This window comes from Adiantum capillus-veneris, chromosome 30 (assembly GCF_014529385.1).
Source record: "Adiantum capillus-veneris isolate H3 chromosome 30, ASM1452938v2, whole genome shotgun sequence".
Classification (NCBI taxonomy): domain Eukaryota; kingdom Viridiplantae; phylum Streptophyta; class Polypodiopsida; order Polypodiales; family Pteridaceae; genus Adiantum; species Adiantum capillus-veneris.
This window is the reverse complement of record NC_140960.1, coordinates 31,224,106-31,368,284: the sequence shown is the minus strand read 5'-3', so window position 1 is coordinate 31,368,284 and position 144,179 is coordinate 31,224,106. Positions and strand designations below refer to the sequence as shown.

At 42.4% G+C, this 144,179-nt stretch overlaps 2 protein-coding genes and 2 pseudogenes across 4 annotated transcripts; 2 read left to right on the top strand and 2 right to left on the bottom strand.

Annotated features, from left to right (window-relative positions):
- Positions 1-13,373: 13,373 nt before the first annotated feature.
- On the top strand, positions 13,374-15,546 carry LOC147417749 (uncharacterized; annotated as a pseudogene).
- Positions 15,547-83,834: 68,288 nt separating this feature from the next.
- Positions 83,835-84,817, top strand: LOC147417748 (acylphosphatase family). Its single transcript, XM_086506796.1, has 2 exons — positions 83,835-84,042; positions 84,169-84,817. Exons 1-2 carry the CDS (start codon positions 83,872-83,874, stop codon positions 84,433-84,435), a joined length of 438 nt encoding a protein of 145 aa, XP_086362922.1. The 5' UTR covers positions 83,835-83,871; the 3' UTR covers positions 84,436-84,817.
- Positions 84,818-86,652: 1,835 nt separating this feature from the next.
- Positions 86,653-130,456, bottom strand: LOC147417746 (ARM repeat superfamily protein). Of its 3 annotated transcripts, none has more exons than XM_086507154.1 (8): positions 129,276-130,452; positions 89,894-89,978; positions 89,578-89,674; positions 89,406-89,469; positions 89,263-89,319; positions 89,120-89,157; positions 88,963-89,044; positions 86,653-87,286 (listed from the first exon to the last, which is right to left on the bottom strand). In XM_086507154.1, the coding sequence occupies exons 1-8, from the start codon at positions 130,449-130,451 to the stop codon at positions 87,197-87,199; spliced, it is 1,689 nt and encodes a 562-aa protein (XP_086363280.1). In that variant the 5' UTR covers position 130,452; the 3' UTR covers positions 86,653-87,196. The 3 variants fall into 3 exon arrangements, 2 of the variants coding, with proteins under 2 accessions (XP_086363280.1, XP_086363279.1); XM_086507153.1 differs by lacking the exon at positions 86,653-87,286 and adding an exon at positions 87,311-88,773 and having other exon boundaries at positions 129,276-130,455; XR_015187303.1 differs by lacking the exons at positions 86,653-87,286; positions 88,963-89,044 and having other exon boundaries at positions 89,130-89,157; positions 89,406-89,480; positions 129,276-130,456.
- Positions 92,025-105,976, bottom strand: LOC147417747 (uncharacterized; annotated as a pseudogene).
- Positions 130,457-144,179: the final 13,723 nt, after the last annotated feature.

The window sequence follows — 144,179 nt, the reverse complement described above, 5'->3', positions numbered from 1 at the left end:
CTTTGTCGAAGGCACGAGAGGCATTTGTTGGAATATGGAGATAAAAATCCCAAGGAGGAATGTCATCATGGGATTATATGCAATACTCATGTTCCTACTCTCTCATACATGCAGACCTTCGAAGAGGCGTTCATGTGACAGGCTTCTTCAAAGTGGACTCCTCCATATTCAATCCCATGACAAAAGATCTGCCAACACGTCACACTGCCTATCAAAGTACTCTCAGTAACAATCCTTTCAGAGAGCTGGCCACCAGAGTAGAGATTGAAGCAAGATCTCAGAAGTTCAGAAACCTCACTGCAACGCTTGAGAGAAGATAGTAGCCTACACTCAGAGATGGCTTGCACGAGGACATGCAATGAATAGGAAGGGGGGAATGTTTGGTGGATATAGGCGTATGCACATCAAACCCTATAAACACTCACTCAATTTCAAAGAAAGCCATGTAATGCAGCCTATGGTGATTTGTAATTGTAATGTAATTTGACATACCCTCTCAACCTCTCTGAGTCTACACCCTTGTAAGTGGCCGAATGGCCATGGGAAAGCTCCCTTAACTTTTAAGTCAAAACCCTTACTTTGGACTAAGGAGAGATCATTAGCTTGGAAGATTTGAAAACGTTCAATGTGAGAGCTTCTTGCTGCTACAAATTGTAATCTTCTTTTCTCTTGGACTGGTAATCAAAATTCATTTCCGAATAGCACATTGTGTTCCTTGTCTCTTGCTTTACAATCTACGTGTAATCATTTTCAATAATGCTGTGGTTCACGACGCTTTGCTTGTGAGCTAAATGCATTGATTTGGAGGTTAAAATGGTTTTTTTTAAATGTTTTGACCATAGATAAGTGTTTCTATGCTTAAGGGGGACCCTTTCGAGTAGTTCTGTTTCAAGCTTTTGCACATTTTTTGTGATGGATCGTGATTTATGTACCTTCCCATATGGCAAAAGAACTTAGTAGGATTGTGCCCTTAGGTGTTGTGATACCTCTCCTTAAGTTTCGTTGCATTCCAAATTTGTTTGGATGCCGAAAAGGCGTAATGACCTAGAGAGGTGAGATTGGACGCATAATGATTTTTTGACTAGGAAGTGGTTAATTTTCTTTTGTCATAGAATGAGTATCCCTCTGAGTTCACTGTGGTGAGATCGACACTCTCATTAAGTCTCCGTGCCCCATCCCGAGTCTCTTCCTTGCATATTGACATTCTGTTAGTACAAAAGAGCTATGCTGCAGACGTCCATCGTGGTGACCCGCTAGCAATGGCTTAGAATATGTGGCAAAAACAAACCCACCAAGTCTAGTAGTATTTAACCTTCAAATATGGATCGCGATCCATGTACCTTCTTCAAGCAAAATTTTGACAGATTTCAACAGTTTTCAATCAGTATTCCTATACAGGAGAAATACAGGGAAAATGATGTTAGCATAGTACATAAATGTTGATTCTAAAGTTCAAAGCAGATGTGTGGGAAACCAAAGTGCCAAAGAAAAACATTCAACGTTTCAAAGTTTCAAAGTTTGTGAACTCTAGCTAAAAATGCTTTCAAAGTCCTTGAATTTTCTCAGTTAGATCTCCAACCGCAAATGGAATCAGAGAATATTGAGAATTGATAGGCAATTGGGCAGCAAGGTGATCATCAAACACAAATCACCAGAAGTCAAGGAAACAACAGATGGTAACAAAGGGAATAAGGGGTCAAGAAAACAGGTATGGCCAAAGTAAAAAAAAATATGGCCATAAACCAAGAATTGGAGTAAAACTTGGAAAAGACATGCCCAAACTTGAAATTTTTCATGAGTGTGCTAGGATGGACTATAGGAACATGTGTGCCAAATGGCATTCCAAACCCTGTCAAACATGAATCACGATCCATGTTACCTTCTTCACCCAGCCAAGAATAAACATCACCATTTGGTCTTGGACACCCTACAAAGTCTAGCCTTGAGTTACCAGGTCATTTGGATCTCAAAACCACCAACCAAAGAGCCCAAATTCTCTAAGTTTGTCAAATTTTCCAAAAGTTGACCTAAAATCTTAACCAATGATCCAAACCCCAAATTTTTTGGATTAAAGCATCACCTTGATGTGCCCAACCAGGTGGTATGAACAAATCATCAAAATGTGTTCAAACATGGATCGCGATCCATGGACCTCAGAGCCAAATTCCATTTGTGATCTCTAGCCCTTGTGACTATAGTTATCCTAGATGCATTGGTGAAGTTTGGTCAAATTTGGAGTAGTTTTGATAGAGTTATGCTCATTTCTCATTTTATGGTCAAGTTTTCATTTTTTCCGTTTCCTAGCAACCTTTTGATCATCTCCTGACTATCTAAAATCACCTTGAAATTGGTCACAAGATTCCCCGCAGGAAAGTTGAGAAGGAGTGGGGGTGGCACCTTATGAGGCTACAGACATCTCATCAAATGAGAAATTTCACATCACTGATCAAGAGCCAAAAGCACTACCAATAAATATCTTCATTAGAAAGTTCCAAGCGACCAATGGAACAATCTCGAGACCACCATAATCCCCAAGGATTTATGGATGATACACCAAAAATTTGAAGTACTAGAAGGGGCCAAATGCTTATGTTTAGACAGCTTCTTCAGATTACCACCATGGGAAATAGATTTTTGAAGAGCCCATGAATAACAGACAAATATGGGGCTATAGTCAAAGTAAAGATCACCCTGGAGATCATCAATGAAGCTCTCCACTTGAAGCAAGTAACCCACAACCTATTGCGCAAAACCAAGGCAATAGATAATGAAAAAGCTTTCCTCAAGCACAGGGGCCACAAGAAGTTGACCTATTAAGATCTAATCTACTCTGAGATGGAGCTGCCTCTGCAGTTAATATCACAACACTTGAAAGTGCAAAAGCCACATCGATGCCCTGGGGGATTCACCATGGAAAACTTACCGCACCACGTAAGTGCAAGGGAGGGTTTTTTTTTTTACAAGTTACATAAGCATATAAGTTAGGGGCAAGCCCTCAATAATCTTGAAAATAAGGAAGGGGGTATCATATTTCGGGGGGGGGGGGGGGGGGGGGGGGGGGGGGGGAGTGAGAAAAGGGAAAAATAAGAGGATTTTTTTTTGTTTCAAAATCATGGCTTCCCAAAAGAGTCTGTCCTCGAACTTGTGAGTGATTAGCTACAAAGATATATGCAAGAACTAACACTGCTTTGATGGTACATCTAGTTATCAATAGAAGTGGTTCCTTAGTACGTTGCCAGTCACTATGTTACACACTCTTTGACTATTTTTACTCAATTAGATCATGTGACCTAAATTTTATATGTAAGATAGGGGTATGATAGTTTCTTCATTGATTGTCGTATAAGCGTAGAAAGGGGGTAATATTCCCTAATATGAGTCGTATATAGGGGTTTTATCAAAGTTATCCGCTCGCAGGTGGCATCTCATTTTGTATATAGAGTGAATCCCCCGGGCTCGATACACTAAACCGATGTTTCATATGGTAGTGGTCATGGCCATGGGGCTGGCAGAGAGAAGGGTGGTTAGCTGTGAATCTGGAACTTACATCCTTGAAAATGGAAATCATATCCATCGGTTTGGTCAAGGTCTCTTACTGAGATTTCATCCACTATGCGTCGGCACTCAGCAACCCCTTCCATGTCAGGGACTTCCCACTCTAACTTCGGATTTAGAATGACACCCAACATCTGGAATGGAATGATATCATATCCTTCCTCATCGTAGAATTTGGTGAGGGTCACCTCGTTTACACAAACATCAAGAGTGGCTAGTATCGATTGGCCGACTGCTTTTGATTGCCTCTCTCTCTCTCTCTCTCTCTCTCTCTCTCTCTCTCTCTCTCTCTCTCTCTCTCTCTCTCTCTCTCTCTCTCTCTCTCTCTCTCTCTCGAACGTTCAGTTCACTGTCTCATCGAAGGAACAAGACACACAAGTCGGATGAAGGAGCGCACACCATGTGGCGGGAGGGGGGAATCACTCCCCTTTTATAATACTAGTATGGCTGTCCGCCGAAGCTCTCTCCCCCTCTCTCCCTCTTTATCGCATGCAAAGGGGTTTGTTTTTGTTTTGGCCTTTAGCCTTAAGGTCGCAGATTGTGACACTTGTAAAGGGCTCCTTCTTTCGCCATATTATGTTAGTAGATAGTATAGATGAAACAATAAAACAATTTAATGAAATAGACTTGTATGAGGTGCTTAAAGTAAAGGGACTATTTGACAAATTGAAATATGAAGATCAATTTCAACGAGTCAATACTTCACATCATGAGATTAAATGTCCGATTAAATGCACTTTTCTCTAAGGTTCGAACATCTCTTCTGGAAAAGGCTCTGGTATATATGCCTTGTCTTGTGCAGTCCTATCAAGAATGAAATTTTCCCTTTTTAAACTTCCACCTTTGGAAGCTTCTCCTATCCACTGGTGAGCTTTGTTTTGTAGCCAAGCCAGTATTCCCCCCTCTTGGTCAGTTGTGGAGTTCAAGTCTTCTCCTGGGGTTTGCTCTACATCTCTATAGCTATGATCTACGACACTAATTTTTGTAGTGACATCCTTGTTCCTTAGATAGATATAGTCGTAACCCCAATCTTGCACCATTTTGAGCTGACGCATGAATGGTCTGCCCAGTATGATATCAAAATTGCTGCTCTGGTTGAAATTCATAATAGCAAACGTGTGTTCATATGCAATTCCGCAAGAGGTTACCACAATATGCTCCAAGATGTCAATGGGTCTTTCCAGATACCCATCTGTCAATTGAAGTTTCGTTGTAGTCTTGCGGAGAGCAGGTTTTTCCCATTTTTTCCACATTGCTTTGGTAGCTATGGCTATTCCAGCCCCACTATTCAATATTGCTATTGACTTAATCTATTTGTACTCCACCGGCAGGGTAGTATTTCCTTCTTCACCTTCACAATAATCCCCTACCTTGTTCATTGGTACTGGCTCATGTTTAGTTTGTTTTGAGGGTTGTGTCTTCAATGTGTTTGGAGAAGCATTGGGTGGCGGAATTATCAACCCTATTTTTTCCAAATTTCTCCCGACCTCCTCCCAAAGTTGCGGTCTAATTTGCAGTAACTCTGAAAGAGTTAGTGTACAACGGATAGGGGATGACATAGCTCGTGAAGAGTTTTAGTATCCATCATCTTAGGATTGGATTTCCATTGAGATGGTACTTTCTTCACCTCCGATCGAGTTTCGTGGTTACCAATAAATGAAGGTAAAGTCTTCAATGACTTTGGTTTATTGTCTTCCGATATCGATGTACCTGTATCACCATACAGTGATATGATGTCATTTGGGTAGAGCTCATGCTCCAAGTGGATCTCTGGGATGGGAGCTGACCAAAGTGTAGCACTTCCATCATTTCTATTTCTGATATGTTCCCATAGCTTCTGAGGCCATTGTTCTTCTACCTTGTCTACCAAGACAGATCCTCCCGATGGTATAACTGATGGCTTTTTTCTCTCGTTGTGTCCCTTAAGGTCTCTTTCTCTTTGCAATTGTTCCTTTGTTTTCAGTAATTTGGTTTCTAATGCCGTCTTTTCTTTTTCTCTTTTGGCTTTCATCTTGTCTCGTTTTGCTTTCCAAGATTTCCTAGGGGTTCGGACAGACAAATTTTCTATCTCTGTTTGACTGGCTGGGACGTTCCTTGCTCCCCCGTGTGCTTGAGCTCTAGTTACCGCATTTATCAGAATGTTTGGTTCTATTTCCGATCCACTTGAGCTTGGTACAATCCCCATCTTGTTCATGGTTGCTCTCCCTTTGTTGTCAGGGTTTTTTGGACAATGTGGAATGAGATGGTCAATGGCACATCCATCACAGAATCCAAAAAGTTTTACCTGTTCTTCTTGTTTGGACAAACTCTTGCCCAATTATCACCGCCACATTCATAGCATGGTCCTACAGCTGGTGGAGAAGATTGTGGAGCCCCCATCGATTGTCTTGCTCTAGGAGGATACCCCCTAGTTTTGTAGACCTGATGAACATAAGCATATTTTCATCGACCAAGTAATGGTTTTTGGTTGGTTGTGCTATGTATGAGGGCTCAAGCATCTCTTTAGGAATTATCCATGGATTGTGTCCCTCTAGAGCATAAGCATTCCCATCAAATCCCCTCTCGTAAGTATTGTCTGAATCTTCCCGATATGAGACTACTTGGACCATACTCTGATCAAAAGGTGGTTCTATGGGTTGAGAAATCCTTACCATAGCCCTATTTTCCTGGGGTAAGGGAGGTTGACGTCCCAACACAAGTTGCGGTTTTTCCTACCCTAGGATTGCGTTATGTGGTCCTACTTGGTACCTTGGAGGGGGTGGAAATCGTTGCCCTCCAGGTGGTCCGTATTGTCTCTCTCTAACATAGTTCTGATTATAGAAACATTCGTGAGTTTCATGGTTTGTCCATTTTTTTTCGGTAGCACACCACTTCAGTACTCACTATGCATTTACTCCTGGCCTTTGTTGAAGGTTGCACCACTCGGTTAGATGATTCCTCCACAAGTGTCACGTTTTTGGGTGGGCGGTTGTCGTGTGTTTGGGTTTGTCCTATTTCCTTGGTTTATCCTTTTGATCACTTCCTCGATCATTTGATCAACGTTCGGCACAGTTGGGTTTTGCCCTCCCAATTTTTTCGTGGACTCACTAGTGGTTAAAGAGGTGCTACTCGTTCCTTGATCTATGTCTTCAGCCACCTCCCCATATGCCTTGCAGTTATCTACTAGATACAACGCCTCTTTCATGACTTGCTCAAAAGTTACACATGCCTTCAAGTGCAAGTCCTTTTTGAGCGTGTCATTTCTCAATCCTTCTATGAAAATGAATGACAGTCTTTCATCCTGAGGTACTTCTTGAGCAGGGCAACTTTCTATGTACTGCTTGAAATGAAGCGATGCTTGCCTAAATGCAAATATCTGCGAGACAGTGTTATGCTTGATCCCCCTCTTTGAGAATTCCTCAGTGAATTCTCGGAGAAGTTGCTCAATACTTGGAAATTTCAAGTTGCTTAATGGTGGGAACCAAGTCAAAGCAGTCCCTTCTAATGTCAACCCAAAACCTTCATATTGAGTATGGAAATCAGTTACCTGTTTTGCTCTCAACACTTGTCTGAAGATCGAAATATGGGCATACAAATCTCTTGATCCATTATACTTTTTGGGCAAGAATTTTTCCACCTGAGATGGCCGCATACGTCTGGACTCTGTAACCATTCTAACAACACCTGGTCCTCCTAGTGTGGTTTCTCTCTCTAGGTTCATAATATCCTCTTGTTACTACCAGTGGTATGCTATCCGCTATACGCTCGTCAAGTCGATATCGTGTAATAGTTGGAGGGATTCGAGTGGTGTAAGTGACGTCAGGAACAATACTGCCCCTATGTGTGTTCATGGAAGCCCTAGACCCCGTTGGTCCTAAAGGCCCTGTGTTTGGGACTCGTTCATGTCTAAAAGACTCCTCCACCCTGGTTCTCACTGGGCTCACATGTACAGTCTTAGGTCTTGTGTGAGTAGTTGTGGTTTTTACCTCTTTTAGATTTACATAGTATTGGTGGAGTGGCCCCCCAAAATATGTATATCTCTCTAATTCCTTACGATCCATTGGAGAGTACTTTCAGCCATACTTGTCTATTATGACCACCTAAATACTTCTCCCCTCCCTGTACGTGTAAACATACAGGTTTTTTTGGTCAGTCAATTCCTTGATGTGGGGCTCGTCACATCTGTAATAGAGTGTTTGCTCTCCATTATTGAACTTATATAGCCCCACATACGTGTTGTCTGTATTAACGCGCTCTGTCTCATTGGCGCGTCTGAGTACCACGTTTTGTTTCTCCATTTTGGGTGGTTCATCGGTCAGCTCATTATCTACCTTGTCCTTGGTGCCAATCATTCCCCATTTATCCACAATAAAAGGGTTATGAACCACTAGGTACATTATTCCCTCTCGATCGAAATATCTATCCCCGTCATAATCAACATCTACAAGGTCTCTGAACTCGCTCGGCTTATTTTCCAACTTAACACAGTAGCAATACATTCCATCATTATAGATTTTGGCCTTAAGCACATTTTCAAATTGAAACTTCAAATACAAAAATATTACATCAGATGCAGGTTGAGAAGGACCTGCACCCATCGAAGCTATTCCCTTAGGGTTCAACTTGTTAGAATCTTCAATCATGAGGCTATATGATCTCTCTGACAAAGTGTCAGAGAAGCTCTCCTCTAAAATGGGTTCTAAAGGCGGAAACGGTCTCTGATTTATACTTTCTTCCATCGAGTGATTGCTCCCTTGGTCAAAGATGCTGGGATTCCTATTCTGGTACAATCTTCCTGATCACAAATTCATGAAGAATTAGTAATGCAAAATCCAAACCAAGTTACCTTATTAGATAGTGTGTATCCCCCGTTTGACCTTGCTTGCTGGGTAGTATCCTCTAGTACCTGCAACCTGTCAAAAATTTTCTTTATAGCTGTGAGCTTACAGCCGTTCTTGCTAGCTCTTGCTTTTAATCAACAAAATTTAGCTAGGGTTTTTTAGTAGCACACAATTTCTCACACAACCTCAACAATTTAGGTCCAATTTCAATTTTGAAAGAACCACCTGGATATACTGTGGACTAGCTCTTTGTGTGGTAAAATTTTGTTTCTGTTCTGACTCAAAGGTACATGGATCACGATCGTCAAATGGAGCCATGATGTGCAAGTTACGGTTCTTTGAAGCTAGCAGTGATTGTAGATCCGAGATGGATAGGCCAAATGATGCCAGGTGGCTTGAGCCAGTTTGGAGTTATGGGTGTGTAGTGCTTGATTTATGGAGCAGGTCGGTCTTTTTAGATCGGCAATTCGAGTCTTGGATGCCAAGATATGGACAATTGTAGTTTTGTCGGGGGCCAGATTTGTGTCAGGTTGGCGGCCTCAATAGATGTACCATCTGATGATTTTGGAGCTTCACCAAGGATTCTGTGCCTTCTATGTGGTGTATGGAGCAAAAAAAAAGTAACAACATCTCAAACAGAGTCCAGACCTAGAGGGGGCAGACTGGTGAAGTTGGTGACGATTGCAGGTGAGGTGAGGCCAGATGATGTTACCAGTTTGTGGTCGTATTGGTTGGCAAGCAGGACAAGGTCGAAAGGCAACAAGGGCTTGACAAGTTGAAGTAAAAAACGAGAGCTCTCACTAGCTTTTTTTGGCTTGGGCATCCAATCTAGGGGCATCAAATTGCGGGGAGAGAGGTTGCAGGGCAAAAAAGTGACTTCATAATGGATATGTCGAATGGGTGAGCTTGGGGAGGTTTGGAGGAGGGACCCCTGCAGCGCTGCCAGGTGGCCATGGGCAAACCCACATGCGGAAGGGTGCCCGGTGGAAGCAAGATATTTATACCACGAGCAGCATCCTTCACAAGAATCAAAGGGGTGAGGCGCTCCCTTGGAGCTCTGGCAATGGCGTTGTGCATAGGGTGCTCCGGTGGTGGCACTTTGGGTGTCCATCAACGGTGCCACCCTCACGTAGCAGGTGATGACATGGCAGGCCTGTTGAGGAATGGTCTCGCCCCCGTAGGGGCAAATATTTTTGAAAGAGGGATTGGGAGCACGGACGGCACCGTCGGTGCCCGCGTGGAGGGGAGGTTCACATAGGAAAAGTGGGGCTCAAGGCAAGGCCGCAACGGGGCGCATCACATGCAAAGGAAGAAGCTAAAAATAGATCGAGGAGCCAAAAATAGGAGGAAGAGAGCTCTCACACGCCCAATAAGGGGCCAACCTTATGCAAAATTGGCGGCCCGCTTTTGGAGAAAGAAGGCAAAGAAGAAGGAGAAGAGAAGCTCCACAAGACCTCGGAGGAGAGTGTTTTGGCGGTATATAGCTCAAGAATAAGCCTCCGACGGCAGAGCATCGAGGGTTTCAAAGCCTCTTCAATCCAACGTAGACCAGCAGGTTCTTTTGCTTGTGTTCTCAATAAGTAAGACGCTCCAAGGCGGCATCAGACATCGTCTACACTCCTCGTTGCTCGTCGTGTTGGAGATGACAACCGTGTGATAGCAGAGATTTCTTAGAGTTGTAATAGTTATTTTTTGTCAGTAGTTGAAGGGAACCATAACCGAGTTTGGTGTCAACTCCTTCTCATATTTCCCACTTCTCGTCTTTTCTCTGGGCCTTGCTATTTAGTGCCGGTTTGAGAAGTGCGTGACTCTCCGGAAGTGTGGTGCGAGTGAGAGAGAAAGAGAGTGGTTTGTGTTCCGTGGGAGCTGTCAACAGGCAAGGTTAGTGCAGGGGCTATGTGTGTATGGTCATGTGCATGATTGGTAGGCAAAATTGTGTGTACGATCGTGTGCATGATTGGTAGGCAAAATTGTTGAGTTTTGAAGGTTAACTCTAGTGGATCAGGGTGCAGTGGTTATCCTGGGCTATAGAGAGGCGTGCTATTTGTGTGTCAGTTGTGTTTCCCTTTCCTCCCATCCAACGTGAATGGTGAAGACACTACTACCCGCCATTTGAATGGAGGAGTCCTTGCACTAGTCTTGAACCTGCAGGTCCTCAATGTGTGCGAGTCCCATCGTCATCTTGCTTCAACCACTATTGGGCACCATCATTCAGGCCATGTTTTAGCCGGCCGACACCTACAAAATGTGCCCCTTTTCATTTTTGCTAAGCTTTGCTCCCAAATTTCCTGTTAAGGGGCTGCTTCCATAGCAAACAACAATCTCATAACCCCTTGCAAAGGGATTATTCCCACATGCAATTTGCACTATAATCTCTTTGAGAAGAGCTATTCTCATGTTATAGCCTCTGCCTTGGTCTTTAAGCCTATTGCAAGCCATAAGAAATCCCTACGTGGCATTGTAAACCACACTAGAATGTATGAGGTATATTTGTATGAAGACACAACATACATGATTGGCATCACCGTTGAATTATATTATGTATCTTTGAAGATAACTCCATGAGTATGCCAACCCATGTAAAAGGATTAGACACTGCCATGATGCACGGTAAGACCTTCCTAACAAGGCATCAAATTATGCATACGCGGACACTCTTTTACTCCATTTTCATGAAAATTGCATCTTTGTCAGAACAAACCACCAACATGAATAAAGAAGATCAACATCAACATAAAAATGATGAAGCAACCGTCACCAAACAACGAAGCTCACGACATCAAGGCAAAGGGATAGAAGTTGGCGGACATTCTCCAACACATTCAATATAATTTTAAAGTCCTTTTGCATACCATAAAATAATTTGAGGGCTTTTTCCCACGCGGTTTTTCCTCTATTGTACATATATGTGCATTTATCTTCCTTTGCATTTTCACATTTTGCATTGGATAAAAACATAAAAAACGATAGCGTTGGATCAAAACATCAACGACATCATAATGTGGTAAGAATACCGACAACAAGTACAACACCTTTTGTAGATTTTTGCAGGGGAGAAAATCCTCCAACAAACAACAACCAAAATGTGGTCCATGATTCTCTCTTGTGTACTTTACCCTCTATTTGTGCCAGGGCAGGCTTGTGTGTGCCTACACCCTAATGTTTTGTATGCCTACACCCTTTGTGTCTAGGGGAGGCAACTTTGTGTTCAAGGGGAGGCTTGTGAATTGCATGCCTCATCCTAGTGTGTTTTGAGGGAGGATTGTGTGAGTGATATGCAGCCAAAACCCACATAGGGAGGATTGTTGGGATGCGAGGTTTTTTTGCATCTCTTGTGTGAAGAACCCTTTCCACCTGATGTGTCAAGCCATGTGAAGAACCTCTTACAACCTTTGTGTAAAGAACAACCACTTGTATTTGTGCATAAACAACCACATCTTGCGCTCATGTGTCAAAAGGTTTTCTATTTGTATAAGCCTATATGGGTGAAAGCATGAAATGGTGGTCAATTTTAAGGGCTTTTCTAGGTGGTTTCTTAAGTAATTCTCAAGTTTTATTTTTTCCCTTCAAATAATTTATCGGGGACGTGGAAAATTGCAAGAAATGGAAAATGCCGCCACTTCAAGAATGCCATCATTTTTTGAACATTGTTTACGGGTAGAGGGTGACTGTGACTTCTCTTGCATGCCATTCTACACAACAGGAAGCTACCCACGAGCTACTCCATCTTCATGCACCCTGCGTGAACAGAGCGAGGAAGAACTGTGGATGCCTACCCTCTCTGTGCGACCTCAATCTTCACCGGGTACTGTAATCCCCCCCCCCATCCCCCTCTCTCTCTCTCTCTCTCTCTCTCTCTCTCTCTCTCTCTCTCTCTCTCTCCCTCTCTCTCTTTTGTTGTAGTTGAGCAATGTGTTTGTTTGAGGACATTGTGAATCATGGATTGTGTTTATTTGTTTGTACAGTGATATGAAGACTCCATCACGAAAGTGCACCATGGCAGCAGCTGATGGTGGTTCAGCTAGCATGCTTTCATCCAGTAGCAAGCCTAGGAGCTCCACAACATTGGGCATAAAGTCTAAAACTATCAGCGACAAAAGCATTTGTACATATCAATTCTATCTCTTCAATTGTAGAAATGTTCTTTTCAATGTTTGTTTATGTTTGTTTACTATGTCAAATATGGTTTGCAGCAAGATCTTCTTGGAGGATTCAATATCCCAAGCAAACTCGATTTTGCTACACACGAGAGGAGTTGCATGAGGAGTATGGCTTAGGCTTGGAGGGCAAGCTCTACTAGCACCTCGTTGAAGCTAATGTCACAGATCAGGATTGGTTGCCGGTCTTCATGAAGAAAAGGGAGAAGGGCTCTAAAATCTTTCTGCATATGATGCGACCTGAGTTTGAAGACGCATGCAGGTTACTGTTTCACGAAGTCTACCAAAGCATGCCAGCCAACAAAGAGATCACACATAAGTTTGCAACGTTGTTTGTGTACGAGCGATGCCCTGCTACTCTCGGCAAAATCCTGCAGGTTAAAAGGTTGCATGGGCTGCTTCTGGTGAATAGGTTTTGGACCATTGCAAGAAGCTTCCGGGTGGCATTGACAAGAAAGTAAAGATTTGGTTGGAGAATAATGAGGGGACATCACTTCAACCCCTTCATCTTGACAATGTCGGGGCAAGTCAAAAAAGTGGGCAAAATGCTCCCTTATCTTGCAGCACTTCCCTAGTTAGCACCTCCTTTATAAGCCAACAAGTAAAAGCACAGGTGGAGCAGATTCTGGATGCAAAAAGGGATGCATTAAAGGTTTTGAACACAACATTGGATAATGTGAGAGTAGAGCTACAAGATAGGAACCAAAATATGTGGAAGATACAAGGGACATATTCAGCTGCGGCAGTGCTTTTGGGGCAATTGCAAGAGCTCCAGATATTGCGGTCCAGCATGAAGGGAGTTTTCGATACTGACCCTGATTTTTTGGTGATTGAAGGCAAGATGGCTACTCTAACTAGTGCACTCATAGCTCTTGGGGCCGATGCAAGCAGCTCGAACATAAGAGATGAGGTGGATCGTCTCCAAGTATGTGTCGACCACGTCAAGGCAGGATTTTTGTTATGTGGTAATGCCCTAGGTACTTGACATGGTACTCTCTTCTACTTAGGTGGTTTTTTTTTGCCATGCCAGTTAGTTTTGTTTATGTGGTAATGCCCTAGGTACTTGACATGGTACTCTTTTCTATTTAGATGGTTGTTTTTGTCATGCCAATTATTTTTGTTATGGTGCTAAGTGCCCAACCTACCTGACATGGTAGTTTTTTCTATTGTGGGGTTCTATCATGGTAATAGTGCCCAAGGTACTTGGCAGGGTAGTTTCTTTTTACATGGCTTTCTTTTTTTTACGGTGACATTGACCAAGTACTTTTCCATGGTGGTTTTTTTTGCTATGAGTGTTTTTTTTCCATGGAATTTTGTCTATTATTGTGGTACTTGTCACGGTAGTTTTTCCTACCATGACAGGTGCAGGGGTCATGGCTATTTTTCTAGGTATCATGTAATGGCCAAAATGCCTGTCATGGTACTTCTTTTGATCATGGTGGTGTTTTTTTCATGGCAGTATTTCTGCTATGGTACTTTTCTTTTGCTATTGTTGTAGTGCTCAAAGTACTTTTCTACTATCCATGGTATATGTCATTACCTTAGAGGTTTTTTGGAAAGCCATCTTTGTTATGGTGGCAGTGTCCAAGGTACTTTTTCATGGTGTTTTCTGCTATTGTTGATTGTTTCTTTAAGGAAGTTTGTTTGCTATGGTGGTTGTGCCCAAAGTACTTGTAAAGGTAGTTTTTTCTATTAAGGTGGTTGTATGGTCATTGCTAATTAGTGTGTAGTGTCCAAGAAACCTGTCATTGTACTTTGTTTTTGGTCATGGTGGCTTTTTTATCATGACAATCTTTCCTATTATGGTAATAGCTTTTGCCTTGATGTTTTTAATGGAATGGCAGTTTTCTGTTATGGTGGTAGTGTCCAAGGTACTTTTCTACCTGCCATGGTATTTTTAATTGCCTTGGCGGTTTTTTGGAGTGTCCAAAGTACTTTTTTATGGTAGTTTTTTCTGTTAAAGGTACTTATCATGGTACTTTGGGCTATAATGGTGCTTCTCATATCTAATCCCTGTGGACCTTTTGTTCTTCATTTGTCATGCAGAAAGAAGTGACTGACTTGAAAACATCAGTGAGTATGTGTGTGCAATAGATGAACTTTTGTGAGAGCATGTTGGAGCAGGTGAAGGCTGGTGACACAATGTTACTGCTTCCGACAGCTAGCCAGCACTTGAGCCACTTGCAAGCTACATTCTTTGTTCCAAGACTATGTGTTGCATGTGGTCTTGCATTTATGGCTTCCCATGTGGTTTGTGTATACACGCTATTATGTGGTCATGCGTACCATGCTCTGTGTTTTGTTGTCTGGCTTGGATCAGATACGGTATGTGCGGACGCCTCTTGCAAGAGTAGTATTCGAGATTCACTTAAATCAATGCTCCTGCATATAGTTTGGTTTCCATTGCTTCCAATCTCATATAAATCCAAGAATAGTTAAGGTTGCCTTCAATTATCTGCTGACTGCACAAGCCTGAACTTCATTGATGTGCTTGCAGGTTCTTGCCATATTCCTTGTGTGGCACCGATACAGGATGACGTGCCAAAGGTTGTGCTACAAGCTACTCCTAAATCCCATAGTGTGTACTCCAGTGAGGGCACTCCAGCTGTGAAGGTAGACCCCCTTGCAAGCACAATAGAAGTTGAGCCACAACCAAGCGAAAGCAGTCCAAAGGAAGCTGCAGCGGTTGACGATGCGGAGGCAATAGCGCAAGAGGGAGTGGATGCAGTGCAGTGCATGATAGCTGGTGATGAGAATCCAAATTCTCCCATCTTTCTGAGTGACATGGTGAAGGTGTCAAAGAAGCGCAAGAAAAACGGTGATGGTAAGTGTAATGGTATTGGACTTGTCAACTTCTATGCAATGTCTATATGGGGCTGATGTTTTGTTTTATGACATAGGTGGACCTTCCAAAAAGAATAGACCTTCGGAGTCCACACGTTCAAAGCAACATGATCATCATGCAAATGGAGACATGGGAGAGAGGGAAGCACCCAGATCACCTCCTGCCGTGAAGAAGACTCCCAGAAAGAGTACTCCCCTCTACAATCCTTCTAGTGTTTCCCACCCTCCCAAGCCTCGAGTTTGCAAAAAATTGTGACTCTTCAATTTAAATACAAGAATCTGTGATTCTTGATTTTGAATGCAAAAGAAACTTTTTTGTCAGCCTCTATGTTTTTGTTGCTTTTATATCAAATATTGCGTCGTGTTTATTTTTCAATGTTGAATGTTGTCTTTTGCAGAGTGTTCAAAGGAAAAGGGGACCCTCAAGCTGCCCGTAGAGGAAATCATCATCATCACAGATCCCCCGAAGTACATTCCCCCAGCTATCTCCTCCTTGCCATATGATGATCCAACCCGATCAGCCCTCATATTAGATCTTAATGGTATATGACGAAGATATAGATCCTAGTATTGCCTATGGGATGGATGTGCTTGAAGAAAGTCCACAATACTACATGGAGGACTATTGGGGACCAGTCAAACCTGTCTATCAAGTAGCTGCTCTTACTGCAAGAGGCCAAAATATCAATTACACTACCAAGAGACCACCTCTTCAATGAGTGTGGAGGTTCATATTGTGTGGCTGAGTGTCCTATTAGGCTACAAAAGAACGCCACACTAATGCAAACCAATCAGGCAAGCACGTTTACAATGTCGATACTCATGTGTAATCGATGTGGCATAGATCATTTGATTTCCCAATGTCCAAATAATCCAAATGCACCAAAGATCACGCCGTTAAACTTGATTAAGGTTACCGAGGAACCATCACAAAGTACACCTGTGGTACCAGTAAACATACTCACACGATCGATGCTCCAAAAACAAAATTATATTCTTGAGGAAAGAGACACAACATCAATCGCCCAATCTCAGAAAAAGAAGAAAACACGAAGGAAGAGATTGCAAAAAGCAGCGAAGTCAGACCCAGTTCAAAGACCAACATAGGGACTAGTGATGACCCCATATATATGAATGACGTTGAAGAGGATTCTGATTTAGGTGAAACCATGGAGACCAAAACCACCACTAAGATAGAAACCAATAAGGAAGATCTTCATGAGCCACAATGGCCAGGGTCCAAGAAGAAGATAAGAACTTATCCAAAACCTACAGAGGAGATCGAGCGAGTCAAGCAATTAAGGAGTTTGGTAGAAGATACCCAAAGGGATCTAGAACCAGCACCTAGGCAGATCCAGATTACATACACCGTGTTTCCTACGCAACAACAACCTCACCAAGTCCATAGATCCTTAGCCATACCTAGTGTCATCCAAGAAGAAAGTGACTTAAAGTCATGGGAAAGTGGACGTACTCACTTCTTGATGGAAAGAATGTTTACAAAGGTACTACCTGATCCTATCAAAGAAATGGGGATCCCATCTTCCCCACATCAAGGGACTGAAGCCCAAAAGGTGTCATTAAACATTGCCAAATTGATGGATTTCATGTCTTCAGAAGTTAGAACCACCATCATGTCCAAACTATATAAAGACCCTGAGCTAGTCTCAGCTCTTCAAGCCTTTCTCAATGAAGAACTAAAGTTTGGTCTACCACAATTTGCAGATATGGATGGAGCTAGGGAGATGCCAATAGTGGAGGAACACTTAGATCCACAACCCAACCTAGATGAGAACCTTGTTATAATAATACCTGTTAACAAGTTGGGACAATACTTTGAGGGTGATGAATTCAATGCGACCATACCAATCACTACTAAGGGATTAAATGTGAAGGGAATCCTTGATTGTGGCGTTGGGGTTACCATTGTGACTAAAAATTGATGGGAAACTATGGGAAGATGTCACCTTGTGACCACAACCATAGTAGTGAAGATGGCCAATGGGTCTATTGTTAAACCTATTGGGATTCTAGAAGATCTCAAGATCAAGGTCTTTGGACATAAAGTAATAGTTACCTTCATTGTTATGGATTTCTCCAAGCACACTATGGCATCGGAGATGATCTTAGGACGTCCTTTCATGAGGGAATCAAAAATGGTGCATGACTCTGGCCTAAAACCCATGTCTACTTGAAGTTCCAAGATTCTGTCATTCAAGTGGATCTTGTAACTGGTCGAGCGCATCCCCTAGGAAACAAGTTTATAATTGATCATAGATCTGACACCATAGTCCACTCGGCCCCATTGCAGTATTGCTACACGTGTAAAGCGGACACTGATGTTGGGGAAGATTCTCCTTATATGGATGTACTACCTGGGATGACTGAGTCAGACAATTTGGATTGGGTCCACCTAGCAGCAACCATAGACACTTGGGGAAATAGGGGGACCACCTGGGTAACACCTGAGGGGGATGGAATGCCCGTACCCTTAAATATACTACAAGCAATGCATATAGCTTTCGACAAGACTCATCCTAATATAACAAAGAAAACATACAAGTGGGTCCCTAAAGCTTCTTTAGCAACCATAGCTAGTGCTAAAAAACAGAAGCCTTGTAAGAAACGTCCGACTCGCCCCAAAAAATGTAAAGAAACGTGGCTGTGGATTCCTAAACGACTATTGGAAGCCCAAGGCTACTATCAAGGAAATGATCAAATCTGGGTGCCAAAACATAAATTGTGTTCTTACCTGTCACCTGACCCATGTGAGCTCAATCCTGTAGCTCCAAAATGAATTGACGATCATGGAACGAAAAAAATCACAAAATGCTACACACCCGCTCCAGAGCTAGTTTGGGTATCGAAGAAAGAACAATTTGTTCCACCTAGCTCAGGAAGGGGGGAGACCCATGAAGCTTTTAGCTCCTCATGTAATGCATCCATAGAGGTAAAAGCTTCTCCACAACCTCCACCTACAATAGTGGACCTCCATAAAGCTACAAAGGAATCCACACCTCCCAGTATTCAAGAATCACCTGATCAACCACTTCAAGTTCGATCCTGGGAGAGTACCTTACCACCCTTACAACTCGACGAGGCACCTAAGGTAATAGAAAAATACTAGCAAAAATCCTCACCTATTACCAACTAGAACAATTGGTTTCAAAGGGTGACGAGTACATTTCAAACGGTATGATCTACCTAAGGAAGGGGGGAGTGTTTGCTGACAGTCATCATTCACTCACTCCCCTCTGAACCTTCCTCCCTAACCTCTCAATCTCCCAATCTTAGGGAATGTATATATAGAGCCTTATACACACAAAAAACAAAAATAATAAAGAGCAAGAGCAATTAGCAAATGAGTATGCACAATAAAAGTCAAAACATTGACCCAGACCTACACATTCACAGCCAGTACACTGAAACAAAAACCTATGTCATAAAACACCTTTGATCCTCATCACTCCAGTGACGGAGGGTAGGTAGGATTAGTACGATAGGAGTGTTTTTGTTTTAGATTTTAGTGATTATCAAAGTTCTTTCTTCCCCACTGATGTGTCTCCTAGAGGTATTCTTTGTGTTTCCTCGTGTGTACAGGAACATGTTGCTGTGGTTAGGATTTGGACCTTCATGGAATCTTTCTCTCATCAACTTTTCAAATCAAGCATCATCATCAACACAAACAGGTGTTTCTTGTCCATTAGCATTGCCCCTTATCTTTTTGCATCCATGTTTGTGTGCTTTAATTATGATTGGTAGCATAATACCCAGCACATTTGCTTAGTATCAAACATTAAATTTAATGTAATTTTTGTCATAATCACTTGTCTAGGTTTAAAAATCAAGCAGTCCGACTAAGCTAGTTTGACCAAGCTAGGTGTTAGAGATCTTCTCTTAATACCATGGGGAATACCTTCCTAATAATCTATGGTTACTTAGATTCTTAATCCGATTTAGGCAGCATTGTGTGCAATGTACTAGAGCTTTCTAGTGGGCTTAGTCCCTATTGACCTTTAGCTTAAGTATGATAAAGGGATTTTACTAATGTGATGAGCCTGGGGACGGTAACAGTATTATATGACCCCCCAAAGTTACAAAATTAAAATGTTGAAAACAAACAAACAAAAAAATCAAAGTGCCACAATGTAAAATCTTAAGCTAGAAGAGAAATCTCAGCTTGATTTGGTACTTCACTCACATGTATCACCTATGGTACTAGAGCCCTAGAGGTTCCCAATGTGGGCGCTTTTCCTTGAAAAGCAAAAAACCCAAGGCATACAAAATAAGCACACATATCAAAATTGAAACAATATGAAAAGACTTTGGAGGGTCAAAAAAAAGGAAATAAGTCAGGCGATGATTTCATGAGCAGTTCCTTTTATCGTAGCTTAACTACAAGGTCTTCTAGGTATAGCCTCTAGTCAGCCCTCGGATATGAAATACTTGGCTCTCGCAATTAAACAACTTAATTGACTAGAGAAGATTGAGAAGCTTGCCCATGGTATTAATAGTCGATCTTTAGTGCCTTTCGATCGTTAAATTAGCAACCCCATACTTGTTTAATTTTTACCTTTACAATTGTTTATGCATTTGATTATATTGCAATTAAATTTTAATTGCTGACAAATGGTTTAAAATTCTGTTATGAATCAAATTGTCTGCCTACAAGTGCATATGCTTTTTAATTGTATATGAGAATGCAATTACTGTGCCAATGTTGTTTGATTTTGCAGTCTGAAGGAGGCTAAGGACATTCGTCTCAAATGCTCTTCCACCTAGATGAACGAGCTTCAACTCAATAGCTTTCGAGGATGGAATCTACATCAGAAAGGGGGGCATGTTAACCCTCACGCACATTCCTATCGGCCTAAGACGGACGCCGTATTATTATTTGGTAGAGTTAGGTACCAGGCATGTCGATCCAATAGAAAAGGGTAAGAGTGATCGCCAATGAGAGGTGCACTCTAACTGGAACATTCAAGGGATTTACTGGCTAAGCATGGGCACTCAAGTGTGAATGGGGCGAGCTCATATAAAATTCAACTAAACGTAGAATTCACTCATTGTCTTATTTGTGCAATTGAAGAGTGCTCTTGCTCCATCTCCATCTTCTTCTTCTTCATCTCCTTGTATGTGTGTGTATGCGTGAGAGAGAGAGAGAGTGTGTGCGATTGAGCATTGCAACGATGGCACGGCGGCGGCGAAGCGGTTGAGCATGGCACATTGGCAGCTCTTTCTTCTTTGCGGTGAGGAATCCTCCACGACAGTAAGCGTAGAGCGGTGAGTAGTGAGTGACACACCACGACGGTGGCGAAGCGGTTGAGCGTGGCACAGTGGCGGCTCCTTCTTCTTTGCGGCGAGGAATCCTCCACGACAGTAAGCGTAGAGCGGTGAGTTACACACCATCACCATCTTTGAGCTTACTAGTTTAGGCTAGTTGCATGCTTGGAGCCATTTGTGGCTCGCACATAGTGTATTGGAAAGTTCCTTGCATTGACACGTGCGACAGACGCGCGCAGCCCCAGACCAAAGAAGCCAACCGAAGGCTAGGACTCAGAGATTTCTATGAACAAGATCGGTGTGGAGTGGACTTCCAAAAGGATGGAACCACTCAGATCTTTGACCCAAAAGGGAATAAGGTTGAAGTAGTGATTACCAAGGAGATAGTGACAGAAGCACTCAGACTGCCAACAAAAGGAATGACAATGAGGGCAAGAGATAGAAAGACGGTCGGAACTTTCACCATGGAAACCGCCGCGGTCACATTTGACGACCTCATTCACAAAAAGGTGGAAGAGCCCGCAAGGTTGTACCATCAGCATTTCCACTTCCTTACCAAAAGACCGCTAAGGTATACAACACCAAATCATGCGGTTTCCACAACCTTTACGCAAGTCCTCAAATCAACCACCAAGCAATCAATTGACCATGCACAATATGTTTTTTTCCACGTTGAAAGGGACAAAGAAAGAAGGGAAAATCACATCCCTAGGTGCACCAGAGGTTCTGACCACTTTTGCGTACCATGCTATCAGCATGGCCAACAACTTGCCACCTGCCCCAGATCAGAACACTTGGATAGTGTCAGCACAACCTTCCTTGAGCTACAAGATCTGCCAAGAGATCATACAAGTTTGATGAAGAGTTGCCTGAGAGCTTTCCAGAACGGCACAGCAGTGAAAGCTCAGATAATAAGGAAAGAAGAGCTCAAATTGAAGAAATGAAGAGAAAAGTCATGGTAGCACACCAGGAGGAACCTATACAAAAACAAGCCAAATGTGAAAGAGAGAAGCAATCTTACAAACACAGCCACCAAGCACAAGGTAAGGACCCAGCAAAGTGGGTACCCATTGAGCTTAAAGGACCAAGAACCAAGCATCGTACTAGGAAGCAGGCTAAAGGTCCCACAGAATCCCTGGAAAAGATGTATCAAGAAGCAGAAGCCTTGAAGCTAAGGGAATTAAGCCCAAGAAGTGGCAAGAAAAGCGAAAGACGGCAGAACAGCAAAAAAAAGCAGAGGAAGAAATCGAGCAAGGAGCAACACAACATGATCGTGGTGAGGTGTCTCCCTTCCCTTCTTCACCGGTTTCTAAACAGTATGATCACCCCATGCCGAGTCCACCACCTTCACCAACAAGAAAAGCCACAGAAGCTAAACACACAAAAGAGGCAGAGCCTGAACAAAGAGAAGTAGCTGAACTGGCACAACAAGTCCTTAACTAGAGGACAACACAAAGTTTGAGTAATTAAGAGAATAGGGGGCCAAGGAAACACCCTCTACCTCAACAGAGCAAGAGAAGGCCGAGGCATCCAAGAAGCCTCAGGATGACAAAATGGCAGAAGATCAGCCAGCCACAAGGAAAACAGCAACCAGTAGCCATGACACTGCCAAAGGATACACAAGAATCTACAGAAACATCAAGTCAGTTGGCACAAAACAAAGATTGGCAATCAAATGACGAAGTGATCCTGCAAGTTAATGAGTATGCTAAGAAAATGCAGGTCATGATTGAACAACTTCGCTCAGCAACACTTATCCGTAGCACAAGGGCCAAGGAATTAGAAATGGTGATTGACGTGCTCCAAGGGGAGTTAGACGACCGACTAAACATCATCACTGATCTACAAAGATAAGTGCAGGAGTTGAAAGCAAAAGCTGAACAACATCAGCTTGCAAGAGATAAACAGCAGAACGAAATGGAGAAGCTTGGTGATTTGCTTACAAAATTGTCAGATGCATGCAAAGCAAAAGATGAACAACTGACAGAAGTCACAAACGAACTTCTAACTACAACCTTGTCAGTTCAGAAGATTCAGGTTCAAATAGATGTAGCAAATGTCTCCCTACAATACTCAGAGCAAAGGATAAATGATCAGGCAACTTTCTTGCGGAAAATCTAAGAAAACCCCGCAGTGGCCTCGATCAAAGGCACAGACGAGGTCTACAAGGCATTAGAGAAGAAGAATAAAGACCTCAAGTTGTAGCTTGAATTGGAGCAGTCTCAGCGCAGAGACCTGGATTTGATGTGGGTCCAAAGAGAAGACGAGCTGCTGAAAGAAATAGCAGAACTTAAAAGAGTCAACCAGCTATTGAGAGAGGGACGGCCAGAAACCCAAGAGGAGGCAGGCACTTTCGAGCAACCACAAATAGAGATTCCCTTAGTTACTTTCGTTGAGATTGACAACCTCTTGTAGCCTCTATGCACTAGTTTGTCCCATGGATTGACAATTTAATTGTGGTTGTCACTAAAACTGCAATAAGATAGGATAGTGAGGTTAGACACGCGTCCCACAATGGTTGCTTGCATATTTTTTGACACTTTTTATTTCTATATGCCGATACATGCATTGTACAAAACTTGTATGGAAAGAGATTACTCACTGTTGATGTTGGGGAGTCAAAGCAAGAGCACCTCAAGGTTTTCGGGGGAAACAAAAGCCATAGCTAATGGAGAAGGTGTGTGCAAAGGTGAAGGATGTTAAGTCAAAGTTGTTGCGATAGACGAGGGTGAGGGAAGCTCTGCAGGCCAGGGAGTGAGTCACGTGAGTCTTTGATGGTAAAGAGAAGTTTTGTGCACTCTTCTCATAGTTATATGCATGTGTGCCATGAATGCTCCACTCCTTTCCTACCTTGGGTTTATGTGCACTGTTTGTGAGTTTGGTGCAGCCAAAGAGTGTCGACCCTTGCAAAGGGCACAAGCAGCGGCATGTATGTCTACAGGTGCAAGCTAGAGTGCTAAAGTAGGTATGAAGGCTTGGGCAGATAGGTGGCAGTGAAGATGTATGAGGAAGGTGGTTGTTTAGACAATATGTGCCTTACAATGGGCTAAACATATTGGCAGGTGAAGGATTTCTAAAGAGATTGCTTTTTTCTTTGGGATGTAGATCTTGAGGTGTTGTACAAGCTGGTTAAGATGGCTCATCAAACAGAGCACAATGTGCAAGATATGGTTGTTTGAAGCTGGAGTGCATTGTAGACCTAAGCCAGATAGGTTAGGTGATGACATGTGATCAAAATAGGTATCCACAAATGGATGTGTAGAGATTATGTTGTGGAGTATGTCAGTATTTTTAGATTTTCAATTGAAGCCAGGATGGGAGAGATATGATCAGTTGAAGTTTTGCTAGGGGTTGATTCTAAGTCGGTTTGTTGCATTGGGAAATGTTCCATGAGGGTTTTTTTTGGATCTCGACAAGGTTTACAGAGGTAGTATGGATGGTATGGAGCTAGTAGAAAGTCATGACATGTCAAGCAGAGTCCTGGTCTGCAAGTTACTGCGAGTCCAAGTTTGTGCCAAGTGGCGGCAGTGTGATGCCAGGTTACCAGTTTTGATTGCATTGGTTGACGAGCCTAGAAAAATCAATAAGGGTCAGAGAGAGTGGAGCTTGGGGATGACAACATGAAGTATTAGTGGAAGCTTGCGGATCAGCAAGGGGAGCCTAGAGGGGGGGGTGGGAAATTGTTCTCAAGTTTTTAAGAGATTTTTGTGAATTTTGGGAGCCCTTGAGGATCAATGCTTCTAATAGTGCCACGTGGAGAGCGCATAGGTCCACATGTGAAGTCAAGCTAGAGCTTATTGGGGTATATGGGTTGGAACAAACAATCCCATTGAGAAAAGAGGTGAGAGAGGGGAGATACTCACGGCGTGGCTATGGAGGAAGCCATGTGAGCGCTGTCGCCGCAGGTGGCCTTGGCTGAGGAAGGTGATGGTTTTGGGTGCCAATCGGTGGTGCTCGCCACATTGCGGCATGACAGTGGTGGGCATCCATTGATGGTGCCACTTTCATGAGCATGTTGATGATGTGGTAGTGCCTATTGATCATATCCTGCACCCTCTAAGGGTAAGTTCTTTTGAAGGCTGAAAGAGGGAACGTCGATGCCCCACTTAAGGGATTGTGTATATGGTGGTGTGGGCCTCAAGCAAGCAAGAATTAGCAGGGTGCCTTCACATGCAAAGGCTGAGTCTTAGCATAGAAAAGGGTTTGACAAGAATAGAAGGGGCCATGTCCACGCCCTAAAGCGGGCATTTTTTTGCGATTTGTGGGGTAGTTTTTGGCGAGCATAGATGAGTTCTCAGTAGGGTTTAGAGGAGGATCTCAACAAAGATCTCTTGGAGGAGAAGCTTTTGGACAACTTTGGGGCCAACGAAGGCACCAATAGGAGGGTTTTCTTGCCACCTCCTAGGAAAACTATATGGAGGTGAAGCCAAGGATTACTATTGTTTTTGCACTCGTCGAGTGGCATAGTGTTTGTAGAAGGTGTTTTTAATCATAATTGAAGCAAACCATAGCCAAATTGGGTGCCATTTCTTCCCCCTTTCCCCCCTTCTTGCCTTTGCTCTACTCCACCAACTATCTGGTGCTGGTGTGTGAGATGTGTGCACCTCCTCGGGCCTATGTGTGTGAGAGAGAAAAAGAGAGCATGGTGTGTGCTCTGTGAAGGTTGCAAATGGGTATAATTGGTGTGGTGTGCTATCAGTTGGTGATGTAAAGCATGCATGCATCGACATGTGTGAAAATGGTGGTTTGCCTATAGATTGTGTGAGTTTCAAAGATGAACTATAGTGGATTGGGGCACAATGTATATCGTGGGCTATAGAGAGGCATCGTGTTTGTGTTTTGGGTGTGTTCCCCTTTTCTCCTTTCCATCTTTTGGTGCCCCCACAGAGGAGAATCTGATTGTTGATAATTGAAGGTAACATTTTGTTTTTGGAGCTGATGAAGTGTAGATTTTGAAGAGCAGGTGTTGTAAAAGATGGCTTGGATGGGTTATCCTACTTTCACTGGGGTGGAAGATGCTGAAATCTGGCTGCAAGATTATGGTTTGTTTGTGCTAGAGAGTAGATCGATAGATTGGGTGACTTTGGAAGTAGGGTTTTGACGACAATATGTGCCGGATGTGTAGTTGCATGAGGTAAAGCAAAGACTAGAAGGTCTAAAATACCATATTAGTAAATTTGGAAATTTCTCGACTCTCACTTTTAGAAAGAGCTTTAAAATTTGACCACATGGTCAAATCTTAGCCAAAGGTTTGAGACCATGGCTCAAAAGATCTTTTCAAATACTACCTTGTGGAAGGCTTTGTTTTTAGAAAATAGTTTGAGATTTGACCATATGGCCAAATCTTCAAGACATTGGTGTTTCCCAAATTGGCTCAAAAGTCTCAAATTCTCTAATATGGTGCTCTAAGGCAAAGCCTGGACGGAGATTTTTGAGCTTTTGTATGGAAATTCAAAGCCCGTTGGAGACAACTGGTCAAGGTAATTATTGATGATAGAATTGAGTAAATGTTTGGATTGCTTGCATGGGGATGTTCAAGATAAAGTCAAAGCAAATGGGCCTGTGACGTATATTGAAGTGGTAAAATTTGGCAAAAGTCAAACCCAAAAGATTTTGAAGAAGCAACAGGCTAGGCCGAATCTGTCAAATGCTATGGTGCCTAGGCAAGTTGAAGCGGTGGAAATGAAGCCAAGGTTGATGCAAAGAGAAGTGTCAATGCAAGAGGAACTGAGGGTTTTGTGGTTGCAAAGAGGTGTAGTGGTTTCTATGCCAAAGATGCTAGTTAGGAAAGCTCCTGTTGTGAAAGAAGAGCAAGTGGTTCTAGAACGGGAAGAAGATGGGGGATATTTTTTTGCGGGCTTATTTCAATGAGATTTTATTAGTAAATGGTTTATTTGTGCAAGCTTTTCTCCACTCAAAAGACATGATGAAATATTTCATTAAACAACTAACTACAATCACATATTACTCCACAAAGGTTGATCCTTTCCATATGACATCCCTCATTCTACATAGGAGTGAACCGACTACAATCTAACATTAAGTAGTTTACTTTGAGTGCTAAAGCTAAAATAAAAAATTGATATTTAGACCAAGGACATTTCACATCGTAAATCAACTAATTCTATTTCTTCTATCTATTAAGCTCTACATCTAGTAAAAATTGGAGATGATTACCATCCCAAACTAGAATTTTTTTACCTCCCACTCTATTGGTTTGATTTCCATCTCAAATATCTCATGTTGGAGAACCCAATTCGGCCCCCACTCTTGAAAATCTAAAAATTGGAGATAATTACCATCCCAAACTAGAATTTTTTTACCTTTGAGATTCTCCCACTCTATTGGTTTGATTTCCATCTCAAATATCTCATGTTGAGAACCCAATTTGGCCCCACTCTTGAAAATCTAATTGTGTCGCATCAAAGTAGATAAAACTTCCAAGGCAAGTGATGGAGACCAAGAAAGGGGGTACATGCATCAACATAACCATGGCTATCAAAGGAATCACAAAATACCTCAGCTTGGCTAGAGACTGTGCGGGTTGCTTCATTAGGAATCAATCTACACAAAGGGATCAATGGAGGAGAGCAATTTCATTTCACAAATAATTTTGAAAAGAAATCACCTAAAAATCCCAAATAAAGTGATTGTCCAAGAAGCTGTCTATACACAACCCCCACATCATTAGTGGTATACTACCTCTCAGATTATGATTGGCTAACATTTTGTGTAGTGAAGATAATAATTGGGGCACCCAGTGATATCATGTTAGTAGTTTGTCAGTCCCCACCTTGATCATTGCCCACATCATGGGAAGATGTATCCACACCATCTTCCTCTTGAACTGTACATACATGTGAGTGTGTAGGAGTCCTGGAGTGCGCTTCCTCACTCAAAGTTTGATACACATGTCTAAATCTAAATGAGGAACCCTTTTTTGCTACAAGACATGTCCAATTGAAATGTTTTGGTCATATATAAATTGAAGTTCAAGATCTAATATAAATAACATGCTTAAAACCAAAATTTATTTCCATTCACCCTTATTTCTTAGGAGCCGTACCTTGTTTACAAAGCATGAAAATGGGGATCTGAACATTCTAGCTTGAGAAAAGGTACCCCCATTTGGGTTTGTGACAACCGCAAGTTAGAGTTTTCTCAGGTGAGAGATTATGCTCTTGACTGATTTACATTTTGCATTATGAAAGAGATTAATCTCTTGGGCCTCTTGCTTATTTCTCTTTTTTTGGTTGGGGGGGGCGGGGGGGGGGGATCTCAATGAGCTTGGATCAAATACAATATGTTTGGATGAATTTTTTATAAACCCAGACAAAGAGATGGGGGAATCCATGTAGTAAAAGGTAAGAGTTTAAAGAAATCATTATCATAACAAAGAAACATTGAATAAGAATAAGGGAGGGATCTTGTGATTGTGGGCATGGCTATGGGTAAGGGTAAGATTTTGAGGTTGGATACGAGATAGGTTTATTTTCTTGTGAGTAAGGAGAGGTTTCTCACAAGCTAGTGGCAAGGGTGTGGTTGATATTAAAATATCATATCCAATGATAGGAGGCTTAGGTAGATGCCCTAATTCATAGGAGAAGGAACTTGATAGCACACATACAAATACGAGGATGGAGTATGGTAGGAAAAAGCTAGTGAAATAAGAAAGGTCTCCACCTCTCAACCACCAGCACATTGAAAGGTTATGTCCACAATTTAAGAAAAGTTATGGAGTATGGTAAGGAAAAGCTAATGAAATAAGAAACGAATCCACCTCTCAATCATTAGCACGTTGAAAGGTTATGTCCACAATTTAATCAAAAGATATGTGATGGGTTAGGTATTGAAGTTGTGTTCCTTCCGGTGATGGGTAGGAGGGGCCAGGAGTATGGTTATAAGAGGTAAATAATCATAGAGGAAAAAGGGTTTATGTCTCATATTAAAATGAATTTTACTCTAAGAGCCTTAAAAGGGTGGCTTGATAACTAAATTTGGGGACCTTAGAGAGATCTATGTGGAGTGGTTAAAGGGGCTTACCGTAAAGATTTAAATTGCAATGTAGTAGATACCGCAAAGGGTACCATGGAGTATGCTAAAAGAGGGAGAAATGTAGAGTTACAAAAGAGAGAATCTACATCAGGTAGGGTGGAGAAAAAATTATAAAAGTTGTATTTGGTAAGACAATGGAGCTCTAGCAAATGAGAAAATTTGCAACAAGAAAAAGAAAGGTTAAGCACAAACTATAAGACTTGCAATAGGTGAGACTATGGAGCTCTAGGAAATTTGCAAAGTGCAAGGTTAAGATAAGTTTGAGAGGCTTACTAAGCATTTTGTTAAGATAGTAAAGGGTTAGATCTATAAAAAGGCAAGAAAAGAGGCTAATACGGCTAGCTAGGAAACCAACTTTGTTGTGCTAAGAGTTCAAAGAACTTGAAGGGTTGCCTCAAATCTCAAGGGGTACACTATTCACCAAGAGCCCTTATATAACGTGCATTCACAAAGTCATAAAAAATCCCCCTTTTTTTACATGTTAAATAGAATAAAATGACCCCTTATTTTAGGATTTTTTCCAAAATTGAATATAAAAACCCCTTATTCTAATGTATCTTTTTTAAATTACTTAAGCTTTTTGCATTTTAAAACCCCTCTTACTGAATTCATGTGGTATTAACATTATTACACAGTGCACCCCCCTAGCCTCAGATAGGTTAGCCTCGCTATTAAGTGTTAACAAGATATGCCTTGAAAGAAAACTTCCATACAGTACTCAGAGACGCATGTCCAACTTTTACTAGCTAGCAAAAAGTTAGGGACTTCAAAATAGGTCTTGTAATGAGAGTAGGCTAGTGGGTAGCAAGGTTCTTGTAGAACTAAAGAAGGGACTCTTGGTACATAGTAGAAGGTAGGAAGCGAGGCGCAAAAAATTCACTATGATTTTTACAGTGGTGATGGTCACTTCTGAGGCTTGAGGGCTTGAGGATCCAGAACCAAAAGTTGTCTCACAACATTTCCCAAAATAAGGGTCACAAGTAGAGATTCCTTGCCAATGGTGTTGGGTGCGATTGTGAACAAGGTATGCTCTAGATGTAGAGGATGTTGACTTTCAAAGTTGCAAGGTTAATTAGTGGTGGCTAGAGATGACGTGGCTGGCCAATTGATATCTATCTAGAAAATTGAAAACTCAATTAATTTTTTTGATCTCTACCAAAAAAGCATTATGTTCTATAAGCAGTTGGGTCATTGTTGTGCTAACCTTAATTGGTTGAACAGAATGACATGGCCAAGAATGAGCAGACATAGGTGATCCTTCTCACGTTTCAACTTTCAGCTCACAAGAATAGGATTCATGCAATGCATTTTGATAATTTAAGTAAAACAACAGGATCGTGGAATGCTGTTGAAGTTCCCTTCTTGATTGGCTAGCAAAGGGGAAGTGTATCTCTAAAGGTCCCCAAAGAAATAAATGGCTCACAATTGGGAGTCCTCCACATGGACACTGAGGACACCTTGTTGGAATTATCTTGCCCAAAGCATAATGAAATTACTCCAATTTTTTACACTATTGTGCATGCGTTAAGGCACTAAGCTGGCAATGGGTGGTCCTCTATGTTAACGCGGATGACCCCTTGCCCAAAATTACATCTATTTTTTATAGTGTTCTGCACTCCAAGGCACTAAAGTGGCAAGAGGGTCCTTTGTGTTAACACGGATGACCTCTTGTCCAAATAATCTCGCTCAATTTTAGTGGGGCTTAATGAAATTACACGCACTCTAAGGCATAAGCTAGCAAGGGGGGTCCTTTGCGTTAACGTGGACAACCCATTGCCTAAATAATCTCGCCCAATATTGGTAGGGCTTATTACACCCATTTTTTGTAAATGGGAGGGGGGGTCCTTTGCGTTAGCGCAGAAGACCCCTTTCCCCCACCTTGGAAGTCATCATCTCTGAGCAAGTATGGCCAAGCTTGGCTTTTGAAAAATTCAATCATTGAAACAAGTTGGTTCACTGATAGTGGTGATGGTGAAATGTTAGAACTCGCATCCACAAATACCTAATGGCTTGCCAATAGAGTTTTTAAAGATCCACCATAGGGCACCCCTTTGCACTAGGGAGTACCAAAGACCACATTGAATCTAGAGAAACGTTGGAGTCTTATTCACCCCTATGGATCGTAGGCGTATGATGCCGAGCTCAAAACTCTTGCACCTATGTCCCTTATACTAATGAAAATGACCATGGGATGGTGAGAAAGATGGGCATCAGCTATGGCAGGGCAGCAAACCATTACGGTAGGGCATTGATGAAGGATTTGATAGCTGGCAAGCTTCCTGTTTGGAATGTTGTGTCTTGAAGTGCATTGATTATGGGAAGTTATGGGTTGTTTTCAACAGATGCAAAGAGAGGGCATCTCTCCAAATTCAGTCACCTACACATGCATCTAGGAGGCATCTAGGGTAGGCCAAGAAGCTAGTTGTTTTTCAACAGATGCAAAGAGAGGACAACTCTTCAAATGCAATTATGGATGCTTGTATATTAAAGGCATGTGGCATTATGAAATATGTTGATAGGGACAAAAGAATTCATGATGATATTGCTAGCGAGGGGCTATTGAAAAAAAAAATGAGATACTTGGCACTGTAGCATAGCTATCTGGCACTAACATTATGTCAATACTTAGGGAAGCGACTCACATGGGGCTTGGAGACACTTTGAGGGTTTCAACCTCAAGAAGTGAACCTACTAAACAACATCATCTAATGCACTAGCAAACCTATCACTCCCAAGCATGGAAAACTACCTATGTCTTATGTCACTGCACTAGGTCGTCACACCATTTTGGCACTCAAACGACATCCAAATGCTATGAAATTTGAGGAGGAGGTCTAAGACACCTAAGGCACAATCCTAGCAAGTTTAATAGCAATCCAATGAGGTACCAAAATCACAATCCATCATGATCAAGGTCTAGAAAATTTCAATAGAACATACCAAATAGGTTGCCCTATGGCCTGGGAAAACTCTCGTATGGTCAATATGTGAAAAAAAAAACCATCAATGTACTCCAAACAGCCGATTTATCTCACTAAAACATTGTCACAAACCACAAAATAATTGACAATGATTACACTTAAATGAAAGAGCAGTAGACAAGGAACACGTTGCAATTTTCAAAATCAAAATGTGATTACCAGAGCTCAAGATATGATGATTACAATGCGCATGAGAGTAGCTTCTCTCAGTCGTTTGCTCAAACTCAATCCTTCAATAATGATAATTTTTCTTTCCCAATGGATTCTTGGCCAATGGCCGGATTTACAGTGCTTATACCAAATTATGGACTTTACAACTTAGACTTTGCATAGACAGACTCATCAATTTCCATCTGTTGTATTGGCTTCCATCCTCATATCCAAAGGCATTTCATTTACCGAATCTTTTTTGTCTCCGTCTTCAATCCCTTGCTCCTTTAAGTCTTGGAATTTTTTCACGTATTAACACCTTTGTCCTTGGAGCAGTCAGAACTAGTGGTTCCATAAGGGCTTGAACGGCTTGGATGAGCTCCTTGCACATCTTTAACCTCTCTTTTTCATAGCCCGGGTGAGGGTATGTTAGCCACCTATCCTCTTAGGTTTGGTTAGTCTAGCTTCATAAGCCTTCAAAATTGTATCTAAAGGTTCAAAGACTTTGTCGACCAAGACTAAACCACCTGAGTCAGTCTTTGACTCTTTAGGTCCTTTGCATTTTTGTTCCTTTCTTGCTCTTGTCTAAGCTTCTCTCTTGTTTGATTCAATTTAGTTTCCAATCAAATTTCTCCTGTATCCTTTTTGCTTTCATTTTTCCCCTTTTGTTGTTCCACAATTTTCTTCCTGTTCTCACCGATATGTTCTCGATTTTTGTTTGAGCAGACAATGTGGCTTCCTTCTCAACGATTGCATTTTTGGCAGCCTCTTGAGCTTGAGCTCGATTCATTACCTTTAAAGGAATTACAGGCTCTACCTCGGATCTGCTTGAAGAAGGCATCACACCTACAATGTTCATTGTTGATTTCCCTTTGTAGTCTAGATTTTTAGCACAATGTTGGCGTGAATGGTCTCCCCCACAATGTTCACACAACACAAATAATTCTATTTGTGGAGCCGTGTTTGGACAAGTTCATGCCCAATGATCACCTCCACACTCATAGCATGGACCTTCTTGTTTCATAGTTGGTGATCTAGCAAATGGTTGTTCTTGCCTGGTAAGAATGTTCTTTGAACCATACTCTTGATTGGCTATGAACATAAGCGTGTTTGTATCCATGGAGTACTTGTTTTTCATGGGTTGTGGCATGTGCATTGGCTGAGTGTAGTTGAATACTACTCTACCATCATTTTGAAGAGGTGGTTGTTGCCCTAGCACACATTGTGGCTTTGGCTGAGTGCTACACAATGTAGTGGGGTGATCCCCTTCACAAGTATTGTATCTCCTCAATTGAGGTTGTTGCACATTTAGGTTTTGTTTGTAGTCTTGGTTTATTCTTCTTATCACCCCCTCAACCACTTGATCAATGATTGGTTCCCAAGGAGTTTTAACATCTCTCTTTGTTGTTGTTTTGCTCTTTGGAGATGAGGCACTACTAGTCGTGTTGTCTGTATCTTCAGCCACCTCTCTGTAGGTCTTGCAATTGTCAACTAGATATAGAAGCTTCTCTAGTGACTTGCTCAAATTCCATGCATGCTTTCATATGTAGGTCTTTTTTGAGATTTTCATTACTCAAGCCCTCTATGAAGAGAACTAATAATCTCTCATCTTGCGGTAGCTCTCTCAGAGGACATCTATCTATGTACCATTTGGAGCAAAGCAAAGATTCCTTCACTCTTTCATCCTTTTTTGTATAAAAGCGTAGATGTGGGACACTATGTTGTGTTTGATTCCCCTTTTTGAGAACTGTTCTGTGAATTCTTGTAAGAGTTGTGCTATGTTTGGAAAATCATCTCTATTTAGTGGTTGGAACCAACTCAAGGCCGTCCCTTCTAATGTCAATCCAAATCCCTCATACTGAGTATGGAAATTTGCAATTTGTTCAGCATGAGAATATGGATCCTTCAACCCATCGTATTTTGTCTTGACACACTGAGCCACTTGATATGGTCTTAATTCTTTTAGTCGAGTCATCAATCTAAACAGCTCATGGTCTTTTGCAAAATCGGCTCTTTCTCTCTCCTCTCATGCTCTAGAAAACCCTGGTGGAATCCTCTCTAATGTGTGTCTGTCATCATTTTTGGTTGAAAGTAAGTAGAGATTGGAGTACCCTTGTACATATATCTCTCTAGGTCAATTGTATCGACATGTTTGTACTCTTTTCCGTACTTATCTACCATCAAAACTTGCACTTCATGGGCAATTGTATATGTGAATGCATAGAGATTCTTATGCGTGGTCAATTCTCTAGAATTGGGTTCTACACGCTTGTAGTAGAAGATATATTGATCCCCGTTTGTGAATCTATATAATCCCTGATAATTGTAATCCTTAAGCACTCTTATGGATTCATTGGCTTTTATGAATCTCACGTTCTGTTTGTTGATTAGAGGATGCCTCTCCTCTATGTATTCTCCCAATCCTACTGTTGTCAGCAGTATAGAATTTGTTGCTTTTTTCATGTCTCAGAGTGGAGTAGAAAATCCTGGTGGTGGATTATTTTTCATGGTCAAGGCTCACTCAAAACTCTCAAGAATGTCCTTGACAATCCTACTTTGGCTTAGTGCAACTGATCCCCTTTTTGTCCCTGATCAGGTCTCTCAAAGTTTAGGTCTTTGTGCATTTTTGGTTTCTCGAAACTGGTTTTGGGTATCCTAAAAGTTTGGATTTAGGAAACCTTGGAAAACCTGGGAAAATCCTATTACTCGCAAGCTTTCTTCCTGGCTATACCTGACTCAATTTGGAGTTGCCAATCAAAAGTTAGAGCAATTTTAGGGAATTGCACTTGAAAAGGCACTCAAGACAGTCTCAGGACCAGAACACATAAACTTTGGCTTGTACCTTGGTCTCCAGAAGGTATTTTTAGCTCAAACTTGAGATTTGGGATGTCCTCAAGTATGTTTACAAGATCACCAACTCAGATACCCCCACTATGCTAACATGGATCGTGATCCATGTTCCTCTGTCAAAATTTTTTCTCCAAATTTTGACTGTATGTAGACAAGTTCATATGCAGGTTATATACCAATTTTCATCAAATTTTGAGGTTGAGGTACATGGATCGTGATCCATGTTCAACCACATATGGACTTGATCTCTTGGCAGCTTATTCTTGACTATGTCCACAAGCTAAATCTCAAATCTTTTTGGATTTGGACTTGGTTTGATAGGTCAAATAGCCAACACTAGGTTTGCATAGCGGTTTTTAATATGTCACCTATTTTGCTTCCTTTTGGCCCAAAGTTGCTCAAATTTTTCCAAAACTGGGCTTGGGCATATATTTTCTTGTGTATGCACTACTGATCTGGAAAGTTTCAGGCCAAGCTGTCACTATGGGTACATGGATCACGATCCATGTTTGGAGCCCAAATAAACTTTTTTTGGTACAGTCAGAATCAGCATGATTAGGAGGTCCTATGGTATCAATATTTTTGAAAATGGACCTCTGGATTGAAAGTTGGGTCAATTCTGGCACTTTGTCATTGTACTTGGTAGTTCAAGGCTTTTGGTTCGGTTTTTGGTATCCAAATTAAGTTTTGAAGAGACTACTAGATTCCTTGTGATGTACTCTAGCTATTGTTCAAATTTGATATCAATCTCTGTGACAGAGGAACATGGATCGCGATCCATGTACTTATGTGTCAAAAAGTATTAAAACTTGGCACACAGCTTGTTCTTGGTCTCCTAATGCTAGCTATGTGGTTTTTGTTTGATATGGACTTGTTTAGGCCAGGCAAAAGTCAATCCGTAGGTCTATTTTAGGGTTTTACCTTAAGCTGTTTTTTGCCGTTTTGACCCACTTTTTGAACTTTTTGACAAAATTTATTTGGGGACTTTTGTTCACAATGATCTTAGCTACAGCTTGGAAAAGTTCCTGTCCAAAAATTTCTCAGGCTCGGTACATGGATCACGATCCATGTTCCACCACTTTTGGATTTGAATTTTGGTGTGTTGATAGCTTGTGATCTTTATAGCTTGCTCCACAAAGAATTTTTGAATTTGGATCAGTTTTACCCTACCCAAACTGACTTCTACAATCTGTTTTGACACTTTTGAAAATGCACTTTCTTTGGCTCTTTTGGCCACTTCTTGCAACTTTTTTGTATATAGTTCTTTTGGGAAAGTTATTCCAAATGGTACCAGTTATCTACTGCTCAAATCTCAGTGAAATTTTTTGATGAGGTACATGGATTGCAATCCATGTTCCATCACATCTGAACACCAAATTTGGTCTGATAATTACCTACAGTGTCAGTAGTCTATTCCACCACTTCTTTTTGAATTTGGATAATTTTTCCCCAATCAAAAGTGAGTTTTTATGGCTGCCTTTCGATTTTTGGCTATCTGACAGTATTTTTGGTGTTTTGATCAACTTTTTGCAATTTTTTGCTATGGTCCCTTTTGGAAAAGTTGTTCCACTAGTTATCAGGGATGTACTTGTTAAACATTAGTCCCAAATGTCAAAAGGTACATGGATCGCGATCCATGTTTGGCAGCATCTTTTCATGAATTTTGTTCTGGTGGTTCTCTATCCCCTGTAGAAGCCAAATCTCACCCTTTTTTGAATTTGGATCCCAGAAAATTAAAAAATCCAATATTTTGTGTCTAAAATGCCTTTTTTGTTGTTTTGCCCTAACAGCCAATTCTGACGTGATTTTTGAGTTTTCCTTTCAAGAAAACTTGATTAGAGCACTATCCCACTGGTGGACACTGTAATTGGTCACTTTTCACCAAAAATGGTCTCTGGGTACATGGATCGCGATCCATGTTCGTCCACAGATTCTAGCCAAACTTTCCAGATTGCTTTTAGAGAGTCTGCTAATGCTCTTCATTCACACATTTTTGAATTTGGATCACTTTTGAGGTCTCTACCATCAAATTTTCAAAGTTTTAGAGTTATGGTCATTTCTGTCAAACAATGGTTTTCACCCTTTTCCCCTCAATCCTTTAGCCCAAATTTGATGGTGGTAGTTTCTACTTATCCTACTCCTAAGTAGTGAAATGAAACATGAAACAAAAACAAACAAAACGATACAAAATAAAGTCAAAACAAAAAAATAAACAACACTCTGAAAGTAATGATAAAATTGAAGAATGAAAACTTTTGGCTATCTCACTCACAACCCTCTTTAGTTCTCAAGAATAGATCTAGCAAGTCCTTGACTTCTAGACTCTATCAAGGACTAAATCCCGTGTCTAGCTGCTTCACTGCTAAGGTGTAAATGGAATGGAGAGACAAATCTTTAGAAAAGAACACTCTAAATATGCACTAGGTCACTCGCCATCTAAGGATCATATCCCCAACAATGGTGCCGATGTTTGCGGGTTGTCGCGACGGATGTCTGTAGCATAGCTATCGGGCACTAACATAATAATTGCCTCACTTACAAGCATACCTTTCAACCATGAGTTGCATCTCTTTTGAAAGATTGGACACACCTTGGGATTTTTCTTCCTGTATCATGGATCTTGTATGTTGCATTGGAAGCTCTTCTACCATTGGCTCCAAACTCTCCTTCACATCCGCATGAAGATCTCAATTCCAACATCAGTTCTTCTGCATCAACCGGCCCTTTGAGATCCATCAGCACCTTTAGTACTTCAACTTCATCAAACTGCTTTTTTTATTTCATCCTCGGCCAATCCTCGGCCAAAGAAGATAGAGAATCATCCTCCACTGAACTATCATGGTCTCCTTCCAAAGCCAAGTTTGCTTCATCATCCATGGCAAAACTCCTTACCTACTTTACCACTATAGCACACTCCATAGCAACTTAGCATGACCATCATCATGGCACCACATAGCATCTTTACCTGCATGTCATGTCCACTTCCATGTGCCTGGATTCCTTCATTTTTCTTTCATCAAACACATTGGTTTGCACTTGTCTCTGCTTCTCCAACACAATTTGCACATTTTTATCCACATGTAGAAGATCAAATTCCTCATACCTTGAATAGGACGAATCTGTCTCCCAGGTTGTATCAACAACATCTAAGATTTTCTCTACCTTTACCGGTTTAACTTCTTGTACAAACCACACTCTTTGATCTCTAGCACTTACCAATGGAGTTTGATCAACCATACATGAGTTTGGCTGATTTTGCATGTGCATCTTCTACGTGTTTAATTTTCTTGCGAGCTTCCTTTGACAAGCTTTTTTGAGAAATAAATTTTTTTTGCAAGCTTCTCCGCTATTGAGGAAATTTTTATAGATAGTATGCCACTATCAAAACGTCTATAAATCATGAAGGCAAAACTATAGATGATGGTTTATACAAACCCATCAAAAGTATGTGCTAATTTCCTTGTATCCTTCTCCAACAAGTCAACTCAAATGCACACTTTCAGACAAGTTTGTGCTGGGAGTATGTGCAAGCTTCTTTGAGCTTAAAATAACCTACGCACAAAGAGATTCCTATTACAAAATACAAAATTTTTAAGCATTCAACATAATTTTTTGAAACAAAAAATTTGATTAAGAGAAATGCTCACCCTTGACATCAAGTTTTCCCAATGTGCAATCTGTTCTTCCCACCAAACTCATCCGGTGTATCCAACAATGATATGTTTCCCACCTCTACATGTCCCTTGCATCACCATTCATGGATTTCTTTACTTTATAGTGATGCTTCCTCTTTATTTGTTGCTAATTTCCATTCTTCACATAAGTTAATATATTGTTTCTTTCTTCACACATTGTTTAGTATGTATACATAAACTTTGTTTCCAATGAAATAGGCATGTACGCTCTATATCCTCCATGATGTTTGCCGGGCATCCCACTTGGCATACACATCGATCAAAGCACGGACAGGCACGTCATCTTTTTCCAAGGGGTCCTAAGGCCATAAGCTTTCTAGATGCAAGCATAGGCTGGAGAAAGGCCTTCCCTTTGCATACGTGAAAATATCTTAGAGCTTCCTTGCAATAGCCATAATGGGCATATCTTGCAATCATCATGTCCAAGTGATGGCATTTCAGAGAAGAAGCCCATGAAGAACTTATTGTCCTTTCATGACCGCACCACATTTGGCATACATATTGACCAAAGCATTGCTTTCTCCAATAGTACTTGATGAGCAATGCTATTGTGAATTTTATCAACCATGTAAACATCTTGCGTAAGGTCACAAGACTTCAACATACAAACTGGCCTTCAACTTTGCATATTGTAGTTGTGTTCATGTAGCCCAGAGCTTTTCCCTCACCCTCACTAATCAACCAATTTTTTAATGGTGGCTGCTGGCATTCCTAACCCCAGTTACCTTTGTAGCAGCACATGTGATGCTTTACATCCTACTCTATTGATTGATGGGCATTGTGGTTATTTATTGCAGAGGGAACCTTTTTTCTCTGTGTTTTGTAAAAAGTATTGGGTATATCCTATAAAATCAACACACTCCAAGAGACAACATCCGGGCAGGATCTCATCTAGAACTTTTCAAGCTTTGTGAGGGCATATTTAGCATACATATTGAACAAAGAATTTCAAAACACAACATGTTTCTCCAGCAGCCTTTGACTGGCAACCTCATCATGAATACTATCACCCATGACAATGTCTCAGATAATGCCACACGCATTCAAGGTTCATGCATAAGCATTGCATCGAGAGGGACCCTTTTCATTTCACATCTTGTGAAAACAATCAAGACATTCTTTGTCACGACCATGTTGGGCATATAATGCAATCAATGAACTGCAAGAGACCACATTTCAAGATGCTAAACCAAAACTTTTCATGGCCGTGCCACATTTGGCATACATGTCAACCAAAGCACCTCCGAATCTAGCATGTTTCTCCAATAGCCCATGTTTCACCATGACTCAAACAATATATACGCTCTCTTAACTAAGAGTGCTTCATGAAGTACACCACATTTGACATACATGTCAACCAAGGCAGTGCCAAGTACGTCATTTTTTTTCAATAGCCCCTAGCTATATCAATATCAACATGACTTCTTTTGCCTATATTAGCATCTTGCATAATGCCACATGCCTTCAAGATACAGGCATACATGATTGCAATTGGAGAGTTTCCCTCTGTTTGCATTTGCTAAAAACAGCCTAGAGCTTCCTAGCCTTGGCTCTGTTGAGAATATCCTACAATCAATGCATTCCAAAATACGCCATTCTGAACGGGAAGCTCTTCAAGCACTTTTTGTGATTTATGAAGTACACCACATCTGGCACACTTGTCAACCAAGGCAATGTCAAGTACATCATTTTTCTCAACATCCCCTAGCTAGCAATACCATAAAGAATTATTTTGCCTGTATCAGCATCTTGCATAATGCCACATGCCTTGAAGATACAACCGTACATGATTGCATTTAAGGAGCTACCCTCTCTTTGCATCTGCTGTCTGATAATAATAACCTAGAGCTTCTTGGCCTTGACTTTATTGGGTATATCCCGAGAACATAACATTCCAAGAGACAACATTCTGAACAGGAATCTCTTCAAACACTTTTTGTGCTTTATGAAGCACACCAAATTTGGCATACATATGGACCAAAGCAATGCCAAGTACGTCTTTTTTTTCAAAATCCCCTGGCTAGCAATATCACTCTGAATTCTTTTGTTTGTATCAACATCTTGCATAATGCCACACGCCTTCAAGATACACGTGCACGTGATTTTATTTGGAGAGTTGTCCTCTCTTTGCGTTGGCTGAAAACAACCTAGAGCTTCCTGGCCCTGCTTTTGTTGGATATATCCCACGATCATTGCATTCCAAGAGACGTCTGGTGTGGTGACCCGCAAACATTGGCATTGTTGCCGGGGATAGCAATCCTTAGGTGGTGAGTGACCTAGTCGTAATTTTTTACTTAGAGACTTTTGACTTTTATTACCTTTTCATTTACACATTGATAGTCAAGTAGCTAAACCAGGGTTTAGTGCTTGGTAGAGGCTAGAAGTCGGGGACTTGCTAGGTCTATTCTTGAGAGGTATTTGGATTTGTGAGTGGGATATGAGAGCATTTTATTCTGCATATTTTTTTATGCTTTGAAAGTATTGTTCCATATTCCATTTTTCTTCCAGTTTTGCATTGTTTGCTGGTTTCTAGTCATAGTTTTCATTTCATTACTTATGATAATTTAGATAGCATTTACAACCATCAAATTGAGCAAAAAGGATCAGGGAAAAACCTGTCAAGACCATATTTTGGTAGCCAAGACCATAAACTCTGAAATTTGAGAATTTGATGTTCAAAGCTCAAAGACAGATACAAACCCAAAAATAAGTGCAAAAAGGCGTAAAACCAGCAAGGGAGAGCTGATCTGGAAAGTTTCAAGTCAAAAGGTGAAGGAACATTGATCGCGATCCATGACCCTTGAGGAAATTTGGGCAGAAATTGATACCAAAGGGTGAGGTGGCAGGCCACTAGATATACCCTTTTGGTGGAAAACTGACACAATAAACTCATCCAAATCAAGAAATTGGGCAAAAAGCACAAAAAACTTGGAAATAGACAAAAATTGGGGCTTTTGACTTTTTGGAATTCAAATTCAAAAATAAATGGAAATCTAACTTCTATAGGGTACAAGCATACAACTGACCAAATTTCATGTCCAGATGTGATGGAACATGGATCGCGATCCATGACCCTAAGACATGTGAAGCTAACATTGAAACAATGAGTAGATGACAATATTTGGGGTAACTTTCGTAAAGGGGACCATAGCATAGAACCACAAAAAATTGATCCAATCCCTAGAATATCAATTGCAAGTCAAAAATTGCAAGACAGACAAAAAAAAGTGTCTTTTGATAAAGAAAAATTTTCAAATCCAAAAAATAAGTGGTGGGGTATACTCCTTAGACTGCAGATGATCACCAAGCTAAGTTTGGGGTTCAGATCTGATGGAACAAAGATCTTGACCCATGTCCCCCCGTTAAATTTTTGGACAGAGACTATACATCCTTGTAGAAGAGATTAACACAAACAACTCATCCAAAAGCAAGGGTACCAAAAACCTTCAAGGAATAGGTCAAAACAGGACAAAAGTCATTCAAGGCCAAAAATCATCAAGAAAATTTAGAAAATGACTTCTGGATTATCAAAAGGGATTAAAACCACATAAAGTCAAAGAATAAGGATCAGGAGATGGCGGGAGACCTTTGTGCCAAGTTTTCATAGAGTCTGACACTTGGGTACATGGATCGTGATCCATGACCCTTGTCACAAAGTAAGCTCATATTAGTACTTGAGTTAGCACTAGTCCCTGGGAGCATAGTGGTGTTTTCAAAATTCAATTTGGAGTTGATTTGTGCATATGACAAACAAAATAGAGTTTTTTGTTGAAAGCGCAATAAAATTTTGATTTGAGAAATTTTTTTACTAACCAAGCAACTATAAAGTTATAGCCACCAAGTGATTTTTGTACAAGTTGTGGGAATCAGAGTATGCAACACTACTTGCTATTGATTGGAGGGTTGAATGCACCATGAAAGTTAGCAAGTCAGGGTTTTGTAAGCTTAATATTCTTGATGTATTTGCAATCAAGCAAGTTTATCAGAATAGAAACCATACTGCTAGAGAACAATCGAGCCATATTTCTACAGAGGGAGGCGTCATCAAGGGACCATACCTACCTTAAAGACAATTCTGGAGGAAAATCTTTTTGGTACTTCTACAAAAATATCTTATACCTATAAGGCTGAGGGATCAAAAAGTGTGAGTTTCAAGGAGAAAACCAAAATGGGAGTGGGACCATCACATTCAGTACCAACCATGAAATTTTTGCACTTACAATATGACGTGCACTTACAATATGACTTTGAAATGAAAAAGGTGCCAAAATTTATAGAGATGGTATGGATCGTTATTGCGTTAAAATAGAAGAGAGACCTAGTGAGCTCAAGCTCATAGTTCCTATAGATTACAGTGGTAATTGATTCTTTGATGAGGGAGGAAACATGTATGTAGTTGTGCTTAATCCCTTTATTGTGGATAAGTGGGGATTAACATGCACAAAGGAAAATGTTGATGTAAAGCCCGAGGAGAAGCCACCAAAGCTAGGCATTCCTAATGCCAAGCTTAGGCGAGTAAATGTGGCTCTCACATTGGTGCAGGCAAAGTGTGTTGACCATAGAAGATGGAACAAGAAAGTACATGCAGGCTAGCAGATGAATGAAAAAGGGTTTCAGCAACAGTTACAAAGATCATGGGAAGATAGATAGCAGTCGATGTGTATGGTTGATGTGGTTTATAGGCCAAAAAGGTCTCTATAAGGGCTTGATGGAATGGAAAATGAAGGAGGATTGTAGGGTAGTCTTTTGCATTGAAATGTAGAGCTTGAAGTGTTGAAGGAATAGGTCCAGACGGCTCATCAAACAGAGCCACGGTGTGCAAGATATTAAAGTCTAAAGATAGAGGTGTATGCAGATCTGAGATGGTCAAGGCAGGTGGTGCCAAGTGGTTAGAGATGGTTTCAGCGTATGGATGTGTAGAGCTCAAATTATGGATCATGCCGGTCTTTTTAGATCAGTAATTTGAGTTTTGGATACCAAGCTACAGAGGTTTAAATGTTTTCCAGGGGTTCGATCTATGTCAATGTACCCGCTTTGAAAAGCGTGCCTTTAGAGGGTTTTTTGGAGCTCACTGGGGTTTGCGAGAAGTGGGCATTGTATGGAGCTAAAAGAAGTGATAGATTGTCAATTGGAGTAACAATTGCTAGGATATGGCAAGAGTTGATGCCAAGCAGGTGGGTGCAGGTGACTTTTTCCAAATTTTGGGTGCCTTGTTCGAGACCATAGTGAAACCAAAAGGCGGCAAGAGCTGGGTGGTTCAGAGTCAATAATATGAAGTTTTGGTGGGAGTTTTTTGGATCGAGGAGAGGATCTCCTGGAACCTTGTGGCAAGCTGAGAAAGTGAGTGATTGGGGGTATTTTTTGAAGCTCTTGGAGAGGAGTTGCTTAGAAGTTTCCACATAGCATTCACTTATCCCATATGCGGGTGCGCAAGGCAATAACGCATTGTTTATATAATGGGTTGTGAGGCCACAAGGGAAAACAAGAGGGACAGAGGATCCTTGGATGTTATGGTGGTACCCACTGGTGATGCTACTGGTGCTATTGTGGGCATCGGTGGTCATGTTAATTGTGTGTTGGCATGGCACCTGACTAAGGGTTTGGTCCCACGGTCATAATGGGCCACCTTATTTTGTTTAGGACAGGGAAGGAGGGGTGTTGTCACACCGCGCCGTGACGACCCACCCTTGGCACGTCTGAAGCTAGAGGTGTATGTAGATCTAGGACGAACATGGAAGCTGGTGCCAAGTGGTTAGACCTTGTTTCACGATATAGATGTGTAAAGCTCAAATTATGGAGCATGTCAATCTTTTCAAATTGGCAATCTGAGTTATGGATGCCAAGCTACATAGGTTTGAAGGTTTTCCAATGGTGGTCGGGTCTATGCTAAGTGTGCTTGCTTCCGGAAGCATGCCATTAAAGGGTTTTTTGGAGCTCATGGGGTTTGCAAGAAGTAGGCACTGTATGGAGCTAACAAGAAGTGATAGATTGTCAATTGGACTCACAATTGGCAAGGTACAGTGAGTTGAAGTCGAGAGCTGATGCCGAGCAGGTGGATGCAGGTGTTCTTTTTCAAATTTTGGCCGCCTTCTTGGAGGCCATGGTGAAATCGAGAGCCGGGTGGTTCAGAGACGATAATATAAAGTTTTGGTGGGTGTTTTTGGCTTGGGGAGAGGAGCTCTTGTAACCTTGTGGCAAGTCGGGAAATTGAGTGAGGAAAAATGAATTTTTTTAAAAAATTTGGGGGTAGTTTTTGAAGCTCTTGGAGGGGAGTTGCTTAGAAGCTACCACGTGGCGTTCGCTTATCCCATATGCAAGCACACAAGACAGTAATGCATGGTTTATATATTGGGCCGTGAGGCCACAAGGGGAAACAACAGGGAGAGAGTCCCCTTGGATGCTTGGCTATGGCGGTTACCCGTTGGCGGTGGTGCTAGTGCTACTGTGGACATCGACGCGCAGAGCTTGGTGTTTGTCTCGCTGACGGTGATAAACCACTTTTGGTATGTACATAGTAATGGTTATATGCATGGAAATTTTTATATAAATATGTTATTACATGCATTTAGAAGGTTTTTTAATGTAATATTTGGTTTCAAGTATGGCGAATGATGTATATATGTCAAATAGTCATGTTGTGTGTCGACAATCGGGCACACACACGTGTCTGGACAAGGTATCAAAGCCTTGGATGTGGTCCCAAGTGGATTATTTCGGCTCTAGGGAATGTTTTTTGAGCTTTTTTTAGAATGTAAATAATGCAAGTTGGATGTGTGGGCACTCTCATCCCACCCGGGAAGTTTGGCAAATGCAGTAATTGCCTATTTGTGATGCCTGATATGTAGAGATGTGCGATCCACCCTAGAAGTGGTCAAAAATGGTATGTGAGCATGTAGCAATGATATTTGGGTATCAAGGACCAAGACTACAAAATTTGGTCAATTTTGGAGTCTGTTTGGTATTTTTCCCACGAAAAATGCCTGCCATAAGTATAAACTAGCCAAAATTGGGTCTGAAAAAGTCAAAAAATGGTCAAAGTTGGTGTGAAAAGCTGAAAATTGACATATCACTCATGGTGCCATGCGGTCCAGGCTGAGGGAGTACTTTTGAATCCCAATATCATCATTTTCACCTCTCTATGTGTGGGAGGAAGCAGGGTTATTACAGGTGGTCTAATGCAGTCCCATTGCATTCGCATCCTATTTTTTAGTGTGCGGAGGAGTGAATTAGAGATTTTTCTCTTCAATTTTGCACTTGGGAGAGTCTATGGAATTTTTGAGGTTTCCATGAATGTGTGTGTGCAAGGAATTGAGGGAAGAAGGTGTGACTTTCTACAAGAATATGTGACCCTGTATCGGTGTCATTAGGGTTGGGGCTACTCCAAACAGAGTGGAGTTTGATGAAGGCTTTGCAATGGTTTGAGAGAGGCCTTTTGTGGCTGGAGTTTTTGATGTTTTTTTCTATATTTTGATCACCATCGAGTGTGATTTCAAGTGTTGATCAACTCGACTCACCTGGCAGTGTCTGCGACCAGCCAAGGGCATGTAGGTCGAGGCGTTTGGAGTTTGAATAGGGATTATGGGGAGATTTTTCATTGAGCTCTTGAGTGGTGATGTGTGCGGGGTAGAATTTAAGTGAATTTGTTGTGTTGTGTTGAGTTGTCTGAGTGTGTGAGCGTGCACACAACGTCTTTTGCTCCATCAACGGTGGTGGTCAGGCGGTCGTTATTGGTGAACTATGTGCTGATGTGGCACCTGACTAAGGGGTCGATCCCGGAGCCATAAGGGTCCACCTTATTGTGGTGAGAAGAAGGAAGGAGGGATGTTTTTACACCACCGTGACAACCCCCCCTGGCATAAGACCTGGTCCGCGCAGAAGGGATGGCCGAGTTAGTGGCTAAAGGTGATTCACATGCACTGGGCAATCGAGTGAGTGATGGACATGGAAAGAGGCCTAGCTATTATCCATGTAGTGGATATACCAAAATAAGGGGGACACGTGTGGAATGCAAGAAAAATGCTATCATGGGGCTCAGTTGTTTGCACGAGCCAGAGAAAACACATTTTCTTCCTTTTTGTGCTTTAGAATGCTCCTATAAGAGGGGTATCTCACACCGATTTGAGGGCTTTTTGCCAAGTGATCTTTGAGTCAGTGTATGGAGTCATAGGGCTATGGTGATGGGAAGTTGTTAAGCCTGTTGATGTTGTGCTTGTCGAGGGTGTGCCAACTTGGATCTATCTTGTAAATGGTGTTTTTTAACGAGTTGAAGCCATCATTGCTGTGAAATTTTGTGTCCCCCTTCTCTTCTTCGCTTGTGTGCATGTGTTTGCGGATGTGTGTTGGAAGTGTGCCCCCCCCCCCCCCCCCCCCGGTGTTGTGCACAGGGGGGTTGAGAGAGGTTGTGTGTGTGGTGAATGCTGTGAATCACGATGTGCTAAATGATTGATCATGTTTTGTTGGAATTAGGGTTGCAGGAAAACACACATAGCTTGGACAAGATGAAGGAAGCTCAAGGCACAAAACAAAGACTATATTACTTAGTGTGCAATGGAAAGATAAGATAGCCCTAGAGTGATGGGCGTATATACAATCCACGGGGGGGGTGAGGGATTGTTGGAATTAGGGTTGCAAGAAAACACATACAGCTTGGAGAAGACAAAGGAAGCTCAAGGCACACAAGGAAGAGTATATTACTTAGTGTGAAATGGAAAGATAAGAAAGCCCTAGAGTGATGGATGTATATACAATGCACGGGGGAAAAATGTCCCAATGATCCTAAGTGTGTTCACACACATCACTACCACATGTATATGGTAACAAATGGGAGTGATGGGGTGAACGAGAGATGGCACATAGAGTATAGGGAAGTGCCATGCCCTGCGGACATGATCAATTCACAAAGGAGAGTAAGCCCAAAGTTTTGCTGAAAGCTTCAAACTTCTCACAAAACAATGCCTTTGTGAAAAGATCTGCAAGATAGTCCTTTGTTGGAACATAAGCCAAGTTGTTCTCTCCTGCTAAGAGGCTCTCCCTAACATAGTGGTAATGCATCTCAATGTTCTTTGTGCGAGCATGAAAAATTGGGTTCCTTGCAACTACCAATGCGCTCTGACTGTCAAGTGTAGATAGTGTTAGCAGTGTCCTGTCCAACACCCAAATCATCCATAAGGCGTCTGAGCCATACACACTCAATTGTAGCTATGAAGATTGCCATGTACTCATCCTCACAACTAGAAGTGGCCACAGTAGGTTGCTTCTTGCTCAGCTTGAGATACATGAACTGCCAAGCATGAAACAAAAACCACTTATGGACACTCGTGTGTCAAAACAACAAGCCCAATCTGGGTCCAAAAAAGCATGAAATTCTAGCGACAATGATCCACCCTTGGGATAAAACAATCCAAGATGTAAAGTGCCACTCAAGTAGAAAAAAATCATCTTGATAGCTTGCCAATGCTTAGACCTTGTGCTATGCATAAATCTGCTGACGTGTGAGATTGCAAACTAAATATCTGGCTTCATGTTTCATACATAAATAAGGCATCCAACAGTAGATTGGTAAAGAGTGACATTGGCAGGATCACCAACATCATGTGAAGACTCAATTTTAAACTTGTTTCCATGGGAGTGGCAATAGGTTTGCAATCCTCAAGTACAAACTTGTATAGAAATGTATCTATGTAACTTTTTTGACACAAGGCAATACCACAATCACACTTCTTAAACTGTATACCCAAGTAATGATACAATGTGCTTTATGTGGGACTATCACGAAAGCCTCGTTTGAACAAATGAGTATCAGCTTCCTCATACCAAGCATGAGGAGATTGCTTCAGCCCCTACAAAGTTCTCTTACATTTCATTAGGGAAAATTTGAACTCACAAAGGGGCCTTATAAGGAGTTTGTCTTCCTCTCTCATGTCCAAAACGCGAGTGCAGTAAATTTTTTGCAAATCAACTCTAAACTTGGCGGATATTTGGCAGTTAGAATCTACTCTTCAAGCTCTTTCTATTGATATATAGCACGCCACGAGATTCCTCATATTTTGAAAGATTCTATTTTTTATTCTCTAGATTCTAAACGGAGTTGTCACATCACAAGAGAATCAAAAATAGAATCTTTCAGAATATGAGAAATCTCATGACGTGCTATATATCAATAGATAGAGGTTGAAGAGTCTAATTGTCAAATCTTTGCCAAATTTAGAGTTGATTTGCAAAAAATTTACTGCACGCCCATTTTGGACATAAGAGAGGAAGTCAAACTCCTTATAAGGCCCCGTTGTGAGTCCAAATTTTCCTTAATGGCACACTTTATCCTCTTGTCCTTTCTTGACAAAACAGTGAGGCTATGTTAATAAACTTCCTCAAATATGTCACCATTCAAGAAAGCAGTAACAATGTCTCGCTGATGTACATCACAACCAAAATGAGCTGCCAATGCACATAAAAATGCACAGTAGTCATACGACAAGTGGGAGAAAAAGTCTCTTCATAATCTATGCCTTTTTTATGTGCATAACCTTTTGCAACAAGTCAAGCCTTATAGCGATCAATCTCACCATCTCGCTTGCGTTTTAACTTGTAAACACACTTTGTACCAATATCCTTTTTGCTAGAAGGCAAATCACATATATTCCATGTGTCATTTTGTATAAGCGCATCATATTTTGATTGCATGACAGCCATCTAATTTTTTGAATTTTGTGCTTCATCAAACGACAGAGCTTCCTCAACATCATGTAAGCTAGACACAACCAAATCATAACAATCTATCGCGTAAGATGCATGGTGAGAACTTGAACAAGTACGACTAGACGCGCATCCAATTTATTGTCACGCAAAGTATGCACCATCCATTTAGGCATACCTCTAACCTGCTCATTCTCAGTCCTCTCCTCATCAAGTACATCATGTACATCTATGTTGAGCCAGCAGAGGATCACACCCACATTTTTGCTCACACTCATCATTTTGTAACCATTGATTGTAATAAATGTCTTTCCGACATTAATTTTGATTTGAGCCATTCGTTAATTAACGGGACTCAATTGAGTTTCCAGCTTGTAATCCCGAAGTAATTTCACTTGCTGATGTAATTAATTAGAGATGTTCTCACCTCCAAGGCTGAGGTATATAAGCCAAAGTTTTTGTGACCTAAAAAAAGGAGATTATTAATCAAAGTGAGTTTTTGAGCACCGTGACTGTGTCTGAGAGAGAGTGAGACAGAGTCTTATCTACTTGCTACGCGAGCTACGGAGCCGCCATTGGAGAAGTGACACCGCCATTGTGTTAGCAACGGCGAGAGCTACACACATATACCAAGAGTGCGCGCTATCGACTTCTATGTGTGGTAAGTTCCTACGAGCTTCGGTGTGAGTTTTCTTCCAACTCGTGTGTCGGAATGGAGCGTACAGCATATCTATAGAACCACAACGAGTAGAGCTACACATTGGTACCATCGGGGTCAAGTTTCGATCACCTGTATTTTTCAGCCCGTCTTCATACGCGTTTACTGCACGGAGTAGTTATAGGTTGATTTTGCAGTTCAAGTCTTTAGGGTGTTGTTCTTACCTAGTGAATAGACTTCCCCTTGAGTTTGAGATCGATTCAACGATTCTAGATCCTGTTTCGTATAGCATTCGTTCGTAGTACGGATTTCAGTCACTTGCGTATTTTAGAACTTAGATTTGATTTCCTTAGTAGTGATTGTCATTAGAAGGTCGAGTAGGTGATTTGACACCCACCTAGTTGTTTCCATGCGCCTGCGGGTCAAGCTCCTTCCTCGTCTGACAAATTCTATTGTTGGTTGAGTTCTCGCTATTTAGCTTCCGCTAGCGGTGTAACCGCCATAACATTTGGCGCCGCTGCCAGGGACGAGAGCCCTAAGTAGGTGACCTTAGACTAATCCTACGAGGTGAGTCGTATAAACTACTTTGTATACTTTATTTAGAAAAGATCTAGGAGTGGTGGACTCCGAAGATCTCGAGAGATACTAGGAAGTGGGGTATTCCTGGGTCTTCCGTGTTGACATTATTTTTAGTTTAGCTTAGATTTGTTTGTTGTTTTGTTGGTGTTCAGTAGTTGTTGATAGAAGAAGAATTTGCTAGTCCGTGAGTGGCAGTGGATCTCTTTAAAATCACAATTACCAAACCCATTTTATGATTAGGAATAGCTTAGGTAGGACTTCATTTGATCCTGATCTAGAGCTAGTAATCATTGGAGTATTTGCTTGATATGGTTGATTGCATGTTAGATCACTAAACCGTCGAGTTAGTAGTTAAACTTGCAATAAACAAAAGTCAAAGAAATTTTCTGTGTATCTGGGAGTTGCTGAGCACTTGAGAAAGCTTTAGGAAGGATTCTGTGCCAAAAAACTGGAAATTTGCAACTTTAGACATCATACGCGTATGATGTCTAAATGACCAAACAGAGACCAAAACAGAAATTTTGACTTTACCAAAGTGTTCAAAAGGGGGGTTATACCCTAATTTCAACTTAAAACAAGAGCATTAACACTCAAAGAAACCCAAAAAGACAAGTCGGAGTCCAAGAAACGCAAAGAATAGGAAATTTTGGATTCAGATCTTGTTTTTACATTCAAACCTGACAAAAACACTTGAAACTCAATTATAAACATTGGAGAAGGCTTAAAACCAAGAATAGTCAAAATCTGGGACAAAAGACATCATACGCATATAATGTCTTTTAGCACATCCACTGCTTATTTTTGATATCTGACCTGATAAGATTGTTACAAACACCTTAGAAAGCATAAATATCAAGTCTTGACCCAAATTGATGAAAAAGACATCATACGCGTATAATGTCTTTGACCTAATTTTGGACATATTTTGATACTTTGTCAACACAGATCGATTGTAATAGCTGTCTAGAGGTTATATTTCAAGTTTCATCCCATTTGGATCACAATTGACCCAAAACAAGCCAAAAGTGGAAAATTGCCAAGAAAAGCCTAAATCAGCCATAACTTGCTTAAACAGAGTTCAAACTGAATTTTGTGAGTGGACTGAGCATAAGGGGGCTACTGAGAGTGAGCATAACCAAAATAGTCCAAATCAGTGAAAAAAGACATCATACGCGTATAATGTCTTTTTCAGTATAACTGCAACAAAATTCTCACTTGATGAAACAGAAGTTGTCCAACTGACAAGATTAAACAATTGACCAAGTATCAATCAGTTTGGATCAATTCTGACCACAAAAACTTGGGAAAACAAATTGCCGAGACGAAAAAGTTAAAGTCCTTTAGGGGAATTGATGAATTTGAGATCGGGCAGGAATCTCCAGAATAACCAACCAAAACAAGGGGAACAAGCAAGTGTCATATCAACCGAGGGAAGTGTAAACCAAAGTTGGGTGCAACCATTAGAGCCGATCTTTGAAGGAAGTGTTTCTGATACTTCTTCGGAGAGATCTTACGAGATTTTCACCGAACACTTGGAACACTTGAACCTGAACAACAGAGAAAATATGGCAGCAGGATCATCAAACCCTTCCGCCACAATGAAGCTATTGTTCATAAAATACCAGTACGACAATGAGCAAGGTGCCAAGATCTACAAAGATGGAATGGACCGCTATTGTGTAAAGATAGAGGAGAGATCTGGTGAGTTCAAGGACTTAGTGCCTGTGAGCTATAGCGGAGATAGATATCTAGATGACGAGGGTACCATGTACTTGGTAGTTCTAAACCCTAACATTGTGGACAAATGGGGATTGATGGGCACCAAAGCCAAATTAGATGAAGAACTTGAGGAGAAAGCACCAATAATGAACTTCCCTGATGTGAGGTTAAGAAGAGAGAATGAAACTACAAGGATCAACACTGATAACATCTATGTGGGGCTATACAAATATAATAATGGGGAGCAAGATCTCTATTATAGATGTGAAGAACCCTACACTGGAGAGTTGACAGACCAAAAAAGACTTTATGTCGTTACCTACACAGAGGGATCGAAAGTGAAAATTGCCGCTTACGACAAGTATGGGAGGCAATACTCAACAATGGGCAAGAAAGAATTAGAAGGATATACATATTTTGGGGGATGCTCTTGCAGAAGCGGAACCCTTTGACATTCCAGCAGAAACCCTCAAGCCAACCAAAACTTGGGTGGAGGAAGCAGTATTGGAGAAAGAGGGAATAAAGATCTACTAGGGGACTTTCAGAGATCCTCAAGGGCAAGCGGTGGATGTACCGATGATCCCACAGAAATTGGTAGATTATAGCAGGTCAGAAGACATCAGCAGGTACCTGGAAAGGGCAGACTTGCACAGTTTCTTCACCTCGAGACCATCAGGTGTGGATACAAGAAGAGTGTACGAGTTGGCAACATCCATTCAGAAGGATGGAAAAGCCACATTGACAGCCATGGATGGAGAGAAAGTAGAAGTACAGATCACTCCACAGCTCATTGCAGACGCATTGAAGCTGCACAACAAAGGGAGCTCTGTCAGGGAAAGAAGGGAGGCCATAGAGGTCTATGGGCCCAAGAAACAGAATGCAACCTATGGAGATATGGCAGACCCAAGAGCGGCAACCCTTTGCCGACTATACAACCAATTTCTTCATGTTTGCAGTAAAAGACCGCAAAAGTATACGACACCACCCCATGCCATTGCGACCACCATCACATGGGCATTAAAGAGCAATATGCCAAAAGAGGTGAATTACGCTCAACACATCCACGAGCAAGTAATTGCCATGCACAACGAGAAGCCAAAGTACATAGGAGGAGCGGAAATTCTGACAAGAATAGCTTATGAAGCTATTGGAGCTAGAGATCAGTGGCCAAAGGTTCCCTCCCAGAATGAGTGGCTTAGAGAAGCTGACGAGGAGGAAGAACAGCCCGAAGTATCCAAGAGGGCATCCACAAGAGCACGCCGGAAACTAGAAATAGTTTTAGAACCTGAAGAGGATGTGGACGAGCCGCTTAAGAAGAAAGTAAAGAAGAAGGTTGCTCCCAAGCAAACCAAAAGTCAGAAAGCGGCAAGAATGGAAATACTAGTGGAGCAGTTTAGAGCGGAAAGAGCTCTAAAGGGTGACTTTGAAGAAAAGTGGGTGCCAGACCCCACTAAAGTCGGAACTAGCCCGGCCAGGCCACATATTGATCAATACGATCAATATATTAAAGCTTATGAGGAGTCAGAGGCTATTCTGGAGCAGCAACCTGTCGAGCCATACACTGAAGAGGAGGTACAACAATTAAAAGCTGAGCTAAAAAAGGACGACAAGGGGAAAAGGAAAGTAGATGAGTCTACTAAGCCTCAAGAGATAGACGGGCAAGCCGACAAAGGGAAAGCCAAGGAAGCTGAGGACAGATATTCCTCTATGACTGATGTACCAAGCCTGAAGAAGACGGAAAAAATTGTGGAGGAGACCACAGTAGAGGTGGACACAGATGATTTGGAAAAGCCAGAGGCCGAGACCAAAGAAAAGAAGATAGATCCAGTTCAGCAAAAGAGAAATGATTATGAGGATCTGGTAGCTATAGGATACACTGAAGAAGAGGCCCTTGAGGCATTTTATGGGATCACCCTACAAAAACAAGATGAACGGAGAGGGACGGAGGAAAAGACAAAGAGTAAAAAAGAAAGTGAAGAGAAACTGGACGAACCGAACGTACTAGAAGAGCCAAAGCCAATGGAGGTGGTGGTAGAAAGAGCTTTAGAGTTGACAGATGAAGATGAAAAAGACATGCACATGGTGCATGAACTGCTCAGCAAGATAAAAGAAAGATCCAAGGCAAAGGAAGTAGAGATTGAGACAGCCAAACAAAGGGAAGCGGAGTTGCAGAGAAAATTAGAGAATGCTATGACTGAATCTGAAAGTCATAAAGCATCACTCTATGACGCGAAAAACGAGAGAGACGGCTTGATACTCCAGCTAGCCGAGGCTTCAAGAGAAGTAACAAGTGCACAGGAAGCAAGGGAGCGGATAGAGGATGAGTTGGAGGCGGCCAAGGATGAGCTCGTTGAGCTAAGGGAGAGAGTCGAGCTCCAAGAAAGAACAATCACTAGACTCAGGACTACCCCTAGAGCTAGCAGAGCAGGAACCGAACAACAGGGAGCTATCGTACCAGTTTTGGAAGACCAGGTCCGAAGCTTACAAAGAGAGCTAAGATTAGAGCAAGTGCAAAGGTTGCACATTGCGGAGGGATCATTGGCCGCAGAGGAGAGGCTCACATTAGAAAATCAAACACTAAGGATAGAGAATGAGGCCCTCCGCAAACAGCTCCAAGATCTACAAGAGCAACAAAGGAGAGATACAGAGACACCACAAGAAGAATCAGGTGGATCATCCATAGAGCTACCAGAAACTGGAGAGGCAAACACAATTGAAGATCCAGCCCCAGCTCAAGAGGTGGCTTCGACTTCAAGAATCTCTGAAGAAGAAGAACAAAGGCTCCATGACCAAATAGAAAAGTCAGCAGAGGAGAGTGCCAAGGCAGAAATGGAATGGGAGAGGAGACTCCTAATCTCCATTAGACTTCAGGGACTAGACACAAAAGTGCTCCATGAACAGTGGATGCAACCCAGCCTGCCTTTCCCTTTGATGAAATTTGAAGTGCTAAAGACGAAAAAGAGAATAGAGGAGGAGCAGTATGTCGCTCTTTACGAAGGTGACATCACAAAGGAGGAACAATCAAAGAAGATAGTAGATTCACAACCTAGATGGAGGAAAGGTTGGCTGAGCAAATACCCAGCCTACCTCATCTACTTGGTGGAGGCACCAAAGGAGATTCGGGAGGATGCAACCTTCTGCCCGGTGCCAAGAGTCAGAAACTGGAAAGAGCATGGCAGGATTGCAGAAAAGAAGCCAAATTGGCTTAATTTTCCCAGGATGCCAAGACCAAAGGCAGGAGAGAGAATAGGTAAAGCCTACATGGTGAAAACCCTAACGGGCACCATCAAGCTCTTTACTGTCTCTCCTGACCTTTCATGTCAGATGCTCAAGAAAATCTGCAGGACTCTCTTAGCTTGCATTGAAGTGTTCGCGCCAGATAAAGCCACGACCTCGAGTACACTATCGACGGCCGACACAGTGACTGATATGATGTACGATCTTTCATTGCAGCCTTCTCCAAAAGTGTTACACCTCCTATACCAAAGGATTATGTTTTTGCCTAGCTTCCACATGCAAACATTCGAAGAAGCTTTCTACACCGGCTTTTTCACCCACGAAAGCAAAATATTCGGCCCAACCTTGACCATCGGCAACTTACGATACGAATCACATTTGCAGATGCTCAAGACGACAGGACTTTATTGACCAAGCATAAAAGTCATGTCAGGGACGACATGAACGCGGAGGGGGGGAGTGTTGAGCCAGTAGAGGATTACACCCACATTTTTGCTCACACTCATCATTTTGTAACCATTGATTGTAATAAATGTCTTTCCGACATTAATTTTGATTTGAGCCATTCATTAATTAACGGGACTCAATTGAGTTTCCAGCTTGTAATCCTGAAGTAATTTCACTTGTTGATGTAATTAGTTAGAGATGTCCTCACCTCCAAGGCTGAGGTATATAAGCCAAAGTTTTTGTAACCTAAAAAAAGGAGATTATTAATCAAAGTGAGTTTTTGAGCGCCGTGACTGTGTCTGAGAGAGAGTGAGAGAGAGTCTTATCTACTTGCTACGCGAGCTACGGAGCCGCCATTGGAGAAGCGACACCGCCATTGTGTTAGCAACGGCGAGAGCTACGCACAAATACCAAGAGTGCGCGCTATCGGCTTCTATGTGTGGTAAGTTCCTACGAGCTTCGGTGTGAGTTTTCTTCCAACTCGTGTGTCGGAATGGAGCGTGAAGCATATCTATAGAACCACAACGAGTAGAGCTACACATTGGTACCATCGGGGTCAAGTTTCGATCACCTGTATTTTTCGGCCTGTCTTCATACGCGTTTACCGCACGGAGTGGTTATAGGTTGATTTTGCAGTTCAAGTCTTTAGGGTGTTGTTCTTACCTAGTGAATAGACTTCCCCTTGAGTTTGAGATCGATTCAATGATTCTAGATCCTGTTTTGTATAGCATTCGTTCGTAGTACGGATTTCAGTCACTTGCGTATTTTAGAACTTAGATTTGATTTCCTTAGTAGTGATTGTCATTAGAAGGTCGAGTAGGTGATTTGACACCCACCTAGTTGTTTCCATGTGCCTGCGGGTCAAGCTCCTTCCTCGTCTGACAAATTCTGTTGTTGGTTGAGCTCTCGCTATTTAGCTTCCGCTAGCGGCGTAACCGCCATAACAATCTACATCAACAATAGGGTGATCTGTACCATTTTAAGAAACCCCCATAGGTTGTACATTTGTCTCATTGGAATTTATATTCAAACTTACACCACTAAAAAGAGGCAACAAAGTGTCATAAATGTCATGTGAGCTTACATTACTATCTCTAGTACATGACATCAAGGGCTGAAGAGAATCTTCCACAAGCACAACATCCCATGAGACCAAGATACACTTCGTTTTCAGATGATAAAATATATAATCTTTTCTTTCAACACTATAACCAACAAAAAATACATTTGACAGCCTTATCATTCAATTTCCTACGCTGTGTTTGTGGCACTAAAGCATATGCCAAATAGCCAAAAACATGCATGTGCTCAATAAAACGCTTTCCATCATGCCATGCTTCATACAGAGTCATAGACTGCAAAGCTTTTGTAGGACACTTGTTAAGTACATAAGTGTCACACATAATAGTCTCAACCTAAAACGAATGCGGCAAAGCTTGACTTTTGACCATACATTGTGTCATTTTTGTAAGTGACTTTTTTTTCTCTCACCAACACCATTTTGTCGAGGCGTATAAGGCACTGTACATTGGTGTTTTATCCCACTAATAGCCAAAAATGCATTAAACTTATGAGACATATACTACCCCCTCGATCAGAGCAGAGGGTGCCCATATTACATTTCAAGACATTTTCATCCAAAGCCAAAAATTGTTTGAAGCACATATAAGCTTCGGACTTCGCTGTAAGTGGAAATACCCATGCATGCCAAAGTTTTGCATCTCAAATAGCCTTAGAATCCACAACTACATTTGCAAAATTCTACCCACACTTGTCATACAAAGTGAGCTTATAAAGCCCACGACATAATATTCTAGATGCAATAATTTCATCATTGAAACTGAGATCATGTATTGTACATCTATCATCCACAAATTTGACTACAAGTCCAATTCTAGCAAGTGCAAATACAGACAAAAGATTCTTCTTGATCCCAAGTACATAAAGTGCATCAACAAGTGTGAAAGAACTTCCATTTGTAGTAGTCAGCACAATCTTTCCAATTCCCTTAACATAATAAGAGGCATTGTTGGCACAAGTGATAGAACTCCCATGAGGGACATCCTCAAGAGAGGTAAACAAATCACGATGAGAGGTAATGTGCTTTGTAGCACCGTAGTCAAAGTAGCACACATGAGCATCTGTAGAAATTGACAAACCTGCATCATGGACAGTAGGATCATAAGAGCACTCTGCACTAAAAGCCCATTTTGCATCAACATCAACATCACAGTCTCCTTTCATAGAAGACTCAACAATAGCTGCATTTGTAGTGGAACCGGCCTCTTAGCCTCTTTGGCCTTCAACATAAGACACTTCTTGATCAAGTGATCATTAGCTTTACAATAATGCCAACACATCTTCTTTTTGTCCTTATCACCAGAATTTCCAAACGAATTGCTGGCATCAGCAAAATCATTAGGAACATGTGATTTACCACTCATAGAAGAACCATGAGAAGTGGCTACATTACTATTACCACCTTTTCTTTGAGCAGCAATAAAGGAATGTTCAACTACATTTTGTCTAGTTCTTTTTTTTTTTTGAGTGACTGATGCAATAGCAATGTGCATAATGCGTCAAACTTGATAACTTTTGGATTTCCTTGGGTCTTGAGTCTCCAAGTACTAGCAAAAGTCTGGTAAGAATCTGGCAAAGCATCAAGAATAGTCTGCACAAGGGAGCTATCAAAAATGACTTCGCCTGTAGAAATAAGTTACTCATTTGTATCCTTGACACTAGCAAGGAAAGTGTCCATGTCATCTTTCTCATGCATAATCTTCAACTCTAGCTCTTTATGCAATAATGCAATTTTAGTCTCATTGCGACTTGCATAAAGACCAGTAGAATATCCCAAGCCTGTTTTGTAGGTTTTGTTGAACGAATGTGAGGGGTAATAGTGTACTTCACAGACAACACAATCAATGCATGAGCTTGCGCATCTTTTACATACCAACGAGCTTCCTCAGTTGTAGGCAAAACAAACCTGGGAGCAGCAACAACCCTGCCACCAAAACTTGCAACATCCTCAACATCACCTACATCCTCAGAACTAGGATGTACATCAATTCCCTACACAATATTCTAGACACCCTTTGACACAAGGACATGTTGCATCATATAAGCCCACATAGGGTAGTTGTCCCCATCCAATCTATCCTCGTACTGCCTATAATGGAAACGGAAGCCAAAATGAGCTCAAATAAAAAATCTGAGCAGACTAAGCTCAACAAGCTCTCTCCAAATATTTTTCAACCTACTCACGCTTGTTAAAACTCACAAAAATTAGGGAAAGTGAGCAGGTGTGTGCTAGAGCTATTGGTGACTAAGCCCAAGAGGATGCATCCTACTATGATACCAATTGTTGGAATTAGGGCTGCAAGAAAACACACACAACTTGGAGAAGACGAGGGAAGCTCAAGGCACACAATGGAGAGTATATTACTTAGTGTGCAATGGAAAGATAAGATAGCCCTAGAGTGATGGGCGTATATACAATGCACTGGCGGAAAACCTCCTAGTGAGGGAAAAAATGCCTTGGCGGTCCTAAGTATGTTTACACACATTACTACCACATGTATATGGTAACATGTTTGTGGTGTCGCATTGAGTGTGTGCATACAGTTGTGTGAAAAAAGTGGTTTGCATGTAAGATTGTTGAGTTTTGAAGGTAAACTCTAGTGGATTGGGGTGTTGTATGTATCTTGGGCTATAGAGGGGCATGTTGATTGTGTGCCAAGTGTGTTCCCCTTTCCCACTTTCCATCTTCTGATGCCATCACTGAGGACCTGACTAATTCTCCTATTTGAAGTTGAAATGGTGGTTTTGTCGATGTTGAAGATACGAGATCTAAAGAGCAGGTGTTGCTAAGCATGGCATGGTTAGGATTCCCGATTTTCAATAGGGTTGAAGACGTGGGGGTATGGCTACAAGACTATGGATTGTTCCTGCTAGAAAGCATTGTATCAAGAAAAGACAGTGCGGTGCGAGTTTTCCCACTCCTAGTTCATGGAAATGCAAAGTGGTGGTTCGATGAACTACCTGACAAAGAAAAGGCGGATCATGAATCCCTAGAAGCATCTTTTCAAAGAAAGTTCATAGCAGATGTGCAACTAGACGAGGTAAAGGGAAAGCTCGATGGGTTGAAGAAAATTTTGGAAGCCAATTATCAGGCGTTCACATGGGAATTGGAAGCCCTTTGGGGAAATTGATCAAGGTAACTACTGCTAAAAATGTGGATTTTTTTAAGATAAGAAAATTTTTGGGCTGCTTGCATGAAGAAAGGCAAGACAAGGTGGATTTGGATGACTTGTTGTCATATGACAAAGAGGTGGCTCTAGCAAAAGGGCGGACCAAGAAGATACTTAAGAAGTGACATGCGAGGCATAGTTTTCCAAATGCGGTGGTATCAAGGCGGATTGAAGCAATGAAAGTGAAGCCAAAGGTGGTACAAAGGTAAGTACCTTTACAAGACGAACCAAGGGTCTTGTGGTTGTAGAGAGATGGGATAGTTCTCATGCCAAGAATGCTAGTAAGAGTGGATCCAGTTGTGTAAGAAGTGAAGATGATTCTAGACTAGGCAGGAGAAGTGCTACCAAATCAAGGTATGGCTGCTAGGTCTCCTTTGAAGAGTGCTAGAGAGTAGATGGTGCGATTTTCAAATCAAGTCAAAGCTATGAAGGTAGAAGAGATTCTTAAGCTAGAAATAGAAGACGAGGTTGAACCGAGTGAGTCTATCTCTATGAATGCATATACGAGCTAGGAAATAGAGTCAACCCAGTCCAGGTTTGAAGATTTTGATCTTTTGCAAGTTCTTGGAAATACGATGTATATGTGTCAAGAGCAGGGAGCGATGCAAGTTGGTATGCTTGATGCATATTAAGGCGATGCGGTGTGGAGAGAGTTTCTCTCTACTTTGGTAGAACATGATGTAGCAATAGAAGAGGTGATTGAGGTGCAAGTATTTGAAGATGAAAAATACGTAGAGCAGATTGACCTTAAAGAGAAGTTGGTTGAAGCAGAAGGTCTTGATGATGTTGAAATCAAGTGCATTGTTGATGAAGAAGAGAGCATGGATTCAAAACTGATGGAGATCCCAGTGCAACAGGCATGTCTAGTGGTGGGCAAAGGAGAATTCCAAGTGATAGCTTTGCTTCCCTTGAAGGTATCACTTTGCTTACCTTGAAGGTATGTGAGTCTTGATTGATGGGTATGATGATAGAGATAGTTGTGCAATGGGTGGTCCAGCAGGTACAAGGGTCCTTGGATGAGGCCTTCAATTTTTCTGGTTGGAAGGGAGGGTCAGATATGTTTTCAAGTATGTCAAATGTGCTTGGTGAGCATGATGGTGCTCTCTTTGAAGATTTGGATGCAGATAGATGCTTTGAGTGATCAAGATAGGCTATGGGAGGCCTATGATCATGATGGTCTAGGTGTTGGGGTTCAGCACTATGGTATGCAGTTACAGATGAGTGAAAGGAACCAATGGTAGATATTTGACCCAGGCAAAGACTATGAGATCTAGGGGGTGAGGCAACCCACTTGAGGCTTGGTAGGAAAAATGAAATTGTATATATGGTTTTGGGTTGCTAACAATGTGTTCGTGTTTGCAGTTGCTAGGAGAATAAAGTATGTGTGTGGTTGAATATAAATGTTCAAATAGGGGGTGGGCAATGATGGTGCAGGAAAAGTGTGAGGACCATAGAAGATGGAACAAGCAGGTATGTGTACGCAAGAAGATGCATGGCAAAGGGCTGTAGCAGCTACAAAGATCCTAGGAAGACAAGTAGTAGCAGCTGGTGTGTATGAGTGATGTGGTTTATAGGCCAAAAACGTCTCTAGAAGGGCTTGATGGGATGGAAAATGAAGGAGGATCACTAAGTAATCTATTTGTGTGGAAATGTAGAGCTTGAAGTGTTGAAGGAGCAGGTCTAGATGGCTTATCAAACAAATCAACAATGTGCAAGATACTAAAGCTGAAGCTAGAGATATATGTAAATCTAGGACGGGCAAGGCAGGTGGTGCCAAGTGGTTGGAGACAGTTTCAGTGTATGGATGTGTAGAGCTCAAATTATGGAGCATACCAGTCTTTTTAGATCGATAATCTGAGTTCTAGATGCCAAATTACAAAGGTTTAAAGGTCTCCAAGGGGCCGGGTCCATGCCAATGTGCCCGTTTTGGAAAGCGTGACATCTGAGGGTTTTTTTGAGCTCGATGGGGTTTACGCGACGTGGGCATTGTATGGACCTAAGAGGAAGGGAAAGCTTGTCAATTGGACTCACGGTTGGCAGGATACGGTGAGTTGAAATCGGGAGCTGATGTCGAGTAGGTGGGTGCATGTGATATTTTCCAAATTTTGGGCGTCTTGTTCAAGACCATGGTGAAACCAGAAGGCGGCAGGAGCCGGGTGGCTCAGAGTCGATAATATGAAATTTTGATGGGAGTTTTTGACTCGGGAAGAGGAGCCTCTGTGTAAGATCCATAAGCTCTTCTCTCTTGTTTATGAGAAGAAAAAGAACAACAACAAAAAAAGAAGGATACTCTCTCTCTACTACTTGCTTACTATCTCCTCTCTCGTTTCACGGTGTACGCACTCTCCAAAAGCTCTCGTGGTGAATACCTCTGTGTAACTCTCATAACCACTCTCTTTCAACAAAGCAAAAAGCCTTTCGACAGCCGCTAATCAATTCTAAAGCACAGTGAGAAGCTCTAAACTCCATAGCCATCGTCATCTCCCTCTATGTCGTTTTTCTAAGTAGACACCCTCTCGATGATTGTTTTTTACACACGAGTGTATGTATGAATTTTTTAAGTATGTATGAAGTTTTCCCATGATTCTTTTATCATGTTTAAAACGCTAATTTATGCACACAATGTGTTTATGATCATGTGCGTGCATAAAAAGCGCTTTCCGTTTCAAGTCATAGAAGCAATAGGAAAATTGTTTTGATCATAACTCACAAACCGTTATGAATCCGCCCGAACCCCTTATACCAAAGATAAAACACATAATTTAGAACATTTTATCTCGTGGGTGTCATGTGAATATCATGTACGAGCTCAAAGATATGGTCAAAAAACAGATGCTTGTCCACTGCACGGTCAAAATTTTGGACCCGAGGCTCCTTGGAGAACCACTCTATAGATTCCCCAGATGGGAAAACCCACTTAGCCAATTATAAGGCTTGATAAAACTTGATGATAAATGTATTGGGTCTCCGATATCACCTTGGGTATGGGAATTATTAATCTTTCCATAACTGGGTTTACCTACGCGTGTATGGGTGCTTCCTACGGGGAGTACCATATGACATCATGAGTTAATCGAGCTATTTATCTATAATTTATGGTTTATTTTGGTGAGTTGATTTCAAGTATTAGATGTCCATAAACTCATGTGAGGACATATGGTTAGTCAACCCGAACCGCATAGGCAGATATGAATAAAGTGGCTTTCCTTTTGTGTTACCGTTTGTTGTGTGAGTGTTAAATGGGTAAAGTGATGTGATAGAGTATTAGTCTATATTATAGAGCTAATCTTGATGCATTTTTTTGAGGTCAAACACTTTCAATTGCATGCTATGTATGCTCCAAAAAATGGCAAAAAGTTGTTTTTCGCATATGTGTGAAGTTATGGTTTATAGTTGACCTAATGGTCGGAGCTGTTTTGCATCATGTTTATGGTGATGTAATGATATCATGTGGTGTATGGAACCTTACTGATAGATGTGGATGACTCATGTGCATGCATATGCTTGCTTTCCACCTTTCTAGGTCAAAACTAGCTCTATGTTCTAGAGAGGTGAAGTGCAAATATGATGCATCAGCTTTGCATAATTAGATGTTGTCAAAAGTGGATTATTATATCATTTTAGTTGCTCTTCAGACTTATTTTATGCATAGAAATATCATGTCTTAAGGGCCATATGTGTGGATATGGAAGGTGCTATTGTGACTGGACTCACGTGTTATGTTTCTCATGGCAGCGTCGCTAATAGACTAGGATCACTTAGCCTTATATAAAAGGGTCGTTGACCTGGGGCTTTGCTAGATCCGGGGTGTTTCCTAGATCTTCTTCTTTTTTGTTATGCTCATATACACGGTTAGTGCATCGGGGTTGAATGACCTACACGCATAACGCGTCGGGGATTTTGCCTTGGCTTTGCTTAAACACCCGATGTTGGGCATCAACGAGGCGTGGCACCTAAATTGGTATGATTGATGTTGATACCCTACCACCTACTGGTATTTGGGATCCTTTCAGAGCTCGTGTTCATGGAGGGAGGCGAAGCGGCCTCAGCTTATGTATGGCTCAGGTAGATTGGAGGTGTTCTCGCTCACTCCCGACGAAGTGAAATTCTCTTTGTCCCATAGAGCAGAAGTGGATGGGTGGACCGATCGATCCCTACACAGGGTCCGGTGCTCTGCTAGTTATTTTGTCATATTCTTTTTTGATGTTATGGTATACCCAGATTTTTTTTGTCATTGCATTAATATATGGTTGCCTGATTCATCTAGATGGGGCATTTAAAGATTCTGTGTTTTCATTCTCTCATGTCTCTGTGCACTCTATTTCACCCTCCACTATACTCTCTCTCTCTCACTCTTCCCGCAATGCGGTGTACACATATATTCACCCTCCAAAATGTTATATTTTCCATGGAGTACGCTTTCATTCATAACACCCATTTAGGGGTAGCACTAGTCGCTAGGTGCCTTTGGATGCAGACCGGCTGATGGACTAAACTTTATGCTTGGTCGGGTGCTGAGAACTCCTCCCTATGCAAACTCTTTCGCAACTCTGATGTATATTGAAAATTGTATAAAGGTGTAAATTATATATTTTGTGCATAGACCCCTGGGGAGGGGTATCTCTCACCACGTATCAAAACATGTGCTTAAGGATATGGGGATAGCATGAAGCCTCATACCAATCGAGTAAGTTATGCATTGTGCAAGCATTATGCATGTTGTTTGGGAAAGGATATTGTATTCATGATGCATTTAAGTGATGTTGGTTGGTGGTATATGCTTGACTTGTCTTCTTCAATGGAAGTTTTTGGTTTGAGTTATAGTGAAGTGGTAAAGTGTTTAACAACGACATTGTAATTTCTTTGAATGAAATTATTTAGTTTGAGTTATAGTGAAGTGGTAAGTTTGTTTTGTAGTAACAAATGGTTCACAAAGTGACGTCTGGATGCTTTAGCCAGGGGAATAAGGTTTTGGCAATAGTGTTCAACAATATGGCAACACTGTTATCAAGAGATGCAAGGGAACTCTTTTACTTAGAAATCGGGACCAAAGTCTTTGGCATGCCAAGAAGAACAATTGTTAGAAGAGCAATGACCGTAGTTATCTTACCCGTCACCGAGAACCCTTCCGTCAATTCTTTATCTACATTGATGATATAGTCCAAGATACTGGTTTGCCAGCCTCAAGCTACTTCAACTCAGGATGTGGTTAGGCCTAGAAGACATGTTCTACTACTTGGCAATGTGCTCCCAAATGTTAAGAATTATCGAAGTTGCTAAGAAGTTTGAAGCTCTTGCAATTGTCATAGGGAAAGAAAAACTAGAAGATAACTATAGACCACGTTGTCGCGTGGGAGGTCTAAGAGAATACCCTGTCATGAGAGTTAAAATAATATTTAGAGAGTTGGCTCAGAGACATCCATAATGTTATAATAGAATCTTAAAAATCACATTTTGATGAATAAAAGAGACATAGACTCAGTTTTGGTTCACATGTGTACTAAGTTTTCTCTCTCCTTGTCTTGTTTTTGGGATGGATCTTCTTAATTGTCTAGATGAACTCCCAAGTGATTTTTCACAAAGTGTCTTTTTCAATGATGTGGTCGAATTCAATTTCCATTGGGGAGTTGAAGTGTTTCGAACTTCAAAGGAAACCAGAGACTACCTTGTTCCGAACACTTACATAGCATGGGAAATATATGTTGAAGCCCAACTTGAACATCCGACATAAGTTCCTGATAGGTTTATGACCGATCCACAGCTTTAGGTCAAGGAAAAGATCCAAGAAGGCGACGTCAAAGTACAAGGATATATTCTTTACCTTAACCTGTGTTCGATTTTAGACATACCAAGTCGAGAACTCATTCTTAGTAAGAAGGCCCTCATGATAAACCAAAGATACGGCTTCTGTGAAAAGGTCATAATCAGAGTTTGAAAGAAATCAAATGGTGGTAAAATTGATTCTCGTATGTAACCCAAAACTTGTTCAATAGAGTCTATGGACCCATTCTCAAATACAATCCTCACAATGTCACCATTACCTTTGATGAGGACTACGAGAAGCCCAGATCTATTAGTGACTTTGCTTAAGTGCATCCAATGGTAGTGAATTCGAGTAGATATTTCTACAAAGATGATATAAATGAACGGCACGCTCATGTAAATTGCTTTAATACAATACCACCCATGGATGTATCATGAGGAGGAGAATGGTACGAAAAAAAAGACGTGAATTTTAGTGCACAAGTTGAAGTTCTAAACTTTCTAACTTGAGATGTGAGCAAATATAAGGATAGGACCTTGGTTGTAGGAACCAAGAACTGGTTGATAGGACCCTTTTGTATTCATGTATCTTTCCAACGGCACTATGTATCTTTTTTATTTTTTACGGTTATAAAAATATGATTTTGATATAACTCTTGAAGTCATACTATTTGAGTTTAGATCTTGGTTTTATCATTCTAGCTAACTTGAGTGATAGGGTGTGTGTGTAGACGACTAACATCTTACCTCAAGGGATATGGACAAATATACTCTTGGTGGAGGAGCATCTTCAAACATGAGGAAGTGCAACGGATTGTCAGTACCACGCATAATGGAAAAGAGAAGAAAAGATTACTTTCCACGGATTGTATTGTACCTAATACATTCCGAGCTTCGTACCATTACGCTGCAAAAAACCCCGAGTTTAGACCAACTAGACATAAACCCTCGCCCATTGGAAGTATCGAATGGATCCAATTCCAAGTTAGGAAAGGAGATCATTGTCACTAACCAAGTGTTGTACATAAACGTTTATGAACTTACCTTGCGACCGATAAAAAAAACATGGATAGCGAGGAACATACTTTCCTTAGAAATTGCTACGGGATGTTTCAACATTTTCATGTTCAATGTATGGGATCGTCAATGCCATACCAATGACCAACATTCCTTTAGCCCCGTACCTTGTGCGTTGTTCTTTGGCTTGTTTGGAAATTCCACAATCCCCAATCCTCACCATGTAAAAGTTTCATACAATACATATAACAGACCCCAGTGCCTTGCAGATTGTGCGAATATACACAGCCATGATGGGTGGGACACACCGGATGTGTTTCCAAAGAATCTTCTTACTTTGACGACTACTTCGGTTACAAGAAGGCAATAGTTCACAGCCAAATGGGGGTACATGTAACTAATCGATCTCTTACCCAACAATGGTATGATTCACATGCTAATGAGGAGATGTTTCAAACAAAGATAAAAAGTGATTAATGGGATCACCCATCCGATATACACAAAGAATAGGATAGCTATGCCCATTGGTGGAAGGATGTCACAATGGCTACTATCGGGTGCATTATGTCAAAGCTATTAGGATTTATTAAAAACTTTCAAGACACTTTGTAGACTTTTTGGAATTCCAAAGTTTTGTGATATAGAAATTGGTTTAATTTATTTGTTATTCTTTTTCCTTCTCTCTTTTATCTTATTCTCAACCGTCTATTTTTTATCTAACTTAAAGGACTTTGAGCGGTCTAGAATATTGTACTAAGTGTGACCTTGGTTGATATGATGCAGTAAGTTACAATGTAGTTGCTGCTAACACAAATGAACCTATTTTTCCTCAACACACCATCATTAATAGAGACATGGATGCTATGCTTTGCAAGTCTCAACCCAAAAACTTTAGCAGGAAAGGCAAAGTTCTTGAAGATTGGATTGAGTGCATGGATGACTACTTTAATTTTTCTCATTCTTCTGTAGTAAAAAAAGCTATTATTGCCAAGTTTAAACTAGAGAAAACAACCAAGCGTTGGTGGAAGAGACCATTGCACAAAAAACAATGTTGATCCTAATACAGCAACTTGGGATTATTTTAAAACCCAGCTCAAGAAGAACTATCAGAACAAAGTTTATCATTCAAACTGTATGAATGAGTTTCCTAATTGTACTCAATGAACCAAAGACCTAGAATCATACTATCAGCATTTCTTAACCCTCGTCAAATATGCTCCAACAGGGATGACTCAAGAGGTCAAGGTAGCTCGATTCGTGTCAGGGTTACATAATCCTATGAAGACTAGACTCCAGAGTCTTCGTCTTACCAACTTTGCAGATGTCCTTGATGTAGGAAAACCTATTGAACCAGAGTTAACCAATACCGGGAAGAGGAAACCAGAACCTACTCCTATTCGTGAGATCAAAAGGCCTTGTCTTGAGGAGGAACAAAGGTCTGGAAATCCACAGCAAAGAAGAGAGAGCTTATTACGTAGGCCGGACGAGATCACTTGTGTCGTCCATATTTTTCTTGCTCATTTCTTGGCATCTCTCTTGTGCATAAGGCAACTCCCATCCAAAAGGGAGTGCACTATTGCCTCAAGGTCAATCAAGCCAACAAAGACGTGTACACCTAATTGGGCAAGCACCTTGCCACGGAAGCTAGTGCCAAATATAGTGCATACAAGGGATCTACATATTAGGAATAGAAGATGATCATTTTGGGCAATGGTGCTTAAGCACAAAAATTTTCTCCAAGCTTTCAAAGACCACGACATGAAATGACATTTGGGAGTGAAATCATTGTGTACAATGGAAACATTTCCAGGGGAACTTTTCCTATATAATATGCAAGGGAGGATTGTGGTCTGAAGGCCGTTCGCTTTCCGTCTATATGTACTACAAACTCATGAAGCTCCAGGACATCCTATCATAAACCAATCAAGGGTAAGAAAAGGAAAATCAAGGTGAGAACAAAAAAATATGAAGTAGGATAAAATTTACATCCTGCTCCTTGTCCTCCTCCAACACCATATGAGAGAGTTTGAGACTTTAGAGCCAATTTGGGAATTACTAATATCTTGAAGATTTGGTCATAAGGACAAATCTCAAACTATCTTTTAAACCCAAAGCCTTCCACAAGGTAGTACTTGAAAATCTCTTCCAAGCAATGCTCTCAAAACTTTGGCTAAGATTTGGCCATGTGGTCAACTCTTAAGCTCATTTTGAAAGTGGGGATCGGGAAATTCCCAAATTCACTAACATGGTGCTCTCCTATCTATTGCCCTTGGCATCCAAGTCAATGCATGACTTCACGGAATCCACAAACTTTGGCTCATCAAAGGGGGGGTTTTGCACTGGAATAAGGATCCTTGCAGCAACAACCTTGGCTTGTGTGGCTTGGAGATCTTCCTCTACCACGTGCAACTGCTCTACTGTGAGAACCTCTGCACACACAAGTGCGATAGTGTGAGTGACAGAGTCACCAAGTGGCAGGAGCTTGCTTTCAAGGGCATCTAGCATGGAGTTTAAGGGAAACTGGGTGTTGGTTCATAGCACACTCATGCACTCCATGCATAGGCCGAACGCTTTTTCCAAGTCATGCAAAAAAAGAAACTCCTTCCCATCCACTACCAATGATATAATCGGTTGACCTCTACTTTTGGGAGTGTCTCATCCATGAGTGGAGTTCCCTCTAGAGTGACACTAGTGCTAGCCACAATGATGCATTTTTCAACCACTTCCTTGATCCCCTTGGGGTACTCAGGATGAAGCGACTGGCCTTCGGCCAAAGGGTTCATGAGGACACCCTACTGCTCCTTGGCATCCTTGATGATGGAGACAACCTAAAGGTGTGGCAGTCACGCCTCCTCCAAATGGGGTTCCTCTCGCTGACAAGGAGATGAAAGTAGCCAAGCAAGAAAGGTACTCCACCCCCAACTTGCACTTCTTTAGTTCTAGCACCTCTGGGACCTACTCGTCCACCAGAAATGGCATGCATTGATGGCAATTTCTTGAAACCGTCTCAAATGCTTAGAGAACAAGTGATCTCCTTTGTGGATGTAGCATAGGAGATCTCAAGGCACCCAGATCCCTGCATGTGGGGAGATAGCTACGACATATTTGATGATGTACTCCTCCATGAATGTTGCAATCTCTGCAAATGCGTCCATCTGGAGGGCAATTATGGCGTCAAGGTCTGGGAGACGAGTGAAAAAGGTGTAAATTTAACATTTTCCCTTGTAGTTAGTGTCATCAAGGAAGAAGATGAAGTGTGACAAAGCGGTGGATGTGGGTACAGAAGCAGAGGTTGTGGATGCATCCATATCTGGTTCAGAGTGTCGATAAAAAGCGGAAGAGCTCAAGGGTTGCAAAAGTGAAAAGTGAGAATGAGTTATCAAGCCCCCCCCCCCCCTTTCATAATGGTGGGCTTTTTAAAATAAGGCACATTTTCCAAAAATAGCTCAATAAAATGCCTTTTTAAATGGGACACCCAAATCACGCTACAAAAATGGACTTTCACCTCATTATGATGCCTAGATTTAAAAAATTTGCTATTGTTGAATGAAAAATTATATTCAAAGTCCAAAATGTGTCAAATCTAAGTAAATTGATTACTGAGCTAGTCTCTTCAGACAACTATTCTAGTGTTGGGTTAAGAGAGTTTGGCTTAGACAGACAGACTTCAGATCAGACAAAGTCACTGATACTGGAATAGAACTGGAGCTAATAACTAAAATGGAAATGACACATATCGGAATTGAAGCTAGAACTAAATTGTATTAAGATCATATCAGTACAACTGGAAAAATCAAAATGTGAGCCAAGAGACTACTCTTAGGTTATCAATAATAAAATACAAGAGTACGTGAGATCTAATACACTATAACAGCATGTGGCTCCCAAGTCATAGCTCAAAGAATACACTGTCAAATGCCCCCTTCTAATGAAGTAATGGCCCCTATTTATATGTCTCTGATTGAGTATCCATTATGCAGTTATCATAGTAGTTGGCTTAGTAATTACTAGGTCAGTTGTCAGTCAAAATTCGAGCCTAAGGACGGTTCCCACCATCTACATTTCTTCCCCCCTTTCTGTGAATTTTGGAATATTTTCAAAAAAATTCATATGTGACTGAAAATTGACTGATTCCTTTGAAGCTTCCCAAATGTCAAATGTTTGCCAACTAGCCTGTCAACTATTGGGTGTCTGATGACACCCAATAGTTGATCTAATGAGCATACTTTTCCAAATGTATGCACTGACCAATGCACTAATGTGGCCGAGATGATCTATGATAAAGAAATGTCCGATGACAACCAAAAGTTGAGCCAACACTAACCATATTTATGATGGGATCGCTAAATACTGATGTTGATCAAATGAAAACCTCAAGTATCATACTGACTCTGAATGAAATTATGTATTTCCCTACCCCCGCCAACTAAAAATACATAGTAGCTAGCTTAAAGCAACTAGTAGTCAACTAAAAATAACCAGTAACCAGCTGAAAGTACCCAATAACCAATTAAAGTACCCATTAGCTAGCTAAAAGAAACCAATAGTCAGCTGAAAATAACCAGTAACCAACTGAAAGTACCTAGTAACCAGTAACCAACTAAAAATACCCAATAATCGGTAGAAAATACCTAGCAACCAACTTGTTATTCTTAGTAAAGGACCACCATGAAATGCCTGGATCCCAAACTTTCAATCCCATCTTTGAGTGTAATGATTCTTTGGCTAGACCGTCAGATACTCTGTTGTTTCTTAAAGGTTTATCCTCACAACTCAACCTCAGCCTTCAAGCTGGTGGGTTGAAGAATTTGATCCTTTAAATGCCCATCACTAGACGTATGTTTGCTAGTAAATCCTTTGAAGTCAAGTTATTTAGAATCACATATACCCTTTTCTCTAAAAAGATTTATCCATCAAAACCATATACTCTTCAACATCTATTGGCTCCATCATCCCTAGTTACTTGTGCCTTGACCCTCTCCATGTCTGGGTATTTTTCATGTTGTATTGAAACAAACCCGGAGACCGATTGCTAGCCATTCATCCTTTAGGATTGTTTTATTATTTATTATATGATCAACTGGTACCCACTGAACAAGTATTGTTGGATAAGTTGTCATCATATAAATCTAAAGTTTAAAATGCAAATATCCAAACTCCTAAAATATGATCTTTTGATCTTTCATGAACCTCAACAATATGAAAAGCTATAATTCTAGAATCTAGCCATTTGGCTTTAAAAATTTGACCATTTGGTTTCCAACCATCAGCCCCTATGGCCTTCTAAAGATCTGGCCATGTTCCACTGTTTGGCCACGCTGTGTACCCCATAGTACATTAATTGTTCTTATCATTAAACAAACCTTGAAAAATTACATTCCAATGGCTGGTTCTGGTGACGCACAGAGGAACTCCCCTACACTTGTGGACTGCCCATTCACCACTCTTGTTATCTGGATACTTATAGCTTGACGCTTTTGTTTTATTGAAATCTGACATTCGCCTAAATACTGGACATTTGAAGTCCTCGGGTCTGACCATCTCCTTTTCAAAAAAATTGAACTTCCCCTCTTTTGACTTGCTAACACCTCCCTATTGACATCATCATTGATCAAATATTTAATTATTGGAAAACCGGATATTATCGCATTTGAAAAAAGGAAGAATTGGGTTTTGAAATTCCTTCAATACTGGTGTACAGTTGTGCTGAAGATCTGATTTTCTTCTTAACCAGATCCTATTTCTTGGTTGACCTTGTCTAGTGCTGATTTATTGCATATCAGTATGAACTTCATTCTTATTGAAAATTATGTCTTGAAATTCAACTTCAGAATATCCCCCAATCACTACACACCTCTACCATCCTGCATTGGTTTTGCACCCTCTCATTCGTGCTCATGACAAGTACATTTCCTTCCTCATAGATTAGCATCACCTCCTATGTAGTGAATGCCTCCATTTTCTTGGGAACTACTCTCACCCATGGAACTCTTGCATCCATCATGCAATATGAAAGGAAGGTTGCCAACGTTGTGATTCCATTAGAAACACAATCCAACCGTTGAACCAAATCAAAATCAGACTTGGTGGTCCGGAATTGAACTAGAAAACACTCCAAGTACTCATCTACTATGTGTTGCATCGATACGATAAGACTAGTCATCATATCATATTGCAAAGCTGACCACTTTTCGTCCATCCGAGGAACACTTAATTCCACCAACATCAATTCTTGATGATGGTACTTCAAGTTGTTCTGATGTCACTATCCCAAATCAGAGTCTGGGAAAAACTCATTTGAAGTTGTTGCTGATTCTAGAAATTTTGCTTGAATCTGCATGTCTTCATCCAATTGATTTGAGCTTGCATCTGGAATTGTTGTTGGTTTCCCTTGTTCTAACACTTGTCTTTACACTGATTGCCTGTCATTCTCATATCCAACCATCCGCCTCCTTTGGATAGTAGAGCTTCTTTGTAGTGTACATCTCTACATACAAGCATTGTGGTTATCTCCGCAAATGCAAACTCTTTAAAGATATGCACAAAACAATGAACATGCAAACACCAACTCAAGCCCATAAAACTAGAAGCTTTAGAATATTTCAAGGAGTTTTAGACATCTAATACCATTCTTTTTCTTGAAAGATGCTACCTACCATAAATCTGGTTGTTGCCACTCCATCCTTAATAAGGAAGATACATGGATGGTTTCAAGCTTCCTATAACCTTGCATAGTAGTAGCTACAATATGGGAGTTTGAAAAGAAGAAATTTTTTCTTTGAACCAATTTGGTTGGGCAAAGACATGAAAAAATTGTTGCTCCAATATCTGCATGTATAGCATTGAATGTGCTGGAGAGGCTATGAAGTGGCTTCCTCCACCAATGTAGATGGAAATATGACTGCAAAAGCAAGCCAAAACATAATTATGAATCCATAAAAACATTCCACTGTGACTTCACACCCAACTTTGTATTCTCAAAACGTGTACTCACAATGTGTTGAGAATCGAGCAGGTTGTTGCAATTGCATGCTTGACGTTGAGAAAACATGTTGCACAATGGCTACAGTCCCCTTATCCTTGCGATTCTTGAAGCCAAGTAGTGTTCCTTTCCAATGATGATCTAAGTTTGCACGGTTTCAAACACGGTGAGGGCCAATAGCAGATGGTTGTATGTATACCCAAGCACCTTTGGCGAACTCTTGTGGCACCCACTCACCATCTATACCTCTTGTGAATTGTGGCATGCAACTCTAGTGCCCTCATCCTTTGGCTGAATTTGTGGAGTAGAGCTTGCCATGGGTGAGTAAAGGAAATTAGGAGGAGGAGGAGGACCTTGCTTATTGCTACAATGCAAGTGGGAGAATGAGTTTGCTTCGTGTGCCAATGGGAGGTGGGCGTGGCAAAGAGGAGGAGGAGCGTGGTTGGTGTCGCAATGGAGATAGGAGAAGGTGGATGAGCCTTGCTTGGTGTGGCAATGGGAGATGGGAGGGGAAGAGAGAGGAGCTTCCTTGCTACTGCAATGGAGGTGAGAATAGAGAGATAGTGTTGGGGTAAAGGGTGAGTGTGATGGTAGTATTCAAGGAGGGCTTGGAAAATGGGTTCTAAAGAGAGAAAATCACTTTTCAGGCATGGGATAGTTTTGAAGGGACTTTGGAAAGTATAAAATGATGTTTCAATTTTTTTTTTAAAAAGTGAATTTTAGGTTTTTTTGGTGCACATTTAGACTTTTGGATGTTAGAAAAATGTTTTTTTGACCATAAATTAGGTTTAGGAGGGTTTTAAGAATATAAGATTTGAATTTTTAAAATTTTTTAATTTTTTGGGGTATTTTGAAAACCGGGTCAAAAAGAAGATAAACTTGGAGGTTCCAAGTGTCCCCCCACTCCTCCCCCCACCTTCTTAGTAGGTAAGAGTCCATTAAGATGTAAGACTACTTTGTCCCCCTACTATTTTGAGGGCATAGAGAGTGTCCACCACCCTCTTCCTATTGGCTTGCCTCTAATTAACCTTAATCCCAAAGGGTCCCTAGAGGGTTCATGTTTTTCCTATTGAAGTGCCCGTAGTGCGGGTGTGTGTGTGCGCGGTGCGTGCGGGGAGAAGCAAGACGTGTTGTGTGGGTGGATCAGCTCTCAAGAATAAGTGGAGCTCCTGTTTCTTTCATGGATAAGAAGATTAAGGATGTGTGGTCAACCGATTGCCCGGCCGTGGATAGAGGTGTAACGTATTTACCCCAAAATTTGTTGGGTTCAATTTTCATCCAATTTCACTCAAGTAGAACTCAGTTCACTCATTTGGATCCAATTAGAACCAAGTGCACTCCATTGGATCCTAATTCACCGAATTGGAACTCAATTGTACTCAAGTAACTTAATTGGATTCAATTTTACCTAAACTTGCCTTGAATTTACTTAATTGGACTTAATTGCACCCAATTTCTCTTAGTCAGAGCTCAATTAAGCTTTCATAATGGAATTAGGCTGATACCATTGATTGTAGCGGAATTAAAATGATAGTAGTGAGCATTTCATTAAGAGAATGCCTATTGAAGATAGAGAGGGAGTGTTTGATTAAAGATAGCAATAGAAATATCACACCTAGTTAGCTTGGCATGAACAATACTTGTAAAAGAGAGGGAATTAGAGAAATTGACAACAATTGACGACCCCCTCCAAAAAAACTTTTGTATTATATATATTCTCTCATAAAGAGAGACTTGGTACAATACATCCTTTGTGTTCTTTGAGACCTTGTTGATGCCAAGAAGATGGAAAGTTTCATGCACCAATATTATGCTCAAAACAACAATTAAACTTACTTGCAATAAACATAAACTTGTCTCCGACCTCAATCCCAAGACCTCAAACACCTTCAAAGGTAAAGAGGGTTGGCACGTAGTGAGGAAAGTGAATAGGAAGATGTAACATACAAGAAAGAAGTATTCTCCTCACATATCATCACTCTTAGAGCATAGCTTAGCATAGTAGTGGAGATTTGAGAAAATGATGAGCATGCTTTGAAGCTTGACTCTTGCTTGGATTTACATTCCATAGCCAAGAGGTGTTGGTGTAGGCTCTCTACTTCTCAAGCTTGGAGAATGAGATATCTCTTGCTTAACACACAATGAGTGCATGTGTGTGTGGGCTCATGGATTCCAAAAATGAGAATGAGAGAGAGAGAGAGAGAGAGAGAGAGAGAGAGAGAGAGATGGGTCGACCTAGCTAGAATACTCTAGTTGTAAGCTCATTGGCCCAAGCTTAGAGCTAGCCAATGAAAGTCCTTGGTCAAATCAAGCAAGGGGAGTAGCATTTAGACAAGTGTCCTTCTTTCCCCCTTTGAGAGAGATCTTGCTTTATTATATAATTGAAGCTAAATTCTTATTGGCTCTCTAGGTCAACTGGCCAATAGGAATTAAGTTTGCACATGGTTTGCTCAATTATCATTGGACCCCTTAATAGACTGCCCAATAGGAATTAAAGGGAGTTGTAATCTTATGGTCCCTTTTATGGGCTTTTCCATAAAGTTTAAGCTTGATTTCATTAAGCTTAATTCTCATTGGTCCTTTCCATAGGCTATCCAATAGCATTCATGCTTAATTGGGGGTAACTGGCTAGGGGCCTGACATGTGTCCTTTATGCCTCTTGGGGTTTTAAAGCTCCATTAGGTTCACATTGCTCCTTGGTAGACCTCTCTCCATTTGGACCCTTATTGAGATGAGCTTATCTCTCCTCTTGGTGCCCTACTGAGAATGGGTCTAGCAGCACATATTTGTATCCTAACTCTTGTTCTCATTTAACTTTCCATATTAAATGATTAGTTCAATATGAGAAAATCATTTGCGATAGGTAGATATTATATTTTATGACATTTTTAACTTAATTGGGCTTAATTGCACCCAATTTCCTACCTAATTTGACTCAATTATGTTGGAATTAGGGTTGCAAGGAAACACACACAGCTTGGAGAAGATGAAGGAAACTCAAGGCACACAACTAAGAGTGTATTACTTAGTGTGATAGATAGCCCTAGAGTGATGGGCGTATATACAATGCTCGGGGGAAAAACCTCCTAAAGAGGGAAAAAATGCCCCATCGGTCCTAGTGTGTTCACACACATCACTACCACATGTATATGGTAACAGATCCCCCCTAGAGTGATGCGGTGAACGAGAGCTGGCACATGAGTAAAGGGAAGTGCCATGCCCTAAGGACATGATCAGTCCACGAAGGGAGTAAGCCCAAAGCTTTGCGGAAAGCGTCAAGCTTCTCACGAGACAATGCCTTTGTGAAAAGAGCTGCAAGGTTGTCCTGTGTTGGCACATAAGCCAAGCTTATCTCTCCTGTTGAGAGCCTCTCCCTGACATAGTGGTAATGCACCTCAATGTGCTTTGTGCGAGCATGAAAAACTGGGTTCCTCGCAATTGCCAATGCGCTCTGGCTGTTAGTGTAGATAGTGTTGGCAGTGTCCTATTCAACACCCAAATCAGCCATAAGGCGTTTGAGCCATACACACTCAAACGTAGCTGTGAAGACTGCCCTGTAGTCAGCCTCACAACTCGAAGTGGCCACAGTAGGTTTATTCTTGCTCAACCATGATATACATGAACTGCCAAGCATGAAACAAAAACCACTTGTGGACACTCGCGTGTCAAAACAACCAGCACAATCTGAGTCCAAAAAAGCATGTAAGTCTGGCGGCAATGATCCCCCCCTGGGATAAAACAAGCCAAGATGTAAAGTGCCACTAAGGTAGCAAAAAATCCTCTTAACAGTCTATCAATGCTTAGACCCTGGGCTATGCATAAATCTGCTAACCTGTGAGACTGTAAACTGAATATCTGGCCTCGTGTTGCATACATAAATGAGGCATCCAACAACAATTTGGCAAAGAGTGACATCTGCAGGATCATGTAGACTCAATTTCAAACCTATTTCCATGGGAGTGGCAATAGGTTTGCAATCCTCAAGTCCACACTTACATAGCAATGTCTCTATGTAACTTTTCTGACACAAGGCAATACCACCATCACACTGCTTAAACTGTATGCCCAAGTAATGATGCAACATCCCGAAATCTTTCATCTTGAAAGTAGCATTCAAATCAGCCTTAAATTCAGCAATATGTCTCTCATTTGGTCTAGTGATCAGCAAATCATCTACATAAAGAACCACAATGAGAAGTACATCACCCTCACGCTTTACATACAATGTGCTTTCTATTGGACTGTTACGAAAGCCTTGTTTGACCAAATGAGTGTCATCTTTCTCATACCAAGCACGAGGAGATTGCTTCAACCCATACACACTTTGTCCTCTTGTACTTTCTTGACAAAACCGCGAGGCTGCATTACATAAACTTCCTCAAATATATCACCATTCAAGAAAGCAGTAACAATGTCGGATTGATGTACATCCCAACCAAAATGAGCTGCCAATGCACATAGAAAACGCACAGTGGTCATACGACAAGTGGGAGCAAAAGTCTCTTTATAATCTATGGGCTTTTGTTGTGCATAACCCTTTGCAACAAGTCAAGCCTTATGGCGATCGATCTCACCATCTGGCTTGCATTTCAACTTGTAAACCCACTTTGTACCAATGGCCTTTTTGCCAAGAGGCAAATCACATAAAGTCCATGTGTCATTTTCTATAAGTGCATCATATTCTGATTGCATGGGAGCCATCCAATTTTCTGATTTTTTGCTTCATCAAAAGACAGAGGTTCCTCAACATCATGTAAGCTAGACACAGCCAAAGCATAACAATCTGATGCATAAGATGCATGGCGAGAGCCTGAACGAGTACGACTAGACAAAGGTGCATCCAATTTACTGTCACGCAAAGTGTGCACCAGCCATTTTGGCATACCTCTAGCCTGCTCATTTCTAGCCCTTTCCTCATCAAGTACATCATGTACATCTGCATCAATAATAGGCTAATCTATAACATTTTTGAAAACCCCCATAGGCTGTACATTTGCCTCATTGGAATTTACTTCCACCATTGAAAATAGGCAACAAAGTGTCATAAATGTCCTGTGAGCTTACATTACTGTCTCTAGTACATGACAGCAAGGGCTGAACAGAATCTTCCACAAACACTACATCTCGTGAAACCAAAATACGCTTTGTTTGCGGATGATACATAACCTTTGCTTTCAGCACTATAACCAACAAATACATTTGACAGTCTTATCATCCAATTTTCTGCGTTGTACTTGTGGCACTAAACCATAAGCCAAATAGCCAAAAACACGCATGTGCTCAATAGATGGCTCTCTATCATGCCATGCTTCATATGGAGTCATAGACTGCAATGCTTTCGTAGGACACCTGTTGAGTACATAAGTGGCACACATTACAGCCTCGAGCCAAAATGAATGTGGTAAAGCTTGACTCTTGACCATACATCTTGCCATTTCCATAAGAGAGCTATTTTTCCTCTCAACAACACCATTTTGTTGAGGCGTATATGGCACTATACATTGGTGTTTTATCCCACGACTAGCCAAAAATGCGTTAAATTCATGAGACATATACTCCCCCCTTGATCGGAACGGAGGGTGCCCATAGTACATTTCAAGACATTTTCAGCCATAGCCAGAATTGTTTGAAGCACATAAAAACTTCGGACTTTGCTTTAAGCGGAAATACCCATGCATGCCTGGAGTAATCATCAATCAAAGTCACAAAGTAAAGGTAATTTCCCAAGGACAGAGTTTGCATGGCCCACAAACATCACTATGCACAAGCTGCAACCTGCATGTGGCCCGAACTGAACCATCCTTTGGAAACTTAGAAAGCTGCATCTTACCCAAAATACAGCCTTCACAAACATGTTTGGAAAGTGCTTCAAGAGGCGGCAAAGAAGCAACCATATCAGATTTCTACAAACGCAGCAAACTGGTAAAATTCAGACGACCAAAACGTGCATTCCAAAGTTTTGCATGTGAAATAGCCCTTGAATCTGCAACTGCATTGGCAAAATTTTGTCCACACTTGTCATACAAAGTGAGCTTATACAGTCCACGGCACAAAAGCCCAGATGCAACAATTTCATCACCAAAACTGAGATCATGAACTGTACATTTGTCATCCACAAATTTGACAAGTCCAAGTCTAGCAAGTGCGGATACAGACAAAAGATTCTCCTTGATCCCAGGTACATAAAGTGCATCAACAAGTGTGAAAGAAAATCCATTTGCAGCAATAAGCACAATCTTTCCAACTCCCTGAACCGAATAAGAGAGGCATTGTTGGCACAAGTGACTGAATTCCCATGAGGGACAGACTCGAGAGAGGTGAACAATTCACGATGTGAGGTAATGTGCTTTGTAGCACCACTATCAAAATACCACACATGTGAATCTGTAGCAACTAACAAGCATGCATCATGGACAGCACGATTGTAAGTGCACTCTACACTAAAAGCCCATTCTACATCAACATGAGTATCACATTCTCCTTTTACAAAAGACTCAACAATGGCTGCATTTGTAGTGGAGCCAGCATTTGCAGTGTAACCACCCTCGTTCTTCTTAGCCTCTTTGGCCTTCAACTTAGGACACTGCTTGATCAAGTGATCATTAGCTTTACAATAATGGCAACGTATCTTCTTTTTGCCCTTATCACCAGAATTTCGAGATGAATTGTTGCCAACATAAGCATTAGGAACAAAAGTTTTGCCACTCGCAGCAGAACCATAAGAAATGGTTGCATTGCTGTTACCACCCTTTCTTTGAGAAGCAATAAAAGCCTGTTCAACTGCACGTTGCCTAGTCCTGGTTTTTTTGGAAAGTGACTCTTGCAACAGCAATGTGCATACTGCATCAAACTTGACAACTTCAGGATTTCCTTGGGTTATTAGTCTCCAAGTACTAGCAAAAGTCTGGTATGAATCTGGTAAGGCATCAAGAATAGTTTGCACAAGGAAACTGTCTGAAATGACTTCACCTGCAGAAATAAGTTGCTCATTGATATCCTTGACACCAGCAAGGAAAGTGTCCATATCATCTTCCTCATGCATAATCTTCGATTCCAGCTCTTTAGCAGCAAAGCAATTTTAGCCTCATTGCGGCTTGCATAAAGACCTGCTAGAATATCCCAAGCCTATTTTGCAGATTTTGCTAAACGAATGTGAGGAACAATGGTGCGCTTCACAGACAACGCAATCAATGCATGAGCTTGCGCATCCTTTACATCCCAACGAGCTTGTTCTACCGTAGGCAAAACAACTCTAATATCAGCAATCCTTGCAGCAAGACCTGCAACATCCTCAACATCGCCTACATCATCAGAACCAGGACGTACATCAATGCCCTGCACAATATTCCAGACACCCTTTGAGACAAGAACATGTTGCATCATATAAGCCCACATAAGGTAATTGTCCCCATCCAACCTGTCCTCGGCAGCAAACATCTTAAACACATCTAAGTTGTTGTCAGCCATGGTAAATGTTGCACTGATGTGAAAACACCTAAAAGAGGAGAAACAGAGCGGAAACAACAGTGCTATATAGCACAAACCATAGAAGACTGTAAGGCACCTGTTATGCAAAAAATGACACTGATAGAAATTCTGCACAAAATGACGAAATTGCTTGTGCAAACCTGTCTGTAGTGGAAACGGAGGCCAAAATGAGCCCGAATTAAAAATCTGAGCAGATTGAGCTCTACAAGCACTCCCAAAAAATTTGTTGATTTGCGAATGCTCGCCAAAGCTCACAAAAATCGGAGAAAGTGAGCAGGCGTGTGTTGGAGTTGTTGGCGACTGAGCCCGAGAGGATGCAACTTGCTCTCATATCAATTGTTGGAATTAGGGTTGCAAGGAAACGCACACAGCTTGGAGAAGATGAAGGAAGCTCAAGGCACACAACTGAGAGTGTATTACTTAGTGTGCAATGGAAAGATAGATAGCCCTAGAGTGATGGGCGTATATACAGTGCTCGAGGGGAAAAACCTCCTAAAGACAGAAAAAATGCCCCGGCAGTCCTAGTGTGTTCACACACATCACTACCACATGTATATGGTAACAAATTCAACCCAATTAAACTCAAGCTATAAATTGCAACCTACATTGTTGCTAATCGTATCCAATTCAAACTATTGGACCCAATTGCACTCAAGAAGACATCAATTGTACCCAATTGCACTCAATTACATGAAATTCCACTACTCAATTGGGCTTATTGCTTGCAGTTCCACTCAGTGGGATCCAGATGAACTTGATTTGAATCCCTTGGACTGGCTAGAACTCAGCTACATCATTCCTAAATTGTACCCTATTGTACAATGAATTGAATACAATTTCATTGAGTTTGACCCAGTAAAATGCAATTTAGGCCCCTTTTTAACACATATACACTCAGGTAGACTTCAAATTTACCCAATTGCACTGAATTGGACACAACTGGATCCAGTTTTGCCTCAATTGCACCAAGAGTATTCACTTTCATGCATTCGAACCCCTATTTCATGCCACTCGTGGATCCTATTGAACTTCATTGAGCCCAATAGTTGGATATAGGTATTAGACCTAATTGAATACATGTAGACATCAAATGTATCTAAGAATTCTCAATTGGGATCAATTGCATGCAACTTTGGTCAATTGGACTCATTGCAATCCAATTGCACTTAGTTGGATCTCAATCTTTGACTTATTTTAGACTCTTTTTGACCCAAGTACACCCCATTTGATCTCAAGTGTACCCAAGTGAACTCATGTAGCTGAGTCATACCTCAATTGCACCAGTTGTATCCACTTTCATGCATTTGGACACAATTGTTTGAAGTCCAATCGCACCAAATTTCATGCAATTGGCCTTCAATTGGACCAACTGCACTTCATTGGACCCAATTTCATGTAACTCAGACTTTATGGACCCAATTTATATGCCATTACACTAAATTGCATCAGCAAGCAGACATCAAGTGTTCCCAAATCCACTCCATTGGGCTCAAACACATGCAATTTGGCTTGATGGGACCCAGTGAACTTGATTAAGATCGAGTTAGACTTACTAGGAACCCATTAAGTCGATTGAATCTCAATCATACCCTATTACACACTCAATTGATCACAATTCATAGATTTGTACTCACTTTGACTTATTTTGTTCCCTTTTTTACCAAATTAAAATCAACTACACCTCAATTGTACACAATTGCACTCAATCGAATACAATTGAGATTTTAATGCACCAATTGTATTCACTTTTATTCATTTGGACCCAACTTAGAACCAAGTGCACCCAAATTACATGCAATTGGACCCGATTGCACACAAGCAAGCATCAAGTATACGCAATTACCCACTTGCACTCAAAAGCAAGTGGGTGCGTTCGATTGGATCCAATTTCAATAAATTAGTCTCACCCCCGCCCCCAAGTCTCCCCTAACACTCCACCATCCCACATGGACGAGGGTCGAGGTTCCCCTCCAAGCCTCACTAATCCACTCACCTCTCGATTCCTTAACCTTCATTACTAGACATTATTCTTCTCACCATAGGGCAATGCTCCTCGCCACACTCACCGGTTCACCCTTCAAAAGGTGAGGAGCTTCTTGCATCCTCAACACCACAAGGTATGACTCAACCTATATCACAAGAACATATGTTATACAAAAAGAACATAAAAGTGTGTATATACCTTAGATAGGGTTTGCACCAAGCAGTTGGCAGCATTCTAAGCTCGGCGTCAATTGTCAGCTTTTGCAAAACGGTGTCCTCAGAAGCTAACTCTGTAGAGTTGTAGAATGTGACAAACTAGAGGAAGGAAAAGACAACTATCTACCCCCTGATACTGACGTATGCAGAATTATGCTCTAGCCTCCATGGGGATGCATTCTAGCGGACTGAAATTGTGAAATCCCAGTTAGATTTTGAGCTTACCTTTAAGAAAACCAGGAAATTTACAAAAGTTTTAGTGGAATCACCTGCAAAAGCTTCCAATATTGACCTTAAACACGGGAAAATTTCAAGTTTACCCTTATTTTCACCGGTTAGGGAAAATGTATTTTTCTAGCCCTGAACAGGTACCATTTAGTACCATTTAGTGGAGACTAATTGGCAGGTCCCATTTAACAAAAGAAACAGTCGTGCGATGTGTCGAAGGAAATGAGCTGCAACAATTTGGGTCCTCATCTTCCTCGAGCTCACTCTCCTTTGGCGCAGCACATAACCGCTAGAACCTGGTGCAGAAGAGGTCTCAAGACCCAAATAGCCATGGCCACCTTGCCTTCTACAGACTCTGCTCCTAACCCCAATCCCGTCGAGGACATCAAAACAGTAAGCGCTCATCGCCATGCCCCTTTCTTCTAGATTCTCTGTGCAACTATATTGAATGAACACATTCGATCTGAAACCCAGCTTACACACACAGCAAACGTCTCTCTTTGTTTCTCACTTGTGCAGGTGAATGTTCGCATCAAAGGCACAGTGCAGGGCGTATTCTACCGCAATTGGACAGTGGAAACAGCCCGGAAGCTTGGATTGGATGGATGGGTGCGAAACCGCCGAGATGGGTCTGTGGAGGCTGTATTTGCTGGCAAGCCCTCGGTTGTTGACAACATGGTAGAAAGCTGCAAATTGGGGCCACCTGCAGCCGTCGTAACAGGTGTGAATGTGCAGCCCATTAAGCAGGCCATATCCCCTGGTTTTGAGAAAAGACCAACTGAATGAAATGATGGAGCAATTGATAGAATCACCATTTGGCGGATATGATATGTCTGCTAAGTGGTTAAGAACCCTCGCACGTCCATGGGTGCCCTTGCAACCACACACCAGATATGTTTTATATATGAGAACGATTGTATAACGGTTATATCACCTCATATGCAGACCACCAAGTTAGTGTAAATTCCATCCATATTCAAATACTCCACATCTCTAGTGTAAATTCCATCCATATTCAAATACTTTGCATCTCTATGACGCGAAGAAATGTACCTGGGGTATCTGATCATGCTTAAGCTGTGGCAAATTGGGGTAGTGATCATATTGAGCTGGTTGCTATGATCATGCATCTTGTAGGTGAAACTTAAATACATTGTTTTCTGGTTAATGCCTTTGGGTTTTAAGAATGTGGTCTTTCAATGCTGTTTTGATGGTTAGTTTAACTTTTTAATCGATGCTTTGGCTTTTAGAACAGATTTTTTGATTGTGGATCATGTTAAACATATTGCTGCTTGATTCCATTCGAAGATTTTGAGTTGTGCGGCTTTTCAAAAGTGAAGTAAATGAGTGGATTTCAAATTTGCACCTTAGTTGTCGCTCGGTTGTCAGCTTCATTATTCGGGTGGTAATCTTTTGTGTTCTGAGGATTTTAAAATAGATGGCAAGCCAATTCTCCAATCAATCTTTAAATGTGTGGTTGAGGTTGGTGGCTGGGAAAAATCTTTTATTTAACCATAGACGATTCCTTTTTATGATTTCTCCAAGATGAAAATTTAGAAAAAAGTGAGCTAATTTTTACTAATTTTATAATAATTTCTATGAAGACAGGTGGGTTTTTTTCCTTCTCTTGCTCTTGCTCTTGCTCTAAACCAGCATTTTTAAACTTTAAAGGGGCACCCTTGAGAGTTCTTTCCATACATTGGTGCAAGCAGCATGAGAAATCCCAATTCTCTTTTTTCGGAAACATGCACCTTGGGGAACGGAATGTGGCTTGGAATTCACCCACTCTGCATTTGTATTATGTGGCTTGCAGGCACGAACGAGGAACGTCGCTTGCTGCTAGCTTCAGATGTGTTAACTGTGTCTGCTTACAGCTACCTTTGAAACTGGTGATAGTTATAATTTGGTTCGAGTGAGCAACATATTGAAAGAAAAGACTTGAGAGTTAAATTTGGATATGAGTTCAAGATGGTGTGGAAGGCACTTGCAATAAGCCATAATTGGGCGATAGTGGTAAATTGGGGGTCCACAATGTGTGAAATTTTCTGCTTTAGCCAAAAAGATACCGAGCCCAAAGAAACATGCCAATGCTCCCAAAAGAAACCTAGGAATTTCAAAATTTGTAAGTGGTATTACACTACAAAATGTGAGGAACTGCCAATTTGCCTCTCAAATTTTCACTTGTAGGTTTTGCAAGTTTTTAGAAAAAGGCTCTTTTCCAGCATTGGACCTTGCTCAAATCCACCATGTGGGTGCGTTCAAAAATAAAAATAGACAATATACCACCCATGTGAAATCAAAATACACAATAACCATAATGTGATGTGTGATCATGTTGCAAAGTTTCTGGTTGGAAAGCGACTGTATGCGGTTACTTGTCAAGCTCAATGCACTAGAGTTTCAGAATAGCTGCCAATGGAGAGGATTGTAAAGTCTCCATATTGATTTAAGAGAACACTAGAGTACCACATGTGCAAGAGCAGCCGATTGGTAAAAAGCAACAGATTATCACAAGTGTAGACATCATAGGCTATTGAAAACCTGTCACATTGACAGCCTATCCAGCCTACATTTTCCTATATAGGCATTAAAAGTTACGGTTTCAGTTGCTAGGACCACAAATACATAAGGGTCCCAAAAGAGGCCTGACTGAAATTTATAACCATGGGTTTTTCTTTTGCAGGGCTGACTGAAATTTGTACAATGTCACCAAGGTATGCAGCCCGGCCCCACATCTATATGCATCCACATCCTCCTGAACCACTAGGTTACCATTCTTAAAACCATAGAGTATGCATGCTGGTTTGTAATTTAAAACCATATTGCAAAATTATGCTGATTGTTGGGCCACTCAATAAATCAAGGTGCACCCACACCTAATTAATTACAAAGTGGTCAGATCCCAACTCATGATTACTTCTACGGGTACTTAAATTGCTCAAGCACTCTTTTATAGTCGAATGACTAAATTAACAAATAGCTTAGGATTGCTCACTGAAAACATAATCACAAACCATATCAATTGGCTTCAAGCTGTAGGACTGCTCAACTCTTGAAACAGATTAAGCAAATGAAATTGTGGTCTTGACAAGCTCTGTATGATCGGTAAACTACCTTACCAATCTAGCTCTGTTTGCAACTTCTCAATTAGAGGATGGAGACCTTCCTTTGCGCAATATCTGCGCCATTTCTTGGCATCACTATTTGACATTGTAAGAAAGGATAAGGCAACACTGAATGTCCGTAAAGGCAAGCCTTTTGTAAAGTTTCATCTTTCAACTGGGGGTTAAGTTTAAAATTACAATGCGAAAATAGCTCTGACGTTCTATTTCAGTAAGACGATGTCTTTCAAATGTTCGATGGTGTGGCAGTTTTCCAGAATGTCATTACATGCGTGGTATACAAAGTCAACCCCTTAGAGGTGGCTTCTACTTGATTTTTCCATTTTTCTTTGAAAACAAAAAGACAGCACTTTCTCAAAATTGAATCAATTTAACTGCTTTCCATTGATGTACAATCTCAACCTCATCTTTTCAAGTGAAAACCTTTACATGGAGCTAATAATCTTCTGTACTTTGCTGCACGCCTTTTCCCTTTCTTCAGGCCCGTCCAAATCCCCAATATTATCATGGTATTCCTGAAACATAACAGACCCAAAAAAAAAAAAGACAAGGCTAAGAAAAGTACAAAAATTTTGAGATATCTGCACCTCTTCTATGTCTTACGCACTACATGCTTTCTGAGGTATGATTGTGAAGATACAAGCTCTGGCATTTGAGGTAAAATATGGTGTGCTGCTAGACTGATGTCTTGCTAGAGAGAGGGAGATAGAAAGAGGCCAGAAAGCTATAGACCTTGTGCTGAATTCTAGTGGCTCCAAGCTAAGAGAGAGACACAATTGAAGGACAGAATGGCTTTTCTGAAGTTGAATATCAGTTGTGTGGTGTGTGCACGTGCTTGTGCATGTGTGTGCGTACGCACATGAGATAATCTGAGAAAAGCCCAATTTCACCCTTGCAAATTACAGACTCATGATCATCATCCACGTGACGACATAACCATCAGCTTCATCAAACATAGTATCAACTATTTACTGCCGATATACCCACTAAGTTACTAACATCATCAGTGCCTTATAGTAGTTTTAGAACTCGGTATCAATATATGCACTCAACAAAGAAAAACACACCCACACACACACACACCTTCACGCAAGCACACCCACACACTTGATAATTTGGTAACCAATATTCTACTATGATTAGACAGCCTCTCTTTCTTTTTGGACCCTCCCCAATTTTACATATATGGCATGGTGAGCAATGAAAGGCATAAGATCTGGGAGGAACTGTGGCTGGATTGATACCTTAAGTGGGCGGCCTTCTTCTACTGTGTTTCTAAATGAGCTCCCGAGGGTCACTTCTATAGAAATTTAAAGTGAGGTCAACCAAGGATTCTATACATTGTGGCCAAGATTTTTAATAAAAGTTCTCTTAAACAAGGGCCAAGTCACTTCAGTTAAATCGTCATAGAAAGTACCTGCAAAAAGTAACTAGGTTAGGCTTGCACATGTTCGCGCATCACATGATCTTGTGGTGATCTTGATGTCTCAACAAATAATGCTGCCAAAATTTGAGAGCGTGTATAACTCCAAGTGATGTCATTCCAGCAAATACGAGACCGCAACCACACGTACTACAGTGTACTAGTACTACTGCTACTACTAGCTACATGCCAACACTGGCGCATGCAACCTAAACGACTGGACAACCAACTACACTTCGGACTATCAATTTTGCAAAAAGAGCTACACATTGGTCATATCTAGTTTGGTTTTGTCTGCTCATGCAGGTTTGCGAACAGGCTCACAAAGGAGTCTGTACAAAAATCACCTCAGCTTTCCTAGTCTATGCGTTGACTCTGGCTTATAGCGGCATGGCCATGCTGGAGCCTAAGGGCACGTGGCATCCCCTCCTACTAAAGGTGAGGCTAGACAACTGTTGCCTTGCCAAGGTCATTGATCACCACCCCTTTGAAACTTCTAGCCAAATTGCTTTCATCATGCTTGTCTTCTCCTTGCCACCGTGTTGAGATAGGTCTCCTATCCCATGCTAAATTGGCTCCCTGAAACAGTCACATTTTCATTAAAGGGAGCAAAATGATTTGATTACAGGTCCTTTTATCAGCCTTGCATGCTCTATTTCATAATCTAAACCTCACAGCACATAAACCATGGAATGCTTATAAAATGTTTGCCAATGTCTAAGGGCCACAAAAACGATTTGAAGCAAACAAATGAGGCATGCAGAATACCTGAAGTATTTGAATCACATCCTTCCTCGATAGCCTTTGCTGTTTCAGAAGGAGATCTATACGATCTCTGATACCTTGATTCCTGCAAGAATTGATATAGATCAGATCAGGTCAATATGAGTAAGTTGGTGATGCCTTTGGTCTCACTTATACTTACTCTGATGCCCACGCATGAGCCAAAATGAGAGCCAAAAGCTGCAAAAAATGTCGCCATACGTCAGTTGATACCACAAAAGCCAACCACATTGGCACAAGGCAACAAACAGCAACTATTATGAAACTTCACTAGGTTATGCAAACCTGCAATGTGTAAAGCCCGGCTTCCATTTTGGCTAAATATCTGTCTTCCTCATCCATCTGAATTGAGAATGGAAAATACAACATGATTCCTGCTTCCTTAGTGTAGATAGAAAAGAGGGTTTACATCAAAAAGAATGGGCAACCTCGACATCATCCAATTCCAGGGTCTCCAGCCGCTTGGTCTCAACTTTGACGCGATTCATATACCTAACAATCGACTTGAAGACATGAACACGATTAGTAGGAATCATCTCCTTGATAAACATAGTCAATGAATTTGCTATTGAAAAACCAAATTGCTAGTTGTAGGCACACCTCATGTACAATTCCATAAGTCGATCGATCTTTTCGAACTCATTTTCTGTAAACTTGCCTATCACACGCTCTCTTCTGGAACCTCGCGTCAGCCCACCTAAAAAAGATAGCTGCCGAAGGTTCACAAGATTGTAAACAAGAAAACCCTCCGATGTTTCTTTTTTCCTTCAAGTAGCTTCAGATTTTGACTCATAAGAAAAAAAAAAAAGGGATGGCATGCAAGAACTGCAAGTTCACCTCGAGTTCTTACACAAGAACTGCAAGTTCTTCATTTTTTGACAGCTTGAAGTAGCAACAAAGATTACTTATTTCATACCTAAAAGTGAGGCAATAATAGAAACAGCATGCTCCAGAATTTCTTCTTTATCTCGGCTGCCCCCATGTTTTCCCTTTGTTGGTATCTGTAAAATATTAGAAGAAATATCACCACCAATTGCAGAATGTGAAAGAGGATAATTAAGGCAAGTATAGCAATGGTTCAGATATGTCTGATCAAATATTAATGGACAATTCATTGGGCAGATAGAAGCTTGCACCAAGTGGACCGCAGCTTGCACAGTGGGTAAAGTATGGCCCCTCAAACATGTCTAAACAAGATGCGCCCAAAATTACATAACCTTAGCGTTGACAAATAGCTGAATGTCAGGCACACCCGATAATAAATGCGACAAAAAAAATAAGATAGCACAATAAATAAACAAAGCGTCTAGCTTGGTTGTCTAGCTACTTAGTTCTTTGGTTCCACCTAAGGGTTCCTCTCTTAAGAATCTCCTTGTCTCTTAAAGAGAGGGGGACAGAAAAAGAAAGAGGTGAAGGCTGTTTAAGGGACAAATAGAGAGAAGGAAATCACACTGGGAGGGGGTCCAAGACAAACTGTCACGAGGATGTGGCAAATGTTAATTACTGTCACGAGACTAACCTTAGTTGTTGTTTTCTTTCCGATGATTTTTATTTAATTTTTGGGACCCTCGTTTTGAAGTCACAAATGGCCGGACATTGGGTGGCCAGTGTAAAACGGCCGATGGCCGAGAGTTTCACCCGCAGACTGGAAGGCCTTGTCGCCACGAGTTGGTTGGCCCGACTGGCACTAGAATCCGAGTAGTAAAAGGGTGTCTAGGCTCGGTTCAAAGTCATTTAGGCCCCCTCGCTACACTTATAAGTCGGTGGGTGCTAGGAAATTAACTCAAAAGAAGGCTGATTTTTTCCCATAAGTGACTACAAAGTGTGGGTGAGTAGTGGGTGCAGGTTTCACAGCTTTAATAGAAAGCTTGCCTTCTCTCCCCCTTTGGATACAAAAACGTGATGCCCTGCTCGAGGGCTTTTCATCTGTATCTACAGTTGTGTGGGTTCATGCGTGATTGCCGAGGCAAGAGCCTCTTGCACAGGTACTGGATTAGCTAGTTGCTAATCCCCCGCAGGTACAGGTGAATTCGGAGAGATTTCACTCGAGAAATCTCGTCCGATTCAAAGGGCAAGTAGCCCTACAAGTGCGGGAGCGCGAGGGCTTGCTACGGATACGACCGGCAATGCGAAATGGAGCTTGAAACAGTGAATTACAGCCTGCTGTGTATTTTTCCAGGTTTAGGGTTTTGGCCCTAATTGATTTTTTAATACCCCCAGGAGGTCCAGACTCCAGGGAAGCGAGGGGATTGTTGTACATGTGATCTGGTGCATTTTCGGGGCAAAAAACAGAGAATTCAGCATGCTGCAGATTCTTGCTAGGTTTGAGAAAGTGCATGTATGCGCCGGGAAAGTCATGCAATGCGTGGGGATTTTGTCTATGAAGTTTCCTAGTACAGTTATGCTGCCGAAATCGGCCAGAGGAAGTCTTTACCAGCCCAGATCATGCGGGACAGCTCACAGAAAATCACAGGTTTTATTCCCTTTTTGATAAGAATAAAGAAATACCGGAAGGGGCGCCACTCTTTGGGGCCAACAGGTTGTCGCCATCTGCTTGGAGTGCTCTAGCTTCTAGGCCATGTTTATTTGAAGTGTTAATTCCAGTTACAAGTTTTATTTGCAAAGTCTCTCTCTGTCCTAAAGTCTGAAGTAAAGTTTCGGGTGAAAGCCAAAGTCTACCACCCTACGGACTGTGGGGCAGGTGAAGAAGAATCCTACTTGGTGCCTCTTGTGATGGCGATGGAGAAGAAAGGAGGAGCGTGAAGCAGGAGCAGGCGTGGGGAGAGAGAGAGAGAGAGAGAGAGAGAGAGAGAGAGAGAGAGAGAGAGAGTAGCGTACGATTTTGGGAGAAGAGCCCGTATATTGAGTTTAGGGCTTTCTCTTTAGTATGAGTAAGTGAACTAAGGGTCCAAGGGCCATTCACATTTGGGCCCTTGGACACGAGGCTTAAAATGCCTTTATAAAGGCAACCTCCCACCTAAAGGCAATGTGCTTTGGGAGATAAAAGAATCCGCTAACTATGGTACATCAGCTGATTATACACTTACTCATCCAACCCCCATCAGCTGGCGGCAATATGCAAACCTCTCTGCTGGGAGACTCTTGGTTTGAAGATCTGCAAGATTGTCATCTGTATGCACTTTGACAAGGGTGATAGCTTTGTCTTCAAGCACACTCCTGATAAAGTGATACTTTCACCTCTGTGTGCTTTGTCTTGGCATGAAAAACAAGATTCCTTGCAAGCATAATAACACTCTGACTATCACAATGTAGCACAGGAACCTGTGACTTTATGCCAAGCTCTTCTACAAAATCAGCAATAGAAGACTTCCATCACTGGCCTTTTTGGTATACAAACAATGATCGGAATTACCTCTTCTGTGCCCCTGAGACCTCATGAATGTATCAAACTTCTGATACCATGCACCTGGAGACTGTTTCAAACCATACATGCGCTTCAAGAGTCTACAAACTTTTTTCTCTTGTCCCTTTGACACAAAACCTTCTGGCTGCATCATATAGATTATCTCAAGCAAATCACCATGCAAAAACGCTGTTTTTACATCCATTTGCTTTAATTCCATATCTTGAGAAGCAACCAGACCCAAAACAAGGCGTAATGTGGCAAGCTTCACGACAGGAGAGAAAATCTCATCAAAGTCAACACCATGCTTTTGCTTGTACCCTTTAGCAACCAAACGTGCCTTGTACTTCGAAGAAGCATCAGATGTGACCTTTGTCTTGTAAACCCATTTACATGGCAGAGCCTTATGCCCATTAGGCAAATCAACCAAATCCCATATATGGTTCTTCTCCAAAGACTGCATTTCCGAAACTAATGCTTTGAACCATTTCTTACTGTCATCACGTTGCATAGCCTCTTTATAACAAGACGGCTCACCACAATCAGTAAGCATGACTTAGTCCAAAGACGGTTCATATCTATCGGGAGGCCTTGTCACCCAAGTAGACCTATGCACCCAATGATCCATAACAGGTGGATTTTCAGCCTATAAGTCATCAAAAACAGCAGGCTGTTCAGTCGGTTGCATCACGTCAACGAGCTGCCTATAGCCATCAACCTGTTCCCCAACCTGTGGTGCATGAATGGCAACTTCTTGGGGATGATTTTCAGCACCTATTGGCTACTTTTCAGCACCATTTTCAGCATGCATTTTCTACTGAACATTGGGCCTTTTTGGCTGTCCATAAGTCACATCTTCACGAAAAACAACCCGCCACACTTCCTCGACTCTTATGGGCTGTTTATGCATGCAGTTTTTGTTGCTAAATTGGCTTTATCTTACAGAAAAATAATTCTAAATGAATTATTGGATTTATAAGTGAGAGGGTTTTCTCGCTTGGAACACCAAGGAAAAATAATTCTAAATGAATTATTGGAATTTGAAGTGAGAGGGCTTTTCTCACTGGAGACATCCGAGTACAGAGTATTCCTAGTGCGTCATTCAAAGTAATGACGGGAGCACTGAGAACGGGAATATCTGTAAGGCCACCAGGAATGGGTACTTCTAATACGTCACATCGGATGGGTGACAGGGAGAATCGGAAAGAAGTATCTGACCATCCGGGAACCGACATCTCTGATGCGTCATAGGATGGGTGACATAGAGCATCGTGAAGGAGATTGTACCGTAAGTTCGGTAGGAAAGGACTAGGTGATGGGTATTCCTGATGCGTCACAAGGTGGGTGACGGGTGCATCGAAAAGGGAATATCCATAGTCGGGAGGAAATTCCAAACTGTGTTAGAATTGTGCACAAGGAAAAAGCAAGCACTTGAATGAAGATGGGTTCAAAGGAAACTTTGAGGAAAAACATATGCTTTTTGAGAAAGCGGATTGCTTTTCGGGAAAGCAGATGCTTTCCCGCGAGGAAGTCTATGTCCGCATTGCAACTGTGCATGTGATTGCATCCAGGGACGCCTGGGAAGTGCTGTGAAAGCATTGTTTTTAACTTATAAGGTTTTATTGAGTTTTTGGGCAGGTTCAGACTATTTTTAAAATACGCTGGCCGCCCACTTAATAAGTGGGCAGCCATCTGATAAATAAGGCAACAGATCAGCCAGTCTTTTCTCTCTCTCTTTTTCTGGCAGAACAAAAAAAAAAAGGCCGCGATCTCTACGCGAGCAGCTATTCGTGCCCGTGGCTAGGAGCTATAAAAGCATCACATGCCCTCACTCAAAGGGGAGGACCAATCTTTGCAAGGAGGAGATGCTGCTGCAGATTTCAGCCGTAAAGAAGACGTTGCCGGTGATGCCCATGGCTGCCCCAAGTGTACCCGATGTCGCCAAGACCCAGTGCGCGAGTTCCCTCGCGAAGAAGTGCCTACGAAGCGTGTTTCCATCGCGACAAGTTGCTGTTTTTCTCTGTTTTCAGCCCATAAACGTCGTAGACGGGGCTGATTTACGAGAAGGAATCCGAGAACACACCTCTTTTGTGTGTAGGATTGGAAGAGAGGATTTTCTATGGAGAGATCTCTTCCGACGAATTGCTTTTCGAGAACGGAGTTGCGTTTCGAGCGTCGAGACTTTGAAGGTAACGATTTTCATGTTATGAACTGTGAGTATTTGTTTGCAGGTGTACTTCCTCTTAGTGAGGGAGTAGGAGCAAAGGAAGGTATGAGCCTCTGCAGGAGAAAAGCGCTCTGAGGAACTAGAGCCAGATCAGCCCAAGGGTTTCGTACCCGAGTTTGGGAAGTAGATCCACGGATCGGAGTTAGGTAGTCTCTCAAGTTGTGATCCGGAAGTTGGGATTCCCAAGTAAGGACTTCGTGTCCGGGAAAGCAGAGTTGTTCTGCGGGAAGAGGACTCTGGAAAGAGAGTTGGAAAAGAGTTGCAGGGATGCCATGCCCTGAGTCTGGAAGGTGAGATCCAGAGGCGAGAACCTTGATTCTCGAGGAATTGGAATAAAGAACGGAAGTTCCTTGGAATAGGGTTTTGCCCTAGGAATCGGAAGTGGAGGCTTTCGGGAACCATCAAGTCTTATTCTAGAACGAACGTGATAATACGTTCGGTTCAAGTGCTTGTATAGACTTCTCCTCAGTAATAAAGATACTATTACGGGGGGGGACCAGCCCATCTTCTGGTTCCCAGTACTGTGTCGATCTTCTCACTCTCTATCTCTCTCTCTATCTATTTCTCTCTTTATCCTCTGGCTTCAGTAATAAGTGATAAAATCTATTTATCCGAATGTATTTTATATTGTTATGCGCTCTTGTTTGTGACAGTGGTATCAGAGCATAGTCTCCTCTCTTTTTCTGTAAAGGAGGACGACTCTGGGAAGATACGTGAAGAAGCCATGACAAGCCAAGAGAGAAGTAAGCAGGTGGAACCCTAAGCCCTGTAGGAAAAGCTCGCAGAGTTGGAATTTTTTTTTTTTTCTCTCTGCAAGAAGTCGACACAAAACTTTGGATTCTCTGAGAAGGCGACAAGAGCACGATGCTCAAGAAACTAGAGAACCCAAGGAGCGGAATGCTCGAGATCCTTCAGAATCCAGAAAATATCCATGAACATCAATCCAGAACCATAGCCAAGAAATCCCGTCATTCTGCGAAGGATATGAAGAAGGTCTTTAGACCTTGGAACACTCCGGTCAAGTTTCATACTTTTGACAGAAGGGAAGATGTTCCGAAAGCTACCGCTTTCATTTGACAGTTTGAAGTTGCCTTTGCAAACGGCAATTTCTGAAAAGCGTCGAAGGTGAGGCATGTGACCAAACACCTCAAGGGGAATTGCAAGTACTTGGTGGTATACCAAAGCTCTGCAAGGAACTTACAATAACAATTCAAGGCTGAATTTTCCGGCAAATTTTTTTCCTCTACACTTTAATGAAGGCATTCAAGAAGATTGGGATTGGTTTGCTCAATAGGAACATGAGCGAGTCAAAGCAAGTAGGGGTTCACTCTTGCCAAGGTTTTGCTCTAAGATTGAGCCAAGGGATCGTCAGGTTGAGCGTCTTCGCTCTAAGGATCTTACGAAGGGAAGGTAATTTCCTAGGCTCACTGAAACTTATGTACTACTTTGGGTACATGGATAACACACGAAGATGCAGACCTATGCCAAGGAACTGGATGAGAATTTGTTATACTCTCTTGAGCGCCTTTTTATGCGCAAGGATATTTCGACACGACAATCTCTATTTGAGGTGTGTTCGGTAGAAGGAATTTGAGTTTCTCTACGGAGACGAGGTTTTCTGATGGTCGTTGCTCATTGAGTACGTTATGTGCCTTTACCATTACAGTAGCAACTTTTGGTTGCAATATATGTCTCTCCATGAGCAGGTCAAGTAGCATTTACGCGCTGCTAGAATAAATTCGAACTATTATGTTCGTAAGAATATAGTTCGCCAACCGTTTCAAAATGGTAAGAATTACATATGGGAGAACATCCCTGAGAATCAAAGAGGGTTCGCTCTACCGTGAACCGGGTTTGAACGTACGTTCAGAAAATGCTATGGCTAGAATCCTATCTGCCTGAGATTCTGCAAGGCGTCATTGATGCTTGCAAGGAGGAAAAGATTGGAAGGAAGTGCCGCCGTGCACAAGGAATCTTCGGATTGGAACCGTCCGCCTACGTTGAGCGACGGCCCGGAACACAGAACCTTCTTTAAGGTGATCGCAAACTTTGTTTGTGAAAGAAAGACATCGAGCTTAATGCTCTATGATTTGGGCATTCCCTTGTGGGAGGACACAAGAGGTTTAATATCCTCAGGACTAATAGCGCAAGGTTATGTGCAAGGACAAAGACCTAGATTGATTTCTAGGAGGATTATTCTTCTCGTAATTGAGAAGGTGGAATTGAGTAACAGATTCTCGGATGAGGAAACTTCCGATCTGTTGGAAAGACGCGAATGACGAGTTCTTACATGGCTCGTAAGTTTGATGATTGGTGAAGGATATCCTCGAGGTACTAGAGGAATGACATGAACCGGTAAGGTAAGTATTGAATCATTGAATTTTTGAATTTCTATTTAATTTAATTTTTAAGTTCTCTTTTGAGAAAGGACTAGCTCAACTCACCATTGAGCAAGATTTGGAATCTTTCCGGTTTCTCCCCGGCAGTTCAGTTGGATCTCTACAGTTGAGGACAACTATTTATAAGTGACAGGAAATTGGCTTTATCTTACAGAAAAATAATTCTAAATGAATTATTGGATTTATAAGTGAGAGGGTTTTCTCGCTTGGAACACCAAGGAAAAACAATTCTAAATGAATTATTGGAATTTGAAGTGAGAGGGCTTTTCTCACTGGAGACATCCGAGTACAGAGTATTCCTAGTGCGTCATTCAAAGTAATGACGGGAGCACTGAGAACGGGAATATCTGTAAGGCCACCAGGAACGGGTACTTCTGATGCGTCACATCGGATGGGTGACAGGGAGCATCGAAAAGAAGTATCCGACCATCCGGGAACCGACATCTCTGATACGTCATAGGATGGGTGACATAGAGCATCATGAAGGAGATTGTACCGTAAGTTCGGTAGGAAAGGACTAGGTGATGGGTATTCCTGATGCGTCACAAGGTGGGTGACGGGTGCATCGGAAAGGGAATATCCATAGTCGGGAGGAAATTCCAAACTATGTTAGAATTGTGCACAAGGAAAAAGCAAGCACTTGAATGAAGATGGGTTCAAAGGAAACTTTGAGGAAAAACATATGCTTTTTGAGAAAGCGGATTGCTTTTCGGGAAAGCAGATGCTTTCCCGTGAGGAAGTCTATGTCTGCATTGCAACTGTGCATGTGATTGCATCCAAGGACGCCTGGGAAGTGCTGTGAAAGCATTGTTTTTAACTTATAAGGTTTTATTGAGTTTTTGGGCAGGTTCAGACTATTTTTAAAATACGCTAGCCGCCCACTTAATAAGTGGGCAGCCATCTGATAAATAAGGCAACAGATCAGCCAGCGTTTTCTCTCTCTCTTTTCTGGCAGAACAAAAAAAAAAAGGCCGCGATCTCTACGCGAGCAGCTATTCGTGCCCGTGGCTAGGAGCTATAAAAGCATCACATGCCCTCGCTCAGAGGGGAGGACCAATCTTTGCAAGGAGGAGATGCTGCTGCAGATTTCAGCCGTAAAGAAGACGTTGCCAGTGATGCCCATGGCTGCCCCAAGTGTACCAAATGTCGCCAAGACCCAGTGCGCGAGTTCCCTCGCGAAGAAGTGCCTACGAAGCGTGTTTCCATCGCGACAAGTTGCTGTTTTTCTCTGTTTTCAGCCCATAAACGTCGTAGACGGGGCTGATTTACGAGAAGGAATCCGAGAACACACCTCTTTTGTGTGTAGGATTGGAAGAGAGGATTTTCTATGGAGAGATCTCTTCCGACGAATTGCTTTTCGAGAACGGAGTTGCGTTTCGAGCGTCGAGACTTTGAAGGTAACGATTTTCATGTTATGAACTGTGAGTATTTGTTTGCAGGTGTACTTCCTCTTAGTGAGGGAGTAGGAGCAGAGGAAGGTATGAGCCTCTGCAGGAGAAAAGCGCTCTGAGGAACTAGAGCCAGATCAGCCCAAGGGTTTCGTACCCGAGTTTGGGAAGTAGATCCACGGATCGGAGTTAGGTAGTCTCTCAAGTTGTGATCCGGAAGTTGGGATTCCCAAGTAAGGACTTCGTGTCCAGGAAAGCAGAGTTGTTCTGCGGGGAGAGGACTCTGGAAAGAGAGTTGGAAAAGAGTTGCAGGGATGCCATGCCCTGAGTCTGGAAGGTGAGATCCAGAGGCGAGAACCTTGATTCTCGAGGAATTGGAATAAGGAACGGAAGTTCCTTGGAATAGGGTTTTGCCCTAGGAATCGGAAGCGGAGGCTTTCGGGAACCATCAAGTCTTATTCTAGAACGAACGTGGTAATACGTTCGGTTCAAGTGCTTGTATAGACTTCTCCTCAGTAATAAAGATACTATTACGGGGGGGGACCAGCCCATCTTCTGGTCCCCAGTACTCTGTCGATCTTCTCACTCTCTATCTCTCTCTCTATCTATTTCTCTCTATATCCTCTAGCTTCAGTAATAAGTAATAAAATCTATTTATCCAAATGTATTTTATATTGTTATGTGCTCTCGTTTGTGACAGTGTTCATTGAAGATGACATCATTGCTGCGTATGATTTTCTGCAATGTGGGATCCCATAATCTTTACTCCATTTCACCATCCTCACTGTATCCTAGGAAAATACATTTACTAGACTTGGGTTCAAGTTTGGTGCGCAGTTCACTCCGGATGTGAATATAGGCCTCGCAACCAAACACTCGCAAATGTGCATATGAGGGTGGCTTGCCGGACCACACCCCCTCAGGCACCTATCCACCCAAAGTCTTACTCGGTGAGCGATTTATCAAGTGAATAGCTGTTTGCACAGCTTCTGCCCAAAAACCATGATGTAATGCAGCATGTGACAACATACTCCGAACTTTCTCCTCGATAGTCCGGTTTAACCTCTCTGCAACTCCATTTTGGGAGGGATTAAAAGGAGCAGTGAGCTCTCTTTTAATGCCTTTAGCAGCACAAAAGTCAATAAATGCTTTTGATACATACTCTCCACCATTATCTGAGCGCAAAGACTTAAGCTTCTTGCCAATATGATTCTCAACAAACGCAAGAAACTTCTTAAAAGTATCCAAAACATCACTTTTAGCACGTATTGGATACACCCACACCTTACGTGTGGCATCATCCATAAACGAGACAAAATACTTCTTTTCCCCTAAGGACAACTAGGGCATTTCACATACATCTAAATGGATTAAGTCTAACCTGTCAGACTTTAAAGAAAGAGATCTCTTGTTGTCAAGTGACACATCCAACCCTATGTGTCCGTGGACAAGCTACAGTATGAACAGGGTTTAGTTCAGTCAAGTCAGTCTAGAATATGAAGTGATCTGGCACTTTTGTGAGTCTGTTCGCAAACCGTGCATGTCCAGACACTTAGATTAGATGCATATCCTCTGGTTGCACACAGCATGACCATCAAATTTCTATCAGAACCCATCAGTAGCATTTTAACAGTGCATAGACCTATTTTCCCTATTTTTGACATTTTTCACTTATTATTTTAAGTGACTTTTATTGGGAACTAGGTAGGGCAATTTTGCTAAGTTTGTATATATAGAAACCTAGCGCTAGCACTTTCTGGCAGAAGAGGCAGCACGAGCGCTTGCTCACAGGCAACTTCTCAGCAGGACCCCAAGTTTCTCTAGCGTTTTTGCATCACAGCAGAAGAGCTAGCGTTTTTGGACAAGAACCCAAATCAGCCAGCGTTTTTGCATCTGCATCAGCCTGGCGACAACAAAGGACAAATCAGCACTAGCGTTAGTGGTTTGCACCGGCAGATCCACAGCGTGTTTGCAGCAAGACTCATTTTCAGCCCTGACGTTTTTGGTTTGCAAATCAACCTTAGCGTTTTCGCAATCTTGGTGACGGAATCAGCCCTAGACTCAGCGTTTTCAGTTTTTAGCAGTCGGTTTCCGCAGTAGAACCCCCGAACCTCGCAGATCTCACCTTCCCGCAGCAGATCCTCGTTGCACGATCAAATCCCGCGAAGTTTACAGTTTCAAACCGGAAAACGCAGATTTCAGCATCTGCGTTTTCAGTGCGTCGTCGTCGTACCGTCGTCACCGACATAGAGTCAGAATTCAGCAGATAAAGATTTGCAGATTTCAATCATTAGCGTTTTCAGATTTCAACCCGTCTTGTCGTCGTCGACATCGTCAGCAAGTCCAAGCATTATAGAGATTTGTGCAATCATAAGTAGACTGCTCTCGCCATAGAGAGTGGGGCCTTCGGAGGAGGGTTTGACAACATTCTGGTGTCGTATTCTCTTCTCTCTCTATCTTCAATCTCATGTACCTTCATTCACAGTGTTCACCACTTTGTTTGTGTCCATTGCACTCTCTCACTAAAGGAACGGAAGGCTCTCCCTTCCGTAAGTAAAAGGAACCCTTGAGCACAGTTTGAAGCACTCATCTTGAGCAAAGTTCAACATTCATTCCACTGCACCTTACATTGGTATCAGAGCTTTGGCAGTGTTCTGTATCACTCAAGGAAAGAACCAGAAGAATTGTTTTTTGCTTGTTGCGGTCGCACGTAACCCAAGTTCTCTTGGGCGTGTCGATTCCTGATCGTGTTTTTGAAAAGTGACAGGAAACCCAAGAAAGAAGGGCTTGTCCAGCCTTCCCTTGTGCCTCTTTTCACTCATTGAGAGCGGACCGTGCACTTCGCGGCCGGCCAATCGATGTGAGGTGGGAAAAAGCAACCTTGGAGTGAGCGCAAGGCCGCCAAGGGGTGCACCCGCGGAAAAGAGCAGAACTTGGGTGAAGAGAAGATCCTTCTCTAACACAGATTGCAAGCGAAAAGAAGAACCTCAAGAACCCAAGAACCTCAAGACCCTCAAGAACCCAAGACCCACAAGAACCCAAAGTTCCTCGTGAACTTAAGAACCCAAGACCACAAGAACCAACGACTTCAGAATGGTCATCACCCAAAGCGGAATGGATACTTCGCATGGAGGTGGTGAGCATGAAAGTGGCGAAGAAGAATTTCCCCACCAGGAGGTTTTTCCGACCTTCCCCCTTCCCCATCTACGCCAAGGATTGCACTAACTCCTATGGAGGAGTTGGAGCAGATATTTATGGACAGGAAGTTAGAACGCGAAGCAAGAAAAGCAAAAAGAATGGCAGAATTTGATCGTGAATGCAAAGAAAGAAAAGCAGAAATGGATCGCAGACATGCAGAAAGAAAAGTAGAAAGAAAAATAGTCATAGAGCGTGAGCGTGAGCAAGCGCGACACATGCAAGAGTTGTTGCGACTCTTTTCTAATGTGCAAGCGCAGATTGCAAAGGATCAGGAGAAGGAGACTCTCTTAGTCTCTTCTTTTCCAAAGCACGACACACATGATTTGCATGATAATGATCAGCATGATGAATTGCATGATAATGATTGGCATGATGATAAGCATGATGAATTGAATGACAATGACAAGCATGATGATTTGCATGATGATCACCACGTGATTTCTCACAAGCATGATGATTTACATGAAGAAGATGTGATTGTTCACAAGAATGATGAGTTAGTTGATGCTTTTTCTAGTGAAGCTAACCTCATTCCAGATTCGATCGATCACGAAGAATCGATCTTGGCTTTCGAGTGGAGGTCCACAACAACCCCCCAGGCAGATTCGATCAAACACAACGAACCGATCTTGGCTCTCGAGCCTAGGTTCAAAGGACCCCCACAGGAAGTACTATGTGTTCGAATGATTAGTCAGCACGCATTGTACGAGTGTTTCGTTCGTGATCGTTTCCTATATTTTAGTCAGCGTCCTAATGTGATCCCTTTTCCTAGGCATGACATATTGTACGTTGCGCACGTTTCACTCATGAATGGGCACGAAATTATGCGGATTATTCATGAAAAGCTGAAATGTGTGCATTCAAGGAAGTCACAATCCATGTCTCTTCCTTGGCATGACACAGTCATAGAAAGAGCACAAGAAGGATTGAGCATCAAGCATCGGCATTTCCATTATGATTTGCCACAGTTGATTGATTTAGATCAGAAAGAAAAGATTCGATCTCACTATTTGTATGTGTTTGATGAACGGTTTGGCACTCTGTCTCTATGTTCATCTATGTTGCATGCACAGTTTTTCGAAAGAATAGAATTTTTCCAGTCACTTTACATGGAATGGGTATGTTCATGTTTTTGTGTTGGAAGTGGTTTCAAGAATTTTCAACCTCGGAGATTCTTGAAGAAGGTAGACGCATGACTCTAGACGAAGTTGAAGCATTGAAGGAGCCACATAAGACTTTGTGTCGCTTTCGGAGCGGCCCAAAGAAGCAAGCGTTGCAGACAGTTCAAGTATCGCACGACCCACACCTCAGAGTGGGCCGGCGAAGAGTCCTTTCGAGCATTCCGAATGTTGTCGACGATCTCCCTCGACGCCATACAGTTCGGTACCAGTACCTCACTTTGAAAAGGAGGGCATGTCACGTGACACATCCAACCCTATGTGTCCGTGGACAAGCTATAGCATGAATAGGGTTCAATTCAGTCAAGTCAGTCTAGAATAGCAAGTGATCTGGCACTTTTGTGAGTCTATTCGCAGACCGTGCATGTCCAGACACTTAGATTAGATGCATATCCTCTGGTTGCACACAGCATGACCATCAGATTTCCATCATAACCCATCAGTAGCATTTTTACAGTTCATAGACCTATTTTCCCTATTTTTGACATTTTTCACTTACTATTTTTAAGTGACTTTTGTTGGGAACTAGGTAGGGCAATATTGCTAAGTTTGTATATATAGAAACCTAGCGCTAGCACTTTCTGGCAGAAGAGGCAGCACGAGCGCTTGCTCACAGGCAACTTCTCAGCAGGACCCCACGTTTCTCTAGTGTTTTTGCATCACAGCAGAAGAGCTAGTGTTTTTGGACAAGACCCTAGATCAGCTAGCGTTTTTGCATCTGCATCAGCTTGGCGATAGCAAAGGACAGATCAGCACTAGAGTTAGTGGTTTGCACCGGTAGATCCACAGCGTGTTTGCAGCAGGACCCATCTTCAGCCCTAGCGTTCTTGGTTTGCAGATCAACCTCAGCGTTTTTGCACATCTTCGCGACGGAATCAGCCCTAGACTCAGCGTTTTCAGTTTTCAGCAGTTAGTGTCCGCAGTAGAACCCCCGAACCTCACAGATCTCACCTTCCCGCAACAGATCCTCGTTGCACGGTCAGATCCCGCGAAGTTTACAGTTTCAGCCCGGAGAACGCAAATTTCAGCATCTGCGTTTTCAGCGCGTCATCGTCGTACCGTCGTCATCGACATAAGAGTCAGAATTCAGCAGATAAGATTTGCAGATTTCAATCATTAGCGTTTTCAGATTTCAGCCCGTCTCATCGTCGACATCGTCGGCAAGTCCAAGCATTGTAGAGATTTGTGCAATCATAAGTAGACCGCTCTCGCCATAGAGAGTGGGGCCTTCGGAGGAGGGTTTGACAACATTCTGGTGTCGTATTCTCTTCTCTCTCTATCTCTCAGTCTCATGTACCTTCATTCACAGTGTTCACCACTTTGTTTGTGTCCATCGCACTCTCTCACTAAAGGAACACAAAGCTCTCCCTTCCGTAAGTAAAAGGAACCCTTGAGCACAGTTCGGAGCACTCATCTTGAGCAAAGTTCAACATTCACTTCCGCTGCACCTTACACTTGTGCAGTGTTTGAGTGTGCTTACCATAAATACAGTGCTCACAAGAAAAATCAGCATACCTCAAACACGGCAAATAACCACAACGAGACAGAGTTTCCATTCCTCTTTTACTCATGTGTCCCAACCAAAAATGCCACAAAGAAACACCCGGCTGCTCGGTTATGGCGACAACATGGTCACACACACTGGATACGTACAAAGGATATAAGGTGTCCGCTTTGTAGCCCTTGGCTACAATCCGTGACCCTTTACATATCTTCCACTTGCTATCACCAAAAGTGGTGTGATAGCCTGCATCATCCAGCTGCCCTGAACTGATCAAACTCTTCTTGAGTTGTGGAACATGATGCACTTTATGCAAAACAAAGGTCATACCATCTGCAAAAGAGAACTGCACACTGCCAATTCCAGCTATATTACATGCATAATTATCCCCCAAATAGACAGTGCCCTGCACCTCACCTGTGTACTGAAAAAACCAATCCCTGTGAGGTGTCACATGAAAAGAGGCACCTGAATCAAGGATCCAAGTATGCATGTCCTAAGTATGCATGTCCTCACTAGAACCCATAGCCAAGGTATGTGCATCAAAAGAAGAGGCATTGAGTACATCATTGCTGCTGTCACTCTCACAGCTACTTGCAACGTTTATTTCCTAAATCAAAACATTGCTCTTCTTTGCATTTCCCTTGTTCTTTGCATCTGTTTCAGCACCTTTCTTTTTCTCTTTCTTCTACTCGAAACATTCGCGTTTATAATGCCCTTTCTTACCGCAATGGTGGCACTCAACATCTTTCTTGCGAGATTTGTTGTGTGCCTTGCCCTTATGGTCAAACTTCTCCCTCCGCTGGGACCTGCCCCTCAAGTGCAATGCATTAGAAGAACCCCCAGTGGTGTTCTTCCTGTTCATCTCTTCCATGAGGAGAGAACTCTCTACACATCCATATATGTAAGTGTTGCACTCGAGCTACTGAGAGCTGTCCGGAAAATATCCCAACTCTCGGGCAATGTGCATAGCAGAAAAGTAGCTTTGAACTCGTCATCAATCTTAAATTTCAGACTTGAGAGTTGGCTGAAAATTGAGTTGAACTCATTGAGGTGCACCGACATTTGCATGCCCTCCTTCATATGGAGATCCATAAGCTTCTTAAGCCAGTAAACCTTACTAGCCGCACTCTGCTGTGCATACAAATCATCCAATCTCTTCCGCATGTCCCAAGCTGACTTTTCGTTCTCAACATTGAACAGTAAGCTGTCAGACACTAAACGCATAATCGTGGAACAAGCTAACTCGTCCACTTCCTCCCATTCCTCATCCGACATGTCAATAGGTTTATGTCCCTGCACTTTAATCGGTTTTGCCTGTTTCTTTTGCAGCATCACATTATAACATTGCTTCTTCCATATCACAAAGTTATGGGCCCCTTCAAGCTTCCGAATGTACAAAAGATTGCCACTTTCACTGCTTGAAGCCATCCCAAGTGAGTGCAAATGCTAAAACCCTGATTTGGCGACTTAAACACACCCAAATGTGCGCAAATAGGGCAAAAACAGCCTGCTGTACCAGAAAAACAGCAACCGATTTTCACTCAAAATCAGTCCACAATGGCTTACATTCACTGCCAAACCCTTACCAAAGGTTTCCACAAGGTGTAATACATCTATTGCTTGCTGAAATTCACTGTTTTAGGGCAAAATGCAGACCTGTAAACACCTGTTTTGCTGAATTTTCAGACTGGTACTAGTGGAAACGCCTGTAAGAATGACCTGTGAGGCTCGCCGTGCTGAATTTGTGTCGAATTGACGTCGAATTTGGTCAATTTCAGCAAAAACTGACTGTTGTTCGCCAATTTTCAAAACCCTAATTTTACGGAAATGGTCACCATGGGTCTCTTCTACACGATGAGGAGACTCCTTCGCGACAAGTTTGAGGCAAATTGGCAGAAATCCCTGGCGCAGCGAGCAAAATCAAAATTCTGATATGTGCTCGCAAGATGGCTCTTCTGGGAAACCCTAGGCTCTGATACCACGTGTGGGGAGGTGAAAAAGAAGCCTACTTGGTGCCTCTTGTGATGGCGATGGAGAAGAAGGGAGGAGCGTGAAGCAGGAGCACGTGTGGAGAGAGAGAGAGAGAGAGAGAGAGAGAGAGAGAGAGAGAGAGTAGCGTACGATTTTGGGAGAAGAGCCCATATATTGAGTTTGGGGCTTTCTCTTTATTATGAGTAAGTGACATAAGGGTCCAAGGGGCATTCACATTTGGGCCCTTGGACTCAAGGCTTAAAATGCCTTTATAAACATTATTCCCTAACACGGGCCGGTTTCATGGTTCCGTCACCAGGACAGAATCACTTTTTCCTCAAGAAGTGAGCCTTGGTTGGTTTTTGGTGACGACACAGAGTATAGGAAAGCAGGATTACACTATGGCCGACAAAGGGAAAGGCCTTTTAGAGTCCATATGTTGCATTAAATGGACAAGGAACCAGTTTCCAGGCAATGCATCAAGTTTTTCCACCACCCATGGTACATCTTGGGTATTTCGGGGGTGGATCTGTGTTTCAAAATATAGCTGGTTATGCGCCTGGAAACCCGCAATATATGCCAGGAACAGTGTTGGGGGGTATGCAAGGCATGATGCCGAACCCCATGTATGGTAATACCGCATGCAGCAAGGCTTTCAAAGCAATCAGGGCGAGTTTGCGGTGCCACAAGGCAATTTTGGCATGGCTGGTTTTTATGGACAGCAGCCAGATATGGCACTTACGACGCAAAATGTCAATGGCCAAGGAATGCCGATGATCCCTATTACAATGCCCATGTTGCAGACAATTCCGTATGACAATTTGGGGGCACTAGAAAAGCCAAAAGCCTACAAAGAAGGTGGTGCAACTGTAAAGTTTGACACTTTCAATAGCTTTGAGGAGAAGGCAACTTTCCTCCAACAGTTTGATACAGCTTATGCAACGGGAAATTTTACAGAGGCCTCTGAGGTCAAGAAAGCTGCCACTTTCTTGAAAGGCAATGTGCTTACATGGTGGACGACACTGTTGATGCAAGGACACGCACCCGCCACATGGATATACTTCAAGCAAATGTTTGCATCTGCATGGCTGTCAAATGAATTTGAAGCCGGTGTCATGACGGATTGGCACCAACTCACTGCGGCTACTTGCAAGAGCCTATAGGAGTACAATCGGAGGTTTTGTAAAGCGTTGCTCTCAGTAACCTCCTACAGGTTTGTGCCACTAACAGAGCACATTGAGAAGCATTGTTGTGGGCTGCCTAATTTAGGATTGACTTGCGACTATTTCTAATGGCTTCTTCTAAGGGTCTATAGGCTGAATGGTCTCCTGTCAAAGGCTGCTCTGGTCAGTCATCAACAATAGAGTGAATACATAAGAGGAGATATCCCCCTTTCCTTAGTTGTCAGTAAGGCACAGAACAACCATGCGGTGAGGGGCTGCTGCCAACGGCTTGCACAGGGCTGCCAGATCTATTGAGAATCACTAAGGCTTGTTAAGTCTGTACTTCAAAATGCAAGGAAGAAGTGGCTGGTTGGGCACCAGAACCGAGCGCCCCGACAGGGCCGAATACGCTGTCTTGGGTGCCTCGGCTGTCACATATACCTTTGCGAAATACAAGGTATCTAAACGGTAGAGCGGCTGGTTGAGCACGAAGCTCTAAGCATGACATTCGGGGTTTTTGGCATTGCCTTTTGACAAAATTATGGCCGCAGTTGGGCTGGGGAGGTAACCTCGGTCATATTTTTGCCTCGGCGAACGCGTCTCTCAACGAATCACCTTTCGCCAACTCAATGTCACACATGTCCGTCCGGATGTGTGTGACACAAGCCGAAGTAAACCCCCTTGGGTCACTTGAATACTTCCTAAAATCTCGGTCTACCAAGACTTGATTTAAAAAGTGTCTCTTAGACTTCTAGAAAGTAATCGCCTAATGACTCTCCCAAGTCATCACCAATTGAGTTCTCATCAATAGTACCAGCAAAAAAACATACGGCTAGACATGCATATGCTCACACACATCATGCTCTATACTCTACTTGGACCTCTACAACGCTCCGGTACGGTCCAAGAACGGACAAGCATGCTGATTTTGGCTTTGACAGTGGCATTTTCAGCCCCCTCACAAGTGTTTTTTTGGGTGCACAACATGCTCCAAGTTTGCCACTTTGCCCCTCCTTTGGTTCCCACTGACAAGACAACCTCCGGTTATCACAAAATGATGACGTGGCATGAACACCCGCGGACAGAGGATGCTGACGTAGCAGAACAGTACGACAGACCCTCATTTTGGGCTAATTGCTGACATGGCAGCTGACAGAACCCGGATTTTGCACTGACTAATGACATGCATACTGTACGGATTTCTTGTAAAAAACTGCGCTGATGCTTTTTGGGCCAGATTTTGGAGCCAGTTGCTTTTGGAATTGTTAGGTGCAGCTGAATGAATGTTTGCGCTTTGCTCAAGATGAGAGCTCCGAACTGTGCTCAAGGTTCCTTTTGTTGTTCTTATGGAAGGGAGAGCCTTCCGTTCTTAATGAGAGAGTGCAATGGACACAAACAAAGTGAATGGACACTGTGCGTGAAAGTGCATGAGACTGAGAGATAGAGAGAGAAGAGAGATACGACACCAGAGACGTTGTAAAACCCTCCTCCGAAGGCCCCACTCTCGTCGGCGAGAGTGGTCTACTTATGATTGCACAAACTGGTACAATGGGAATGCATGTGACTGATGCAAGTCTAGGCTATGTCGGCGATCACGACGGGGATGACGAGACCGACCTAAGGGCTGAAATCTGCAATCTTTTATCTGCTGTCCAAAAACGCTATGGGCTGAAATCTGCTGCAGTCCAAAAACGCTGATTTTGGGGGCTGTTTTTTGTGGGTCTTTGTCGCTGAAAATCTGAAGGTTTAGGGCTAAAAACTGAGGTTTCTTTTGGCTGAAAACTTAAGTACTTACCGGGCTGAATCTGTTACTTCTTATGGCTAAACTTGAAGGTCTTCTACTGTTGCAAATGGCGATGTCTACTGCTGCTATTCTGAACGCAATCCTCATGAAAACGCCAGGCTGCAATTTGTCAAAAACGCTAGGTATGCTGGTCTTGCAAAAACGCTGGCTGAGGAAATCTGTGGCGAGGATCTTCTTCCAAAACGCTAGGGGATGGGAAGTTCTCGCGATGACAAGGCTGATGCAAAACGCTAGGGGATGGGAGGTATCTGTTGCTTGGAGGGAAGGTCCACCAAGGGGTCTTGCTGAGAAGTTGTCTGCTGAGCTTGGCTACTATTGCCTCTTCTGCCATTTAGTGCTAGTCTAGGTTTGCTTATATACAAACTTACTCAATTTGCCCTACCTACTTTCCAACAAAAGTCACTTAAATTAATAAGTGAAAAATGTTAAAAATAGGAAAAATAGGCTAAATGCACTGGAAAATTCCCCTGAAGGATTCTGATGGATTCTGATGGGAATGCTTATGATCATGTTATGTGCAACCAGAGGATATGCATCTAATCTAAGTGTCTGGACATGCACGGTCTGCGAACAGACTCACAAAAGTGCCAGATCACTTCCTATTCTAGACTGACTTGATTGACTGAACCCTCGCCATGCTGTAGCTTGTCCACGGACACATAGGGTTGGATGTGTCACGTGACATCCCCTCCTTTTCAAAGTGAGGTATTGGTACCGAACTATATGGCATCGAGGGAGATCGCCAATAGCATCCGAAATCCTGGAAGGGACTCTTCGCCGGCCCACTCTGATGTGTGGGTCGTGCGGTACTTGAACTTCATAAAGGTCTGCAATGCTTGCTTCTCTGGGCCGCGCCGAAAGGTACAAAGTCTTCTGTGGCTCCTTCAATGCTTCAACTTCGTCGAGAGTCATGCTTCTTCTTTCTTCAAGAATCTCCATGGCTGAAAATTCCATTTCCAACACAAAACCATGAACATACCTATTCCATGTAAAGTGAGTGGAAAAAATCGTGTCTTCCTCAAAGTCTGTGCATGCAATGTAGATGAACAAAGAGACAGAGTGCTAAACCGTTCACCACACACACTCAAACAATGAGATCAAATCTTTCTCTTATGATCTAAAGCAATCAACTGTGGCAATTCACAACGGAAATGCCCATGCTTCGTGCTCATACTTTCATGTGCTCTGTCTATAAATGTGTTATGCCAAGGAAGAGATATGGAATGTGACTTCCTTGAATGCATACTTTTCAGCTTTTCATGAATACAACTGTGCTCATTCATGAGTGAAACGTGCTCAACATACAATATGTCATGCCTAGGAAAAGGAATCACATAAAAACGTTGACTAAAATACACGAAACGATCACGAATGAAACACTCGATCAATGCGTGCGTATCAATCATGCGAACACATAATACTTCGTGTAAGGGTTCTTTGGACCTAGGCTCGAGAGCCAAGATTGATCTTTCGTGATTGATCGAATCTGCAACGAGGTTAGCTTCGCTAGAAAAAGCATCCACTAACCCATCATCCTTGTGAGCAATCACATCATCTTCATGCAAATCATCATGCTTGTGAGAAATCACATCTTGATCGTGCAAATCATCATGCTCATCATTATCATTCAAATCATCATGCTTATCATTGTCATTCAAATCATCATGTAAATCCTGTGCGTCATTCAAATCATCATCATCACTCTTTTCTATTGTGCAGGCGCACTTTGCACAGAATCAGGAAAAGGAGACTCTCTCAGTCTCTAGTTCTCCAAAGCATGACACACATGATTTGCATGAGTCGCAAGAACTCTTTCATGTGTTGGTCACTCTGTTCTTGTCTTGCTTTGTTTTCGCGATCAAATTCTGCTTCTCTTTCTTTGTTCTCGCGATCCAATTTGGCTTGACTTTCTTTGTTCTCGTGATGTATGGATGCCACTCTTTCTGTGTACTGACGCTCTATGGCTGCCATCTTTTCTTCGTGTTCACGCTCTATTTCTGCTTTTCGGTCTAACTTCTTGTCTTTCTTTTGGCTGAAAACTGAGGTTCTTACCGGGCTGAATCTGCTGCTTCTTATGGCTGAACTTGAAGGTTTTCTACTGCTGCAAATGGCGATGTCTACTGCTGCTATTTTGAACGCAATCCTCATGAAAACGCCAGGCTGCAATTTGTCAAAAACGCTAGGCTGAAGGGGAACAAAAACGCTAGGTATGCTGGTCTTGCAAAAACGCTAGCTGAGGAAATCTGTGGTGAGGATCTTCTTCCAAAACGCTAGGGAATGGTAAGTTTTGGCGATGACAAGGCTGATGCAAAACGCTAGGGGATGGGAGGTATCTGCTGCTTGGGGGGAAGGTCCACCAGGGGGTCTTGCTGAGAAGTTGTCAGTTGAGCTTGGCTCCTGTTGCCTCTTCTGCCATTTAGTGCTAGTCTAGGTTTGCTTATATACAAACTTACTCAATTTGCCCTACCTACTTTCCAACAAAAGTCACTTAAATTAATAAGTGAAAAATGTCAAAAATAAGAAAAATAGGCTAAATGCATTGGAAAATTCCCCTGAAGGATTCTGATGGATTCTGATGGGAATGCTTGTGATCATGTTGTGTGCAACCAGAGGATATGCATCTAATCTAAGTGTCTGGACATGCACGGTCTACGAACACTCACAAAAGTGCCAGATCACTTCCTATTCTAGATTGACTTGACTGACTGAACCCTGGTCATGCTGTAGCTTGTCCACGGACACACAGGGTTGGATGTGTCACGTGATAGGAACACTTTGCTTTTGAGTTTAATTGCTTTTGGGGCTCTGCTTTTGGCATCTCTTGTAAAATAAAAGGACCCTTATGGGCCTCGCTATTTAGAGCATCTGGAAGCAAAGTCTGAGAGCAGAGGACTCCTTCGCGAGTTATACTTTGCTCAAACATTAATATTAATATTAATATAAAAGAAATACCGAAAGGGACACCCGTCTTTGGGGCCAATCTCTCTGGGCATGGAACTAAGTCGAGCCGTGTCGACTCAAATTTTAAAGTTGCGAAGTATTTTAAGTGATTTTCTCGTGTGTCGTGTTCAATTTCCGACTTGGGATGCCCAAGTCTGTGACAACGGTGGTAGTCTACCGATGATTGTTGCAGCTAGCCATATCCTCGACATCAGCTTGATCATTTCTTTTGGGCATGAGACCCACCGAGGGCCATTTATTCCTGTTCAACATTGACGTTGTTTACGACATATGGAAACATCCGCTTTCCAAAGAAGACTCCACCATCCTTTTTGATGGACAGAGACACCTATTGGACCTTGTTACAACAAGTACATTGCCTTGGAGGAGCACCTTGCCTCGATATACGAACTGGAGTTAAGCTTCAGTGCTTTTGTTAGGTGCAGCGGAATGAATGTTTGCGCTTTGCTCAAGATGAGTGCTCCGAACTATGCTCAAGGTTTATTTTGTTCTTATGGAAGGGAGAGCCTTCCGTTCTTAATGAGAGAGTGCAATGATCACAAACAAGTGAATGGACACTGTGCGTGAAAGTGTATGAGACTGAGAGATAGAGAGAGAAGAGAATACGACACCAGAATGTTGTCAAACCCTCCTCCGAAGACCCCACTCTCGTCGGCGAGAGTGGTCTACTTATGATTGCACAAGCTGTTACAAACTGAATGCATGTGATTGATGCAAGTCTAGACTATGTCGGCGATGACGACGGGGATGGCGAGGCCGACACTAGGACTGAAATCTGCAATCTTTTATCTGCTGTCCAAAAACGCTATGGGTTGAAATCTACTACAATCCAAAACGCTGGTTTTGGGGCTGATTCTGTTGGTCTTTGTCGCTGAAATTCTACAGGTCTTAGGGCTGAAAACTGATGGTCTTTGATGGCTGAAAATCTCCTGCTGAAAATGTCCAAAGGCTGAAAACTGGGGCTGCTTTTGCTAGGATCAAAAACACTAGGCATGGGGGTTCTTTTGGCGATGGCAAGGACTGAAAACGCTGATATTTGCAGCTTTGTCGGCGATGAAGCTAATGCTGAAAACGTTGTGCATGAGGATCTGCTTGCAGTGACTACCTGTTGCAAAAACGCTAGGCTATGGGAACTCCTGACGATGATGCTGGATGGAAAACGCTAGGGCTGAGTCCTTCTTGCTTGGAGGGAGACCACCAAGTTCTTGCTTGAGAAGTTGCCTGTTGAGCTTGCCTCCTGTTGCCTCTTCTGCCAAATAGTGCTAGCTCTAGTTTGCTTATATACAAACTTACTCAATTTGCCCTACCTACTTTCCAACAAAAGTCGCTTAAAATTAATAAGTGAAAAATGTCAAAAATAGGTAAAATAGGCTAAATGCACTGAAAAATTCCCCTGAAGAATTCTGATGGATTCTGATGGGAATGCTTATGATCATGCTGTATGCAACCAAAAGATATGCATCTACACTAAGTGACTGGGCATGCACGGTCTACGAATAGACTCACAAAAGTGTCAGATCACTTCTAATCTAGACTGACAAGACTGACTAAACCCTTGTCGTGTTGTAGCTTGTTCACGGACACATAGGGTTGGATGTGTCGCATGACATCCCCTCCTTTTCAAAGTGAGGTACTGGTACCGAACTGTATGGCGTCGAGAGAGATCGCCAATAGCATTCGGAATCTTGGAAGGGACTCTTTGCCGGCCCACTCTGATGTGTGGGTCGTGCGGTACTTGAACTTCATAAAGGTCTGTAACGCTTGCTTCTTTGGGCCGCGCCGAAAGCGACACAAAGTCTTCTGTGGCTCCTTCGATGCTTCAACTTCGTCGAGAGTCATGCTTCTTTCTTCTTCAAGAATCTCCATGGCTGAAAATTCTTGAAACCATTTCCAACACAAAACCATGAACATACCTATTCCATGTAAAGTGAGTGGAAAAAATCTCGTCTTCCTCAAAGACTGTGCATGCAATGTACATGAACAAAGAGATGGAGTGCCAAACCGTTCACCACACACACGCAAACAATAAGATCGAATCTTTCTCTTTTGATCTAAAGCAATCAACTGTGGCAATTCACAATGGAAATGCCCATGCTTGATGCTCATTCTTTCATGTGCTCTTTCTACAAATGTGTCATGCCAAGGAAGAGACATGGAATGTGACTTCCTTGCATACATACTTTTCAGCTTTTCATGAACAATCTGCATGCATTCGTGCTCATTCATGAGTGAAACGTGCTCAACGTACAATATGTCATGCCTAAGAAAAGGGATCACATAAACACGCTGACTAAAATACAGGAAATGATCACGAATGAAAAACTCGTACAATGCGTGCTGACAAATCGTTCGAACACATAATACTTCCTATGAGAGTTCTTTGGACCGAGGCTCGAGAGCCAAGATCAGTTCTTCTTGAAGGGGTGCTTTAGCCTTTGGACCTAGGCTCGAGAGCCAAGATCGATCCTTCGTGATTAATCAAATCTGCAACGAGGTTAGCTTCGCTAGAAAAGCATCAACTAACTCATCATTGTGAACAATCACATCATCTTCATGCAAATCATCATGCTTGTGAGAAATCACATCTTGATCATGCAAATCATCATGCTTGTCATTGTCATCCAAATCATCAAGCTCATCATTATCATCCAAATCATCATGCAAATCATTGCCATTCAAATCCTGTGTATCATGCTTGAGAGAAGAAGAGACTGAGAGAGTCTCCTTTTCCCAAATCTCTTCAATCTTCGCCTACACATTAGAAATGAGAGAGGAAGAATGAACAACGTTCTTGCGATCCAATTCTGTTTTTCTTTCTGCGTACTTGCGATCAAATTCTTTGGCCTCCAAGCGTAATTGCTCGCGCTCACGCTCCATGGCTGCCATTCTTGCTTCGTGCCACGTTGTCATCATGTCCATCATCGTCTTGCACCAAGCCTCCATAGGATTTGGTGCAATCCTTGGCGTAGATGGGGAAGGGAGAGGGTCAAAAAAACCTCCTGGTGGGGGAAATTCTTCTTCGCCTCGCTCATGCTCATCACCTCCAAGCGAAGTATCCATTCCGCTTCGAGTGATGACCATCCACTGAAGTCGAGGGTTCTTGTGGTCTTGGGTTCTTAGGTTCACGAGGAACTTGGGTTCTTGGGGGTCTTGGTTCTTGGGGTTCTTGAGTTCTTGAGGTTCTTGCGGGTCTTCTTTAGCTTGCAATCTGTGTTAGAGAAGGATCTTCTCTTCACCCGAGTTTTGCTCTTTTCCACGGGCACACCCCGTGGCGGCCTTGCGCTCACACCAGGTTGCTTTTTCCCACCTCACGTCGATTGGCCGGCCACTAAGTGCACGGTCCGATCTCAATGAGTGAAAAGAGACACAAGGGGAGGCTGGACAAGCCCTTCTTTCTTGGGATTCCTGTCACTCTTCAAAAACACGATTAGGAATCGACACGCCCAAGCGAACTTGGGTTCGTGCGACCGCAACAAGCGAAAAAAATATGTGGTTCTTGTGGTTCTTTCCTTGAGTGATACAGAACACTGCCAAAGCTTTGATACCAATGTAAGGTGCAGCGGAATGAATGTTTGCGCTTTGCTCAAGATGAGTGCTCCGAACTGTGCTCAAGGTTTCTTTTGTTCTTATGGAAGGGAGAGCCTTCCGTTCTTAATGAGAGAGTGCAATGATCACAAACAAGTGAATGGACACTGTGCGTGAAAGTGTATGAGACTGAGAGATAGAGAGAGAAGAGAATACGACACCAGAACGTTGTCAAACCCTCCTCCGAAGGCCCCACTCTCGTCGGTGAGAGTGGTCTACTTATGATTGCACAATCTGGTACACACTGAATGCATGTGACTCATGCAAGTCTAGACTATGTCGGTGATGACGACGGGGATGGCGAGGCCGACACTAGGGCTGAAATCTGCAATCTTTTATCTGCTGTCCAAAAACACTATGGGCTGAAATCTGCTACAATCCAAAACGCTGGTTTTGGGGCTGATTCTGTTGGTCTTTGTCACTGAAATTCTGCAGGTCTTAGGGCTGAAAACTGATGGTCTTTGATGGCTGAAAATCTCCTGCTGAAAATGTCCAAAGGCTGAAAACTGGGGTTGCTTTTGCTAGGATCAAAAACGCTAGGCATGAGGGTTCTTTTGGCGATGGCAAGGGCTGAAAACGCTGAGCCGCCACAAATGGGACATAATGTCCAACATAAGAGAATCAAGACAATGGCGAGGCCAATGCATCAATGGCAAAAAAAATTGAACATATGCCAACAAAATACTCTGAACAATTCGCAGATGAACATGCAAGGGCCAAGTAGATAACTTCCAGTAATGCAATTTGACATTCAAACGTTGCATGACCCAATTGACTTTCTAAGAGTGAGTAACATTCCATCCAATAGGATAACCCAAATGCCTAGTGATCACATTTGACAACACAATCTCCCCTGGCGATAGCAAACTATGCCAATCACACGAACAGAGAGGCAAAAGCTTTGATTTACAAAAGTTGACTCTATGCCCAGCCGCACTGCCAAAAAGTTCCAAGGCTCCCATAATCACTTTGACATCCGCCTGCTGATTACGGGGCATAAACAATGAATCATCAGCGTAAGCCTGGCCAACGAATGTACACGAATCACAACGAAGATTCCGGCACAGAGTATGGTCCGCCTCGGCCTACTCAAGCGGAGCAAAGAGAGATGAAGCGTCGTCAACTGATCGGCGATGCAACAAAGATGATGCTCAGTTTTGCAAAGAATCCGAAATTGGCAAAATATATGAGCGAGACTTCTTTTCAAGCAGTGCATGCGCAGTGGCAGAAAACCACTACACCAACCCTGAAACCCGCTCTCAAGAAACCTTCTGATCACAAACAGTATTCAGAGAAAAAATTACAGGAGGTGGTTGATGCACGGATTGCTCATCTTTTTGACGCGCAAAAGAAAGCCAAAAAGCACGGCAAAAAGCAGAAGAAAAGCACTGACTTCTCGAGATATTTGGGTCGTCAGTCGACTTTTGACAAGGCAAAGAAACAGAAGAAGCGCGTTCGATTTGAAGGAGTACCCACTTCTTCTTCTTCTTCTTCTTCTTCTTCTAGCTCTTCAGATTTGAGCGAAGAAGACAAAAGGTAAAAAGCGAAGCAAGAAACAAAGCTTCGGAAAGGGCAAGAAAAAGGCAAAGAAGGCTAAATCTCGCCCAGAGATTGACAGTTCTACTGAGGACTCGTCTACAGACAGCTCAGATTCAGATGACAGAAACTTTTATGCGAACAAGAAGAACTTTTACAAAGCCAAACCAGTATGACTTTCTCGAAGATAAAAGCAAGAAAGTCCGAGAGTTTAAAAAAGGTGGCCACTCGATCAAGTTTGATACTTTTTCAGGATACTCAGATGCTTCGAAGGCTTTGTCTTTTATATAGCAGTTTGACATAGCTTTCACGGGAGGATGCTATTCAGAGCACTCCAAGATTCGGAGAGCTGCCTCTTTACTTTGAGGGGAATGCTCGTACTTGGTGGTCCACGCTTCTTTTAAACAAGACTGCGCCAGTTAAATGGCTGAAATTTAAGAAGCTTTTTATTTGTTCTTGGTTGATGCAAGAATATGAACGATATATACGAGCTGCTTGGAACCATCTTCGGATGACCAAGAAAGATACAATCAATGCTTACTGTGAAAGATTCTGGAGCTCTTTTCTACCCGCCTCTTCATTCAAGAAGATCTCGTTCAGAGAACAGATTGAGCGGTTTACCTTGGGTCTACCTACAGAGATCCGAGATCACTGCTTGGAGCAGAAGTCAGCTTCTATTCAGGAGTTGATGAGTCATACGAAGCAGGGCTTTGCCATTCACTCTGGCAGTTTGACCTACCCCACAGATGAGGCCATGACACAACGAGCCGAACAGACTTCTGGGAATGAAAGTAGAAAGAAAAAGAGCAACCCAGAGAAAAAGGATGTACCACCCAAGCTTACTCCTGAGGAGAGAGCTCACTTCATCAGAGACGGGAAGTGCTTTGGATGCGGGGAACATGGACATATCTCCACGAAGTGCCCTAAAAAGGCACCGAAAGAACAGAATGATAAGGACGACGACAGGCCTGAGAGTTCGAGAGCAGCTGAGGAACGTGGCAGAAAAGGCAGATAGAAAAGCAGAGCTGGTACCACATGGCATGGGACCTACACCGAATCAAATGAATGAAAGTACAAACTTTGCCGCTTTTGGGGCAAAGTGAAGGATCGGGACGCTCTTTCGAAGGAGCCAAGGCAAACTTCTTTTCACTTGGAATTGGCGGCTCGATTTGGAATCACGCTCGACAGACTGACGCCACAAGCGGAGGTAGTTCGACTGGCACCCGGACGGGATGTTGCATTACACCGAGCATTGGCAACCTTCGTTTGCAATGACAGGGGTGTTCAGGGCATGCGAGTGACATTCTACTCGGAATCCCTTGGTACCACAAGAACTACGCCGTGGTTGACTACCGGGCCGAGAAAGCGACTTTGACAAATGAAGGGCTTAGAGATTGTACTTGATGAACTTCAGTTTTCTTTACTCATTCTTATGGGAGAGACTTGAATGATGGATAAAGGTTGAATATGTTTTGACCTGAACAAAAGAACGCCAAGATTTTTCTCCACACTCATGCCGATTGCTTTTAGAGGGCCTAAAGATCATACCATTGATCTGATACCTGGAAGCACACCACTGAACCGGCCACCTTACCGTGTGAGCCGAGTACAGAATGAAAAGATTATAAACCCAGTGAAAGACCTCTTGGAAAAGGGTCTTGTCCAACATACTACTTCACCGTATTGCTCTCCACTGTTGTTGGATTTGAAGAAAGACGGATCTTGGAGAATGTGCATCGATTATAAAGCTCTCAACAAAATCACCATCAAGAACAAATTTCCGATTCCTAGGATCGATGATATACTCGACAGGTTACGGGGATCCTCGTGCTTTAGCAGGATTGACTTGAAGAGTGGATATCATCAGATCCGAATCGCACCGGAAGACGTCTACAAGACAGCCTTTTGAACTACTTTTGGGTTATTTGAGTTTTTGGTGATGCCTTTTGGCTTAACCAAAAGCTCCTGCGACATTTAACCGGATGATGGACAGGATCTTTCGAGAGTACAAACTATTTGTTGGCACTTTCTTTGACGACATCATTGTTTTCTCCAAGAATGAGGCAGAACACAGAGTTCATCTACTTCAAGTCTTTCAGGAATTACAAGATCACAAGTTAGTGATTAATGCAAAGAAAAGTGAATTTTTCCTACCAGAGATACACTTTTTGGGACACATTGTCTCAACAGCAGGAGTGCAAATGGATCCGGCCAAGATAGAGACTATACGTGATTGGCCCGACTTGAAGAATGTCCATGAAGTTAGAAGCTTCTTGGGACTGTGTTCGTACTACAGGCGGTTCATACGAAAGTTTGCAGAGGTTGCTTCCCCTTTGCATGTCTTGACACAGAAAGGAGTCCCTTTCTCGTGGGGATCCACAGAGGTGACTGCATTTCAGACATTGAAAGAGAAATTGACTACGGGACCAGTTTTGACTTTGCCGGACTTGCAGATGTCATTTGAAGTATATTGTGATACTTGTGGTCGTAGTCTGGGTGCGGTATTGATGCAAGAAGGCCATGTCATTGCTTACGAGAGCCGATTGTTCTCTAGGCCGGAGATGACAGCACAGATTTGAGAGAGAGAGCTTTTGGCGGTTATCCATGCTCTTACTCAGTGGTGGCATTACCTACTCAGAGCGGATTTTACTGTCTTTACAGACCATCAGAGTTTACGCTACTTCTTGTCACAGAAGCAGCTTTTAGAAAAGCAGATGCGGTGAGCGAACATCTTGTCACAGTTTCACTTCCAGATTGTCCATGTGCAGGGACAAAAGAATGTGGTGGCAGATGCTTTGTCTCGGAAGCCGTTGGTTCTGGCTATTTCCGCGATACATCATAGGAGCTTCGAGGATATGGTCGATCAGTATGCCACAGATACAGATTTTGCAAATATTTTCACACGGATACGGGATGGGGAGAAAGTAGCCATTCGGGAAGGCTACTTGATGAGAAAAACTATGTTGTGCGTTACACAGCAGTTGAGGGAAAAGGTTTTGACTCAATGCCATTGTCCACTTTATACGGGTCACCGCGGGATTGCTACCACCGTGAAACGGGTAGAGAGATACTTCTTTTGGACGAGACTCAAAAAGGATGTGGAAGAGTTTATGCGCAGTTGCTTAGTATGCCAGAAGGTCAAGTTTGATAGGCATAAGGCACACGGATTGTTACAACCTTTACCCATACCCACCCACCCCTGGGAAAGTATTGCAATGGATTTCATTTTTGATCTCCCGAGAACACAGAATGGTCGCGATGATTTTCCAATAACATGGCATGTCTGAGACGATTGTCTCCGACAGAGACCCCAGATTTACGCGTTTGTTTTGGAAGGCAATTTGGGAGAATATTGCCACGCGGTTGCAGTTCTCGTCCTCATTGCACCCGCAGACTGATGGGCAATCTAAGATTGCAAATTCAGTGGTTCTAGATTTATTGAATCTCAAATTCAGTGGTTCTAGATTTATTGAAGTCTTGTATCTCGGATCAGAAGACTCAATGGGAAAAGTACTTACCTTTGGTGGAATTTACCTACAATAACACAATACACTCTTCGACGGGGAAGGCGCCATTTGAGATTGTTGAAGGTGCTGCGAAGGTTCTACCCTTCCTAAGCACGAAAGATAAGATCTTTGAAGCGGATGAATATACGTGAGATTTGGATACGGCTTTTGCCAAGGTTCGCGAGACTTTGTAGAAGTCTCAAGAACGACAAAAAAAGGCAACGGATCGCCATCGTCGCGATTTGAAATTGAAGGAGGATGATTGGGTGCTCTTACGTTTTGAGAAGGCACACCTAAGAAAGAAAAAAAGGAAAGAAGAGGCTTTTTCCAAAGCTTAGTATGCGATACTATGGACCTTTCCAGATCACTGAAAAGATAAATGATGTCTCCTTCCGATTGAAACTGACAGATACTTGGAGGATTCACAATGCATTCTATGTGAGTCTCTTGAAACCTGTTAAGGGTGATGTGCCTGATGATGGGGAGCCTGATGAGCAACCCGAAGTGGAAGAAAACGAGGAGATCCTTGTTCCTGAACAGATTTTGGCACATAAGGATAAGAAGAATAAAGGTAAAGTCCGAAGGCAGTTCTTGGTTAAGTTCAAGAACTATCCTGCATTGGATGCGAAGTGGATGTAAGAGGAGGACCTAGCAGATACTCCTCAGATTGTGAAACTTTACCTTGATGCTTTTGGTTTAGCATAGTCTATTCCAAACGGAACCCAGAATTCAGCTTGGCCGGAGATCTAGTGCAGTGGGATGCACAAGAGGGGAGTCACTCCACTCCTTTGTCAACAGATGCCTTGATTTAGATACTAGAGTCATTGATGTCTCTTTGAGCTTCAGGGATACTGAGAGCTGACAGTATTCTGCTGGATGACTTTATGAAATGGGATTCCTGATTATGATACTGATTTGTTCTTTACTTCTCTTAAGTGCAGGAACTGATAGACGAAATGATTGCAGCATTTTGGTCTGATTGATCTCGAATAGACATGGTTGCAATAGGGGTTAGTCAATCGGACATCAATGAGGTCCCGATTGGACCTAGATGCGATTGCTAGCTACATTGCCGATAAATCATGGTCTAAGATCCGAATGAATGTTGAATGTCATGTGATGTCCTGTGATGGCGACTGTCGATTTGGTACATGTGCTAGATGTGTGTTCTTAGTACCTAGGTACTAACAGTCAGTGTCTGCTAAGACGGTTTATGGCTTCTGTCGGTTTTGCAGGCATAATCGCGGTCGATTACAATGCTTTCAAGAGAGGGGTATGTCACAAAGTGACGACGTGGCTGCCGATAGCAAAAACCCTAATTTCTGCCAAAAACCCTAAAAATCTTGCAAACCCTAATTTCTGCCAGAAACCCTAATCTTTAAAAACCCTAATTTCTGGAAACCCTAACCCTAACTGCTGGCTGAAACCCTAAGTGGCTGGAAACCCTAAAAAGCTAGCGCCAATGCCACGTGGCAGCAGGTACGGATTCCCGAAATTTGCGGAGGCTAAAAAAAGCAGCTAGCGACGTTTTTTTTTTTTGGCAGCTTTTGGCTAGACAAGGAATTGGAGAGAGAGAGAGAGAGAGAGAGAGAGTTGAATTGCTTTATTTTGCTCTCATTGAGAGAGAGAGAGAGAGAAACTGTTTTTGACTAAAAGCTTTTGGGGCTCTGCTTATGGGCATCCCTTGTAATCTTTTCATACGCAGTGAGGGCCTCACTTCTCAAAGCATCTGGACGCAGAGTCTGAGAGTGAAACCCTAACCGCTCTTTGTACTTTGACATTGATTTAATACATAAAGAAATACCAAAAGGGGCGCCAGTCTTTGGGGCCAATATCTCTAGGCACGGAACTCCGCCGGGCCAGTGCAAATCTATTGTGATCTGTGAATTGTTTTGAAGTGGTTATTTGGTGCTGTGGTGATTGATTCTTGACTTGGAGTGTCCAAGTCTGTTACAGAAACCCTAACCGCTCTCTTGTACTTTGACATTGATTTAATAAATAAAGAAATACCGAAAGGGGCGCCAATCTTTGCGGCCAATATCTCTAGGCACGGAACTCCACCAAGCCAGTGCAAATCTATTGTGATCTGTGAATTGTTTTGTTGGCACTTTCTTTGACGACATCATTGTTTTCTCCAAGAATGAGGCAGAACACAGAGATCATCCGCTTCGGGTCCTTCAGGCATTACGAGATCACAAGTTAGTGATTAATGCAAAGAAAAGTGATTTTTTTCTACCAGAGATACACTTTTTGGGACACATTGTCTCAACAGCAGGAGTGCAAATGGATCCGGCCAAGATAGAGACTATACGTGATTGGCCCAATTTGAAGAATGTCCATGAAGTTAGAAGCTTCTTGGGACTGTGTTTGTACTACAGGCGATTCATACGAAAGTTTGCAGAGGTTACTTCCCCTTTGCATATCTTGACACAGAAAGGAGTCCCTTTCTCGTGGGGACCCACAGAGGTGACTGCCTTTCAGACATTGAAAGAGAAATTGACTACAGGACCAGTTTTGACTTTGCCGGATTTGCAGAAGTCATTTGAAGTATATTGTGATGCTTGTGGTCGTAGTCTGGGTGCGGTCTTGATGCAAGAAGGCCATGTCATTGCTTACGAGAGCCGATTGTTCTCTAGGCCGGAGATGATAGCACAGATTTATGAGAAAGAGCTTTTTGCAGTCTTACTCAGTGGCGGCATTACCTACTCAGAACGGATTTTACTGTCTTCACAGACCATCAGAGTTTGCGCTACTTCTTGTCACAGAAGCAGCTTTCGGAAAAGCAGATGCGATGGACGAACATCTTGTCACAGTTTCACTTCCAGATTGTCCATGTGCAAGGACAGAAGAATGTGGTGGCAGATGCTTTGTCTCGGAAGCCGTTGGTTCTGGCTATTTCCAGTATGCCACAGATACAGATTTTGCAGATATTTTCACACGGATACGGGACAGGGAGACAGTAGCAGGATACTCCATTCAGGAAGGCTACTTGATGAGAAAAACCATGTTGTGTGTTACACAGCCGTTGAGGGAAAAGGTTATGACTGAATGCCACTGTCCACCTTTTACGGGTCACCGCGGCATTGCTACCACCGTGAAAGGGGTAGAGAGAGACTTCTTTTGGCCGAGACTCAAAAAGGATGTGGAAGTGTTTGTGCGCAGTTGCTTAGTATGCCAGAAGGTCAAGTTTGACAAGCATAAGACACAGGGATTGTTACAGCCTTTACCCATACCCACCCGCCCCTAGGAAAGTATTGCAATGGATTTCATTTTTGATCTCCCGAGAACACAGAGTGGTCACGATGGTATCTGGACTGTTATTGACAGATTTAGCAAACAGGCTCATTTCATTCCAATGAAGAAAACAGTCAAGCCGGATCACTTAGCGAGATTGTTTGTGGCCCACATCTTCAGATTACATGGCATACCTGAAACAATTGTCTCCGACAGAGACCCCAGATTTACGCATTTGTTTTGGAAGGCAATTTGGGAGAACATTGGCACACGGTTGCAGTTCTCGTCATCGCTCCACCCGCAGACTGATGGGCAATCTAAAATTGCAAATTCAATGGTTCTAGATTTATTGAAGTCTTATATCTCAGATCAAAAGACTCAAATGGGAAAAGTACTTACCTTTGGTGGAATTTGCCTACAATAACACGATACACTCTTCGACGGGGAAGGCGCCATTTGAGATTGTTGAAGGTGTTGCGAAGGTTCCACCCTTCCTAAGCACGAAAGATAAGATTTTTGAAGCAGATGAATATACGCGAGATTTGGATACGGCTTTTGCCAAGGTTCGCGAGACTTTGCAGAAGTCTCAAGAACGACAGAAAAAGGCAGCGGATCGCCATCGTCGCTACTTGAACTTGAAGGAGGATGATTGGGTGCTCTTACGTTTTGAGAAGGCACGCCTAAGAAAGAAAAAGGGAAAGGAGAGGCTTTTTCCAAAGCTCAGTATGAGATACTACGGCCCTTTCCAAATAATTGAAAAGATAAATGATGTCTCCTTCCGATTGAAACTACCAGATACTTGGAGGATTCACAATGCATTTCATGTGAGTCTCTTGAAAACTTTTAAGAGTGATGTGCCTGATGATGGGGAGCCTGATGAGCAACCCGAAGTGGAAGAAAACGAGGAAATCCTTGTTCCTGAACAGATTTTGGCACATAAGGACACGAAGACTAACGGTAAAGTCCGAAGGCGGTTCTTGGTTAAGTTCAAGAATTATCCTGCATTGGATGCGAAGTGGATGGAGGAGGAGGACCTAGCAAATACTCCTCATATTGTGAAACTTTACCTCGATGCTTTTGGTTTAGCATAGTCTACTCCAAATGGAACCCAGAATTCAGCTTGGCCGGAGATCTGATACAGTGGGACGCACAAGAGGGGAGTCACTCCGCTCCTTTGTCAACAGATGCCTTGATTTAGATACTAGAGTCACTGATGTCTCTTTGAGCTTCAAGGATACTAAAAGTTGACAGTATTCTGCTGTATGACTTTAATGAAATGGAATTCCTGATTATGATACTGATTTGTTCTTGACTTCTTTTAAGTGCAGGAACTGATAGACGAAATGACTGCAGCATTTTGGTCTGATTGCTCTCGAATAGACATGGTTGCAATAGGGGTTAGTCAATCGGACATCGATGAGGTCCCGATTGGACCTAGATGCGATTGCCAGCTACATTGCCGATAAATCATGCTCTAAGATCCGAATGAATGTTGAATGTCATGTGATGTCCTGTGATGTGACTGTCGATTGGTACATGTGCTAGATGTGTGTCCCTAGTACGTAGGTACTAACAATCAGTGTCTGCTAAGACGGTTTATGGCTTATGTCGGTTTTGCAAGCGTAATCGCGGGCGATTACAATGCTTTCAAGAGGGGGGTATGTCACAAAGTGATGACATGGCTGAGAGCAAAAACCCTAACTCTTGCAAACCCTAATTTCTGCCAAAAACCCTAATTCTTGCAAACCCTAATTTTTGGCAGCTGAAATGCCACGTGGCAAGCAGTACGGATTCTCGGAAATTGCGGGGGATATTACGGGCTGAAAATCCAACTTTTGAGCGACGCAAAATTGCTGCTTTTCTCTACGGTGGGCCGAGAGAGAGAGAGAGAGAGAGAGAGAGAGAGAGAGAGAAATTGACTGCTTTATTTTTACTCTCTTGAGAGAGAGAGAGAGGGAAATTTTGCTTTTATTTTTGAAACCTTTTGGGGCTCTGCTTTTGGGCATCCCTTGTAATCTTTAAATAAGCGGTGAGGGGCTCACTCTGAAGAGCATCTGGACGCAGAGTCTGAGAGTGAAACCCTAACCGCTCTCTTGTACTTTGACATTGATTTAATACATAAAGAAATACCGAAAGGGGCGCCAGTCTTTGGGGCCAATATCTCTAGGCACGGAACTCCGTCGGGCCAGTGCAAATCTATTGTGATCTGTAAATTGTTTTGAAGTGGTTATTTGGTGTTGTGGTGATTGAATCTCGACTTGGAGTGTCCAAGTCTGTTACAGGTGCTCCCGCACACAATGGGACAGTTCCCCTTTGAATTAAAAGATTTTCACGTGAGAAAACTATCCATTTTTGTCACCCCATCTTCCTCTTTCCCCGCAGTTCCTTTCTCCACGCTGAGACGTTTAGGGTTTGGGAAGGAGGGTTATACTGTGGAATCTTGAAGAACACCATCTTCTCGATTCAAGAAAGACTCGGCAAGAGCACAAACATGTATTGTAACAAAGCTCTCTTATGAAAGAATTATAATACAAGTCCTTTTGGAGGGGGGATTGCTCCAAGTAAATCCGGTCCTCATCAAGTTGTCAATCTTAATTGGGTAATCTCTTTGTGTTCTTAATGTGTAATTGTGTAATGAAATTAGCCTGGCACAACCTATAGTCTCCTCTCTATCTTTCTCTTAAGGAAAATTCTCTCCTTTTATAGTTAAATTCCGTGGAATCTAAAAGTAAGTAATAGATTCTCTAACAATTGTATTGGAGCTGAGGTTTCTCCGCCTAAGAAGAGAGGTCCTTGAGTAATCTATGAAAGGTTGGAGTTGTTCATTGAGATAGGGTAAGTTAGACAAGGATTCATTATCTTGCGTGGTATGTTTGTTTACAAGGTACGGTGGATACCATCAGGATCTATGATGGAGTCTTTCGGAACTTGCCTACTGCTTAACCATTATTGAGCTATTCATTTGTGCCAACCTCGCAGTGGTAAAACCACTCCACTATGCTTTGCAATTTACTCGAGTGCTAGTTTTCAAGGGATAAGAGAAGTAATAGCCAAGTGCCAAGGAAAGAGCTAGCATACACATGCAAGGAAATTCAATCATGGCCCAACATAACAAGAGAATGTAATCGATATTGACAACTTAGATTTGGCTCATGGTATAGTATTTGACGATGGTTGCAGAGTTGTCAACTACCTTGTTAACAAGTTACAAGAAGCAATGGGAAACCCTAATTTGCAAGCGGAGGTTCAAAGCCAGACTCGGGCCCTTCAACCTCAAGTTCCCCCAAGTGCCCAAGAAGAGATAATTCCTACGAGGCCTCCTAGTGGGAAAAGAATCTCTTTGGGTAATAGAGAGGAGATACCAGAAGGTGTTAGAGTTCAGATTCTTGTCAAGTGGTGGCTCCAATATCTCCCAGGAGGAGATTAGGGAGTGGGCTATTTTGTGGTTGTGCCCGGCCCTATCGGTAGACGTACCTGTTCTTGGCGATGCACTCCACTGTGATGCTCACCCGGTAGGCTAGCATGAGGCAGGATCCCCATTCCTAGGGTTTCTTGGGTTCAGAGTCTCGGGTGTTCTATAGTTCTACTACTAAATATGTGTGTCAACTCCCCTTTAGTGAGTTTACATATTTATTAGCATTTTAGGGTCATTCATCAGAATCGTGGGTTTTCTGCAGTAGGTAGGGAAAATTTCCTGTTTGCCTATATATGCAACCAACCCCCTTGCGCTTTTGGCATGTTGTGATCATTGCAAAGTTTCAGTGTTTGGGCACACTCTCTCTCTCTAGCGTTTTGTAGTTTGCTAACATTCTCCAGTGTGCGCCACATTCTCTCTCTAGTGTTTTCTCTCTCCACCATCAATCTCTCTGGTGTTTTTTTCCCATCGATCTCTCCATCTCTCTCTAGCGCTCCCTTTCTCCTTTGTGTTGAGCCCCTACACGCGTGGTCTCACGCGTTCTTGGTTGCTCATGCCCGTTCGGTGGACGATACGCACTGTACGAGGAGATCTGTCACAACAGATTCGAGATCCATTGGCTGCCCGGTCCCGAGAGAGGTTTGCTCATGGTTGCAGACAAGTTCATCACCCGATTCACCCTTTTCCGCTGCACCTGACAGAAGGACCTCCCAGGCAAATTATTCGAGAAGAAGAAGTGCGTCATGAACTTTCAAGGGAGGTATGTAAGCGACAGCCCTCCTACCTCTGAAAGTGATGTTGCCCCAAGAAGACCGCAGACACGGTGGAGTACCTAGTCCTTCCAAAAAGAAGAGGAAGTAATCAAATGATGATGTGGCTATAGTACAGATTCTCCACGTTTTCCACTGACACATGCCATGTGGCAGGCTGTACAGATTTCCGCAATTCACGCTAGTTGCTTTTGGGCCAGTTGCTTTTGAGTTTGCAGCTTTTCATGTAACTGCTTTTGAGTTTGAAGGCCAAGGGCCTATAAATATGAACTTAGGGCCACTCTGTGTAGCAAACTTGGACACCCCAAGTCAAGATTCGAACGTGACACAACACAGATTCACTTGTATTTTTGCAGGTTTAGGGTTTTGACCCTTTTTGATCCCTAATACCTCAAGTGCTTCGGGGAAGCTAGGGGATCGTTGTACATGTGTTCTGGTGCATTTTCGGGGTAGAAAACAGAGCATTCAGCGTGCTGCAATTACTCGCCAAGTTTGGGAAATTGCTCAAATGCACCGGGAAAGTCACCTTTTGCTTGGGGATTCTGTCTGTGAAGCCTCCTATTGTGGTTATGCTACCGAACTCGGGCTAGAGAAGGTCATTTTCAGCCCGATTAAAGTGGGAAAGCTTGTAGGAATTTACACGTTTTCTCCAAAATGTTGTTAAACCCTCAATCTGAATACCAATTGAAGGTCATCCCAATTGCGCTATCGGAATATCAAGTTTTCACTAGGTTAAGTTTTAATAATTATGGTCAATCAATACATATTTATTATTTTTAGATGGGCCATGTTAAGTCTGATTGCTATCTATAAACAATCTCCAATCTATAAACCAGAAGAGAAGAACCACCTTTGAATACACCCATAATTAATAGTTGTCGGTACTCACTTCGACACAAAAAGGCTACTTCCAATCTTTCCCACTCTTATTCATTCTCCCCTCTTCTCTTAAAAAGTAATTCACAACATTTGTTGTCATTGGAAAATGAAAAATGATCATCATGCAGTAGCTACTATCTGCTTGATATAGAGCTTTTATTCATGCTTTGGTTTAAGAATGTAATTGATAACAGAAAGAAGAGATTGTAAACTTACCCTTCCCATGAAGGCGGCAAAGAGTGTTTTCAACCCAAGAACATCCACAAACCGTTCACAGGCTTGGGGACAGCGAGTTGTCGCAAAATCCAAGGCTTTCATAGCAGAGCCATAAGCCAGCCTTTTTTGTTTCATGATAATAATCATGAGCTCAACACCTTCTGCCTTGACAAACCTTTCTTTATTCTCCATAGGCATGACAACACTACAAAGGCAACCGAATAAATTCTCTAACATCTCTTCTTCTTCCCCACTTTTGGGATCTTTAGACTTGTAAAGAGCTACAGCTTGTAGGATTGTGTCCACACCATTGAGCTGCCCGACTCTTCGCTGATTCACTGCACTATTTTGTAGTAGGATAGCCAAGATCTCAGTGGCATACAGCTTATTGCTGTCAAATTCCCGAACTTTGATTCTATTGAGAAGCCATCTTAAGAGTTTGGTTCTTTCACATACCATCTCAGCCACAGCAGGCCTAACCTCTATCATGTTCTCCAGCACAGAGAGGGTGTTAAAGACTGCAGAGGCTTCTTCAGGTTCGCTTTCCTCCATGCGGGAGAGGTTCTGCACAAGCAACTCAAGTGCATTGTTTTCAATAAGAGCATCGACAAGGATGGATGCTGACTCATCACTGCCTTCTCCAATGACATCCTCGTCAGTAAGATCACTCAGTAGGTTAACAACATCAATGGCTATGTCGGTGTTCTCGTGTGTGAGCAATCCAAGGAGAGAAGGTACTGCATTGAGCCGAACAAGGTCTGGGTAGAGGTCAGGTGCAGCAGCTAGAGCATGCAGCTTCTTTATCTCTTCATCAAGATCAACCTCAGACTCTAGAAATCTATCAGGCTGATCCACATACTTCATGCGTGCTTCCAGATTGTCGCGAAGCTTCCTTTCAAAGGCAAGAACTATCTTCTTCAAGCCTCGCAAGTCCAAGACCTCGGCTGTTTCGTGAGAGTTTTCAAGAGCTTCTAGAAGAGCAAGGTCGACCTGGTTATGGCGACCTTCGTCTGCAGAGTGATTAAGACTACTCCCGTCTTCTTGCACACCCAAGCGACCATTCTGTAGCTGACCTTCTGCTTCATCGTCTCGCTTCCTCTTTCCTTGAGCTTGCTGAGAAGCCATTGTCACATGCGTAGAGAAAGAAAACCTGCCAAATTCTTCGTGTTTGGGCATTTATGACCTTTAAAATTGAGGTCCGATGAAACTATAAACGGGGAATTTTTTGAGAGTATTAGAAAATTTTCATTTTCAGTTTAGTGAAATGGGAATTGGGACGAATCTGAAGGAGATGCTGCAAGGGGGAGAGCCCAGCGCGAGTAGCAAACTATGGTCAATTGGGGGATTCAACGAGAGTTGTAGGGGCACATAGTCAACGCACGGGGAGACTAGGCTTGAGCACGTGGCGCGGCTAGTTTGGGGAGGTCGAGCAAGAGTATGCGCGTAGCCGTCATGCAGTGCCACCAGGGGGCAAACGGGGGACTTTCGCAAGTTGGATATAATGGGGTGGGGGGTGTGTTGGGAGCATGAACGTACGGACGAGGTTGGCAAGCAGGAACGACTAGGTATGCAGCTACAGGTGTGGTGAGTCTGTGCACGTGTGTGCAATAGTTGTTGTAGTTTCTATGTGCAATCTGTGTGAGGGCAAGGGGTGGGAACTCCTGTGTCGAGCTGTGTGGTGAAAGATAAGAGAGCATAAGTGGGGGCACACCAGGCTGGGGAGACGCTGGATGTGCAGAGAAGGCGCGCACGAAGAGAGGAGCATTGCAGGGTGGAGTCGAGAGAGAGGATAGAGGAGAGGTGCAGGAGGTGGTTGCTTTTCGTGTGTCGTAGGTTGCCTTTCAAAAGCGAAGTGACAGTTTCTCTCTCTTTCTCTCTCTCTTCATTCTATAATTTCTATTCGGCAATCTTCTACTTATCATATTGTACTCCCACATACTTACATACTATGTGTGTGTGTATCATTATGTGTGTGAGGCACAGAAAAGTTTAGTTGGGTTTTTATGATTTCAAAAAGAGTAGGCCTTCTTTTTGTTGACGTACTGGTAGGATTGTTTGCGTGTGGTTGTGTGATATCGAGCCATAACTTATTGTTGCCTATGTAGGCGCGATGACACGAATGAAGAACTTAGCGCGAGGCGTGGTAGAGGACCATGCTCGGCCCCCTAAGGACAGGAAAATTCCGCCATTGATAAACGATGCTAGTAGTGTGCCCAAGAAGAAAGGAAGGCTTGCAGTGAGACAAGGAAAGCAAAATCACCTTCCTTGGAGGTGGAATGACATGAGCATCCTTCGAGCTTTGAATCACTCGCTTCGAGGCCATCATAACGAGGTAGAGAAAAGGGAAGAGAGAAAGAGAACTCAGGAATCTGAAGGGCAACACGACGATGGTAGAGAAGACTTGGAGATGGAAATAGCTTGAAGGTAAGAGCTTGAGGGAGAGAAGGTAACTACGACGTCAAGGCAAGAGAGCTTCCGCTTCTGAGAGTGTGTCTTTGTGTCTTTGTGTGTCTTGAAAGAGAAGAGAGAGGGATCTTTATATAGGCTCTCAAGGCCAGCTAAGAATAAAGGGAAGCAAAGAGGGATAAGTTTGCGTACGTTCGCGGCTCTTTTTTTTTTTGTGGACATGGAATCCAATGTGTGATTTCGAACCTCTAAGAAGAAGCTCGGCTTTGAAGAAAAGAGCTCTAAATTAAACTCCTCCTCTCTTTTTTCTAAAAAGACTCTTTCTTTCCTAAAAGTACTTATTCTATTTTAAAATTACTCCTCCTTTCCTAAAAATACTCCCTCCTTCTTCATAGTCAACTCTTATCTTTAGAAATAGACTTGAGGTTTAAGTTTCCCATCAACCCATAGTTTTCAAGTGAATAAGGATCATAATTAGTAGTCCTAGAGTCCGATTTTCGATCTGATCGTTCCGTTTGAAAGCTTCAAGACTTAACAAAATGCGAACCTTTAATATTCGCAAAGTAAATGAAATACTTTTATTGAAAAATGTTGGGTACATTACAGTGGAAGGGCTACGAATATCGGGGGGGGGGGGGGGGGGGGGGGGGTCTTAGGAAGTACTAGGATTTAATTCAAGTGTAACCATTATGTTTGCACCACAATAGAAAATAGGAAATTCAAAAATGTCGTTTGAGATTCTCTATCTCTCTCTCTCTCTCTCTCTCTCTCTCTCTCTCTCTCTCTGTGTGCGTATGTGTGTGTGTGTGTGCGCGCGCGTAACATTTAATGCAATAGTAACTTGTGTAGCAAAAATTGATAACATAGTGAGCATTTCATTAAGATCAAGTTCCTAATGAGCACAGAGAGAGTACTTAATTTGAAGAAACAACATAGCAATTTACACCTAGGTAATTTGGCATGACAATAAATAGTTGAGGGCCGGATTTACATGGAGCCGGTCCCCCCTCCATAAAGGCTTTGTATTATAGCTTCTCCCATCAAAGAAGACTTTTGTACAATACAATCTTTGTGTTCCTTGATAAAACTAGTTGGTGTAATAAAGATGGAAGTTGCATACACCAAATTATGCTTGAAAAACACACCTAGTGTCCCTAGCCTCAGTCCAAGACCTCACACACCTTCAAAAATGGTGAGAACTAGCAGGGAATGAGGATAGATTGAGAGGAAGATGATGTATCATACGAGAAAGAAGTATTATCCTCACATAATCACTCTAATAACATAGCTTAGCTTAGTAATTAGCATGGTAGAGTATATGAGCTTGCGATTGAAGCTTGGCTCTTGGTTGAATTTGCATTTCATAGCCAAGAGATGTTGGTGTAGGCCTCTACTTCTCAATGCTTGGAGAAGGAGACGGAGTTCTTGCTCAACACATAGCTTGTGTGTGTGGTAGCAAAGTGTGTAAGACTAAAAATGCCAAGCTTTCTCTCTCTTGGTCGACCCCTCTTGCTTTTTGCTCATGATGGCCTCTCATTGGCTCCTGCAAAGCTTAGTCAATCACAAATTAGAAGCATAATTGATAGACTTGTGACATGTGTCCCCCTTTCCCCTTTTGTGAGAGCTTTAGGTAATTAAATAATTCATCTAAACTCTCATTGGACCTTTTTGTCTTCTGGCCAATAGGAATCAGACAAGCCAATGGGCTGTTAGATGCTCATTGGACCCCTTGGGAGACTATCCAATAGTCTTCTACACAGCTTAATTTCTATTGATTCTTTTATCAAGAATTTTATAAATTGATTAGACTAAATTTACTCTAGCCTAATTCTCATTGGTCCACCTCTATGGTCATCCAATAGGATTTGAGAGGAGATTGGGAGCAATTGGGTTAGGAGCCTGACATGTGTCCAGTATTCCCTTTGTGTAAAGGGGGAGCTTTGGAGTGTGTGTGTGTGTGTGTTTCTCTCTCATCCCCTACAATAAGGGCTCGCCCCCTCCTTCCTAGGGATGTGGGAAGACTTTTTATTCTTTCCATGACCATCCAATATTTCCCCTGCTTTGGCCTTTGGATAATACAATTAAAATTAGAAACTTTAGCCTATGGAAGTCTTAATGGGGTTGAACCTTAGGTCTTTTAAGCCCCATTGAAGCACATTTCTCTTTTGCATAATGTCCCCCTTTGGATCCCTATTTTCCCTACTTTGGATCCCTAAGAGAGACCGGTGTGTCTGGCAGCCTTACTAATATTCTAGCTTTTACTCCCTTGGCACTTTTCCATATTAAATGATCAATTTAACATGAGAAAATCATTTGGGAGTATTAGATATTAGTTTTTATGACTCTCTCTCTCTCTCTCTCTCTCTCTCTCTCTCTCTCTCTCTCTCTCTCTCTCTCTCTCTGTGTGTGTGTGTGTGTATGTGTGTGTGTGTGTGCATGTCGGAGAGTGCAGCCCTGTGTGTGTGCGCGCGCGCGTTGTGGGATGATGTTGTGGGATCAGGTCGATCGTAGCAACTCAGTGGGTGAGGGCAGAGGCTGTTGGGGTATAGGCGTCTGTGCCTTGCCCGGCCGCACAGAGTCTGGACGCCCACTGACTTGTATACCTTATACATAGCATAAGTGTATAGGGGGCTGCTCACTCTTTGGAGTCTCCCCACCCACATCGTGTGTGTCTCCTTCTCTCTCTCTCACTCTCCGTCTGTGGTGCTCCCCGATCCCCTTCAATTGGTATCAGAGCTATGGTGACCGCGGAGAGCACGACGGCTTTGAGAGCTTCGAGGCGATAGCTCGCTCGCTCTCGACGGTGGAGTTCGATCGCGGAGTTTCACGAAGAGCGATTTTAGCTTGAGGAGCATTGTCTTTGGAGCTTAGGAGCTTGGTGTGGTCAAGCTTGGTCGAGGAGGCGGTTGCGGCTTCCTTGGTGAGAGGAGCTTTTGAGCTCAGTGGAGCTCGTTAGAGAAGTGCTCGGCGGAGGAGAGCTTGACATTCGAGTGCTTGGATGCTGTTGTGGCAGAGCTCTTGTGTTGGAGCTTGCATTGAGAGGACATTGCATCACGCAGAGTGGAGCAGGAGCAGGTTCAAGACTGTGTGCAGCTCGTTTTTGCCATTTTCGGGCTCTAAAACGCAGTTTTTTGCGTAGCTCCGTCATACAGAGTCAGATCTACATGATCCAGGAGTCTAGTTCAGGGTTTTGGCACGCTCCGGACGCGATGGTGATGTCTATTTGCTGAAATTATGCTTTGAATTACAGCAGGTACAGCAGCAAGTTTATTTGTGCACTCTCGGGTCCCAAAAACACTGTTTTTGGCATAGCTTTCACACCCGGACTCGGATACATATGATCCAGGAGTCTACCTTGGGGTTTTGGCACGCTCCGGACGCGCTCGTCATATCAGAATTTTAAAATTTTGAACGCTGAATTTTCTGCAGCAGCAGTTGTTTATTGTGTGTCGAGGATTCCACACATGGTTTGCTCTCAGATGTGAGAGTGATATTTGCTGCAAGTTTCCTCACAGGTGGGAGGATACGATGTATGCCTTATGTGGTTTGATGCTCAGGGAGACTAATGTGATTGCATTTTGAGCTTGGCAATGTATGCCTCGAGCATGTTTTTTGGCAGTCACAGGTAGAGCAGATATTTGTGTACTAGATTTGTAGGTGTTTGCAATGATGTATGCAAAGTGTGGAGATTGGTGCATGCATTTGGAGTACGGTTTGATGCGCTTTGGTTGCTCATGGTTTTGAGCGTGCAGTCAGTTTGGTTACTGGTTTTGTGGCCGTTTTACTGACGAAACTCTGGCGAAATTTTCCCAGGAGTTTTATGCGCACCATTTATGCGATCTAGGTAGAGATTGCGGGTTGCACTCAACATTTGCGTGCGGTGTTCTCTACAGGTGGGAGATTTGTGCGTGTGTATGCATCGATACCGCACAGTGTGGGCTTGGTGATTAGCTCACGGGTTTGACAGGCGTACAGTTATCTTGGCACACTCACAGGAGTGAGTATTGTGATGTATGCTTGTGTGGCTACGAGCTAGGTAGCCGGATTCGAGCACTAATGGCTTGAGGTTTTTCAGCAGGTTTCAGCTACAGGTTTACAAGTTTACAGGCAGGTTTGAGGGCTTATTTGGGTGCTGAATTTTCAGCCATTGTTTCCTCTTTGCAGGTGTCCATGTATGACTCAGTTGTAGGCTGATCTGGGACACGTTTGTGACTTGTTTATGCAGTTGTTTAAGAGCTGAATTTTGGGGCTGATTTGCAGCCATATTTTACAGCCATATTTGCAGACTTTTGTTGATGCAATTCGAGCCAGTTTAGGGCTGATTTGGTTGACATTTGCTACTCATTGTTGCTTGCTCTTTTGCGAGCATTATGGCTGATTTTTCATTTGACTTCCAGCGTTATGGTCTGACACAGTTTGATGGTGCAGATTTTGTTGCTTGGAAGGAGCATATGCTTGTTGCATTGGCAGATTTGGGGCAGGATAAACCCTTGCTTGGTTTATCGGCGAAGCCCAAGTCTATGCGTGATGATGATTGGCAGGATCTTGATGAGTTAGCCATGTCTACAATTCATTTGCATCTGGTTGAGTCTGTTTACTGGCAGGTCTCGAGGGAGACTACAACTCATGCTTTATGGCAGAGTTTACATGCTATGTACGCGGCATCCATGTCTACTAGGGAGTCTAGTCCCACTTCTATGTCCATGGGAGAGATTGGTCCCACACGCAAGTCTCGAAGGCATAGAGACTTGACATGTTGGCATTGTGGACATAGAGGGCACATTAGGCGTCGATGTTTCAGGCGTTTGAGACAACGGAGGCGACAGATGCGTGATGCAGATTTGGGCATGACAGATGCTAGTGAGATCAGTACGGTGGTTACTGAGTATGCTTGTGATGGCGATGTCACATTTACATCTAGCTTGTCTTCAGACGATCTTATGTCTACGGATTGCATATCGGATTGCACATTGTCTTCACATTGGTTACTAGATTCAGATGCTACTTTCCATGTCACGTCGTATCGTGAGTGGTTTAGCACGTTTTCTAGTGGGAGACTTGGTTGTGTGCACATGGCTGATGGTGCTATGTATGACATTGAGGGTACAGGAGACGTATGTTTGTCCTTGCCCAGTGGTATGAGATTTACCCTGCGTCATGTGCGTTATGTGCCAGATCTGAGACGAGATTTGATCTCAGTCAGACAATTACAGGATAGTGGATGTCAGATTTCGCTACGAGAGCGAGATTTTGTGATGCATTTGGGTTCGCTAGTGATTGCGAGAGGTGCCAGGAGTGGTACAGGTTACCCATTGCATGTGGATCACGCGAGAGACGGTGTTGTCTCTGTGATCATGCAGCCAGGTAGAGAACGAGAGAGCAGGCGAGTCTCTTTTGCTTGTGGGTTGCAGGATGCTTTGCATGGAGTGCAGAGTAGTGAGATCGTTGTGCACACGGTTGGGGCACGACTTGAGCAGTCACATAGAGAGGTGACAGAGTCAGACATGCATGCTTTGCTAGTGACTGAGCAAAGCAGAGAGTCAGTTGTGCGAGATACTTCTATGCAGGATAGACAGGTAGAGCGGTCTTGCTCTAGTGAGTCACGACAGGAGGACGTTGTGCAAGAGTCTATGCATACGGAGTTAGAGCATGAGAGCTCTAGTGAGTCACAGCAGATTGAGTGGTCATGTTTGCAGTGGATGATTGCAGAGGAGGCTGAGATGTCAGCGATTATGCAGTCATTCCTTTCTATGCTCGACAGTGAGCATGGGGATATAGTTGTGCAGGATATGTCTTCCAGCAGACACCTAGAGCAGCTGGTTTGCTCTGAGGTTGCACGACAGGTTGATGCGTCTTTTGTGGACAGTCAGGAGATGCATGTGGCTGACACGCCTTGTCAGTCAGAGATGCCTATTGCCAGGGATATATATGTTGATGCATGCTCCGTAGAGCTAGCAGGGCCCGCTAGCATTGCATCGGCATTCGGTGGTCTCATGTATGAGATGTTGATCTTGAGACCGGATATCGCAGCTGTAGTGGGAGCATTTGCAGTTGGGGTTGTCAGTCGTTTGTTGACTGATGATGGCATAGTGCACGAGGGAGATATGCAGGTATTGAGTACATACTTGCAGTACGTGTGCGGTACGTCTGGTGGTGTATGGACTTACACGGGAGCAGGACAGCCGGATGCACACGATCACAGCCAGCCAGTGGGCATCGGTTGAGAGCGGTTTTCTCTCACCTTTTTTAGTCTTTAGACTAGGTTCCCTTGCTTAAAGGCACAGTCGCCTTTAAGTGGGAGGTTGTTGGGGTATAGGCGTCTGTGCCTTGCCCGGCCGCCCAGAGTCTGGGCGCCCACTGACTTGTATACCTTATACATAGCATAAGTGTATAGGGGGCTGCTCACTCTTTGGAGTCTCCCCACCCACATCGTGTGTGTCTCCTTCTCTCTCTCTCACTCTCCGTCTGTGGTGCTCCCCGATCCCCTTCAGAGGCAATGGTAGTTGGCGATGGGGGTCGCGCAAGTGGAGACCAGGGTGGAGGCGATGGAGAGGGTTAGCATGCATTTAGACGAGGACGAGTAGAGGGGAAGGGGGAAATCTGGGTAATGGATGATTTTAATATCATCCAACCCACTAAGTAGTCCATTATATATGTCATAAAATCTAATATCTAACCAACTCAAATGATTTTCTCATATTAAATTGATCATTTAATGTGGGAGAACAAACGGGAACAAGGGTTAGAATATAGACATGTACTTACAAATCTATCTCAACCCGAGGCCAATGGTAAAGGGGTCCAAATGAGTGATGGTCTGTCAAAGAGCAAGGTTAGCCAATGGAGCTTAAAAGACCTTAGGGTTAGCTTCATTGAAGACCTCCAAGGGTTAGTGTTAAAAAGTCCTTTGACCTTAGGTAAGCTAGGGCTGAGCTTGAGGTGGGAACCCGGCCCAAGCTTGAAGTGCTTGTTGTGCTTGATGACTAAGGTGCTTGTCGTGTTTGATGACTAAGGTGCTTGAGGTGCTTGTCGTGCTTGCTGACTAAGATGCTTGAGGTGCTTTTCGTGCTTGCCGACTAGGAAGCTTGAGATGCTTGTGGGAACACTACCCAACCTTGAGGTGCTTTGTTATGCTTGTTGACTAAGGTGCTCGAGGATGAGGTGTTCCAAAAGTCAGCCACATCCCTACAAAGGAGGGGGCAAGCCCTAAAGCTAGGGGGATGAGAGAGAACACCACACACTCACACACAAGGAAAGCCCAAGCCGCAAGAGGCAGAACGGACACATGTCAAGCCCCTACCCATGTTTTCCCTCATGGTGTGCCTAAAGCCTATTGGTTGGCCTTCCAAGGGGTTCAATATTAAATTAGTTAATTTGATTAATTGTTTTTGCATTTATCAAGTCCTCTCTCTCAAAGGGGAAAGGGGGAAACTTGTCACAAGACTACCCTTGTTGCTTATTATGGATCCTGCATGTGATTGGGGCTTGCAGGGGTCCAATGAGCTTCAAGCATAAGCTACAAGGGGGGGGGGAGGGGGGGGTCGACCAAAGCAAGAAGGGGGGTTGCTTGGGGGGTATACTCTCCCACACACACACACATACACTCTCATTGTGTGAAGTGAAAAGTGCAAGAGCTCCATCTCCTTTTCTAAGCTAGTAGAGAAGTTGAGAGCCTACACCAACACTCTTGGCTATGGAATTCAAATCCAACCAAGAGCCATGCTTCAATGCTTAAGATTTCCATTTTCTCCATCTTCATTACTATGCTATTATGTATGCTAGAAAGAAGAGTGATGATGATAAGTGAGGAACTATTTCTTTCTCCTATGGAATGTTTCTTCTGCCTCTTCCCTACCTTCATTCCTCACTAGCTCTCTCCACCTTCGAAGGTGTTTGAGGCCTTAGGATAGTTAATATTTTTTGCAAATTTTATGTTATGCTCGTGATGCATGAAGCTTTCCATCTTCATTGCATCACCTAGGTCACAAGGAATACAAAGAATGTATTGTACCAAGTCTCTCTTGATGGAAGAATCTATAATACAAATGCCTATGGAGGGGGGACCGGCTCCACATAAATCCGGTCCTCAATTGTTGTCATGTTCTCTAAACTCTCTCTCTTGCAAAAGTATTGTTCATGCCAAGTTAACTAAGTACTATGTTTATGTTGCTACCATCAATTAAGTTCACCCTCTATGCTCAGAAAGTAACCTCACAAAAATGATTTCTCTAATTTTTCTAATTCCGCTACTCTCTTCAAAGTTCATAGGCCATTTCCATTACATTGGTATCAGAGCATTTAGTTTCTCTTTTCTTGCTTAAGAAGAGAGGTCCTTAAGTAGCCTATTCATGGTTGATTTTGTTGATTATATTAGGGTAAGTGGGACTAGGATCTATTATTGGTTTTGTGGAGCTCACTATGTGAGATATGGCGCACACCTCGAGAGCTTTGGTCTTAATAATGGAGTCTTTTTAGACTTGCCTATGACTTTACCATTATTGAGCCATAAGAAGTCTGAAAGGAGCTATCCCTCGGCAACTCTACAAAGTTAGACCCACTCCACTACTCTCTATAATTAACCAATTTGAGCCATGGGTGTAGATACTTAAGTGTTGATTTTTGAAGGCTAAGAGGAGTAGCAATAAGGTTTTGAATTGCCAAAGAATACACTAAGCAATCACACAAATTCTGTTAACATGGCTGACAATGATCAAGAGAGTAGAATGAACATTGATAACTTTGATTTTGTAGATGAAGGTGCTAATAATGATGCCCCCATGTTTGTCAATTATCTTGTTACTAGGTTGCACCAAGCTATGGGCAACCCTGCTTTGCAAGTCGAAGTTACTCAACAACTTCATGCTTATGGGATATCCCTTCCTCTCCAAGAGGAGAGAGAGCTTAGGAGGCCTCTTGAAGAGACCCCCAAAAGAAGACTCTCTCCCCATACAAGAGGAGGAATCCAAAGAGCAGGAAAGTAGTCAATCTTTAAGTTTCTCTAAAGATGTGGCTCCACAAAGACGGCGGTCTAGATGGTCGCCAACTCCTCCCAAGAGGAAACAATCAACCCACATTCCTTCTCCTAGTCACTCCGAAAGGGAAGAGAGGAAACAAAGAAAGAAAAGGGCAAGAAAGAGGTCACCCTCTTCTCCTTCTTCTTCACCTCCTCCTCTTCCGATGAAAGCTATGGCTATTCTCCTAGAGAATACAAGAAAGGAGAACATCGCAAATCTTACCTTGCATGGCGAAGGTCACAAAAGCTCAAGAAATTCAAAGAGGGAGGAAAGAGTATCTCTTTTCTCACCTATGATGGCACCTTTGGTGCCACAGACAAAGTATTAGCCTTCATCCAAAAATTTTATGCGGCCTTTGGAAACGAGGGCTTCATGGAGTCCTCCAAGCTACGCCATGTAGCTATGCACTTCCAAAAATCTGCTCGTCAATGGTGGGCTAGCTTTTGTGGCAACGGAGAAGCCCCAAAGACATGGAAAACTCTACCAGTTTCCATCATGAAGCAATTCCTTGCAATTGATGCAAATGACAAAGTGCTTACCGAATGGTGCAGTTTGAAGCTTCTCTCTCATGAGTCTATCCACAAATATGTAGACAAGTTTTGGGATTTACGTCTCAAGGCTACTGTCTTTCAAAAGATAGACTTTGCCGAGCCAAAGCTACAATTTTGTGTGGGGTTTCCTGAAGAGATGGCCGAGTACATCAACTCCCAACGGCCTGGTTCTATCACCGAAGTAATCCACCACATTGTGGTTGCTTCGCGCATTAATTTCCAACAAGGGGCTAGACGGAATGTCAAGCCCATGGAAAGCAAAGACAGAAATGATGCAAAGGGGAAAACCAATGGCCAAAATTCTTCCCAAGGCAATTCCAACAACAACAACAACAATCGGTCCAAGGAGAAGGGAGTTTACAAAGGTAAAAACAAACTCTCCCCTGAAGAACATGAAGCTTTTCTCAAGGACCATAAATGTTTTAAGTGTGGTAAGCAAGGACATGGCTATTGCTCTTGCCCCAAGAGAAATGCTTGCAACAATGAGACTCATAGAGCTTCCACCATCGAAGCTCCAAAAGAGGATGCTCATTGCAAAGGATCACCTCTGTCCTATGCTTGGGGAAAGGTAAGGGAGCATGATGCCTTCATCTTGTTTGACCCTTGCTCTACTCACAACTTCATATCCACATGGATTTGGCCACCAAGTTGGGCATTCAATCATTTGAGATGGGAGATACTGTAATTGCTGACACAACTTTCAAGGGACAATAAGTCTCCATTACTCCCTTGATTGGGAACTTGAGGCTTCATGTCCAAAGCTATGTCGACAAAGAATACTTTTTCATCTCTCCTCTCCAACATGAGGATGCTATCCTAGGGGCACCATGGGTCAATCGCATGGATACCAACATGAAGTTCCCTGAAAGGAGAATCTACTTCACCTATAGGAGAAAGAACATGTATATAGATGCTAGTGAGTCTGGTCGTACTATACCACTTGTAAACCCCCCTGGCATGCCATAGCATATGAGAGACGAAGGCTCAATACGGATGAACGGGTCTTAGGCATTTATGAGAAAGAACTTTTAGTTGTTCTACATGCCCTAGACACATGGAAGAACTATTTATTGTGGATTACATTCATTTTATGAACAAAACATCAAAGTCTCAAGTACTTCATGATGCAAACAAATCTTTCCGACAAACAAATGAGGTAGGAAAATTTTCTTTTGCAATTTAATTTTCATATTGCTCACATTGCTTGTAAGCACAATCAAGTGGCCGATGCACTTTCACGATGACCAAAAGGTAACGCGGTGTCTATAGCTACTCACAATGATCTATCTTCTATGATAGATGAGTGCTATTGACCCTGACTTTAAATAAATAATGTCAGCCCTTGCGTTGGGGAAGAAAGAGGAACCAATGGGGAAGAAAGAGGAACCATTCACCTTGCAGGATGGTTATCTTCTCCATGGTAATAGGCTATGTGTTACCCACTCCCTTCGTGATGTATGGATCCCATGCTCCTCCCTATGCGGGGCATAGAGGCATTCAACCTACTCTCCAAGGAGTAGAAACGTACTTCTATTGGCCTACCATGAAAGTGGACATACAAGAGTATGTTTCAAAATGTGTAGTATGTCAAAAGACCAAGTATGATAGAGGGAAGCAACCTGCACTACTCCAACCATTTCCTATCCCAAATTCACCATGGGAGTGTATATCCATGGATTTCATCTTTGGATTACCCAAGTCTATCCATGGGGATACGGGAATATGGACAATAGTCGGTAGGTTTAGCAAGCAAGCACACTCTCTTCATATCTCTTCATATCTCAGATTTTCAAACACCATGGATTGCCAACATCCATCATGTCAGATAGAGATCCTAGAATGACTAGAAAGTTTTGGAAAGGTCTCTTTGAAGATCTAGGTACAAGATTGAAGCTACTTAAGGTACATGGGAAGATCTTCTCTGCCGATGAGTATAGCCGTGACCTACAAGAATCTTTTCAAAAGATTAAGGAGGTTATATCCACCTCTCAACAAAGGCAAAAAGCTGTTGACAAGCACATAAAGGCCTTAACGTTCAAATAAAATGATTGGGTCTTACTTAAGTTTCCCAAGGCTCGATTGAGGCAAACGACGGGCAAAAATCCTACGGGCCATCAAAAGTATTATGCTAAACTAGCGAAAAGATACTACGGTCCTTTGCAAATCTTGAAGCCAATCAATGAGATGTCTTATCAACTCAAGTTGCCCAACCATTGGCTCATACACAATGCTTTTCATGTGAGCCTACTTAAGCCCTACAAAGGAGAGCCACCAAGTGAACCAATTATTGAAGACCAAGAAGAGGTGCTACAACCCGAAGGTATCCTTCAGCATGAAGACAAGGTACTACGACATGGTAAGATTATCCAATGGTATCTTATTAAGTTCAAAAATTATCTTTCTGAAGATGCTAGATGGATGCAAGGAATAGAGCTTAAGGATAGTATGAACCTTGTTAATGCTTACAATGCTATATTAGAGTAAGCAAATGTACAAATTTCTTTTAAATGACCAATGTTTTTGTCTTATAAGACTAATTCTCTTGTTATTGTGCACAAATTTAAATAGTATGCATGCTTAGAATCATGTTTATGATGAAGATGTTTCTCAAACACCAAGTAGAATTTGTCACTCTACTTTGGGAGAATGAAATGGACTAAAGAGTAGACATGCTTGCGGCAGCTATGTCTCCCAAGCACCAAATGGATTAGTCATCCATCTTGGAATGATGTCATAGGGTAAAAAGGGATCCTCTACCCGCTAAGAAAGATTGACTAATGACTAAGGTTTTATCTCTTCTACCTCATAGTCGAGGACGACTATGATTTCAAGAGAGAGGTAATGTCATAAAATCTAATATCTAACCAACCCAAATGATTTTTTCATAGTAAACTGATCATTTAATGTGGGAGAATAAACGGGAACAAGGGTTA

Coding starts and splice junctions, on each gene's coding strand:
- LOC147417746 (XM_086507153.1), bottom strand. CDS start 130,451: ATGCCCAAACACGAAGAATTTGGCAGGTTTTCTTTCTCTACGCATGTG. Junction 89,470..89,577: donor CTTATGGAATTGTACATGAG/GTGTGCCTACAA, acceptor GTCGATTGTTAG/GTATATGAATCGCGTCAAAG. Junction 89,045..89,119: donor GCTCATGCGTGGGCATCAGA/GTAAGTATAAGT, acceptor CAATTCTTGCAG/GAATCAAGGTATCAGAGATC.
- LOC147417748 (XM_086506796.1), top strand. CDS start 83,872: ATGAGCTGCAACAATTTGGGTCCTCATCTTCCTCGAGCTCACTCTCCT. Junction 84,043..84,168: donor CCGTCGAGGACATCAAAACA/GTAAGCGCTCAT, acceptor TCACTTGTGCAG/GTGAATGTTCGCATCAAAGG.